At 42.8% G+C, this 144,179-nt stretch overlaps 6 protein-coding genes, 1 long non-coding RNA gene and 1 pseudogene across 8 annotated transcripts; 1 reads left to right on the top strand and 7 right to left on the bottom strand.

Moving 5' to 3' along the window:
* Nucleotides 1-38,366: 38,366 nt before the first annotated feature.
* LOC127316384 (uncharacterized) lies at nucleotides 38,367-39,310 on the bottom strand (annotated as a pseudogene).
* A 938-nt stretch (nucleotides 39,311-40,248) lies between these two features.
* Nucleotides 40,249-41,013, bottom strand: LOC127316381 (uncharacterized). Its single transcript, XM_051346779.2, has one exon. The coding sequence runs from the start codon at nucleotides 41,011-41,013 to the stop codon at nucleotides 40,321-40,323; it is 693 nt and encodes a 230-aa protein (XP_051202739.1). The 3' UTR covers nucleotides 40,249-40,320.
* Nucleotides 41,014-44,666: 3,653 nt separating this feature from the next.
* On the top strand, nucleotides 44,667-137,527 carry LOC127316386 (uncharacterized). 2 transcript variants are annotated; one of them, XR_011748094.1, is made up of 4 exons: nucleotides 44,667-44,855; nucleotides 45,382-45,444; nucleotides 136,732-136,817; nucleotides 136,906-137,527. It is a non-coding gene; the product is annotated as an uncharacterized lncRNA (long non-coding RNA). The 2 variants fall into 2 exon arrangements; XR_007860304.2 differs by lacking the exons at nucleotides 44,667-44,855; nucleotides 45,382-45,444 and adding an exon at nucleotides 129,016-129,200.
* Nucleotides 45,811-46,687, bottom strand: LOC127316382 (uncharacterized). The gene has a single exon (XM_051346780.1). It carries the CDS (start codon nucleotides 46,685-46,687, stop codon nucleotides 45,995-45,997), a length of 693 nt encoding a protein of 230 aa, XP_051202740.1. The 3' UTR covers nucleotides 45,811-45,994.
* Nucleotides 51,240-51,699, bottom strand: LOC127316385 (uncharacterized). Its single transcript, XM_051346782.2, has 2 exons — nucleotides 51,559-51,699; nucleotides 51,240-51,481 (listed from the first exon to the last, which is right to left on the bottom strand). Exons 1-2 carry the CDS (start codon nucleotides 51,694-51,696, stop codon nucleotides 51,290-51,292), a joined length of 330 nt encoding a protein of 109 aa, XP_051202742.1. The 5' UTR covers nucleotides 51,697-51,699; the 3' UTR covers nucleotides 51,240-51,289.
* Nucleotides 130,015-130,707, bottom strand: LOC127316380 (uncharacterized). Its single transcript, XM_051346778.2, has one exon. It carries the CDS (start codon nucleotides 130,705-130,707, stop codon nucleotides 130,015-130,017), a length of 693 nt encoding a protein of 230 aa, XP_051202738.1.
* Nucleotides 131,751-132,443, bottom strand: LOC127316379 (uncharacterized). The gene has a single exon (XM_051346777.2). The coding sequence runs from the start codon at nucleotides 132,441-132,443 to the stop codon at nucleotides 131,751-131,753; it is 693 nt and encodes a 230-aa protein (XP_051202737.1).
* LOC127316383 (uncharacterized) lies at nucleotides 133,491-134,183 on the bottom strand. The gene has a single exon (XM_051346781.2). The coding sequence runs from the start codon at nucleotides 134,181-134,183 to the stop codon at nucleotides 133,491-133,493; it is 693 nt and encodes a 230-aa protein (XP_051202741.1).
* Nucleotides 137,528-144,179: the final 6,652 nt, after the last annotated feature.

The following is a 144,179-nucleotide window of genomic DNA, read 5'->3' as shown; positions in this document are numbered from 1 at the left end:
GAGTGACAGGTCACGGTTCTTTACACTCTGCAGAGGTGTGTTGCTTTACCCATAAGAGATCTTAACCTTGGTGCCAACCGGGTGCGCAACCCGTCCACACTTCCTATGGTGTGAGGCCCGATATAAGGTCTAGCCAATCATGTTCCTCCGCTACCTCGAACACCCACCCTTTGTTGCATGCCCCGACCCTGGGTCCACGCCGGTCCCATTATTCCCGTAATTTCAGGGTGGACCCCGACCACGACGATAGTGCTGGGCTCTACCATACACTCCTACGCCGGTAGCTGCAACCCATCATAGACCGCATTACCGTGGGGAATTAGAATGGGATCCCCACCCTCCGGTTGTTCCGCAAGACACAACTGCTACGGCAAGCAATGCTTTACCGTGGGGAATTAGAATGGGATCCCCACCCTCCGGTTGTTCCGCCAGATACAACTGCTACGGTAAGCGCATCCGTTGATGAACGAGAGGTGGAAACACTTTTGACTACTCCGTCCCACTCCGGATCTTATGGTTAACACGGGTATTACGGCACAAGAATCACTGGCGACATTTGTTGTTTAATCCTAGATGGATATAAACCCTTGCAATGGAACCTCCACCATATCAACACAATCCATGGTTCCATTGCCAACCACATAGTCATATTCATAGTTATGAAAATAGTGGTTTTGCTTTTTATGCAATAGTGATAACCATAGTATTTTTCAAGTAATTTGATAGAAATACTCAAATGACATGAGCAAGTGATGAACTTGCCTTTCTTGACTGCAAGATTATGCAGACAAGGTCTTCGATACGCAATAACTCCAAATTCTGAAATAGCATCATCGTCCGGTAAGGACGATGTTTAAAAGATTGGCCAGGATGCAATAATGCATAAGTATGAGATGCAATCGCCCTAAGCGTGACCTAACCCCGATGATTTAGGATCAGTGAGTTGTAATGATTGGTTTAGGGTGTGTTGCACTTTTTAGAGTGATTCACAAACAAGGTTCTTATTCAGGTGGGAGTACTTGGTATTATGGACAGGTGGATAATAAAGCATAGTAATCAATTAAGCACATAAAGAATGATATTTGGCATGATGTTAACATGTAAAGAACAATTGTCAGTTTTAGTATTATATGGCATGGTTAATGATTAATTATCATATACTTCAAAAGAATAACTTTTGAAGAACATGTTCTTTAATGAAGAACAAGTATGGTAATTAGGTTTGTGGGTTGCTATAATTTATTCTGGTTCCAAGTAGTTTCTGGAGTAAGTATAAGATGGATCACAACATAGTTAGATTCATCAGCAACTAGGCTTGATTGGTTTTACTTAAGTGTGAGCAACTTAAGCAATTAGTTATACATGGTTGTTATCATGGTGGGTTCATCTTGCTGGTGATAGCTAGGTAGGGTTTATAGGTTCTTATAAGCAGGGTTGTTGATGGTTCTCGGTTTACTTCAAAAGAATAACTTTTGAAGAACATACTTCTTAAATAATAAGAAGTATATCAATTAGGTTGGGGTTGTTTAGGTTTGCTATTTAATTCCCTAAGTAAATAATGGTTGGTTCCTACATAGGATGGTTCATAAGTATCTCACACTAGTAGGGTTTAGTGGAACAGGGTTATGTAAAGTAAAATAGTAGGTATGGTTGCTGTTAGGGTTCATCACAATGGTGTGATGCTAAATAAGAATGAATAATGTTGATGGCTTTGGTAATAGGATCTAGGGTTTACACTTGGTTAACCCTACTTAATTATCTAGGTCTGATGAAGATGAACACATGGGATGCTAATTAGTGGTGATAGGGTTCCCATATTTTATGTGGATTTGAACTAGTATTTAGTTGCTAGATATGAATCTATGATTACTAATGAAGTAACATGATCACATGTTACTTAGGGTTTAGGTTTGGAAACAATTTAGAGTTCATTTGAAGCAGTGGAACTAGGGTTTCTAATTGAATTAGGGTTTTGGTTTTACATATGAAATGATGAATTCTTGTTTTCCTACCATATGGAACTAGGGTTTTCTAATTACCCTAAAATTCTTGGATTAATAACTTCATTGTCAAGTTGAAGTTATTAATGAGTTTGAAATAAAAATAATATTGGATTTGACATTTTATTATTTTTAATGAATTTAATAATTAAGGTAATTATTAATTAGGGTTTAAATTCCAATAATAAAGATTTAATAAGTTCCAGATAAAGGAAATTAGTTTTAAAGTTTTCTTTATTTACCTTACTGGTTTTTAATTAATTTGTAAAGTCTTCTTAATTTCTGAATTTTAATTGTATTTTGAATTAAAAGAAAAGGCTTAAATAACAAGTATTAAACAATTGAATTTTTATTAAAAATAAAAATTTCATTTTATATTTTTATTGGATAGAATTTTCTTTTCTAAGAATTTTAATATCTCATTTATATTTTTCTGACTTAAATTGGATTTTCTAAATTTATTTGAAGTTGCAGTAATTTACTGGATTTAAATTTAAACAGAAAATAACTAGAGTTACACGGACAAGGCACCCACACAGTCCCTGACTGGTGGGCCGTGTCCACGCTGGCGGCCACGGTGGCGTCTAGGTGGCCACCCTGTGTGTCACCGGCGACCAGTGACGGCGATCGCCGGCGTTCCCGTGGTCCCGCGAGGGTGTGCTGGTGCTTACTGGAAAGTGGACGCCGAGGCGAGGCTAGTGGTGGCAGCGCCGCCATCTAATGGTCGCCGGAGCTCGCACGCCGGCGAGGCCGAGCGGCAGATATCACGGAGCAACGATGCTACGCATGTTACGGGGCGTAATCGAGCGAACCAAGTACACCACGGAATTCAATAGCTCACCAAGAGTACGTAGCGCTTGACGGCGTGGTCGATGGAGGTCTGGCTCGCCGTATTTCATGGCGCCGGCCGCCGGAGAGCTGAGCTTGGCAACGGCGCTACGGGCTGCCCCTGCTCGATTCCTTTTGCAGGAGGAGCAGGTCGAGCATGGCGGTTCTAACGGTGGTCATGGCGAGGCCTGGGGCTTCCCCAATCGACGGCGACGGTCGACGTCCGGCTCAGGTAGGGTTTCGGATTGGGGAAAATTTTGCAGAGGAGGAAGAAAACCGAGGCTAGACTCGTCCCGGGGCTTTTATACGGCGTCGGAGGGTGCCTCGTCACGTCGTCGAGGAAGGAGAGGGCGCCAGCGAGCGACGAAGAGGAGCACGCCTTCGTGCTGGCGTCCATGCGCGTCGAGAGGATGAGGATGACTTCCTCTCGTTGATTTTTCAACGAAGAGGTAAGTTGGGCTGGTAAGTGGGCTGCTGGTGGGCTATGTTGCTGGGCCGCGGCTGGGCTGCACCATGGGCTGCACGACCAGGTGAGCCAGGTAATGTTTTTCCCTTCTTTTCTTTTTCTGTTTTATTTTCTGTTTTGATTTTCTATTTTGAATTCAGTTTTGAATTCAATTCTGTTTGCAGAAATTTGTAATTACTTTTAACTTGGCAATTACCTTTCAAGCAAAATTCTACTTGAGTCATACTATTTTGATGTTTAATATAATGATAGGTTTAACGTGCACAATATTTCAATTATGTATGTTAATAATTATAATCTTCCATTATCTTTCTTTTAAAATTCTAAATATTTTTATAGTACTATAGCACTTGATAATAATAGGTGATAAATTGCCTTTGCTTTATCTAGCAAGGATTTGTTAATGGATTATGATCTTAAGGCTTAGCTTCTTATTTTTGAAATAGGATTTCAAAGGTGTGATTTCATGTGCCCTATATTTTATAAGTTAAGGAGATGATCTAGTGGCATGATTTCCTATACCTGGATATTCCTAAGGACTTGATCTCCAATTTGAGAATGTTGTCACTTGCCTGTTATCTTATGTGCATAACTATGTGCTAATGAGTGGAAACTTCTACTAGAACTCCTTCCAAGTGTAGTACTTTTATTATAGTTTAGTAACACCTTGAAATACCTAGAGTAGGTACTACTCTCATCATGGTTTGGTCTTGGTTATAAAGATAAGTGATTGATCACCATCATGGGTTTAATCAAATGGTTTAGCACTAGATTTTACTTAAGTTCCATAATTAAGCATAAACTTTAATTAGTGAACAATTCTAGGGTTCTCATCATATTCACCTAATGGCAATTGGTTTGGATCTCAATTAGGGTCTAGGTTTATATTATGATCACCATAGTGATACACATTCTAGGTGTGAGACATGATTACAAGTTGTAGAATTGAGATGACACCATAATGCATGTGCTAGGGTTTAATCTTCCCTAACCATGATAAGGTGGTTGTTTACTTAACATTTTATGTTCTCCTCTAGTTACTATGATATTGAGAATTAGTTTTATCTTCTACCAATTGGCTTCTATTGTTAACCTCAATTTATCATTTAAGTAACTGCATTGGTTATAGTTCTTTTTATAGTTAACTTTGGTCATATGGATATATGGTTTCTCACCATAAAAAGTATAGAGTTTTACTCTAAGGTTTTCTTATGTTTCTTAAATGAAGAATATGTGGAATGTAGATATGGTAGAATTCTACTTATGATCACCAATTGAATCACAAGTTGGGGTTGGAATATAAGCCTAGGGTTGCCTACTAGTTACCTCCCTATGATTTCATGTGGTGAATGAGATCTACTTATCCTATTAGGGTTTATTCTCCATACCTCAAGTTCTTAGGGTTTATGATCATCACTTAATTAATAATGATCAAGGTTTGGCTTCCTAAGGTATCTCTCATTAATTAGGTTTCTCAGTTCCATGATCAAGCATTGTCTTGATCAACTAGGGTATAGTACTTCTAATTTACCTTCTTGAATGGGACTACTAGGATTGCCTCTAAAGTTTATATCCCAGGAGAATGCCTGAGATATTATGTTAGGGTTCTACTCATCAATGATGATATGATCATCTGGTTATAAGAATAGTTCTCTCCCTCAAATCCAGGTGCTGCCTCAACTATCTTGAGTGTAACACCAGATCTTGAGCTCTCTTATATAGGAATGGATTATTCTAGGGTTTATGGTGTACTCACAAGATCTCAATAGGTATTTAGTCTAAAACTCCACTTGGCTATCTTGGTTATCTCACCACTCCAAGATGAAATGGTTTACCTAATACTTTAGTTCAAAGTTTATCCTTGATTCTTAAATAGGTAAAGCTAGAATTAGTATGATTTGTCTCTCTCCTTTGGGAAGGACTTTAGTACTAACCTAGGGTTAGGCTCCATAGAGGTTGATGTAATCATCAATGTCTATGTTTAACACAAATGGCTTCTCTCTCTAAGGAATGTCTTGAATAATAATCTAAGGTTCCTCTTAAAGATGATGATTTGAATACTTGGATGTATATCCAAAGTTTAGCTCAAGGTTTGGTATTGATTCTCTAATAATTATTATAGAACTCTCACCTCTCTAGGTTTGATGTATAATAATATGAAATGGAGAAGAATATATACTTCTTGAGTGGATCTCCTTGTTATAATTCCAATGTTGCAGTGGAATGAATACCATGAGGTTTCATGGTAGGATCATGGATTAATTTTAAGACATGGAGAAGATAGTCAAGAATGTTTTCTCCATTTTATTGTTACTTGATTTGCAATTGAATTGGTGTTCATATGTTATGACAAGGATTACCATATTATAATCTTTTATAAGATCAAGTAATTGATCATTGAGTAAAGTGTTGTTGTGTTGATTAATAGTTTCATTTGATCTAACCCCTTAGATAAAATCATCTCTACCCAAAACAAAGTTTTTGCAAAGTCACATTGAGGTTTATAGCGCTTGACTTGATGAGCTACTTCAATTCCACCAAGGCCAAGTGAAACTTCAGTTACTGTGACTGTTTTACTTTAAAGCACGAAAATTCCCCAGATTTTCTATGCATGAATGCAATGCACACATCTGTTTCCTCTATTTTTGTAACCCCAATACCTGGGATATTACAGTCCCCCATGTCATACTCTATGTGATTAACTTTCACAAAAATGAGATTTTCTGTTTTGGTAAGGCAAAGGATGAGGTAGATTAGTACAAGCAAATCTTTGGATGTGACGCTGGCCCCATTCCCTTTAGGTACTTGGGTATTTCTATCCACTACAGAAAACTCGGGAATTCTGATTGGTATCCAGTGGAGACCCGGTTTGAAAGAAAAATTGGGATGTTGGAAAGGCAAACTACTATCCTATGGGGATAGACTTGTCCTTATCAACTCAGTTTTAACAAGTTTACCAATGTTTATGTTGTCCTTTCTAGAGATACCTGTTGGGGTAAGGAAACGATTGAACTTTTATAGATCGAGATTTTTTTGGTAGTCTAATGAAAATAAAAGAAAATATAGGCTTGCAAAATGGAATATCGTATCCCGACCCAAAGATCAAGGGGGATTAGGTATTGAGGTTCTTGAACTCAAAAATAAATGTTTATCGAGTAAATGGCTCGTTAAACTTCTTAATGAGGACGGGGTGTGGCAAGAACTGTTACATAATAAATACTTAAGACAGAAGACCTTATCTGAGGTGCAAACTAAGCCTGCCGATTCTCCCTTTTGAAAGGGTTTGATGGGGGTTAAGGACGAGTTCTTCACTAGTTTTTTTTAAGTTGGTAATGGAGTAAATACTCGATTCTGGGAAGATATTTAGTTAGGAAAAACATCGTTAGCTCTGCAATATCCATATTTGTACAACATTGTGCATCACAAAAATGTAACTGTAGCTCATGTGTTAGCTCAAACATCTCTGAATATTAGTTTCAGACGGGTGTTGGTGGGAAACAAATGGACTTTTTGGTTACAGTTATGTCGAAAATTAATGAGGGTACATCTAAATGAAGAGACTGATCGTTTTGTTTGGAGTCTAACAACCAATGGTTTATTTATGGTGAAATCTATGTACGAGGATCTTATGAATAACCATACCCCTTTTTGAGAAAATACATATGGAAAGTTAAAATTCCACTTAAAATAAAAATATTCATGTGGTTTTAGGTTTTGCTAACTAAAGATTATTTAGCTAAACGTTACTAAAATGGGTGTACGAAATATGTTTTCTATGGAGATCAGGAGACTATTGAACACCTTTTCATTGAGTGTCCTTTATCTAAACTTCTTTGGCGCACGGTTAATTTCACTTATAATCATCCACCTCCAACCAATATTACGAATATGTTTGGTAATTGGTTGAATGGAGTAGATAAGCAGTCTATATGGAGGGTGAGAAATGATATTATCTTTAACAAAAAAACATTTTTTTCACTTTTTACAGGTTACCCATATAGTATCACATTGGGTTAAGTTATGGGCCCTACTGCCGTCGGATGGGCAGCGGGATGCCATGGCTTCTGGATGCACACGGCTCCAGATGGTCGCTCAGAATATCTTGTGTCAGGCTGACTATGTTGTGCCTTTTTCGCTGGTTGATTCTTGTATCAATTCTGGGCGATGCTTGATTTGTAATAATTGCTGAATTCTAGATTTCTTAATAAAAGGCCGTGTGCATCAACATGATGCAGAAGCCGGGATTTAACTCCCCATTTCGAAAAAATGTCTCTACTATGGGTGACAAAGTCATCTGCACAAGGGTATAGTCTACTGCCAGATCCAGATCAAGATCATGAAATTGCTGAGATGGTGCTGATTGGTGGAGGAACAGTTGACCTCCAGGCTCCGACGCAACACAGTGTGTTCATGTGGTGAGCATCGTAGCATCGCTGGCATGTTTCTACTAGTTCTATTAACTACCACATGTGATCCTTTGCGATCTCAGGGTGCGTTAGGTGCTCATGGTTAGGCCTGTCACACTGTCATGCCCTAGTTATTCGTTGCAAGAAAAGGCACAACAGTTTTCTCTATTGTTGGGTCTTTTTTTTGAAACGAGGCAAAAGATTTGCCATTTTCATTAATAGAGAAGAAGTTTAGAGTTCCATAACAAATGCCTAGGACAAGCCCTAGGACTTTAACAAAAGCCTACTCTCCCGGTATTATATTTCACAAATCCTTAGCGCCGGCCAAGCACCAAGCCCGAGCCTCATCTTTGATCTTGGCAATGATGACATGTGTGGCGGAAAGGTGGTGTCGGAAGACTCTAGCGTTGCGTTCCTTCCAAACTTTCCAAGAGATTAGCATGAGCAAGGATGCTAAGGCTTTCCTATGTTGACCTCTTCCTAAGGCAATATTTGTCCACCACGCATCGACATTTGGCTCATTGATCCAAGACTCAGGGGATCTATCATGAATACCGTACCAAGCTAGAATCTCCTTCCACACTCGCAAGGTGAAGCGACATTTATACATGAGGTGGTCCGCCGTCTCTTGGACTTGGTTGCATAGAGGACAATTTCCACAATTTTCCCACCCTCTACGTTGAAGCCTATCCGCCGTCTAAACTCTATTTTGCATGACGAACCAAGCGAAGAACTTGCACTTTGGAGGCGCCCAAACTTTCCAAACCGTAGAATTTAGGGAGGTTGAGACAAGGCCTTCGAATTGCATCTTATAGGCCGAGGAGGCGGAATATTTCCCATCATTAGTGAACTTCCAAGTAATGGTGTCCGAAACATCATGAGGTAGGTGCACATCTTGAAGGAGACCCCAAAGGTTGACAAATTCCTCAATGTGAGGCACCCCAAACTCGTGAGAGATCTTGATTTGATTGACCCAAAAGTTGTTATGGAGAGCCTTCCGGACATTACAATTCTTCTTCTTGGACATTGTAAAGATCAAGGGCGCCAAATCACATGGGCAAAGTCCTCCAAGCCAAGGAGAGGTCCAAAACTTCGCTTTTTCACCGTTTCCTATATTGACAAAAGTGGCGGCCGCAAAAAGTGTCCGATCCTCCTTATTGCATGGATTACCAAGACCGATCCAAGATTTCGACTCATCGGTCCACTCAAGCCATAACCATCTTAGCCTTAGAGCGGCTCTCAAGGTGCAAGATACCAAGGCCACCAAGCTTGGTAGGACGACAAACTTTGTCCCAATTAACTTTGCACTTGCCCCCCGTCACTTTGTCTTTGCCCGCCCAAAGAAAAGCCCGGAGAAGAGCCATGATGCTATGGGTGACCCCCTTTGGAAGGTCGATAGAGGTGATATGATGGATTGTTTGGGAAGTAAGGACGGAGCGTACCAACACTCTTCTACCGGCCATGTTCAGATTCTTCCAATTTCCGGCGGCAAACTTTCCGGCGATTTTATCTTGTAAGTATTGAAGGTCTCCACGTTTGAGCCTATAAACCGACAAAGGTAAGCCCAAGTATCTCATAGGGAAGGACGTTCTCGTAGCCGGGAAAGGTCGAAGGATGTCCTCAAGGTCGAGACCGTCGCATTGGATCGGGGCTACGAGGCTTTTTTGGGGGTTGGCCTCTAAACCGGTCACTTCACCAAAGGTAGCAAGAATTGAAGCGAGGCAAGCGGTATCCTCTTTTATCGGGGCCACAAAAATCGCCGCATCGTCGGCATACAAGGAGGTGCGCGCAACCGTAGCTCTTCCAAGAAGGGGGTGCAACCTTCCTTGGTTGGTAGCTTTTGCAAGGATATGGTTGATCGGATCAATTGCCAACACAAAGAGGAGAGGGGACAACAGATCGCCTTGCCGAAGGCCGCATCCGTGCTTAATGGGGTCACAAGGCACGCCATTGAGGAGGATTCTCGAAGTAGAGGTGGAGAGGAGTGCCCAAATCCAATCCCGGAATTTTCTCGGGAAGCCACAATGTTGGAGAAGATCCATGAGGTAGTCCCATCTCACCGAGTCGAAAGCCTTTTTGATGTCAAGCTTGAAGAGGAGGCAAGGTGTTTTGGAGCGATGAAATTTGCGAGCAAGGTTCCTCACATACATGTAGTTATCGTGGATGCTCCATTTTTTTATGAATGCGCTTTGGGCATTGGACACAAGCGAGTCCATATGAGGCGCAAGCCTAGCGGCCATCATCTTTGCAATATACTTGGCAATGGCATGGATAAGGCTTATAGGTCGATAGTCCGATATGTCTTCGGCACCATCTTTCTTTGGGATTAGAGCAATATTCGCGGAGTTGATCCAATGGAGATGCGCGGCCCGAAGGGTGTGGAAGCTATGCAAGACATGCATGATCTCCAGCTTGACAATGCCCCAACAAGCCTTGTAGAAAGCACCGGTGAAGCCATCGGGCCCCGGTGCTTTGTCACTAGCGGAACCAAAAATAGCACCTTTAACCTCCTCCTCCGTGAAGTCATCGGCGATATCGTCAAGATCGCAATCCGGCACCGGTATGTTGCTCCAATTTATGTTACTATTGCGGCGAGCTCCTCTTCCCATGATGGAGGCGAAGTGGTTTTGGATTATTGCTTTCTTGTGGTGATGATTGACAATCCAACCATTGTTATGCTTGAGTCTATGGATAAAATTGTTTAATGGGGCATGCTCAAACAGTTGTTTAATGGGGCATGCTAGAGTAGGTTTGCATACACATGTCCATTCTTGTTGTATGCAAATATTAATTTCTTAAGTAGTGCATATTCATCTTGAAACTTCTGCCTTCTGTTGAGGTCTTGATGAGCATCTCTTGCAACTGGCACGGCCATCTCATTATCTGGCAACAAACAGTTGCAAATTTGAAGTTGAACTATGAATACCAATTACTTTCAGAACAGTCGGTATGGATTTTTTTTCGAGTGAATCTTTGTTTCCCGAAAGAAAAACTTAAAATGCATTCTAATCGAGTTGTTTAGACATCTGGTCTTTGTTTCATAGTGACATTTTATTCAGTTCTCTTGGATCTACTGTTGTGCTGATATGTTGACATTTAGTTGCCCTTTTCTGTGTTCTCTTACATACATCTGACCATGTTATCCATGATCAGCAGATCCTCTAAAAGGTGGACACAAATCACAGGGGGGTCAGATCCTGCTACAGCTAAGAGTGTGCAAAAGAGAAGCTGAACTCTACTCTCACGATCAACAATGTCTAACTATAACACCTGTAAATGATAGCCGTTGACCAAGGTTTTTTTTTGCTGGTTCTCTAAAAATTCCGGTAGGCACCAGTTACCGGAAATACCGGTCCAAATACCGGCCAAGAGTTTTTAAACAAAATTTGAACTTTATCTAGAATTTATTAAAATTTGTCAAATTTGAGTAAATTGCACAAATTTCGGTAAATATCGGACACTATTTATGCCAGTAGGTACTGCGAAAGCTGGTTACTGGCGAGATTTCGAAAATATCAGCCAAGAAAAAAAACCCGTCGTTGACAGTGGCATGTCTCTCAGCTCAGCTACTGACTGCTGTTAGCAGAGACATCTGCCGCTGTGCATGCACGAGCACTTATGTGTACTTCAATGCCAGCAGATCAAGATCATGAGATCTGCAAGCATGCAAACTAAATGATAAGGGTGGTTCGTGCTGGTTGGTGCTTTCTGGTGGAAGCAACAGTTTGCTTTCTTCATCTACATGTGATGCATCGTCGAATGAGGTGCTAGTGGTATCTGCTTCTTTGCTTCCACCAGTTTAGGGAGGGGTGACCTGTCTGACAACACAACTCTACGCTCTTAGGGAACAAAAATAATGCAACAGAAACTAATACCCACATCATGTTAGCAAAGAGGACGCCATGAAGTTCATGTTTGCGTACTTTCTGGGGTTTTAGAAGGCAACGTCCACACTATATTCTCTCCAGGTTTAGGTTTTATGTTTGAGATGTGATATCTTATAGTATCATTCATTTCAGGTTCCAGCTTTCTCCTGCAACATGTATCTAACATGGCTGGCAATTTGATTGAGTCCTTGGACGATTCACGACAAAATTACTAAGAAGTCGTTTGGAAGCCAGGCTTTCATTTCGTTTGTAGCATTTTAAAATGAATACATGTATTCATTTCATTTACATTGTAATTTCAGAAATAGACACTTGTTTGGTTGCCACAGGAATTGCAAATGACAGCAGAATTCAATATTGAATTTGTAGAGGCTTTCATAGAGAATCGCAAATGACAGATCTCAGTTTGGAATTGTGTTTACCCATAGGGTCATTTTGCTGGAATTCCTAAATGAAATGACCATCCAATTCTGTGGCAACTAAACAGCCCACCTATGGAATTCCAAAATGAATTCCAGAATTCCAGGTCCAAATGATGGATACCAAACGACCTCTAAGTATAAATTGTTATTCCATCCTACTAAGTATAAATTAGTATAAATTGTTATTCCAGGGCATCTTCTTCAGAGGAGAGCGCAGCGAGGAGAGTGCCGCGGGCGTGCGCGTGCGCCGTCGCCCGCCATGGCTGACCCTTCCCCCACCCCATCCCCAACCCCATCGCCGGCGGCGAGTCCTCGCGGCCGTGAGGATCGATTGCGCGGCGGCCGCGGGTCCGATTCGGAGGATACTCCGCGCTCCTTCCGCGACGTGCTAGCCGGAGAAAGCGGGACGAGGCTCTCCGACGCGCCGGAATCTTCCCGTGTGCGCCGCGAGGTGAGGTCCGTGGTCCGCCGGGAGGAGGTGAGCACTGCGATCGACGAACTCGACGACTCTGAGGATCAAATCGACGACGAGGAAGAAGCTCCGTGGGAGGAACCTGCGCATGTCACGCGCAAGCGCGCTCGTGGGCGTCGCGGCGGCAAGAAGGTGGCGGCGCGTGCGGCGCGCCCGGTGCGCGACGCCGGCACCTACGCCGACTACGAAGGGCTCTGCCTGCTCTGCACCCAACCAGGGCACCGCGCCGTCGACTGCACTACGGGGCCGGTGTGCCTCCGCTGCGGCGAGGTTGGCCATATGGCGAGGGAGTGCTCGCTCCCGCGCCCGCCGCGGCTAGCTTCGCCGCCCGAGGGTGACGAACCTGCGCGGAAGCGCATCAACGGCGACGGGGGAGGTCGTCGGATGGGTGAGGGCGCCATCGCTGTCCATGCGCGTGCGCCGGAGAGTGGACAGGCCGCCGGCGGGCGACACCGTGAGATGGTGGCGCCTGTGCCGCGTGATGATGGAGGCGAGAGGAGGATGGTGCGCCGCGTGGAGGCCACGGGCCGGTCCGACGCTGGGCCTCGCGGTGATGCGGCGCCTCGCCAGGACGGCGCGCCACCACGGAGGAACCTTGAGGCTGCCTACGGGCGCCGAGACGGGCTGGGCGCTGGTGCCGTCCGCACGGTGGCGCCGGTTTTGGTGCACGATGCCCGCGCTGTGCCTAGGGCAGCAGACCGGGCCATTGTCTCTGTGTTGCATGCGGCTCGCCGCGCCGCTATCGATGGTCGGCCGCGAAGGAGCGCGGAGGAGCAAGTGGTCCCGCTCGGGTTGCGAGCTCCGGCGGTGGGCGGTGAGCTCGCGCGGCGCCCAGCGCGCGCGGTCTGCATCCTGCCCCGCACACCGGAGATGGATGAGGCGGAGGAGGCTCTGTCAAAGGCGCTGCTTGCCGTCATCATGGGCGTGCGCCGGACGGTGTCGACGGAGGAGGTCGCCATGGCCTTGGAGGACGTGCACGGTCTGCCTCCGGGTAGCTTCTCCGTCCACTGCCACCGGCCAGAGGACTTCCTCGTCTACTTCGCCACGCGGGAGGTTCGCGACAGGGTGCTCGCAGATGGCGTCCTCGCCTCGCCGCTCTTCCGGCTCCTGCTCCGTCCGTGGTCGCGCCGTACCCACGCCGCATCCGGCGGGCTCTGCGTCCACACCGAGCTCGAGGTCGAAGGCGCCCCTGCCAACGCTTGGAGCTTGGCCACGGCGGAGGCCATCCTCGCGCCGGCGGCGTGGGTTGAACGGCTCCACCCTCTGACGCGGAGCCGCGCCGACATGGGCATCATGCGCATCTTGGCGTGGTGCTTGGACCCTGCGGCCATCCCCAGGGAGGTCGACCTCCACGTCGTGGAACCCGACGATCCTCCCTCGCTGGCCGACATGGCGGCGCCGTCGCAGGCCATCGTCCCGCCCCACGTCAACACACTGGTTTACCCCGTGCTCATCCATGTCACGTCCACGGTAGACTTCCGGCGGGCTACTCCGGGCGGCGCCGCGGCTGGTGGAGGCGACGGCGGCAGGACTGATGCTTGGCCAACACGCCGGCAATACCAGTACACTCGCGGCATGCCGGACGTGCTGCCTGGCTTGGGTGGCGGCGGCGGCGCCGCTCCGTCGTCTGGCCAGGCTGGAGGCAGTGGCGGCGGGTCCACGCGCACGCTGACGTCCAGCGCCGTCGTTACTGACCTTGACCACACAACGCGACGCGGAACAAAAAGGAGGCGCCGTGGGGGCCGCAAGATACGGGCGATGCGCGCCAAAGCCCTGGCAGCTGCCCAAAGCGCCGGCACAGCTGTCCCTGGCGACGCTGCTGACGCGGCCGCCCCTTCGAGCACGACTGGCACTGCGCCGTTGGTGGACCATGGGGCGGTCAAAAGCTGCGGCGCCCTGGTGGTTGCTGGGCGCGACGACGCGGTCAAAAGCGGCGGCGCCCTGGTGGTTGCTGGGCGCGGCGACGCGGTCAAAAGCGGCGGCGCCCTGGTGGTAGCTGTGCGCGGCGACGAGCCGTTGCAAGTGCAGTGTGATGCGCAGCACATGGGAGCAGGGCTTCTCGTGGGATCTGTGATGGTCCTGCCAGCGATGGTGTCGGCTGCCGTTGGAGCGCGCCAGTTTAACCCGCAGCCTTGCCCTGCTCCTGCGGAAGAAGACGACGGCGTGGGGCTGGTCGAGCCTGTGCCAGTGGAGAAGTCCACGTCCACGTCCTGCGCCTTGGGCCCGCAGAGCCCCATGCTGGGCTGCGTCGGTGGGCCTGGCCCAGTTTCCTCCTGCTCCATGGGGCTCCTATCTGGCCGGGCCGGGAGCTCTTCGGGCCGGCCCAGGAACGAGGTTGGGGCCCAGATCTGTGAGGGTGGCCTGGAGGCAGCTCCTGCCCTTTCAAATGAGGCTTTCCCGCCGCCACTCTTGGCGTGTGCCACGTCGGATGCTGCCCCCCTTGGGGCGCAGATTGTGGTTGCAGAGGTTGGGTCCGAGGTCGTCGACCCACCCCCGGTGATCCAGTTGGCCTCGCCCAATGCTGCCCCTACGGAGGCGCATGACGCTATTTGGGACGAGACCCAGGGCGAACAAGTGGATGAGGAGATTGAGATGGAGACACCCCCAGTTCGTGCTACCCTGGCTGCAGGGCGGGCTTCGTCACCTGCTCCGACCCCGACGGCGTGTCGCTTTGCTTCACCCCCTGTGGTGTTTAGTAGAGCACGACAGCCGCCGATCCCTCGTCAGCAGGCTAGCTTAGCGAGGCCTAGGACTCTTGGGGAGTTTCTCACAGCCGCGAAGTCGCGCTCGGATGCTCTGCTGCAGACCCCAGCTGTCTGACGTAGGCTGGTGGAGCTCAACTTCCAACCTCGTCGTAGCTCGAGGATCGCAGGGCAGCCTGGTGGGCTGAATGCGGAGATGAAGGCGGTTCGGAACCTGATGCGCAAGCTCGGTCTTCTCCAAGGGGATGAGGCGCCATCGGAGGCTGCCCTTGAGGCGTACCACAAGATGTATGAGCTACCCTTGACGGACGACATGATCGAGGCTATAGCGGAGTTCTACGGGTGGTCGCTCGCGACGATCAGAGGCTGCTCCCCACCGATGCTGGGGATGTCGGGTGGTCGCCTCATCGAGGCTTGACCCCTTCGGGTGCTCCACGGGTGTTCATTGTGTCAAAATGTTGTACGAACCTAAGGTGTTGGTGGCCAATGTGCGAGGCCTGAATGATCGCGCAAGGCGTGCCGCTGTTAGGAGTGTAGTGTGTTCTGCGGGTGCGTCCATCGTGTGTCTCCAGGAGACTAAGCTATCCGTTGTAACTCATGCTATTGTAATGGAAGCGCTGGGCGCGGATTTTGACGATTACTTCTGCTTTCCGGCGTCGGACACCAGGGGGATTCTTGTGGCATGGGATAGCCGGGTGGCGCAGCTCGATAGCGCCCATTATGGCAGTAACAGTGTCACGGCCAGGGTCTCCCCGGTGGGTGGTGGTACTGGGTGGTGGCTTACCTGTGTATACGGTCCACAAGCTGAGGCTGACAAGGTCGCCTTTCTGGCTGAGTTGCGAGATGTCCGCGGGGGGCATCCCGGTCCTTGGGCCCTCCGCGGAGACTTCAACTTGATCTATCGGGATGAGGATAAGAATAACGGGAACCTCAACCGCAGGATGATGGGCCGATTCCGGCGCTTCCTGAATGACTGTGAGCTCAAAGAGATCTACCTGCATGGGCGACGTTACACTTGGTCCAACGAGAGGGAAACGCCTACTCTCGTCCGGCTTGATCGGGTGTTCGTCTCGGTTGACTGGGAGGAGCTCCATTCTAGCTGCCTGTTGCACTGTCTGGCAACGGTGGTGGCTGACCACTGCCCACTCCTCCTAGACTGCACCACCAAGTGCACAGGGCGTAAGCGCTTCCAGTTTGAGCGCTTTTGGTTGAAGCTCGATGGGTTCGACGATGCTGTGCGGAATGCCTGGGAGGTTATTGAAGGTGATCCAGATCCCTTTCGGCGCCTCACCGCCAAGCTCAAGCGCACGGCTCGCAGCCTGCTGAGCTGGAGCGACAGGAAGGTAGGGTGTGTCAAACTGCATCTCATGATAGCGCGGGAGGTGGTGTTAAGGCTGGATGTTGCCATGGAATCACGACGCTTGTCTCCGGATGAACGTCGACTCAGGGCCCACCTCAAACACACTTACCTGGGTCTGGCCTCCCTCGAGCGCACTATGGCCCGGCAACGGGCCAAGATTGCCTGGCTCAAGGAGGGGGACGCCAACACGGCCTTCTTCCACCAGCACGCGGCATACAGGCGTCAGAAGAATGTGATCCATAGCCTACAGGTTGAAGGCGCGGTCATCTCTGACCATGCGGCCATGGCTGGAGCGGCTTTCTCGCACTTTGAGAGCCTACTGGGCACATCGATCGATAGGCTGCACTCGCTGGACTTGGATTTCCTGGGCACTCACCCGGAGGATCTATCCGAGCTAGAGAGAGCATTCACTGAGGACGAGGTCTGGGAGGTGGTGCGGCGACTGCCAGCTGGCAAGGCGCCAGGACCGGACGGCTTCACGGCTGAGTTCCTGCAGAAATGCTGGAGCGTAGTCAAGGGGGATTTCATGGCTGCCTTCGATAAGTTGTACACGATGTGTGGGCGCGGGTTCCAAGGTCTTAACCAGGCCCTCCTAACCCTGCTGCCTAAGCGCCCTGATGCGGCAGCTTTGGGTGATTACCGGCCGATCAGCCTTATCCACATCTTCGCCAAGTTGGTGGCGAAAACGTTGGCTACCCGCCTTGCCCCCCGGATGGAATCTCTTGTGGATCGCAACCAGTGCGCGTTCATTCGCAGACGTTGCATTCATGACAACTTTATGTTGGTGCAGCAGACCGCTAGATTCCTCCATCGGGAAAAGCGGCCGAGAGTGATGCTCAAGCTGGATATAGCTCGCGCCTTCGACTCTGTCTCGTGGGGTTTCCTTTTGGAGATCCTGCGCAAACTCGGGTTCGGCCCTAGGTTTCGCGAAATCGTGTCCATCCTGCTCTCCACGACGAGTACTAGGGTGTTGCTCAATGGCGAGCCAGGTCCCCCTATCTGGCATCGGAGGGGCCTGAGACAGGGAGATCCCCTGTCGCCATCGCTGTTTGTTCTGGTGATGAACTCGCTCAACAGGCTTTTGGCGAAGGCTATTGAGCTGGGGGTCCTGAGGCGTCTGGCAAGACGAGACTTGATGACTTCGGTCTCCTTCTACGCGGACGATGTGGTGATCTTCTGCCACCCAGATGAGACGGAGCTACGAGCTGTTCGTGGTATCCTAGAGCTCTTTGGGACGGCCTCTGGGTTGCATACCAACTTCGCCAAATGTTCGGTATCCCCGATCGGGTGCTCGGATGAGGAGGCTGCTGGCGCTGCTGAGCGCATGGGTTGCCAACTAGCGCCGTTTCCGGTGAAGTACCTCGGCATACCACTGTCTATCAGGAGGTTGACGGCTGCCTCTTTCCAACCTCTGGTAGACCGGCTTGCTGACAAAATCCCCACTTGGAGGGCGGCTATGATGCCGAGGGCGGGGCGCCTGACGCTTGTTCGTTCGGTCCTCGCTGCGATCCCGCTGCACCAGCTCATGGTGCTGGGGGTCAACAAAACCGCCCTGAAGCAGGTCAACAAAACCTTGAGGGGCTTTGTAATATCCTAGGTTTAGAGGCAATCAAATGAGAGAACACCAAAGTGTGCATTGCATTCATGCATAGAAAATTCGGGGAATTTTCGCGCTTTCAAATAAAACTTACCACAGTAACTGAAGTTTCACTTGACTTGCTGGAATTGAAGTAGATCATCAAGTCAAGCGCTATAAACTTCACTGTGATCTTTGTTAAAACCTTGTTTTGGGTAGAGATGATTTGATCTATGGATTAGATCAAATGGAATTATATTTACAACAACACATTCTTTAAGAATCAAACCCTAACTTATTAACACTTAAAAGTTAGCAACTACCTTTGTGTGTAAATTAATTCACTTCTAAACTTATTACCAAATAAGGTAAACCACAGGGTCTAAAGTGCATAAAAGCCACACATTCTTATTTAAATCATAACTTATTAAGTATATGAAATATCATAAAACTAAATCCATTTACATTACGATTTATAGTTCAAACTATTTGAATCAAACTGACTATGAGTATTTTGAAACACTTATGATCATGCCTTGGTGAAATCAAACACCAACTATCCAAATTTGAGGAATAACCTTCAACCTTGATCTTTTGATCAATATTATAATATAAATCCAATCCAATATGATATAGTGACTCATCCACAATAATAAAACCATCCACAAGATATTTAGTAACAAATGCCACTTGGCTAACCAAAAATAAATCATATGAGAGGATAATGATCTTGCCACATAGGATGAAAATATCTACATGACTTGCATCCCAAGCTTTGCCACCTCATGCTCAAAGGATTGCTATGGATGAGGGCATGACACCCAAGCACCTTACTCATCAAACCAACACAAGAGTCACCACCTATGTGTCATGATACTAGAGCTTGCCCAAGCCTATAAATAGAGCCACACCTTCATCCATTTGCTCATCAAGTACCATGATACATGGGAACAAACACATAGAGCCACTCCATGTGATTAGCTAGGATCAAGATGAAGAAGCTAGGAGGTGGAGGCATACCACAAGATGCAGGTTTATCAGATTTCCTAAAGAACAAGCTACAGAAGTTACCAAGGTAGAATTCCTAGGCAAACCATATATTTTGAGGATCATATCATCATCTCTTGAGTAGGACCTTAGGAAACCAATTCCATAATCATCACAATTTTGTATTAATTAGAAACCCTAAGAATCTAAGTGAGTGTGATGAGAGGAATGATAAAGAGTGATTAGTGAGGAATAAGTGGATATTGTCTAATGCATGATTATACCTTGTAGATATAGATGATCAGTTAAACCCATGTTATTAATAGATCTCATCTATCACATAAAATAATAAGTATATCACTAGTAGTTAATCCCAAACCAATCCTCATGCCTTGTGTAGGGGAGTAATCCTAGTCAATTAAACATAACCTAACTCTTGCTCACATCCTAAACCTAGTGGTGTATCACATTGGTGATCACTAGTAAAACCCTAGACCAAGTCTGCAATCCAACCCATGGATTACTTTGGATTATAAGTAGAACCCTGCCATACCTCATGCCTATTCAATACTTCAATTAGTGAAGTATTCCCAAAACCCCAAACCCTTTCATATAGGATCCACCCCACATGAAATATTAAGCCCTAACTTGTGTATCATGGATCACAAGTAATAACCCAAGCCATATATACTGAAAGACTAATGCCATTTGGGAGTAGAATGAAATCAATATTCCATTTTACTTTGCTATCCAAGTACCTTGTTTAGTGAACCAAATAAAATAGTATTCATATAAGTAGTTAAATTAACCATGATGAGCTTAGGATCTATTTCAAGTAAGCCAAGCCAGAATTGCTAAGCAAGATTATTAAAGATAGAGTTCATCAAACCATCTTCTTAAACCCTAAGAACTATCATACACATAAAATCATGAACCAATCCCATTTCCTTTACCATTTGTTAAACCCTAGCCATAATTAATCTATATGTGAATAATCAATATTGTTAAGCACTTGAAAAATATAATATGTTCACCATTCACATGTTTTCAATTTCAGATCTTTTAAAACAGAATTGATTCCTAAATTTAAAGTAATTGAATTGAACCCTAAAATTCATATCTATTTGCACTTTTAACTTGTGCCTCATAAGAACTAAAATTAATCAATTAATAAATGTTGTTTAAAAACAAAACAATGCAGCAAGCATCATTATCAAAATATATTAATGTTCAAATATTTTAGAACCTGTAAAACAAAACAGAATTCAATTTGAATTCAAACCAGTAAATAAAAACAGAAAAAGGAAATAAAAATTTGAAATAAAAAGTGGAAGGAAACTTACCTGGTGGACCTCAGCACCGCAGCAGCCCATCACCACCATGTCAACCAAGCCCAGCATCAGCCCAGCCCAAAGCCACTTACCGTTTGGGTTGCTTTAAAAATCGTGCAAGAGGAAAAATGATCCCGTCGTCTTCTCCAGGGTCGACAGCGCGATGGAGCTTCCTGGCCACCTCACCGTCGGCGATAAGCCTGACCCCGGACGTCGCAGACCATCTCTGAATCTCGTACAAGTTTCTCGCGTCCGAGCTTATCCCAATCGTGCCAAGATTCGCGCCCGGATCGAGTTCATCCCCATCGCAATATCCGCACCGTCTCCAGCGACGCGCCGACGATGCTGATCTAGCCGCGGCCTATAAATAGAGGGGGAGGACCTCTGTGCACTCCTTGTTCACCTCCGCTACTCCATTTCCCCTCTAGTCCTCTCTATCTCTGGCAATCAACAAAAACCACCGAAGGCTGTCCTCCGGCTAGCCGGCGGTTGAGAGCACCCCGAAGTCCACCGTTAGGTCGAGGAGGTGCGCCTCGACGTCTTCGTTCTATAGACCAAGCCGAGCATCCAGGGGAGGTGTGTGTGCGGCCAATTTCAAGATCTTCTCCCACAGTACATCGCCGGGAATGGCGAATTCGTCGCCGTCTCCGTCGACAATCGCCAGAGCCGATCACACCATCAGCACCAGGGTGAGCTTGCGCTTCCTCCGAGCTATCTATTGCATCTTAGGATCCACCGTAGCGTTTTTCCCGAGTTCGTCGGAGTTGAGCCGCCGCAGCACATGCTCACCGTCGCTGCTCCGGTGACCATATCGTGGTGGCGTCACCACTATCGTGCCCAGCAAGACGAGGCGGTTCGTTTGGCTATCTCTGCGCACTCGCGGGATGGCCAGAACGCCGACGCCGTCGTTCACCGGCGCGTCTCCGGCGTGTTTGACGTGGCAGGTGGGACCTCAGGGTGTATTTGACTGGTCTTCACCCTCGTGGCATTTGACCTGGTCAAAGGACCCACCTGTCGGTCACTAGGGTTAGATCCAGATCGGTACAGTTAGTATTTTCTGTTTAATTTAAAAACCAGTAAATTGCTAAAACTTTGCCAAATCATATAAAATTCATTTTAGCTCAGAAAAATATAAATAATATATCAAAATGCTCACAAAAATAAACTCTATTCAAATAAAATACAAAACAAAAATGTGTGTCAAAATAAAAATTCACTTATTTTTAACCTTAATAATTATGCCATTTCATTAATTTAAAATACAATTTGAATTCAATAATTAGTGAAGTTATAAAAATTAAATTTTAACTATTTAGTAACTAAGTAAGATGTTAAGATTAATTTTATTTATCATATTTGCATTAACTTAAATATTAGTGATAATTCATAAACCCTAATTTGCAAATTACTATTTTCTATTTTCTTTAAATAGTAATAACTCAAGAAAATATTAAAAGCCAATGTTATTTTGATAATTCAAAACTTAATTAATTAAACATCTTTAGTTAACAAGTTAATTATTTTAAACCTAATAACAATTATTAAACCCTGATTCTTAATTAAACCAAAATAGGAGTTACTCTAATTATTAAATCTTGTAAAAATTAATAAAATGTTAAACCATTACTAATTTTGATTCAAAGTAATTAGTAACCACAACTCTATTTATCCATTATCATTTTAGGAGTTGTACCATAATTTAGAAACCTTAATTTCAATTTGAGTAAGACCTGGATCCCATTATTTTATGTGATCATGTCAAAATGTTAAACCCTAAAACCCTAGTTGCTTACCACATGTGATCATATGAATGACACCTTACATAGAGAACTATATTATATGAATAACAAATACAAGTTATGATCCACTAGCATGAAAACCAAGTCACATAAGATTATCATTCCATGTCCCTATTCTTAATTAAAACCTATATGATTCACTAGTGCCACCTAAGTATAAACCCTAACTTGTTAATTGAATTAGTACCATTGATCACCACTCCTATATACCATACCATTAAGATCAACCTCAACCATCAAACCCTAGTAGCTAATTTATAGATCCATCTAGATAACCATCCTTTGATATGATGCTTAAGAAGAAACCATAGTAATAACCCTGCCAATACTTGTTGTATATAGAACCAATTCAACTTAAGAACCCAACTAGTTCCTATTAGTGAAACTAAATGAATCCAATAGTAAACCCTAGAAGCCATAGCAACTATATATAGTAGTTCATATTCTTATTTTAACCTGTTCTTCAAAAGTTATTCTTTTGAAGTACAAATGTCAATCAAACCTTAGAAGCCTAATCCTTCTTTGAAATACTCATTATTTCTTAAACAACATGTTCTTCAAAAGTTATTCTTTTGAAGTATAGTATAAGTAATCATCAACCATGATCTGTGGAACTTAAAATTTACAATTGTTCTTTACATATTATTCCATCACTATTCTGTATGTGTATGATTGTTATGATGTCTAATATCACTTGGTTATGATGCTAATATAACCAAACCCTAATAAGAACCTTGTTTGAGAACCATTCTAAAAGTGCAACCAACCCTAAAGAAATCTTTACAACTCATACATCTTAAACCATCGAGGTTAGGATACGCTCGGGACGATTGCATCTCATACTATGCATTATAGCATCTTTGCTCGTTCTTTAAGCATTGTCCTTACCGGACGATGATGGTATTTCAGCATTTGGAGTTATCACGTATCGAAGCTTTTGCCTGCATAATCTTGCAGTCAAGAAAGGCAAGTTCATCGCTTGCTCATGTCATTTGATTATTTGTATCAAACTATATGCAAAGTACTATACTTATCACTCATGCATTGAAAAGCAAAGTATTATTTTACAATTATGAATATGACTATGTGGTGGGCAATGGAACCATGGTATGTGTTGATATGGTGGAGGTTCCATTGCATGGGTACTACTCATCTAGGACTAAGTACCAATGCCGTCCAGTGATTCTAGCGCCGTACAAATCGCGTTGACCATAAGATCTATAATGGCTCTGGGGAAGTCAGCCGTATCTTTTCCCTTCTGCACGCCAACGGATCTGTAGAGCCGGTGGGGTGTTGGAGGCACTGCCGCAATAGGTTGGGATATCCTTTTAAATCCCCATCCATTAGTGATGTTAAGCTCTACGATCTATGAAGGATTGTCCGGAGTACACCGTGAGTAAAGCCGTATTATCGGGAGAAGTCTACTGGGGGTGTACGGTTGGACAAAAGGGTGGGTTTGCAGTCGCGGAGAAGGCGGTGTGGACTTGGATCTTACACCTGGCCTCACACCAAAGGAAGTGTGGACGGGAAAGATATCGCCTGGTTGGCAACAAGGATAAGGTCTCTTATGGGAAAAGTAACGCACCTCTGCAGAGGGTATCAAGAATTGTGACCGTCACTCCCTGTTCCGGGAAGGGAACTGCGAACGCGGCAGGAAAGGAACTCCACGAAGTTCTGTTCAACCTGTGAAAACTGACGGGCATAGTTTTCAGAATAAAATAAACCTTTTGAAGAAATGATTACAAAAACTTGCATTGGCCTATGACTTTCTGGTCTATGGCTGTAGCTAGTGCATGATACACATATTTCCTAATATGAACTTGCTGAGTACGCTCGTACTCATTCTATCTCGTTTGAACCCCCTTCTTAGATCAAGGTACCGAGGGAGAAACTACCGTGGAACTCGAAGACAAAGAAGTCAACTGCAACAGGATGAAGAATCCAATCAAAGAAGTCAATGGAGTCAACTTCTGCATCAGCTATGATGGAAACCTAGACTAGTAATAGAAGGGAACCTTCCCCTAATCCTAGCACCTAAGTAGCTAGAATTCTATAGCAAGCCAAGTAGCTCGTAAACTTGAGTTAGCAATAAGATAGTCTACGAGTCGTTCTTTTGGAGCTTTATTTGAAGTTTTACCTCACTGTAAAGTAGGAGGTTGTGTTGATCTTATGTAAACAGCTCGTGTGTACTTCTATAGACATACCTTGGACTCGCATATGTTTCTGTTGTACCACTCTGAGAGATGTAATATGAGTGGAATGGTGTTTCACTTGTCTTATGTCAACGACTTGTGTACTACACCATGCAGTGGTACGCTGGGTCATCACAGCTGGTATCAGAGCAAATGCTTTGACCCTAGGATTAAAACCCTTTAAAGGAGACCTATAGGTTTGGTAGTGTCTATAGGAAGTTGTCTTAGCCAAACCAACTATTCTTTTGACTCGAGATGGGTATTCACTTGAGAATAATCCTGACACACTTGAGTCAATCTTTCTTATCTATCTTTCTTAAGTAAAGTTAGTTAGTTATATGGCTTCATTCCAAATAATTAGAACCCCATTGAAGCTTAAGATAAATGGTGGTAGTAGACCACGATTGGTATACAATACATGGTAGTCCAAAGAGAGGATACAACCATAAGGTAGATATCCTATTGGAAGAAGTATACCAATGCAAGTTATAGTTAAGTAAGAATCATTTAAAATGTCAAATGACTGATATTAAGTAATGTAGATAAGTAATATGAGGTAATATATACCTATGATAAGTCAATCATAGGAGGTAAGGAAGAGAGATAGGAGTATACAAGTCTACTTTTCATGGTAAAGTTGGTAATAATATATGATTCACTTGAGAATCATGATGTGAGGGAGTAGAACATCATAAGTGAGTTAACAGAAGTATGATGAGGAGTAGGATTTAGGGAATAATTCGAAAGCTTAGGCCTTAAAATCCTGGAAATGGTGTCAAGAATGTTAGAACCATAGTCCTTAATTTAAAGAAGACTTCTTTAGAGCATATCACATAGAGAAATCTTAGAGTTATAGGTGGTATATTCTAAACAATCATGTGTTTAGAGTAGGCATGTTAGAACTAATTGTATTATAGGAAGTAGTCCTCAATAGCACATATATATGGAATACTATTTCGATAGTACTTCCAAAGGAAACTAGGTTAACTTCAACTATCCCAAGCCATTTTGTTTCAAGTTTGTCTCATTGCAAATGTGCAATTAAGATAAATGTTGAGACAAATAGTAGAAATTCACGTATTGTGCTAAGTATCACAACCTAAACCTATCTTATGTGGTGTTATATACTACACATCTGAGTCTGATGTTTAGGGATGTCTTACCCAACCATTATATTCAGGCATATAAGGATGTGTATTATGAACACAAAGCTGAATATTCTTGGATTTTATTGGATTTTCATTGTTTGACTAGATCCATACATGAAGTTTGACTTTGATATGCAAATGCATGTTGCAATATCAAACTCTTACTTGATGTTATAGGTCTAGAGGGTAAAGGTATTCGTATGAGGAAGTGACGAATTCTGAAAATTTTGGAAGATAAGATGAAGGTTCACTAGAAGAAGTAAGTCAAGTTGTGGGAAGCTACCACAACAATCTAAAGGAAGGACCAATTAAAACTCACTTTTATCCTTAGTCAAGGAGTACTTCAACATGGAAGTATCATGAAAGTGAGAAAAATAGTGAATATGGAGCAGAAGAAGTAGAGCTGTATTCATTATAGAAGAAGGGAATGCAAGTGAAGTCACTTACAATACTATTTTCATAGTATCCACAAGTGGTTATCTTGCAAGACAAACCCTAGAAGAAGGAAAATAGACAAGTGAAGTCGCAGGTGGTATCATAAGACCGTAGCTAATATAGGATAACCATGAAGAGAAAGAATGTAAAGGGAGGTATATCTTAACTAAAACTATGTAAGTAGCCACAGCTGGTAAGTAGATATTGACTAGAACCATAACATAGCCACAGCTGGTATCCAATAAGCCACATCTGGTACTAGGTGGTCTGCAGCTGGTACCAGATAGCCCACAGCCTGAACATTTCTTTACCCTAAAAGAAAGGGGGATTCCGCAGCTAGTATTTCACAGCTGGTATCTCGTGGTTGGTAAATATTTAGTCGGAGGATTCATAATGGATACCCACAACTGTGTGGATACACTGCAAAGAATTCTTCGTGAGACTTTAGAAAGGTACAAAATATAAACTAGACTTAAACCAACTACCTAACCTTGGAGTTTAATGATTAGAAGAAAGGAAGTTTGAAGATCATTAGTAAACTCCAAGGGGGAGAGGAAGGCTGAAGGAGAAGTATTAAGATATTATTTGTAGAATGATAGACGGAGAAAAAGGTCTGTACTGAAAGGAAGTCCAATCTTATTTTTATAAGGTTGATGGGAAGTACCCATATAATAGTACTCTCAGGAGGATGTCAGACCAGAAGCCGAGGTTCATATCTCGAGGAAGTAAGGGTTAGACCTTAACTTGAGTGGGTAATTGTAATTACTCAAAACCAAGAGAACTTAAGTAAGCTTAAGATAATGAAGTTGGATGATGAAGATGTCGGAGGACAATCCAAGCTTAAGAAGATACTATACGAAGAAGTTTGACCATACTAAAAACTAATGATTATTAGAAAGATTCCTTTCATGGAACCTAAAGAAACCAAAAGGAAGATAACTAGTATAAACTAGAAGCCATGATTGGATGGACTAAATGAGTCTAATCCATTCGTAGGAATAAACCACCAGGACCATGCCTATTGTAAATACCTTACGAAGTACCATTACTTTCATTATGGTAGTAAGGGACAACAAAACCTTACTTTACACAAATCCTTTCGAATTAAGGTTTGAGTATCGCAGCTGGTACACCATAGTGCCATATTACACCGCAGCTGGATTAACGCAGTTGATAGAACCAAGATTTGAGTACTCAAATAGGAAGATGTCACCACAACCATTAGTAAAGGCCACTAACACAATAAGATGTCCTAATCCAAGAATCTTTGAAGAGTAAGCCTATAAGCTTAGAGTGTTGGAAGAAATCATAGAATTGAAGAAAGTATCAGTGTCAGACATCAAAAGACTCCAGGAAGGATCTAGACAAGGGATATATTCAATTATATCTAATATGATCACCATGGAGTTGAAGGATGGCGATCTGTTCAAGACATTTCAACATTCCGAAACATGAGAGCGTTCGAACTTCGGGACGAAGTTCAGTTTAAGGGGGAGAGGCTGTAATATCCTAGGTTTAGAGGCAATAAAATGAGAGAACACCAAAGTGTGCATTGCATTCATGCATAGAAAATCCGGGGAATTTTCGCGCTTTCAAATAAAACTTACCACAGTAACTGAAGTTTCACTTGACTTGCTGGAATTGAAGTAGATCATCAAGTCAAGCGCTATAAACTTCACTGTGATCTTTGTTAAAACCTTGTTTTGGGTAGAGATGATTTGATCTATGGATTAGATCAAATGGAATTATATTTACAACAACACATTCTTTAAGAATCAAACCCTAACTTATTAACACTTAAAAGTTAGCAACTACCTTTGTGTGTAAATTAATTCACTTCTAAACTTATTACCAAATAAGGTAAACCACAGGGTCTAAAGTGCATAAAAGCCACACATTCTTATTTAAATCATACCTTATTAAGTATATGAAATATCATAAAACTAAATCCATTTACATTACGATTTATAGTTCAAACTATTTGAATCAAACTGACTATGAGTATTTTGAAACACTTATGATCATGCCTTGGTGAAATCAAACACCAACTATCCAAATTTGAGGAATAACCTTCAACCTTGATCTTTTGATCAATATTATAATATAAATCCAATCCAATATGATATAGTGACTCATCCACAATAATAAAACCATCCACAAGATATTTAGTAACAAATGCCACTTGGCTAACCAAAAATAAATCATATGAGAGGATAATGATCTTGCCACATAGGATGAAAATATCTACATGACTTGCATCCCAAGCTTTGCCACCTCATGCTCAAAGGATTGCTATGGATGAGGGCATGACACCCAAGCACCTTACTCATCAAACCAACACAAGAGTCACCACCTATGTGTCATGATACTAGAGCTTGCCCAAGCCTATAAATAGAGCCACACCTTCATCCATTTGCTCATCAAGTACCATGATACATGGGAACAAACACATAGAGCCACTCCATGTGATTAGCTAGGATCAAGATGAAGAAGCTAGGAGGTGGAGGCATACCACAAGATGCAGGTTTATCAGATTTCCTGAAGAACAAGCTACAGAAGTTACCAAGGTAGAATTCCTAGGCAAACCATATATTTTGAGGATCATATCATCATCTCTTGAGTAGGACCTTAGGAAACCAATTCCATAATCATCACAATTTTGTATTAATTAGAAACCCTAAGAATCTAAGTGAGTGTGATGAGAGGAATGATAAAGAGTGATTAGTGAGGAATAAGTGGATATTGTCTAATGCATGATTATACCTTGTAGATATAGATGATCAGTTAAACCCATGTTATTAATAGATCTCATCTATCACATAAAATAATAAGTATATCACTAGTAGTTAATCCCAAACCAATCCTCATGCCTTGTGTAGGGGAGTAATCCTAGTCAATTAAACATAACCTAACTCTTGCTCACATCCTAAACCTAGTGGTGTATCACATTGGTGATCACTACTAAAACCCTAGACCAAGTCTGCAATCCAACCCATGGATTACTTTGGATTATAAGTAGAACCCTGCCATACCTCATGCCTATTCAATACTTCAATTAGTGAAGTATTCCCAAAACCCCAAACCCTTTCATATAGGATCCACCCCACATGAAATATTAAGCCCTAACTTGTGTATCATGGATCACAAGTAATAACCCAAGCCATATATACTGAAAGACTAATGCCATTTGGGAGTAGAATGAAATCAATATTCCATTTTACTTTGCTATCCAAGTACCTTGTTTAGTGAACCAAATAAAATAGTATTCATATAAGTAGTTAAATTAACCATGATGAGCTTAGGATCTATTTCAAGTAAGCCAAGCCAGAATTGCTAAGCAAGATTATTAAAGATAGAGTTCATCAAACCATCTTCTTAAACCCTAAGAACTATCATACACATAAAATCATGAACCAATCCCATTTCCTTTACCATTTGTTAAACCCTAGCCATAATTAATCTATATGTGAATAATCAATATTGTTAAGCACTTGAAAAATATAATATGTTCACCATTCACATGTTCTCAATTTCAGATCTTTTAAAATAGAATTGATTCCTAAATTTAAAGTAATTGAATTGAACCCTAAAATTCATATCTATTTGCACTTTTAACTTGTGCCTCATAAGAACTAAAATTAATCAATTAATAAATGTTGTTTAAAAACAAAACAATGCAGCAAGCATCATTATCAAAATATATTAATGTTCAAATATTTTAGAACCTGTAAAACAAAACAGAATTCAATTTGAATTCAAACCAGTAAATAAAAACAGAAAAAGGAAATAAAAATTTGAAATAAAAAGTGGAAGGAAACTTACCTGGTGGACCTCAGCACCGCAGCAGCCCATCACCACCACGTCAACCAAGCCCAGCATCAGCCCAGCCCAAAGCCACTTACCGTTTGGGTTGCTTTAAAAATCGTGCGAGAGGAAAAATGAACCCGTCATCTTCTCCAGGGTCGACAGCGCGATGGAGCTTCCTGGCCACCTCACCGTCGGCGATAAGCCTAACCCCGGACGTCGCAGACCATCTCTGAATCTCGTACAAGTTTCTCGCGTCCGAGCTTATCCCAATCGTGCCAAGATTCGCGCCCGGATCGAGTTCATCCCCATCGCAATATCCGCACCGTCTCCGGCGACGCGCCGACGATGCTGATCTAGCCGCGGCCTATAAATAGAGGGGGAGGACCTCTGTGCACTCCTTGTTCACCTCCGCTAATCCATTTCCCCTCTAGTCCTCTCTATCTCTGGCAATCAACAAAAACCACCGAAGGCTGTCCTCCGGCTAGCTGGCGATTGAGAGCACCCCGGAGTCCACCGTTAGGTCGAGGAGGTGCGCCTCGACGTCTTCGTTCTACAAACCAAGCCGAGCATCCAGGGGAGGTGTGTGTGCGGCCAATTTCAAGATCTTCTCCTGCAGTACATCGCCGGGAATGGCGAATTCGTCGCCGTCTCCGTTGACAATCACCGGAGCCGATCACACCATCAGCACCAGGGTGAGCTTGCGCTTCCTCCGAGCTATCTATTGCATCTTAGGATCCACCGTAGCGTTTTTCCCGAGTTCGTCGGAGTTGAGCCGCCGCAGCACATGCTCGCCGTCGCTGCTCCGGTGACCATATCGTGGTGGCGTCACCACTATCGTGCCCAGCAAGACGAGGCGGTTCGTTTGGCTATCTCCGCGCACTCGCGGGATGGCCAGAACGCCGACGCCGTCGTTCACCGGCGCGTCTCCGGCGTGTTTGACGTGGCAGGTGGGACCTCAGGGTGTATTTGACTGGTCTTCGCCCTCGTGGCATTTGACCTGGTCAAAGGACCCACCTGTCGGTCACTAGGGTTAGATCCAGATCGGTACAGTTAGTATTTTCTGTTTAATTTAAAAACCAGTAAATTGCTGAAACTTTGCCAAATCATATAAAATTCATTTTAGCTCAGAAAAATATAAATAATATATCAAAATGCTCACAAAAATAAACTCTATTCAAATAAAATACAAAACAAAAATGTGTGTCAAAATAAAAATTCACTTATTTTTAACCTTAATAATTATGCCATTTCATTAATTTAAAATACAATTTGAATTCAATAATTAGTGAAGTTATAAAAATTAAATTTTAACTATTTAGTAACTAAGTAAGATGTTAAGATTAATTTTATTTATCATATTTGCATTAACTTAAATATTAGTGATAATTCATAAACCCTAATTTGCAAATTACTATTTTCTATTTTCTTTAAATAGTAATAACTCAAGAAAATATTAAAAGCCAATGTTATTTTGATAATTCAAAACTTAATTAATTAAACATCTTTAGTTAACAAGTTAATTATTTTAAACCTAATAACAATTATTAAACCCTGATACTTAATTAAACCAAAATAGGAATTACTCTAATTATTAAATCTTGTAAAAATTAATAAAATGTTAAACCATTACTAATTTTGATTCAAAGTAATTAGTAACCACAACTCTATTTATCCATTATCATTTTAGGAGTTGTACCATAATTTAGAAACCTTAATTTCAATTTGAGTAAGACCTGGATCCCATTATTTTATGTGATCATGTCAAAATGTTAAACCCTAAAACCCTAGTTGCTTACCACATGTGATCATATGAATGACACCTTACATAGAGAACTATATTATATGAACAACAAATACAAGTTATGATCCACTAGCATGAAAACCAAGTCACATAAGATTATCATTCCATGTCCCTATTCTTAATTAAAACCTATATGATTCACTAGTGCCACCTAAGTATAAACCCTAACTTGTTTATTGAATTAGTACCATTGATCACCACTCCTATATACCATACCATTAAGATCAACCTCAACCATCAAACCCTAGTAGCTAATTTATAGATCCATCTAGATAACCATCCTTTGATATGATGCTTAAGAAGAAACCATAGTAATAACCACCAATACTTGTTGTATATAGAACCAATTCAACTTAAGAACCCAACTAGTTCCTATTAGTGAAACTAAATGAATCCAATAGTAAACCCTAGAAGCCATAGCAACTATATATAGTAGTTCATATTCTTATTTTAACCTGTTCTTCAAAAGTTATTCTTTTGAAGTACAAATGTCAATCAAACCTTAGAAGCCTAATCCTTCTTTGAAATACTCATTATTTCTTAAACAACATGTTCTTCAAAAGTTATTCTTTTGAAGTATAGTATAAGTAATCATCAACCATGATCTGTAGAACTTAAAATTTACAATTGTTCTTTACATATTATTCCATCACTATTCTGTATGTGTATGATTGTTATGATGTCTAATATCACTTGGTTATGATGCTAATATAACCAAACCCTAATAAGAACCTTGTTTGAGAACCATTCTAAAAGTGCAACTAACCCTAAAGAAATCTTTACAACTCATACATCTTAAACCATCGAGGTTAGGATACGCTCGGGACGATTGCATCTCATACTATGCATTATAGCATCTTTGCTCGTTCTTTAAGCATTGTTCTTACCGGACGATGATGGTATTTCAGCATTTGGAGTTATCACGTATCGAAGCTTTTGCCTGCATAATCTTGCAGTCAAGAAAGGCAAGTTCATCGCTTGCTCATGTCATTTGATTATTTGTATCAAACTATATGCAAAGTACTATACTTATCACTCATGCATTGAAAAGCAAAGTATTATTTTACAATTATGAATATGACTATGTGGTGGGCAATGGAACCATGGTATGTGTTGATATGGTGGAGGTTCCATTGCATGGGTACTACTCATCTAGGACTAAGTACCAATGCCGTCCAGTGATTCTAGCGCCGTACAAATCGCGTTGACCATAAGATCTATAATGGCTCTAGGGAAGTCAGCCGTATCATTTCCCTTCTGCACGCCAACGGATCTGTAGAGCCGGTGGGGTGTTGGAGGCACTGCCGCAATAGGTTGGGATATCCTTTTAAATCCCCATCCATTAGTGATGTTAAGCTCTACGATCTATGAAGGATTGTCCGGAGTACACCGTGAGTAAAGCCGTATTATCGGGAGAAGTCTACTGGGGGTGTACGGTTGGACAAAAGGGTGGGTTTGCAGTCGCGGAGAAGGCGGTGTGGACTTGGATCTTACACCTGGCCTCACACCAAAGGAAGTGTGGACGGGAAAGATATCGCCTGGTTGGCAACAAGGATAAGGTCTCTTATGGGAAAAGTAACGCACCTCTGCAGAGGGTATCAAGAATTGTGACCGTCACTCCCTGTTCCGGGAAGGGAACTGCGAACGCGGCAGGAAAGGAACTCCACGAAGTTTTGTTCAACCTGTGAAGACTGACGGGCATAGTTTTCAGAATAAAATAAACCTTTTGAAGAAATGATTACAAAAACTTGCATTGGCCTATGACTTTCTGGTCTATGGCTGTAGCTAGTGCATGATACACATATTTCCTAATATGAACTTGCTGAGTACGCTCGTACTCATTCTATCTCGTTTGAACCCCCTTCTTAGATCAAGGTACCGAGGGAGAAACTACCGTGGAACTCGAAGACAAAGAAGTCAACTGCAACAGGATGAAGAATTCAATCAAAGAAGTCAATGGAGTCAACTTCTGCATCAGCTATGATGGAAACCTAGACTAGTAATAGAAGGGAACCTTCCCCTAATCCTAGCACCTAAGTAGCTAGAATTCTATAGCAAGCCAAGTAGCTCGTAAACTTGAGTTAGCAATAAGATAGTCTACGAGTCATTCTTTTGGAGCTTTATTTGAAGTTTTACCTCACTGTAAAGTAGGAGGTTGTGTTGATCTTATGTAAACAGCTCGTGTGTACTTCTATAGACTTACCTTGGACTCGCATATGTTTCTGTTGTACCACTCTGAGAGATGTAATATGAGTGGAATGGTGTTTCACTTGTGTTATGTCAACGACTTGTGTACTACACCATGCAGTGGTACGCTGGGTCATCACAGGCTTCCTCTGGGCCGGCAGAGCTGATGCCAATGGCGGGCATTGCCATGTCAATTGGGCACGGGTCTGTCGACCTCTGAGGCTTGGGGGCCTCGGGATTCCGGACCTGGCTCGCACTGCTACCAGCCTTAGGGTTAGGTGGATCTGGAGGATGCATACTGATCCCCTGCGACCCTGGCGCGGGCTGGACATGAACTTCTCGAAGGCGGAGTTGGATGCCTTCGCGGTCTCCACCACCATGGTGACCGGGAACGGGGAATCCGCCCTCTTCTGGGAGGACAGATGGTTGGACGGCAAAGCCATGAAGGAGTTGGCGCCTGAGGTATATGCGCTGGTACCAAAGCGCCGGAGAAAGGCGCGTACGGTCCGCCAAGCCCTGATGGACCGCGCCTGGATCGCCGACATTGTGGGGACACCAAGCGCCCTGGCACTATGGCAGTATGTGCAGCTGTGGTGCCGACTCAGGGATACCCAGCTCTCGGCGGATCCGGATAGGATGGTTTGGCGATGGACGCCGGATAGCCAGTACTCCTCCAGTTCTTGCTATGACGCCCTCTTCCAAGGGGCGATAAACTGCAGGCTTCTGGAAGCTGAACTTGAAATCCTGGGTGCCGCCAAGGGTGAAATTCTTCTTGTGGTTGGCTTGCCTTGACAGATGTTGGACGGGGGAGAGGCTGGCTAGGCGGGGGTTACCGCATACCCCCAACTGCCCGCTCTGCGACCAGTCCACGGAGACCATGCGCCATCTTCTCACAGGCTGCACGTTCTCCAGGATGGTTTGGTTCGAGGTGTTGTCGTGGATCCGATCCACTTCAAGCCCTCCCTTGGCTGAGGGAGACTTCGCGGAGTGGAGGTCCCTGGCAGTGCGGACCGCCCCTCGCCAGCTTCGCAAAGGCACGTCGTCGGTTATCATGCTTACGGCATGGTGGATATGGAAGCATCGAAACGCGGTGGTCTTCGACAACGCGCGGCCTTCGGTGACGTCCCTATTCAACGACATCGTGGCGGAGGCGCGGCTATGGGCGGACGCGGGAGCCCGGGGTGTGCGCCTTCTGCTCCCCTAGACTAGGTTTATCTTTCCTTTTCTTGGGTCGAGTTGTACGGCGTGGTGTTCGTCCGGCTTCGGGCTTGTACATATGACTTTCTTTTCTATCAATGCATCGAAACGCAAGTCTTTTGCGTTTTCGCGAAAAAATTGTTATTCCATCCAATGAGGCAATGCACAAATCGAATACTGTCTTCTAGAGTGCCAAAGAGTGTTGCCGAAGCAGGGAGAGCAACTGATCATAGTCGATGGTCAGCACTCAGGGTTCGTAAGTCTTTCTATCTCATGTTGAAAATGAAAATATGCATTTACAACTTCATAAAGATATTTATGTAAGGGTTATGACACAGGCGCAATGTATTACTTGTGTTAGAATAAGATTTTTTGTTTTATTTTATTTACTTTTAATGAGTATGTCAAAAACTTTAAACCATACCGTCAATACGAAGGCATTACATGAACACGAATACTAGAAAAATACAAATTTTGTTTTCCACTTGAACGACATATCAATTTCAATTACCTAACCCGATATTCGATATCCGGTGTGTAAAGCTAGACTTATATATGAACCTAATATCTGATTGGATTTCAAGCCTTGATCTTACCCAACTCGTGAGAATCTGAGGTAGCATGAAATTATGAAATTCAAATAAAAAATCCATTAAAATTAAATTTGAGATTTCAAGCAAATTTGTAAATTATAAAAATCAAGGAAATCTCAAACCAAAAAGAAAAATATTTTCACATGACTTTATGGCCCAATCCAGAACAGCCCGGCAGTGACAAACAAGGCCTAGCCTGTCGGCCCAAACAGAAGCCCAGGGGCTACTGCCTTCTCCAATTCCCCACCGCACGTGAGGGCAAGGAAAGGCGGCGAGAGAGAAACCGCGCCGGCGCGTCGCCGCGTCGCCGCGTCGGCGGTGCCCACCTCCGGCGACCCCCATTACCCCGTATGGCCGTATGTCTGGACGCCGCATCCGCCGGAAGACGTCTAGAACTCCAGAACTCCCAGCGTGGTACGCATCTACCCAGATCTTATTCTCTCTGTGCCGCAATGCCATGTGGCCTACGGGTTGTACCGTTGATACCTGAGCTTGTACGAGCCAGTGAAAAATTATTGGGTCCTTCGCATCTTATTAGGTGATTGGACATCTTCTTGCTCAGCTTAAAATTCGTTCGGTTTTCATTCAACTTTTCTCGCTCACTCAGCATATCTGCATATGTGGTTGGTGTCAGTACTGAATGCCGTGCTGCACACCGCACTGTAACAGTAACACACTGTCATATATGTGCTCTAGTGATATGGCCGCGTTAGCCATCAACATTAGAACTACACCAGATTTACATAAATTTGTCAAATTGTCTTACAACCACCACAGCTATGCCAACGAACAAACTGAAGCTGTTACTCTTCCATGGATCAATGGGCTTACCGTCGCAGCCCTCGCGCCCGCCGTGGTTGTTCTTGTGAAGCCACGGGTTCGGCACAGCCGTTCCGTCCAGGATGGCATGGCGGGCCATGCTTGGGCCCTGGACATTTCTGGCCCCCTCTCGGTTGATGCCATTGTGCAGTATCTACGCCTCTGGGCTGCTGTCCATGAGACGACGATCGGCGAGGGTCAGGACTCCTTCCGTTGGAAGTGGACAGCCGACGGCGCCTTCACCGCTCGCTCAGCCTACCTTGCCATGACGGTAGGAACTGTGCCATTGGCGGGCGCGGGCAACGTGTGGAACTCCTTTGCTCCGATGAGCTACAAGTTCCATGCCTGGCTGGCTCTTCGCAGACGATGCTGGACGGCGGACCGGCTTCTGCGTCGTGGGCTCCCCTCGCACACGCTATGCCCGCTTTGCAGAGTTCATGATGAGACCCTCGACCATCTCTCCTTGGACTGCCCTTTCGCCAATGTGGTATGGGCATCTACCAACTCCGAGCTGCGTACCCCGCTCCCCTCCCCGGCTGCCCAGCTCTCCGACTGGTGGCCGGCGGTAGTCCAGCAGCAGCCCGTGGGCCAGCGTAAGATGGCGAACTCCTTCATCTCCCTCGTTATCCGGAGCCTATGGCTTGAGTGCAACGCTCGCGTCTTCGACAACATCGAAACCAGCCCTCTTGAGCTGGGTTGCCAGATTAGAGAGGAGTGGCACCTATGGCTTTCTTGTCGTGGTTTAGGTAGACCCTAGGGGGAGGAGTAGTTTATGTTGGGCGGGTGGTGTGGCCGGCTCCGTCTGTGGACGCCTGGCGCTGGTTTCTTTCTCTGTACTGGACTTTGTCCATTTCCCCTTCGAGCTTAATACAAAACACGCAGATCTCCTGCGCGTACTCGAAAAAAAAATTGTGTTTTTCTAATGGAGAGCTCATTTTTCATGACAAACAAAATAAAACAACAGTGGCTAGCCTGTATGATTGTGGAGGAGATCTTGCCAGTTAATATGAAGGTTCTATTAAGCGATAAGGCTGAGTGAGCGTTTTGCCTCTTCCCTTTTCTGAAGGATTAAAGCGATAAGTGCACACTTAAGTGCAATTAAGCGCTAGGAATTTTGCCTCCGCTCAGCGCCTAGGCGTGCTTAAGCGGTCGCCTAGTAGCGCTTAATTTAACAGTGGCTAATGTGTTGTCCTAACTGAAAGCTTTCCCTTGTATCTTGGACCTGGCATGTAAATGCAACAAACCTTTTATGGCTCCAAAGGCTTACATTTCCTTCAAATCGATATTAAGCATATGAAGCTTCTATTGTGACAAGATCAGAGTTAAAAATACATGATTTTGAGATGTGGACCCTTGTTTTCCTGATTTTTTTTTACAATTTTCCGCACAATTTTCCTAGCTACATGCGATGTTTTTCGCATAACTCCAGTTGTAAAGGATTTTACTGGCGTTCTTAACTTCTTATACAGGGTAAGAGAGGGAAAAGGAAAAAAATGTATTACTGAAGTCTACGTAGCCATGTATTACTGAAAAAACATTTATTGCCATTATTATTGCAATCTCTGATGCTCAACTCCTATTAGATACCAAATATCATAATGCGGAAGATACCAGCATATTAAAACTCTCATTTGCCAGTATGGATTAGTATTCTTCTTATTAAGAAATTTGGGCATCTGGGTTCATAATATTATACACTGTGACATGCTTGAATGGTATGGCTGAAGATTGTAGAAACTCATTTTATTTCAGGTATTGCATATGCATTCTGAAACTAGAAATTTTAAACTGCAGTGCCAGACTGCACATCCATGTGGTGGAGGCGATGGTGGTGGTGGGGAATCTTGGTAATAAAATTGATTTATTCTGCTAACAATAGGCTTAGCCCTTGTGACTTTGATCTGTCATGTTTAGTGTACACCCAACAAGATCCATGAACCAAGGATATTGCAACTAAGTATATACTTAGATCAAATAACACATCTTGAAGCGTGAAATGAGCAAATGGATCAAAACTTTGGTTTCTCTCTATTTTAAATCCCTATACATTTGTATTGTATACATAATTACATCTTGGGAAAATTGTACCAAGATCAGCTAGTCCTCAAAAAGGCGGATGCCAATCACAGTGTGCCAAGAGTGGTGGAGTATCTACGAGCTAAGAATGTTCAGGAGAGAAACCCTGATCTGGACTAATTTCCTGAACAGATGTCCTACCCCATTCTCAAGATCTCCAATACTGCACTCTAACGCCTGCAATTGCTCCTCCTTGCAAACAACAGCCTTTTTCTTGTGAAATGCTTTGGAGACAAGTGACTGTTTAGGCATATCGATTTCCTTCGATAGGAGATGGACTGAGGAATCCAGCAGAGATACAGATATCTCTCTAGCCTTGGTCAGTAGCATGACCATCGCCCTCAGAAGTAGCCTTGTTTGTGGTCTTCTTGAAATGTTTCTTGGCCTTCTTCGTCAAACGAGAATATGACTGGATCTTGGCTTGAGAAGCTGCATCATCTCCTTTTCTTAGAGCCACTTGCAACTCCTGAATGATGGCCTTCATCTCCACGAAGATCTCTTGCATGGTGCTGCAGAGATCCAACAGCTCAACAGAGCATTCCATCTCTGCAAACATCTTCCCGACTTGGTTGCTTGGCAGGCCAACAATCTCTTCAATACCACTGTAGATGTATCCAAGCCTCCTCAGACCATCACACATCGTGCTGATGGTGGTGGAGGAAGAGATGCTTGCCCCTAGGCTCAGCAGCTCTTGCTCGACTTCAGCCTCGTTGGCCTGAGGCCTTGAAGGCAAACTTATCGATCTTAGGTGGAAAGCCATTTCTAATATGGAAGCTTTTATTCTGTATTGTGGTTGGAGAGAGGAGGAGGAGTACAAAGAAGCACTTCTGGTTCAATGTGTCCACCTCTCCTTTGAGGCCTATTTATACAGAAGAAGCATACAAGCGGGCCTATTTGATTGGTAGACATGAAGAATCGTGTCATTTAATTTTCCAGATGTTGTCTTCTATGGTAGATGATCTGGCATAAGGCTAGCGGTTACAACAGCAAAGTTGTCTCCTGTTTAGTACATATTTGAGTGTGGCCTCTGCCTCGGGAGGAGCTAGCACATTATCATGTCCCTGCAATTGGAAGCAAGAACTAACAGTGTGGTAGTCTCCTAGTGGACCTTGGCATAATTGCATGCTCTCGACATTATATAATTGATTGCCAATCCAGCATTTAGCTGTGACCATGTCATGTCTGCTCTCCTTTCACCAATCAATTGGGTTTCATTAGTGTATGAAGAATGATATGAAAACGAAAAAAAATTGTTTGGCAATTTTTTGTGACCTCATCATGATAAGTAAGAAAGGTCGATTTTTTTGGCCGGTACTACGATACATGGTTGTGGCTTTTTTTGGCATCTCGGGTCTCGATTCATAATATTGTACATTGTGACATGCTTGGACGATATGGATGAATATTTAGAAACCCATTTTATATATGCAAATTGCATATGCATTCTGAAATTTGAAATATTTAATTGCAGTGCCAGACTGCACATCCATGTGGTGGAGGCGGTGGTGATGGTGGGGAATCTTCTTAATTAAATTATTTATTCTGCTAACAGCAGGCTTAGCCCTTATGACTTCGACCTGTCATGTTTAGTGTACGCCCCATAAGATCCACGAATCAAGGATATTGCAGCTAAGTATATACTTAGATCAAATAACACATCTTGACGCATTAAATGGGCAAATGGATCAAAACTTTGGTTTCTTTCTCTGTAACTTCCTGTACATTTGTATTATATACATAATTACATCTTGGGAAAATTGTACCAAGATCAGCTAGTCCTCAAAAAGGTGGATGCCAATCACAGTGTGCCTAGAGTGGTGTGGAGATATCTATGAGCTAAGAATGTTTAGGATAGAAACCCTGATCTGGACTAATTTCCTGAACAGATGTCCTGCCCCATTCTCAAGATCTCCAATACTGCACTCTAATGCCTGCAATTGCTCCTCCTGGCAAACAACTGCCTTCTTCTTATAAAATGCTTTAGAGACTAGTGACTGTTTAGGCATCTCGATTTCCTTCGACAAGAGATGGACTGAGGACTCCAGCAGAGATACAGATATCTCTCTAGCCTTGGTCAATAGCATAACCGTCTTGCAACCCACAGAAGTAGCCTTCTTCGTGGTCTTCTTGAAATGTTTCTTGGCCTTCCTCGCCAAACGAGAATAAGACTGGATCTTGGCTTGAGCAGCTGCATCATCTCCTTTTCTTAGAGCCACTTGCAACTCTTGAATAATGGCTTTCATCTCCACGAAGATCTCTTGCATGGTGCTGCAGAGATCCAACAGCTCAAGAGAGCATTCCATCTCTCCATCCAACATCTTCCTGACTTGGTTGCTTGGCAGGCCAACAATTTCTTCAACAGCATTGTAGATGTCTCCAAGCCTCCTCAGACCATCACACATCGTGCTGATGGTCGTGGAGGAAGAGATGCTTGCCCCTAGGCTTAGCAGCTCTTGCTCGACTTCGGCGTCGTTGGCCTGAGGCCTTGAAGGCAAACTTATCGATCTTAGGTGGAATGCCATTTCTGATCTTGAAGCTTTTTCTCTGTATTGTGGTTGAAGAGAGGAGGAGGACAAAGCACTTCTGGTTTGATGTGTCTACCTCTCCTCTGAGGCCTATTTATACGGAAGAAGCATACAAGCAGGACCATTTGATTGGTAGGCACGAAGAATCGTACCATTTAATTTTCCAGATGCTGTCTGCCAAGATCTGGCATAAGGCTAGCAATTACAACAGCAAAGTCGTCTCCTGTTTAGTACATATTTAGTGTGTCCGCTGTCCTTTGGACGAGCCAGCACATTATCAGGTTCCTGCAATTGGAAGCAAGAACCAGCAGTGTGGTAGTCTGCTAGTGGACCATGTCATAGTTGCATGCTCTAGACAGTATTTAATTGATTGCTAATCCAGCATTTTGCTGTGACCATGTAATGCTGGTTGCTCTGCTGTCACCAGTCCGCCGGGTTTCATTAGTGTATTGAGAATGATATGGAAACTAGAAATTTTGCGGCTGCCGAATTTTGTGCGACCCCAGATTGATTAGTAAGAAAGGGAAAAGAAAATTGTGGTACTAGGATACATGGTTGTGGCCTTTTTTGGGCCTCGTACACTGTGATAGCTACATGTGTGGTCAACCTAAGTGCTGGAGTTGGCCTTCTTTAGCAATAGATAGCTTGACCACCTTACAATGATCCTTTTCTTGTTAGTGACTTGGTGTGATAGCTACCATCTGAATAATATGACCATCTTTGTGAAGCATTTCAAAATTCATCTTAAACAGTGGGCTAACTGCTTGAATGGCGGTCAGCGATGATAATGATTTCTGAGTATTGTTTCCCGTTGAGATATGGTCTGAGTTGAAGCTCCAAACATAGATAGTTGCAAGCATAAACAGTATATTGACAACAAGAAATGGACCCATTTTTTGTGTTTCTCAGCCAAGTATACTATGCATTGATTATTAGCATGATCAGCAGACCGTCTAAAATGCTGATGCTAATCGCAGCGAATCAGAGGTGGCATATCATCCATACAAGCTTGGAGCATTCAAAAGAGAACTCTTCTCTCGAGCAATCTCCTGAACAAAATCTCGATACAGATCTGAAGATCAACAATGTCGAACTTGGGTTTCAGTTGTTGGTCCTCATCGCATAGAACTCTTTTCTTTTGGAATGTCTTGGGCGACAAGAGACTACTTGGTATAACTCGGCATCGCAATTTGCTTCAGTAGGAGCTGCATGGATGATTCAAGCATCGATGCAACGGCCTCTCTTGCCAACAGTTTGACCACCCTGCAGCCACTTTTCTTCAGACTGTTGTTATGCCTTCTTTGCCATTGGATGAAGGATTGTCTCTTGGACTTAACAGTTATTTCATATCCTTTCTTGGGAGCCAATATTTCTTGAGCTCAGAAGAACTCTTGGATGGCGCTGCAGATGTCAAAAGTGGAAGAGAGTGCTGGAGCTCCAGCTCCATAACTTTCCTTCGCTGTTGTTGGCAAAGGACAATTTGGCTGCTTGGCAAGCATATCTCCATGTTGTTGCACACACCTACACAACTTCTGAACCCATCGAGCATCTGCAGAAAGTGAAGAGCACCTTCTGCATTTGAAGACACTTTTTGCTGTTAGTTTTGCTAGAGCTGGAAGGCACACTCGCAGATCTGAATATCTGAGATGACTAGCCATGGCTGGAACGGGAGATGAAGTGCTTTCTATGTATCTGGAAATGGAAGAGGAGAGATTCAGAGAAAAGAAACTGTGCTGCAATGGTGCTCGACCGGTATGGTTTACCTCCCTATTATATAAGCAGAAGCCTTGCAGTGGGTGACTGTGCAGTCTGCATACAGCAAGAATCTCATCCTTGATGGGTTGTAGTGCTTCTGGAATAAAAGCCATCCATCTGGACGACAAGCTGATGCTTTTTTATGTTTCATGATCAGTGCAACTAGCATCCCTAACAGTCTGTGTTTGAGCTTTTGATCACCCTGTCATGTCTCTACTATGGGTGGCAGAGTCATCTGCACGAGCGTGTAGTCTATTGTCAGATACAGATCGAGATCATGAGATTGGTGAGTGGGGAGGGAGATGTTGAGAGAAAGAGCTGGCACTGATTGGTGGGGGAGGAACAGTTGACTTCTGGGCTCCGACGCAACAGGGTGTGTTCATGTGATGAGCATTGCTTGCATGTTTCTACTAGTACTATTAACTACTACATGTGATCCTTTGCAATCTCAGGGTGCATTAGGTGCTGCTAGCTAGGCCTCTCACATTGTCATGTCCTACTTATTGGCGGCAAGAAGAGGCAAGGAGGTTTTCTCTATTGCTGGGTCTAGTCATACCTGTTCTGGATCAAACTCCTGAAGAAAAGCTGGACTCTACTCTGAAGATCCACAATGTCCAGCTGACCAGCTCCAACACCTGTGAATGAGTGCCGACGAGGCTGGCATGTCTCAGCTCAGGTGCTGCTAGCAGTGACATCTGCAGTTGTGACAACCTGTAATTTAATGTCAGGAGATCAAGATCATCAGATCTGCAAGCATGCAAATGAAACGATCAAGGAGCTGTGGTTCATGGTGGTTGGTAATTAGTGGTGGAAGCAACAGGTGGCTCTCTTGACATATAGGGCTTCATCGTCGGATGCCTTGTTAGTGGCGTGTGCTTCTTTTCTTAGGGCGAGTGACCTGTCTGCAGCTACAGAGAAGCAGATAGAGTAACTGATCACCACCGATGCTCAGGAATCAGGATTTTCTTCTGTAATTTGTGTTTGTAAATTGTTTCTGTTATGTTCTCTGTATATCTATTTTAAGGTTTTTGTAACAAATCTGGGCCTTTTCACAACAAGAACAAATGTCTGATGAACCGCTGCTGATGCTACGACTTTGCATGTTGATTGCATTCGAGCGGCCGTTGGCTCTTATTACCAGCCGTAATCTGCATACGATCTGTGACTCCATGTGCCGCTATTATTAATTCGATTTTCTGGTGCATATATAATTAAGATTGATTATCATCATGCTGTCAGGCTGCACAATTATATTAGCTCCACACGGCCATCAATTATGTGCACGTACCTAATAGTGACCCATCTTATTTTTAATTTATTTCCTATGTGCGTTCATTTATTTATTTTACTTTTTTATTTTTCCTTATATAGGTAAACATATGATATACTAAAAATTACAAGAGGAAATATTTTTCAGGTACGAGAACAATTTATTTTGATGTGTATTACTCCCTCCATCCATAAAAGGAAATGATGTTTAAGATTTGTCTAAATTTGGATGTATCATATAGAGGTAGTCTTATACATGAAAAATCATTTTGAATTATTTCATTTTTATGTCATCAAAGGACATTTTTAAAAAAATACATGAACATTTATTATTACGATACGAGAACATTTTTTTATACATGCATGTGAACGTTTCTATCATATAACTCATATTCCCTTCGTCCGCAAAATGATGTCTCAACTTTATTAAAACATGCATGACATGCATATTTTGACAATATTGTTTCTTTAATAGTGAAGTGTATTTTAAAAAATAAATATATATTTCAAGATTCAAAAGAAAATTGTAGTACCTGTTTAATTTTTTTTTTTGAGGGAATGTAGTACCTGTTTAATGGGCGGCGCGAGATGCCTGTGTATTGAAAGCCTTCAGGGTTCAGGAGTAAGAGCCAAACTGGAATGTATACCAGCCCAAATGAAGCCCAGGGGCTACTACCATCTCCGCTTCCTCCACCGCCCGTGAAGGCAAAGGCGGCGACAGAGTGGAGAAACCGCGCCGGCGCGTCAGCGCCATCCACCTCCGGCGACATCCGCGGCCTCCGGCAGAGCTCGAGGCATCCAGAAGTCCCACCATGGTACGCTACTAGCTAGATCTTAGTTCTCTGTGTGCTGCAACGACTTGTGACCTACCTTGGTTCTACCTCTGAGCTGATGAGTGATTGCAAAATTGTTGGGTCATTGCGTCTAATTATTTGATTGATTGAAAATCCTACTGTTCATATTAAAATTAATCCGGTCTTCATGAGATTTCCCACCCATTGAACACATCTGGTTGGTCTCAGTACTCAGTTTCGTGGACACCACACTGTAATACAGTATCACATACGTATGTGCTCAAATAATATGGATGCTTTATACATTAACATTAGAGCTACACGAGGTTTCAAAAAAAAAAAATCAAATTGTTTTACAACCACCACAGCTGGGCCAACGAAAAACTGAATTTGTTATCTGTTTCATTGTCTTTTCTTAATGGAGAGCTCATTTTTCATAGCATCGATGTATACAAACAATACAAAGCAAAACAAAGTCTAGGCTGTGTGATTGTGGAGGAAATCTGGCCAGCTAATATGTTGTCTTAATTGCAAGCTTGCCTTGCAGCTTGGACCCGGTATGTAACTGCAAGATGCTTCAAACAAAATTATGAGGTTGAGCAGGCGTGAGGTACAAACTAAATTGGCAAAATCATCATTTGTCAGTATGGATTAGTATTCTTCTTATTAAGAAAATTTGGGCCTCTCGATTCATAATATTGTACATTGTGACATGCTTGAATGAAATGGATGAAGATTGTAGAAACTACTTTTATTTTAAAATTTTGCGTTCTGCAACGAGAAATATTTAACTCCAGTGCCAGAATGCAAATCCACGTGGTGGTGGTGGTGGGGAATCTTGGTGATTAAATTTGTTTTTTCTGCTAATAACAGGCTTAGCCCTTGTGACTTCGACCTGTCATGTTTAGTGCGCGCCCAATAAGATCCACGAACCAAGGATATTGCAACAAATTATATACTTAGATCAAATAACACATCTTGAAGCATGAAATGGGCAAATGGATCAAAACTTTTGTTTCTCTCTCTATTTTAATTTCTGTATATTTGTACTATATACATACTATATACACAATTACATCTTGGGAAAATTGTACCAAGATCAGCTAGTCCTCAAAAAGGCGGATGCCAATCACAGTATACCAAGAGTGGTCTGGAGTGATCTATGAGCTAAGAATGTTTAGGAGAGAAACCCTGATCTGGACTAATTTCCGGAACAGATGTCCTGCCCCATTCTCAAGATCTCCAATACTGCACTCTATCGCCTGCAATTGCTCCTCCTCACAAACAACCGCCTTCTTCTTGTGAAATGCTTTGGAGACAAGAGACTGTTTAGGCATATTGATTTCCTTCGACAAAAGATGGACTGAAGACTCCAGCAGAGATACAGATATCTCTCTAGCCTTGGTCAATAGCATGACCATCCTGCAACTCACAGAAGTAGCCTTCTTCGCGGTCTTCTTGAAATATTTCTGGGCCTTCTTCGCCAATCGAGAATAAGACTGGATCTTGGCTTGAGCAGCTACATCATCTCCTTTTCTTAGAGCCACTTGCAACTCTTGAATGATGGCCTTCATCTCCATGAAGATCTCTTGCATGGTGCTGCACAGATCCAACAGCTCAAGGGAGCATTCCATCTCTCCATCCAACATCTTCCCGACTTGGTTGCTTGGCAGGCCAACAATCTCTTCAACACCATTGTAGATGTCTCCAAGCCTCCTAAGACCATCACATACCGTGCTGATGGTGTTGGGGGAAGATATGCTTGCCCCTAGGCTCAACAGCTCTTGCTCGACTTCGGCCTCGTTGGCCTGAGGCCTTGAAGGCAAACTTATCGATCGTAGGTGGAAAGCCATTTTGGATATTGAAGCTTTTTTCTCTGTATTGTGGTTGAAGTGAGAAGGAAGACAAATCACTTATGTTTGATGTGTCTTACCTTTCCTATGAGGCCTATTTATACCGAAGAAGCATACGAGCAAGACTATCTGATAGGTAGACACGAAGAATCGTGCCATTTATTTTTCCAGATGTTGTCTGCCATGGATGCAGATCTGGCATAAGGGTAGCGGTTACAGCATCAAAGTCGTCTCCTGTTTAGTACATATTTTAGCGTGTCCTCTGTCCTCAAGACGCGCTAGCACATTATCATGTTCTTGCAACTGGAAGCAAGAACCAGCAGTGTGGTAGTCTGCTAGTGGACCTTTGCATAATTGCATGCTCTAGGCATTATTTAATTGATTGCTAATCTAGCATTTAGCTGTGAGCATGCCTTGCTGGCTGCTCTCCTTTCATCAATCAATCGGGTTTCGTTAGTGTATTGAGAATGATATGAAAATGAGAAATTTTGTTTGTGACAAATTTTGTGCAAACCCAGCTTGGCAATTAAAATAAAGGAAAAAAAACTTGTGGTATTAGGATACATGGTTGTGCCATTTTTGGGCCTCTGGATTCAAGATATTGTAGACTGTTATAGCTACGTGTGTGGTCAACCTCAAGTGTTGGAATTGGCCTTCTTTAGCGATCAATAGCCCGACCACCGCACAAGGATCCTTGTTCGTTTGTGTGATAGCTACCATCTGAATAATATGACCATCTTTTAGTAAATAATTTTAATATTCATTATAAACAGCGTTAGCTGCTTGAATGACGGTCAACGATGATCATAATTTATTAGTATTTTTTCCTGTTAAGATAGGGTGTGAGTTAAGGCTCTGCAAGCACAAAGAGTAAATTGACAACAAGAAATGGACCCATTTTTTTTTTGTTTCTCAGCCAAGTATACTTCAGTACAACTCCCATTTATGCATTGAAAATTGTCATCATTATCAGCAGACTGTCTAAAAGGTGGATGCCAATCACAGCGAATCAGAGGTGTGGTATCATCCATACAAGCTTCGAGCATTCAAAAGAGAAACTCTTCTCTGGAGCAATCTCCTGAACAAAATCTCAATACTGCTCTGAAGATCAACAATATCGAATTCTGTTTTCAGTTGTTGCTCCTCGTCGCATACAACTCTTTTCTTCTGAAATGTCTTGGGTGACAATAGACCACTTGGTATAACTCAGCATCGCAATTTGCTTCAATAGGAGCTACGTGGATGATTCAAGCATCGAGCAACGGGCCTCGCTTGCCAACACTTTGACCACCCTGCAGCCAATTTTCTTTGACTGTTTTTAGGCCTTATTTGCCTGTAGATGAAGGCTTGTCTTTTGGCCTTAACAGCTACATCATCTCCTTTCTTGAGAACCAATAATTCCTGAGCTCTGAAAAGCTCTTGGATGGCGCTGCAGATGTTAAAAGTGGAAGAGAGTTTTCGATCTCCAGCTCCATAACTTTCCTTCACTACTCTTGGCAAAGGATAATTTGGCCGCTTGCAAACATAGCTCCTCAATGTTGTTGTGCATACCTACATACCTTCTGAACCCATCGAGCATCTGCAGAAGGTGACTTCACTGGAGCAGGAGCTGTTGGTTTCGCTGGAGCAGGAGCTAGAAGGCGCACACACAGATCTGAGATGACTAGCCATGGCTGGAACGGGAAATGGAGTCCTTTCTATGTATCTGGAAATGGAAGAGAGAGATTCGGAGAAAAGAAACTGTGTTGCAATGGTGCTCGACCGGTATGGTTTACCTCCCTATATAAGCAGAAGCCATGCAGTGGGTGACCGTGCAGTCTGCAGACAGCATGAATCTCATCCTTGATGGGTTGTAGTGCTTCTGGAATAAAAGCCACCCATCTGGACGACAAGCTGATGCTTTTTTATGTTTCATGATCAGTGCAACTAGCATCCCTAACAGTCTGTGTTTGAGCTTTTTGATCACCCTGTCATGTCTCTACTATGGGCGGCAGAGTCATCTGCACGAGCGTGTAGTCTATTGTGAGATCCAGATCGAGATCATGAGATTGGTGAGTGGGGAGGGAGATGTTGAGGGAAAGAGCTAGTGCTTATTGGTGGTGGAGGAACAGTTGACTTCTGGGCTCCCCCACGCAACACGGTGTGTTCATGTGGTGAGCATCGCTTGCATATTTCTACTAGTGCTATTAACTACTACATGTGATCCTTTGCAATCTCAGGGTGCATTAGGTGCTGCTAGCTAGGCCTCTCACATTGTCATGTCCTACTTATTGTCGGCAAGAAGAAGCAAGGGGGTTTTCTCTATTGCTGGGTCTCGTCATACCTTCTCTGGATCGATTGCCCTCAGCGCAGGTGCTGCTAGCAGCGACATCTGCAGCTGTGCACGAGCATATACCTGTAATTTAATGTCATGAGATCAAGATCATGAGATCTGCAAGCATGCAAATGAAATGATCAGGAAGCTGTGGTTCCTGGTGGTTGATACTTAGTGGTGGAAGCAATAGGTGGCTCTCTTGACCTGTAGGGCTCCATCGTGGAATGCGGTGTTAGTGGTGTGTGCTTTTTTTCTTAGGGACGAGTGACCTGTCTGACAACACAGCTCGATGCATAACTCGAATATTCTCTTGTGCAGCTCCAGAGAGTGTTGCTGAAGCAGATAGAGTAACTGATCACCACCGATGGCCAGGAATCAGGATTTTTTTCAGTATTTTTTTTTGTAAATTGTTTCTGTTATGTTCTCTACTTCTCTGTATATCCATTTTACAGCTTTTGTAACAAATCTGGGCCTTTCGCAACAAGAATAAATGTCTGATGAACCGCTGCTAATACTACGACTTTGCATGTTGACTGCATTCGTGCGGCCGTTGGCTCTTACCAGCTGCAATCTGCAGACGATCTGTGACTCCGTGTAATTTGATTTTCGGGTGCATATATAATTAAGATTGATTAGCATCATGGTTTAAAAAAAAGATTGATTAGCATCATGCTGTCAGGTTACACAATTATATTAGCTGCACACGGCCATCAGTTATGTGCATGTACACCCTAATGGTGGCCCATTTTATTTTTTAGTTTTTTAGTGCGTTCATTTATTTATTTTACTTTTTCCTTATAGGTAAACATATGTCCTAAAAATTACAAGAGGAAATATTTTTCAGAAACGAGAACAAGTTATTTTGATGTGTATTACTCTATCCGTCCATAGAAGGTTTCTAAGCCGCGCGTTGCTGCGGAAATTTTATATCATATAAATTAGCAACATTTTTAAAAAAAATATGATGTATCGCCATAAAAATTCCCTTCAAGTCTGTAGTTATAATAGCATTACTTCCATAAACCAAATGAACAACAATACAATTTAATCATGCTACCTTGAGCAATTTAGCAAGCAACAGGAAGTCTGTAGTTAGAATAGCATTACTTGCATAAACCAAATAAGCAACAATGCAATTTAATTATGCTACCTTGAGCAATTTAGCAATCATCAGAAAGGAGATAAGATAATTGACTTAATTAGATTTCTTCCCCCGTAAGTGGAAGAGGAACACAAAGCTTATTGTTGACAGAGAAACATAATAAGTAGTTATAACTGAATATTGTGCCACACTGTAGTGTTACATAGATGTCCAAACATGTGGAAAATGTCTAACTATGTCCGAGTATCAAGGACTAACTGTACCCGAGTATTGTGCTTCAAGAGAAACGTGATGATAGATAGCAGTAGCCTGTACCCTGTAGAGAAAGGAAATTGCCCCAGCTTGGATAAAAGGATGATGAACAGACTCACATGCCTCTAAGCTGACTGGTCCTTTAGCTAAACTTATTTATAACCTGAAGCTCATGATGTACTCCACGCCTTGTGCCGGTGTGTTCCTTAGAGCATCCTCACTCGTTGGCGCTCCCCACGCCTAAATCCGGACGAAACAACCGCCGGATTGGACGAAATTAAGTCGTGGGGAGTACCGTATTTCCAGTCGTCCACCCGGAGTTCGGCGGACATAGTTTAAATTCAAACAAAGCGCTGTCCCGCGCTACAAGTACGGCCAGTTGATCGGCAAAAGGAGCAAAAGGATCAGCCACAGATCGGCGATCGGAGGGAAATTACACGGAAACAGGCTCGTCGGCAGTCCCGGCCGGCACGGCGGTGTCCGACGGACCAGTTTCCTCACACGCCGTGGCCGAAGCGGCTACGGCAGCCGACGAGGAAGCAGCGGCAGTGGACGTCGAAGCAGCCGCAGTCGACGAGGTAGATGGTGAGGAAGTCGAGGTAGGAGCCGGCGGAGACGAAGAAGGACTGGCCGGAGTGGCTCGGAGGATGTCGCTGCGGTGGCCCTGGTACCAATTCCTCGTCTCCTCGTCCATCAGTTCCATGTCGCCGCCGCCCATCAGGAACGCCAAGTCTGTGTTCCTCTTCTTCGCCGCCGCCGTCGTCTTCAGCAGGGCGATCCGGACGCCTTGGTTGGCGAGCATCTCCCGCCACCTGCCGTCGAACTTGTCGTTCCCCCCGTCGGCGTGTGATCTCAAGTCGGCCCAGCACTTGTCGATCGACGCCTGCATCCTGTCGGCGGGATTGTCCGTCCGTTTGAGCTCTTTGAGCTTCTTCTAGCCGAGTTCAGGGCGCCCTTCCGCCGCGCAAGCCGCCGGAGCGTCGGGGTTGTACTGCTCGGTCTTGCTCTTCGAGAGGGTCGTGCGAGTTTCCTTCCACTTCTCGCAGTTCTCGAGGCGGGCGTAGACGTTGAGGAACTTGAACTGCAGGCCGGTGTCGTCCGTGTACATGTCCAAAGCTCGGCGCAGCTGGGGAAAAAAGAGCACGGCGATACGGGTCAGCTAACGACGATGTACCTCGGTGATGCAGGGTCGACGGAGCATACCTTTTGCTCCAAGTCGTGGCCGCTGATCGGCCGTTTGTCGACCTCCTCCTGTATGCCGTGCCATTTGTTGCACGCCGTCTGCATGATCCCCCAATGGGTGGCCATTGCCTTGTCTCCCCGGTACACGTTCATGTTCATCTTGTTGAAGTAGGGATCGACGAGTTTGCGTTCCTCGTACGCCTGCCTCACTCGAAGCCAATATGTGTCGAACGACTGATTGGCCCCGATTATGCCGTTCGTGGACACGGTCATCCAAGCTTCGGCGAGGCAGTCCTCTTCCTTCGGCGTCCACTTGATACGCGGTTCGGCAGGCGGCGAGTCCTTCTTCCTCTTCTTTTCCCCTTCGACTGGTTGGCGGCGGCTTGAGTTGGCTCTTCTTCTTCCTCGTCTTCTTCTTCGACGGCTTGGCTTCCGTCGGCAACATCCTCCCGATGCTCGTTGCGCGCCGCCACAGCTGCCATCGCCCTCGCCTCCTCTTGCGTGAAGAACCCCGGGCACGCAGCGGCGGCGGCCATGAAGAACCCCGGGCTCGCAGCGGCGGCGGCGGAGCCGGAGGTGATCATCTCGTGGATCTCCTCTTCGTTCGGCGCCGCCATCGCACCGAACGGGAGCGGCCCTCGTCGCAGGGCCGGCGAGGTGCCCTCGAACTGGCCGCCGCCGCCGACGTCAAGCTCGGGCGGCGACGGTGTGGACCTGGACGGTTGGACGTAGGCGCCCTCTTGGAACACGGCAGGCGGCGACGGCGAGTACAGCGAAGGGGAGAAGGACGACGGGGAATTGGTTGTACCTTGCGTCGGCCATTGGCCGGGGAACATGCCACCGCCGCCGCCGCAGCTCATGGCCATGCTGATCATCCTCGCTTGTTCGTCCTGGGCCGCCGCCGCCCTCTTGGCGGCGGCTCTTTTCACCCTCTCCGCCCTGCCGCTTGTTTCCACCTCGCGCCGTTTCTCGTCCGCCGCCCACTCGGCGTTCGTCATGCCCAGCGGCCGCTCCTTCTTCGCCCGCGGCTTCCTCGCCGGCGCCTTCGGCGGCATTGTGGTGGATGAGAAGAAGAGGAGGAGAGTGGTGGTGGACGAGAAGACGCCGCCGGGAACTGGAACTGGAAGACGAGGAGAATGGCCGAATTCGGCGGGAGAGAATGGGGATATGCAAGCAAATTGGAGGGAATGGGGATATGCAAGCAAATTGGAGGGAAAATCGACAGGATTTGGTTTTCCTGTCGCCGACTATGCGGGTCCACACGACGTTTCGCGCCAAAATCTTTCGTCCGGAGTCCCCGAGCGCGCCCCGGGGGACCGGGGATGGCGTGGGCTCGCCGGATGGATGAAGGGCCAAATCCGGACGAAAACGAGGAACCGGGGGGCGACTGGGCCGATTTACGCCGTCCGAATGTAAAAAAGGCTCGCCGGGGGCCTGTTCGGGGGACGAGTGGAGATGTTCTTACCAAGTGGAGCACGGTTGATAGACCCTTGTTGGCTCAGCTAAGACCAGAAGACGCTCGCAACCTTCAGAAGGGATATTTGAGGCTGCATCATTTCATCCTTATCAATGTCAAAAACATGTTAGTATTAAACATGTTTCGTTTTTGTGGTCAGTACACCTTAACACCGGTGTAACAAAGTGACATTTAGTCATGCCATACACACTGAAAAATAATGCAGTTCATGTAGTTTTATAATAGGCAAATAAAACCAGCATTACTACTGGATTCAGTAAATTCAGCCAAAAGTGTGGTTCAAGATACAGTGCGTAGCTAAAAAAGGTAAGCTGGAGAGAAATTGCTTGCCAAAGTTTGACTGATATTGTGCCATGAAACATAAATTAAAATTTAAGAGGAGTACCAATGGAGGAATGCACTGTGCTCAGTGTCTATTAATCCGGTAGAAATCCCAATAAATCCGAAAGAAATCCCAATGAATCCGCAAGAAATCCCAATGTCCAGACGAAATCCATGGTCGGGGATCAACCTGCCAGATTGGGATCCCAAGAAATCCGAAGGTCTTGAGGTAGGAGCAGACGAAATCCGGAGCCGGGGATCACCTGCCAGATTGGGAAGGGATACTTGAGGGATTTAGGAATTGCACAAAAGGAAGGAGGAAGTAGGGTGGGGAGTCAGCAGGTACCAGCGTGGAGGCCGCTAGGCGCGGTGGAGGCGCGGGGAAGCTGCCATGTTTGATGTGGAGACGGATGGTACCATGTCGTGCTTTTTAAGCTGGAGAAAACGGCAGCGACGGATGAACTCCATTGAGCAGTTTTCAATCTTTAAAGGCTTGGATTTATTAGGTTCAATGGTCGAATTTATCGCAGCACATTCGTGGGGAGGAGGAGGGTCTCTCGCGATGGCGGAGGAAGACGAACATAGGCGCCGGTTCTGTTTTTTGAAGGGTTGCGTTGGTTCGACGACGAGCAGGCCAACGACCAACGTAGACCAGCCCATGCTAGTCTGAAGCGGGCCAACGTAACCTAGCCCATATCAGTCGGAATCATCCGTTACCGACAGAAGCGAAGCATATGTGGGATGCCAGAAATTGAGGCACCAGAATCCAAAAAATCAGGTAGTGGGGAGTTACATAAAAAGATTTAGACAAGTACAAGACATTCTTTTACGGACAAATATAATATTATACATGAAAAATCTTTTTTATTTATTTGATTTTTTATGTCATACAAGAACATTTTTTGAAAATACATGAACATTTATTTTCTAGATACAAGAACAATTTTTGATACATGTGAACATTTCTATCATATAACTCATACTCCCTCTATTTTTTAGATAAAAGGCCTAAAGGCTCTTAAATTAATAACGCCAACGGTGAAAAAAGGTACATGATACTAAACCCAGCTTACAAGAACGATCCACACACCCACATGAACTACAAAGAAGCTACAACAACAATAGTGTTGGGCCGGAGCTCACACAGAGAGCGAGTCATCAAACACGCACGCCCTCAACAGACCTCATCGCCATTAGAGGCCGACCACCACACACGAAGCAAGCCTTGCCGAAGAGCCACCATCCGAAGATAACGCGCCTCCGCCACACAACCCACGGAGAGCCGCCCGTAGAATGTTCCAAGAGAGTCTTGAAGAAGAGCACGACACCAGAGCGCTATCATCATTCGATCAGAGGATCTTGGGCTTTCACCCGGAGCACGTAGAAGGACAAGGAGAAGCTTCAGCGATGCCTTCAAGAAGGTAACGGTGTCCACGGACGTCGACGTCGTGGCCCGAGCGGGCAACGGTTTCCCCTCGGCGATAACTACCCAGCTTCTACAAAGGGTACCGACCGAAGAGACGGCCGAACCACTGCCACTACATGCTGCTCGCCAGCCACCACATCTCCCCCGCGATCGTGGTTTCTAGCCAGCACCTGAGCTAGTGGCACACCCGCCAACCAAAATGGCTCCCACCGACCAAGGCCGCTGTCCCGGCGTCCAAACTCTGCTCGCTGCTGAAACTGGGGAAGAGTGGGAATCTACCGTGAAGAACTCGGGCATGCGGACACACGACGGCTAGCACCTGCACCACCACGAGAGAGGGCGTAGCGGGATGGACATCCTACTGCCCCGACGCCTGCAACTAGCCATTTGTGCTGCCCCTGCCCATCCCACTACCTGGTGTCCTCCTCAAAAGTGGCGCCATCGCCGACCCAACTTGGCACCAAGGCTGTCGCCGTTAACGTTGAAGCCTCCCATCCGCAGCCAGGAGCGGGCCGAGCTTGCGTTGCCCGCTGTTGCGGATGCCTGGAGGGAGCCGCCACCACCCTTGGCACGTGTAACATCCCAAATTTTCAAACAAAGAGAAAATGAATTTCCCTATTTCCAAATTTTGGAACCAACAAAAACTTTTATTAAATTAAGTTTGATACATAGTGATCATGCTTATATGTTGTGATATTGCCATGATTGTTTGTTGAAGTATTTTGAAAGGATCTTAAACCCTAAACCCTATCCTTTTCACCACCCAAGTTAAAACAAAATAAAAAGAAATTAAATAAGAAAAGGGCATATGTGCCTATGACTATTTTTGTGAAACTTTTACTTAGACCTTTCTACCTTGTGTAGATGTTTTGAAAACATTAATCAACCCTACCTAGTGCTCAATAAATCAAATCCAAGGTGAAAACAAAATAAATTAAAAGAAAATAAAAATGCCATAGAGGCATATGAGAGTAAATAGCCAAATTGGGAAATTGAGAATCTTGACCCTAAGACTTGTTGTGAATGGTTGGATCACTCATCTATACCATTTCAACAATCAACAACCATTTGGGTCAAGAGAAATCAAATCAAATCAAAGAAAAATCAAAAACCATGTGGCATGTGATAATGGTCACTTGTGCCATTTTTAACAACATACCCACTTTGAGCCCTTTTTTAAGAGATTCTTAAACCAAACCCTAACAACTCTTTGCACCTCATCCAAGACCTCATCAAGATGAACATTTTTCGTGGTGACCACTTTGACCAAAGCTATGACCATTGCTCCATTTAGTCAAGACAAGATGCCACCTTGAAACAAATTCTAGATTCCCTCCACTATTTGAATTTTCACAAAACCTCTCCAAATTTCAAACCAATGCCACACATAGTTGCCCAACATCATTTAGAACACATCCATGCAGAAATTTGATCAAAGGTAAATACTAGAGAGATCATTGCATTAAAGAGAAGAAGTACACATAGAGTAAGAAGGAAGTACAACCACTATTTAACCACTTTTCCAACCCCTTTTTACTTTTTCCCTCTCTGTCTTGTACTCCTTGATAGTACACCATGTACCCTAAAAGCACCTCAAGGAAGTGACCTAACATTGCACGATCATCATCAAACACAATCATGCCAAGGACAATGCATGTGTCACATACACTTTTCACTTTAATCAAATGTCACACCACTAGCCCTCTCCTATCATGCCCACTTGGTCAACTAGATGCACCTCACCACACTCAATCTTGCAGCACGCAAAGACCAAGAAAATAGTGCACACAAGGACCATGCCATGCCATGCCACTCAAAATGACATCACCATGCCAACCCCTGTCCTCCTCCTTCCCTGGTCACCCTCACCATGTCAAAGGAGCTCACCTCACATCACTGATCATCACCATGCCAGAGTTGACCTATGGAGAAGCTTTGAACCCCCAATGCCACACCATGCCATCCAATTGAGCACCACCATGTCTCACATGCCCCTAGTCCTCTCCTCTTTCTCTGACCTTGTCATCTAGACTCACCAGACAATGCCGAGCATGCTAGACACGATCCCACGTCAAGAGGAACTCGACAACGCCCTGGCCCCATCGTGATCACCACGCACAGACGCGCCAGAGCGTGCACTGGCACGTCTCTGGACGCGATGGTGCACGCCCTGCACTCGTCGCTGTCGTCCTCCTCCCCCTCTCTCCTGGCACACGCGCCCTCCACACCGCACCAGTACACGCCCAGACAAGCACCATTGGATGCCCTTGCCCTGTAGACGTCGCCATGATCATCGCCCTCCGCCACGGTACTGCGAGTACGCCTACGTCGCCAGCACGCCTCAGACCACCTTTCGCCGTGACGTCAAGCTCACCAGGATCGCCATGATGCCTGCAACGCCACGCGCACCTCGCCTTGCCCCTTCGCCGTCCCAATCGCCATAGCCATGCTCGACCTCGCCGTGCACCCGTAGCACCTCGCGCCCCTATAAATAGAGGCACCCCCTTGAGGAATTCTCCACACCAGCTCGCTCCTCTCCCTTCACTTGCTCTGCTCGACCCCTTCCTCCTTCACATTGTGCCGTAGATAGTCCCAATTTTGCTGGAGTCTGCCGCGACGGTAGCTCGACGACGCCGTCGATTGCGACCACCTCAGCCCCTCCTGCGACCCTCCATCGACTCACCTTAATCGACAACGTCGATTGCCCGCCTCGCCGACCTCGCTAGACGCCGGTAAGCCGCTTATCGCGACCCTCTGTCCGCCGGTAGGGTTCGCTCTCCGGCGAGCTCATGTCGAGGAAGGTGACGACGCTCAGCCGTCCGATCCTCTTTTAATCCAACGCACCGCAGCGTTGCGTACCGCTTCGGCATTTAAAACGCACTGACGCGTAGGCCCCACCTTTCAGGCGGCCCACTGAGCGCTGAAGCGTTACTGGGCTGGCCCGTTAAGTTTTCCCACGCAGGCCCACATTTTCAAATTCTGTTTAATTAATTTGATTCAAATTCACTTGCAGATGCTTTATTCAAAATCAAATAGAATCAAATCTACTTGGCCAAATTTAGTGAATTTGATGTTGTTGGAAAGCCTATGAAATGCTCCATCCAACCACACTGGATTCAAACCAAGTTCAGTTGTAGAATTTGAATAGTAAAAATAACAAGTCAGAGAGTTTTCAGAATTCAAATAAATTTAGGAAATCAACCATAGTGAATTTTGGGGTAATTCCACCTCTCATAATTCACATTTCAACAACTCTAATTTTTTATGCAAAAATATGATATGGGTACTGCATATGATCATGGGCTAGAATCAAAATTGGCTATGTAGTTAATACTAGTCCATTTAAACTATTTCAAAATTTAGGATTTCAAATCTATGAGGTGTAGCACCTCCTTTAAATCATCTTCCCAAGTGTTATGAAGTAATGTGATGTCCTTAGTTATATGGTCTCACACTTGCTCACTTGAGGATATTAAATCATAATACTTATTTAAATTTCATGAGATGATGAATTTCATTTAAACTATTTTTCTCAAATGATAAATGTGAAGTATGGACCTTGGTCATCATGATATCACATTTATGAATTGAGGATATTAAATCTTAAGAAGATCCAATGAGAGGAAATTATTTCTCCAAAGAACTAAATAGAAACCCTAATCCCTATTCCACTAAGAGGAATTAGTTTTCCAAACCCTAAAGAAGAAACCCTAGTCTAAATGTTGGGTAATGTAGATGATGATGCTAGATCATTTGTGTGAGCCATTAGGGCTAATTAAGACTACTTAAGTATTGTTTGGTGATTGTATCCTCGTATTCATTTATAGACGCTAGTACCGGAGACTATCAAGAAGAGGAGGTATTATACCAAGAGGAAGAAGAAGAGAACTTTGATCACTACCCCAACCAAGGCAAGCTAGACTAATGCAAACTATTTTGTTGCAAGCTAATATTCTTGCAAAGTGCAAAGCTCTACAAGAGCAAGGCACCATTACATTTTACTTTATGCCTAATGGTCCTATCCCAAGTTTTTTTACTTTACAAGCTTTATTGAATTTTATTTATAAAAGTTACTTTTTGATTCATGATTCACTTGGTTTAGTGATGGAGTAGTACAAGAGCATCACACTTAGCCTAGAAAGCTATAAGCTATTTAGAACCCCTCATAACTAGTTGCTAGTGCTAAACATTAAAAGTGACTACTCTAGTGGGGAACTTGTGAAATGAAATGACTTTGAAAACCTTGGAATGATGAGTCATTCTATTGAAAGATTTTGAAGGTGAATATGACTTGTGAAGGACTTGGTGAATTTTACAAAACTGATGGTTGGATTCGGATGCGATACCATTCCAATTCTTAAGTACCCCCACAATACCTAAATCTGGGTAAGGCTTAGCTGGAAACTTATGTATTTTAGTATGGGTTCCCTCTTAACAAGCGTCATAGGGGTTATGCCGAGGCTGCCTCCCTTGAAAGTGAAATGAGGTGAATGTCCTACCCAAGCCCTGTGCAGTTCCCGGGTTGGCGGTTTTCTCTCACCGGGAGGCCAAGCTCATGGGGAGAGGTGCCTATACTAGAGTACGTAAATGAAAGGTTAGGATTGGTAGTTCGCGCACTGAGTGCGATAAATCAGGGCCAGTTACCCCTGAAGAACTATTGCAATTGTTGTGGCACAAGTGTACAACCTCTGCAAAGTTTAACCTATTCGAATAGCCGCGTCCGCGGTCATGGACAGTTGGAAAGGCCATACTGTTCCGTCATCAGATTTTTTTTCCAAAAATATGAATGGTGACTTGTGACTTGAATTGAAAGGTGACCTTGACTTTGAATAACAACAGAGTTGTGGGAATGACACTAATGTTCCCACTTGAGTTAGTTAGGCAATTGAAGAGTCTTTGATTACTAAAATACTTATGAAATAAAACTGGCTTTATGAAAATGAAACTAGAGCTTAGAACCCCTTACCATAGTTGATAGTACTTACATTAGTATTAGTTTGTGAGTACTTTAAAGTACTCATGGCTTTGTCCCTGGCTATTCAAATGGCCAAACTATGAAGATGAGCCCCAGTACCAGGATGAAGGACATCAGGACGTCTACGACAACTAGGATCACTCCTGACGTCAACAGTTGCCCGTGGAACAGATGGACCCCAACCGCTACTTCGCTTCCGCTATGTGTTTTGTAATTGATCAATAGATCAACTATTATTGTAATGAGACTGGATCATGTGATCCCTTTTTATTTGTAAGACTCTTATGTGTTGTAATGAATGATGTTCTGTAATATCAATCTATTATGTCTCGCAAAAATAATATTCCTGGGATTGCGATGAATGGCATAATAGGCATCTGGACTTAAAAGTCCGGGTGTTGACAAGTTGGTATCAGAGCCATTGTTTGACCTTAGGAGACCCTAGTTAGAATGGACGTCTGAAAAACTTAGTTTCAAAAAAATAAAGTGAATATTTATGAAAACTTATTCTCATTCTTATCCTTGAGATCTTCTTCAAAATAAGAAATTCATGCTCTACTTTTCCTTGAACATTCTACATAAAAATTTGCACACTTGATCACATCTCTAACTTACTCATCCAAATTGCTCACAGATGGAGTACACCTGTAAGTCCTATCAGCTTGGCCACAGAGGAAACCTCATGTTCGAGAAGAATTTGAAACAACTGGTTGAATATCTAGGACGCCCGTATCCCGAGTTCTTTGGAGTACCACTCAACAATCCATTGGGAAAACAACCCCGGTGGGAAGTTACTGCAGATCTGAGAGGAAAGCTTGGAGCCCCAACTTGGGAAACTATCTGGTTTTCTGTAACGGGAAACACTTGGAAGGAGGGAATAGCTAGAGCCATGCAAGAAGCAATTGCCCGTCTGTGTGGGAAGAATGTGAACAAGCTCAAGAACACTCGCTTTTTCTACTACCCAAGACATGACCTCATGGGAAGGCCAATAACCATGCCACCGCACCCGGAGATGAACCACTATGTGGCATACCTGGATTTCATGCTGTACAAGACCCGCAAGGAGTTGGACAACGCCCTCGCCTTTCGCCAAGCACATTACCCGTGAAGACGAAGAATGCCCCCCGGAAGAGTAGTATCACTAAAGCACTTGAGTAGGTGTAAGTTTGTATCAGGATCCCCTTGTATCGTAGAACGAATGAATGGTTCTCAAACCAACGGTGTGTTAGCTTTGTAATGTGTGATGCTTGGTATGAATGAAAAAGTGTTGTTGGTTTTTACCCCTGCAACACTACTCAAGTTTTCAAGTTGTGAACTTTTTAAACTTTAAATCAAACAAACCATAGAAATTTCCCTCTTATCTTATCATCTACATCAATGTTCAGATGGCCCCACCAACCCGCAGCACCAACCAGGACGCAATGATGCAAATATTGCAGATGATGATGGCAGACCGAGAAGCCGAGAGGGCCGAAAGACAAGCCAACATTGCTGCACTGCAACAGATAGCTCAGAACAATCAAGACCATGGGAACCACGATCACCCTGAATCAAAATTGAAGAACTTTCAGAACACCAACCCACTGATACGTCTCCAACGTATCGATAATTTCTTATGTTCCATGCCACTTTATTGATGATATCTACATGTTTTATGCATACTTTATGTCATATTTATGCATTTTCCGGCACTAACCTATTAACAAGATGCCGAAGAGTCAGTTAATGTTTTCTGCTGTTTTTGGTTTCAGAAATCCTAGTAAGGAAATATTCTCGGAATTGGACGAAATCAACGCCCAGGATCTTATTTTTCCACGAAGCTTCCAGAAGACCGGGGAGGAAACGAAGTGGGGCGACGAGGCGCCCACACGCTAGGGCGGCGCGGCCCAAGCCCTGGCCGCGCCGGCCTGTTGTGTGGGGCCCTCATGGCGCCCCCTGACCTATCTCCTCCGCCTACTTAAGCCTTCGTCGATAATAACTCCAGTACCGAGAGCCACGATACGGAAAACCTTCCAGAGACGCCGCCGCCGCCAATCCCATCTCGGGGGATTCAGGAGATCGCCTCCGGCACCCTGCCGGAGAGGGGAATCATCTCCCGGAGAACTCTTCACCGCCATAGTCGCCTCCGGAGTGATGAGTGAGTAGTTCACCCCTGGACTATGGGTCCATAGCAGTAGCTAGATGGTCGTCGTCTCCTAATTGTGCTTCATTGTTGGATCTTGTGAGCTGCCTAACATGATCAAGATCATCTATCTGTAATGCTACATGTTGTGTTTGTTGGGATCCCATGAATAGATAATACTATGCTATGTTGATTATCAATCTATTATCTATGTGTTGTTTATGATCTTGCATGCTCTCCGTTATTAGTAGAGGCTCTGGCCAAGTTTTTGCTTGTAACTCCAAGAGGGAGTATTTATGCTCGATAGTGGGTTCATGCCTCCATTAAATCTGGGACAGTGACAGAAAGTTCTAAGGTTGTGGATGTGTTGTTGCCACTAGGGATAAAACATCGATGCTATGTCTAAGGATGTAGTTGTTGATTACATTACACACCATACTTAATGCAATTGTCTGCTGTTTGCAACTTAATACTGGAAGGGGTTCGGATGATAACCTGAAGGTGGACTTTTTAGTCATAGATGCATGCTGGATAGCGGTCTATGTACTTTGTCGTAATGCCCAATTAAATCTCACTATACTCATCATAACATGTATGTGCATGGTCATGCCCTATTTATTTGTCACTTGCCCAACTGTAATTTGTTCACCCAACATGCTTATTCTTATGGGAGAGACACCTCTAGTGAACTGTGGACCTCGGTCCATTCTTTTAATCGAATACAATCTACTGCAATACTTGTTCTACTATTTTCTGCAAACAATCATCATCCACACTATACATCTAATCCTTTGTTACAGCAAGCCGGTGAGATTGACAACCTCACTGTCACGTTGGGGCAAAGTAATTTGGTTGTGTTGTGCAGGTTCCACGTTGGCGCCGGAATCCCTGGTGTTGCGCCGCACTACACTCCGCCGCCATCAACCTTCAACGTGCTTCTTGGCTCCTACTGGTTCGATAAACCTTGGTTTCTTACTGAGGGAAAACTTGCTGTCGTACGCATCACACCTTCCTCTTGGGGTTCCCAATGGACGAGTGTTGTACGCGTATCAAGCTCTTTTTCTGGCGCCGTTGCCGGGGAGATCAAGACACGCTGCAAGGGGAGTCTCCACTTCTAATCTCTTTACTTTGTTTTTGTCTTGCTTTGTTTTATTTACTTTTTTTGTTTGCTGCATTATATCAAAAACACAAAAAAAATTAGTTGCTAGCTTTACTTTATTTACTGTCTTGTTTGCATTCTCCATATTAAAAACACAAAAAAATTAGTTACTTGCATTTGCTTTACTTATTTCATCATGTTTCCTCCTAATTTTACTTTAAAAGATATACATGTGGGACAAGGGTCTATAATTGGAAGAGATAATATAGAAGAATTTTTCACTCATGTTAGTATGCATGAAGATCTTAAAGATATACCCCTGGCGAAAGTTGTCCCTACCTATGAAGATGCCTCTGTTTGTTTGGTACGCATGATGGAAGCTAGATTTATTAGTCTCAACCCCATGATACAACACATGTTTCTTACACTTTCTGATATGGAGAGGGGAGAAAAGAGAGATTTTGTTTTAAAAGTCCTAGTGCGAGAATTTGAGGATATAGCCAAAGAAGCTATAAAAGTTTTTATTAAGCATAAGAGGCTTGGTATGTTCACCGATTTTAAAAGAACACTTGAAAAGATGGATATGGATAGAATTAAGTACACTAATAATGTTAATGATGGTGGGGAGATTAAAGCACCAATACCTTGTAAGCTCCTAGGAATGCATGAAGCTCTAGATGATAATTATGCTTGGCTTTTACCTGAAAATTTGTTTGATGAGAGTAGCAAGCCCAAGACTAATGAAAAGAGAGCCTCTGAAACTTACGTATCCAAAATACAATGCATGGTTGAGAAAACTCCAAACCCCGCTGTAGATGCATCATCTCTTGATAATACTTGATATACACTTTCTGCGTCTAGCTGAAAGGCGTTAAAGAAAAGCGCTTATGGGAGACAACCCATGATTTTACTACTTCACTTTTATTTTATATTTGAGTCTTGGAAGTTGTTACTACTGTAGCAACCTCTCCTTATCTTAGTTTTGTTGCATTGTTGTGCCAAGTAAAGTCGTTGATAGTAAGGTTCATACTAGATTTGGATTACTGCGCAGAAACAGATTTCTTTGCTGTCACGAATTTGTGCCTAATTCTCTGTAGGTAACTCAGAAAATTATGCCAATTTATGTGAGTGATTCTCAGATATGTACGCAACTTTCATTCAATTTGAGTATTTTCATTTGAGCAAGTCTGGTGCCTCTTAGAAATTCATCTTTACGAGCTGTTCTGTTTTGACAGATTCTGCCTTTTATTTCACATTGCCTATTTTGCTATGCTTGATGGATTTTTCTATTCCATTAACTTTGAGTAGATTTGTGCAATGTCCAGAAGTGTTAAGAATGATTATGTCACCTCTGAACATGTGAATTTTGATTATGCACTAACCCTCTAATGAGTTGTTTTGAGTTTGGTGTGGAGGAAGTTTTCAAGGATCAAGAGAGGAGGATGATACAATATGATCAAGGAGAGTGAAAGCTCTAAGCTTGGGGATTCCCCGGTGGTTCACCCCGGCATATTTCAAGAAGACTCAAGCGTCTAAGCTTGGGGATGCCCAAGGTATCCCCTTCTTCATCGACAACATTATCAGGTTCCTCTAGTGAAACTATATTTTTATTCCATCACATCTTATGCACTTTGCTTGGAGCGTCGGTTTGTTTTTGTTTTTGTTTTGTTTAAATAAAATGGATCCTAGCATTCATTGTGCGGGAGAGAGACACGCTCCGCTGTTGCATATGGACAAATATGTCCTTAGGATTTACTCATAATATTCATGGCGAAGGTTGAATCTTCTTCGTTAAATTATTATATGGTTGGAAACGGGAAATGCTACATGTAGCAATTGGTAAAATGTCTTGGATAATTTGATACTTGGCAATTGTTGTGCTCATGTTTAAGCTCTTGCATCATATGCTTTGCACCTATTAATGAAGAAATACATAGAGCTTGCTAAAATTTGGTTTGCATAATTGGTCTCTCTAAGGTCTAGATATTTTCTAGTAAGAGACGAACAACAAGGAAGACGGTGTAGAGTCTTATAATGTTTACAATATGTCTTTTATGTGAGTTTTGCTGTACCGCTTCATACTTGTGTTTGTTTCAAAAAACCTTGCTAGCCTAAACCTTGTATCGAGAGGGAATACTTCTCATGCATCCAAAATCCTTGAGCCAACCACTATGCCATTTGTGTCCACCATACCTACCTACTACATGGTATTTCTCCGCCATTCCAAAGTAAATTGCTTGAGTGCTACCTTTAAATTTCTATCCTCTACCTTTGCAATATATAGCTCATGGGACAAATAGCCTAAAAACTATTGTGGTATTGAATATGTACTTATGCATTTTATTTCTTATTAAGTTGCTTGTTGTGCGATAACCATGTTCCTAGGGACGCCATCAACTACTCTTTGTTGAATATCATGTGAGTTGCTATGCATGTCCGTCTTGTCTGAAGTAAGGGCGATTTACCACTAGTTGAATGGTTAGAGCATGCATACTGTTAGAGAAGAACATTGGGCCGCTAACTAAAGCCATGATCCATGGTGGAAGTTTCAGTTTTGGACAAATATCCTCAATCTCATATGAGAAAATCAATTGTTGTTGAATGCTTAAGCATTAAAGAGGAGTCCATTATCTGTTGTCTATGTTGTCCCGGTATGGATGTCTAAGTTGAGAATAATCAAAAGCGAGAAATCCAATGCGAGCTTTCTCCTTAGACCTTTGTACAGGCGGCATAGAGGTACCCCTTTGTGACACTTGGTTAAGACATATGTATTGCGATGATAATCCAGGTAATCCGAGCTAATTAGGACAAGGTGCGGGCACTATTAGTATACTTTGCATGAGGCTTGCAACTTGTAGGATATAATTTACATGATGCATATGCTTTATTACTACCGTTATTGTTTCTTGTTTTCTTGTTTTCAAAACCAAAGCTCTAGCACAAATATAGCAATCAATGCTTCCCTCTGCGAAGGGCCTTTCTTTTACTTTTATGTTGAGTCAGTTCACCTATCTCTCTCCACCTCAAGAAGCAAACACTTGTGTGAACTGTGCATTGATTCCTACATACTTGCATATTGCACTTCTTATATTACTTTACATTGACAATATCCATGAGATATACATGTTACAAGTTGAAAGCAACCGCTGAAACTCAATCTTCCTTTGTGTTGCTTCAATGCCTTTACTTTGAATTTATTGCTTTATGAGTTAACTCTTATGCAAGACTTATTGATGCTTGTCTTGAAAGTACTATTCATGAAAAGTCTTTGCTATATGATTCAATTGTTTACTCATGTCATTTATCATTGCTTTGATCGCTGCATTCATTACATGTGCTTACGATAGTATGATCAAGATTATGATGGCATGTCACTTCAGAAATTATCTTTGTTATCGTTTACCTACTCGGGACGAGCAGGAACTAAGCTTGGGGATGCTGATACGTCTCCAACGTATCGATAATTTCTTATGTTCCATGCCACTTTATTGATGATATCTACATGTTTTATGCATACTTTATGTCATATTTATGCATTTTCCGGCACTAACTAATACGTCTCCGACGTATCGATAATTTCTTATGTTCCATGCCACATTATTGATGATATCTACATGTTTTATGCACACTTTATGTCATATTTGTGCATTTTCTGGAACTAACCTATTAACAAGATGCCGAAGAGCCAGTTGCTGTTTTTTGCTGTTTTTGGTTTCAGAAATCCTAGTAAGGAAATATTCTCGGAATTGGACGAAATCAACGCCCAGGGGCCTATTTTGCCACGAAGCTTCCAGAAGACCGGAGAGTCAACGGAGTGGGGCCACAAGGTGGCCAGGAGGTAGGGCGGCGCGGCCCCACCCTTGGCCGCACCGACCTGTCTCCTGGGCCCCTCGTGACGCCCCCTGACCTACCCTTCCGCCTACAAATAGCCTTCGTCGCGAAACCCCCAGTACCGAGAGCCACGATATGGAAAACCTTCCAGAGACGCCGCCGCCACCAATCCCATCTCGGGGGATTCAGGAGATCGCCTCCGGCACCCTGTCGGAGAGGGGAATCATCTCCCGGAGGACTCTACACCGCCATGGTCGCCTCCGGAGTGATGTGTGAGTAGTCTACCCCTGGACTATGGGTCCATAGCAGTAGCTACATGGTTGTCTTCTCCTCATTGTGCTTAATTGTCGGGTCTTGTGAGCTGCCGAACATGATCAAGATCATCTATCTGTAATTCTATATGTTGTGTTTGTTGGGATCCGATGAATAGAGAATACTATGTTATGTTGATTATCAATTTATATCTATGTGTTGTTTATGATCTTGCATGCTCTCCGAATTAGTAGAGGCTCTGGCCAAGTTTTTGCTAGTAACTCCAAGAGGGGGTATTTATGCTCGATAGTGGGTTCATGTCTCCGTGAATCTGGGGGAGTGACAGAAACCTCTAAGGTTATGGATGTGCTGTTGCCACTAGGGATAAAACATTGATGCTATGTCCGAGGATGTAGTTATTGATTACATTACGCACCATACTTAATGCAATTGTCTGTTGTTAGCAACTTAATACTGGAAGGGGTTCGGATGATAACCTGAAGGTGGACTTTTTAGGCATAGATGCATGCTGGATAGCGGTCTATGTACTTTGTCGTAATGCCCAATTAAATCTCACTATACTCATCATAATATGTATGTGCATGGTCATGCCCTCTTTATTTGTCAATTGCCCAACTGTAATTTGTTCACCCAACATGCTATTTATCTTATGGGAGAGACACCTCTAGTGAACTGTGGACCCCGGTCCAATTCTCTATACTGAAATACAATCTACTGCAATTGTTCTACTGTTTTCTGCAAACAATCATCTTCCACACTATACATCTAATCCTTTGTTACAGCAAGCCGGTGAGATTGACAACCTCGCTGTTTTGTTGGGGCAAAGTACTTTGGTTGTATTGTGCAGGTTCCACGTTGGCGCCGGAATCCCTGGTGTTGCGCCGCACTACATCTCGCCGCCATCAACCTTCAACGTGCTTCTTGGCTCCTACTGGTTCGATAAACCTTGGTTTCATACTGAGGGAAAACTTGCCGCTGTATGCATCACACCTTCCTCTTGGGGTTCCCAACGGACGCGTGCTGTACGCGTATCAAGCTCTTTTTCTGGCGCCGTTGCCGGGGAGATCAAGACACGCTGCAAGGGGAGTCTCCACATCCCAATCTCTTTACTTTGTTTTTGTCTTACTTTATTTTATTTACTACTTTGTTTGCTGCACTAAATCAAAATACAAAAAAAATAGTTGCTAGTTTTACTTTACTTAATTATCTTGTTTGCACTCTATATCAAAAATATAAAAAAATTAGTTACTTGCATTTACTTTATCTAGTTTACTTTATTTACTATTGCTAAAATGAGTAATCCTGAAGTTGAAGTTCGTTCGTTTAACCAACAAGGGGGAGAATGTTTAAAAGATGCTTGGTATAGAATTAGTGATGCCCATAATAGGTGCACTAAGAAACACTCCACCACTATCCTACTCAGGAATTTTTATGTTGGTATCTCTAGCTGGAATAGGTATGTTCTTGATTGTCTCGCAGGAGGTAACTTCCTAGGCGCTCCTGCTTTAGAAGCTAGTTGCATTATTGAGAGTTTATTTGGAACACCACCTGTTAATGAAGTTAAAATTGAAACCTCTTTTGAAGATGTTATGAAAAAATTGGAAACCATAGAGAAAAAATTTCCAAGTGTTGAAACTAAATTGGAAATGTTACTTGATAAAACTGATGAACTTGATAAATCCTTAGGAGGAATTGATGAAAGAATTAGTGTCCTAGGAACTTGTGTTGTCCATGATAATCAAACCAATAGGATTGGCGAACTTGAAAAAGCTATGGGAACCTTGAATTCAACCTTTTCTTCTCTTAAATATAAGGAGAAAGCTTATGTGGGTAAGGAGCAAAAGTTTATGTATGTCTCTAAAGTGCCTAAACCAAAAAAATATTATTATAGGCCTAAAATTGACAAAGCCCTTAGTACCACTACAGATGGGGGAGTTTATGATAACGATGCTCCATCTCTTGATAACACTTGATATACACTTTCTGCGCCTAGCTGAAAGGCGTTAAAGAAAAGCGCTTATGGGAGACAACCAATGTTTTTACTACAGTATTTTGTTTTATATTTGTGTCTTGGAAGTTGTTTACTACTGTAGCAACCTCTCCTTATCTTAGTTTTGTGTTTTGTTGTGCCAAGTAAAGTCGTTGATAGTAAGGTTCATACTAGATTTGGATTACTGCGCAGAAACAGATTTCTTTGCTGTCACGAATCTGGGCAAAGTTCTCTGTAGGTAACTCAGAAAATTATACCAATTTACGTGAGTGATCCTCAGATATGTACGCAACTTTCATTCAATTTGAGCATTTTCATTTGAGCAAGTCTGGTGCCTCAATAAAATTCGTCTTTACGAACTGTTCTGTTTTGACAGATTCTGCCTTTTATTTCGCATTGCCTATTTTGCTATGTTCGATGGATATTTCGATTCCATTGACTTTCAGTAGCTTTGTGCAATGTCCAGAAGTATTAAGAATGATTATGTCACCTCTTAACATGTATATTTTGATTGTGCACTAACCCTCTAATGAGTTGTTTTGAGTTTGGTGTGGAGGAAGTTTTCAAGGATCAAGAGAGGGAGATGATACAACATGATCAAGGAGAGTGAAAGCTCTAAGCTTGGGGATGCCCCGGTGGTTCACCCCTGCATATATCAAGAAGACTCAAGCGTCTAAGCTTGGGGATGCCCAAGGCATCCCCTTCTTCATCGAAAACATTATCAGGTTCCTCCCCTGAAACTATATTTTTATTCCGTCACATCTTATGTGCTTTGCTTGGAGCATCGGTTTGTTTTTGTTTTTGTTTTTGTTTGAATAAAATGGATCCTAGCATTCTTTGTGTGGGAGAGAGACACGCCCCGCTGTTGCATATGGACAAGTATGTCCTTAGGCTTTACTCATAATATTCATGGCGAAGTTTCTTCTTCGTTAAATTGTTATATGGTTGGAATTGGAAAATGCTACATGTAGTAATTGCTAAAATGTCTTGGATAATGTGATACTTGGCAATTGTTGTGCTCATGTTTAAGCTCTTGCATCATATACTTTGCACCTATTAATGAAGAAATACATAGAGCATGCTAAAATTTGGTTTGCATATTTGGTCTCTCTAAAGTCTAGATAATTTCTAGTATTGAGTTTGAACAACAAGGAAGACGGTGTAGAGTCTTATAATGTTTACAATTTGTTTTTTATGTGAGTTTTGCTGCACCAGTTCATCCTTGTGTTTGTTTCAAATAGCCTTGCTAGCCTAAACCTTGTATCGAGAGGGAATACTTCTCATACATCCAAAATACTTGAGCCAACCACTATGCCATTTGTGTCCACCATACCTACCTACTACATGGTATTTCTCCGCCATTCCAAAGTAAATTGCTTGAGTGCTACCTTTAAATTTCTATCCTCTACCTTTACAATATATATCTCATGGGACAAATAGCCTAAAAACTATTGTAGTATTGAATATGTACTTATGCACTTTATCTCTTATTAAGTTGCTCGTTGTGCGATAACCATGTTCCTGGGGACGCCATCAACTACTCTTTGTTGAATATCATGTGAGTTGCTATGCATGTTCATATTTTCTGAAGTAAGGGAGATTTACCACCTTTAATGGTTAGAGCGTGCATATTGTTAGAGAAGAACATTGGGCCGCTAACTAAAGCCATGATCCATGGTGGAAGTTTCAGTTTTGGACATATATCCTCAATCTCATATGAGAAAATTAATTGTTGCTACATGCTTATGCATAAAAGAGGAGTCCATTATCTGTTGTCTATGTTGTCCCGGTACGGATGTCTAAGTTGAGAATAATCAAAAGCGAGAAATCCAATGCGAGCTTTCTCCTTAGACCTTTGTACAGGCGGCATAGAGGTACCCCTTTGTGACACTTGGTTGAAACATGTGCATTGCGATAATCTCGGTAATCCAAGCTAATTAGGACAAGGTGCGGGCACTATTAGTACACTATGCATGAGGCTTGCAACTTGTAAGATATAATTTACATAACACATATGCTTTATTACTACCGTTGACAAAATTGTTTCTTGTTTTCAAAATCAAAGCTCTAGCACAAATATAGCAATCGATGCTTTCCTCTTTGAAGGACCATTCTTTTACTTTTATGTTGAGTCAGTTCACTGTAGGATAACGTTGCATAGAAAACAAAAAATTTCCTACCGCGAACACGCAATCCAAGCCAAGATGCAATCTAGAAGACGGTAGCAACGAGGGGGTATCGAGTCTCACCCTTGAAGAGATTCCAAAGCCTACAAGAGGAGGCTCTTGTTGCTGCGGTAGACGATCACTTGCCGCTTGCAAAAGCGCGTAGAAGATCTTGATCACGATCGGTTCCGGCGCCACGAACGGGCAGCACCTCCGTACTCGGTCACACGTTCGGTTGTTGATGAAGACGACGTCCACCTCCCCGTTCCAGCGGGCAGCGGAAGTAGTAGCTCCTCTTGAATCCGACAGCACGACGGCGTGGTGTCGGTGGCGGTGAAGAAGTCCGGCGGAGCTTCGCTAAGCTACGCGGGAGATATGGAGGAGAAGGGGGCGGCTAGGGTTTGGGAGGGGGTGGCCGGCCACTCAAGGGGGGCGGCCAGCTTGTGGTCTTGGGGTGGCCGGCCCCCTCCCTTGGCCCCTCATTATATAGGTGGATCCCCAAGGGTTGGTATCCAAGTCTTTGAATAAGACCCGAACCAAAAACCTTCCATAAGAGGGGGAAACCTAGCCCATCTAGGACTCCCACCAAAAGTGGGGTTTCCACCTCCCATATGGGGGGGTGGCCGGCCCCCTAAGGGGGAGTCCACTTGGGACTCCTCCCCCACTAGGGTTGGCCGGCCATGGAGGTGGAGTCCCATGTGGACTCCACCTTCCTTGGTGGTTTCTTCCGGACTTTTCTAGAACCTTCTAGAACCTTCCATAGAACCTTCCGCGACATTTTAATTCACATAAAATGACATCCTATATATGAATCTTATTCTCCGGACCATTCCGGAACTCCTCGTGATGTCCGGGATCTCATCCGGGACTCCGAACAAATATTCGAACTCCATTCCATATTCAAGTACTACCATTTCAACATCCAACTTTAAGTGTGTCACCCTACGGTTCGTGAACTATGCGGACATGGTTGAGTACTCACTCCGACCAATAACCAATAGCGGGATCTGGAGATCCATAATGGCTCCCACATATTCAACGATGACATTAGTGATCGAATGAACCATTCACATACATTACCAATTCCCTTTGTCTCGCGATATTTTACTTGTCCGAGGTTTGATCATCGGTATCACTCTATACCTTGTTCAACCTCGTCTCCTGACAAGTACTCTTTACTCGTACCGTGGTATGTGGTCTCTTATGAACTTATTCATATGCTTGCAAGACATTAGACGACATTCCACCGAGAGGGCCCAGAGTATATCTATCCGTCATCGGGATGGACAAATCCCACTGTTGATCCATATGCCTGAACTCATACTTTCCGGATACTTAATCCCACCTTTATAACCACCCATTTACGCAGTGGCGTTTGATGTAATCAAAGTACCTTTCCGGTATAAGTGATTTACATGATCTCATGGTCATAAGGACTAGGTAACTATGTATCGAAAGCTTATAGCAAATAACTTAATGACGAGATCTTATGCTACGCTTAATTGGGTGTGTCCATTACATCATTCATATAATGATATAACCTTGTTATTAATAACATCCAATGTTCATGATTATGAAACTAATCATCCATTAATCAACAAGCTAGTTTAAGAGGCATACTAGGGACTTCTTGTTGTCTACATATCACACATGTACTAATGTTTCGGTTAATACAATTATAGCATGATATATAAACATTTATCATAAACATAAAGATATAAATAATAACCACTTTATTATTGCCTCTAGGGCATATCTCCTTCAGTCTCCCACTTGCACTAGAGTCAATAATCTAGTTTACATTTGTAAAGATATAACACCTTGGCCTTCCGGTGTTTTATCATGTATTACTCACGGGAGAGGTTTTTAGTCAACAGATCTGACACGCTCAGAAACGTATGTATTTTGTAATTCATTTGCGTCTCAACGCATTACTCATTTCCAAATGAGTCGGCATTAAATATGTTTGATCTTCTGGTGGAACCTTAATTCCGCTGTCTGAAATATGTCACTAATATTGTCACACAGAATATAGCTTCAAAATTCGACTGTCGGAACTACACCAAGTTCTCAAAGAACCTCTTGACTTTAACATCCTTTGTCATTTGTCAAAACAATGACATATTCTGCCTTCTTTTGTAGAATCCGTCACAATATTTAGAACTCTTCTAAATCTAGCATAGACAACTTCTAGCTCATTGTGCTACCTTTTAAACAACACTTAGTCTAATTTGAGATTTGAAATTATATTTTATATGTGACAAAACCAATATCGGTGTAACACCTTACAGCGATTTGTTTGTCATTTCTTCATACAAAAATATATATATATCCTTAGTTCTTCTAAAGTACTCAAGGAAATTCTTACTGTCGTCCAATGATCATCATATGAATCATTCTGGTATATGCTCATAACACTTTATAGCACATGATATCTGATTGTGTACATATTATTCGTGATCTATAATCACTCATGTGTTTTTACTCATTGAGTGTCAGATACACTCAAGTCTTGTTAAAACTTTAACATGACAAGAATATTTTCTTAATATTTCTATATTGAACCATTTCAATATCTATTCTATGTACTTTGACTTAAACTTATTTATGTGTTTCAATCTATCTTCATAGATCTTGACACTAAATTTGTTTCAGTCCATATCCTTTCATTGAAGTTTAATTTTCAATGAAACCTTTTAATCAAGTATATAATTACATCATTTATAACCAACTATATGTCATCTACATAAGTATTATAAATATGTCTCAGCGCTCCCACTTAATTTCTTGCAAACGCCATAAAGCCTCTTTCATCGTCTCTGATGAAATCAAAAAACTCTTTGACTATTTCATCTGGTGAAGATTCCAACTCCGTAATACTCACTTCATCCAATTGAAGTTCATATACCTATCTAGTATTTCACGGACCAGCAAAACTCTTGGTTTGTATTTAGTATACACCTTTAATATACACTTCTGTTAAGTAGTGTATTTTGCCATCCTACTAACATATCTCATAAAAGAAATATGTAGTGATTACTAGAATAATCCACATAGACTATAAGCATTGCTACGGAAGATCTAATCTTATCGTAGTCAACTCTTTGAACTTTGTCGTAAACAACTTTTCAATAAGTTGAGCTTCTTCAAGGATATTTCATCCAAGTCCATCAATTTCATAGATCCATTTACTTTCAAAAAGTATTCATCTATCTTGGATTTTATGGCGTATAGCCATTTTAACGAAGTCAGGGCCCATCATAACTTCTTTGTTTGTAGTTGGTTTATCATTGTTCAAAATCAATCCTTTGTCCACAAATCATTTATTTGATCACAAAGTAAACCATACCTACAAGGTTCAATATGTACTTCGATCTCCATGGCTAAAACACTTTGTAGTCATGAGAGCCATGATCGTCGTGGCCGCTTCCGAAACCAATTCCGATGCTGCGCTACTCTGATCATTATGCTTAGGTTCATAAACCTTATCAAATTATATTGTCCTCCCACTCAAATACTTCACTCGAAACAATTTCTCGGAAATAAGAAACATTGACAAACACTTTTGTCTTTGTCTCGTGGGAAGAATTCCCAATTAAATCTCTGGGATAACCAACAAAGACATTCATCCGATTTTGGTTGACTATTAGGGTTTATATCCATGCCATAACTTGTATGGTGTCATTTCAACGGATCATGATGATGCTCTATTCAGTGTAAAAGCGGTAGTCACTAAAGCATAATCCACAAAAATATAATGGCATCAATATTTTATCTCATCATTGATCCAACAAAATTTGGATATATCTCTTGGATACTTCATCATCACTATGATACTCCAAGAAACGTAAGTTGTAGAACAATTTCATAACTCTCTTAGATGCTTGCTAAAACTCGTAATTCAAATATTTCCACCATGATCCAATCATAGATATTTGATTTGTATTACGATGATTTCCACTTCATACTGAAATTTATTTGAATCCATTCAAATGTTTCAAACTTCTTCCTTATCGAATATATCCACATATATATACTCAATTCATTGTTTGAAGTTTTCATGAAGTAGAAGAATCTCCCGCACACAACTATGCCTAGTGAACCACATACATCATCATGTATTTTTCACTAAGTTTGTTGCCTGTTCAACTCTTGGCCTATGAACGGTATTTTAATCATTCTCTTTAGAAAAGATTTGCAAGCGCCAAATGATTCAAAAATCAAATGACTCCAAAAATCCATTTGCATGGAGTTCCTTCATGCGTTCCTTTCAAACATGACCTAAATGGCGGTTCCACAAATAAGTGGAATTCAAATCATTTGCCTTATGGCATTTTAGTGTCAGTGTTATGTATGTGTGTTTCACCATTAAGATTTATAATAACTTATCCATCGTACATGGAGTAATGTCATAATTTGAACAACTCATTGTTTTAAATTGACCAGAGCAAAATAACAATTATTAAGTTCTTTATTATAAATTCTATGGGCTAGATAGAATGCTAACGACGAACATAATAACACTTTATTTTGTTCCGTGAACATTCTTATCATATTCCTTGTCAGTCACTTAGGCCATTGTATTCTTGTATTGCGTTGTTTTGTATGACACTTCATACCAACCAATATAGTACTAATACCCAAGAATTTCATAGTGTGACTTAACTAGAAATACAACCATAACATGTATATCATTTATATACACCTGAGCTAGACTTTCTAGTCTTTTCTTTTTCTTTTTGCCAAAATATCTTTTGCAGTTTCTCTTTTAGCTTTCCTCATTATTCAGAGAAACATATCAACTTCAATAACTTCTCGGTTTGTTGGTCAAATACCAATAACCTTGAGGTTCTTACTTTGAAGTTGATCATCATATGACAAGTGTTCCAGATTTCACTATTAGTAACTTTGTAATATGATGAACAATTTCACTCATAATTTTATCCATCATATCATGATGACTTTCCGAGACCATGTCTGTACATGCTAGGCTCGTAAAGTTTTAACCTTGGTATTTGCATGTGCAAATCTAGCTTGCACCCGTTGTATGCACTCGTAGAATCTATCACACCCGATCATCACGTGATGCTTCGAAACGACGAGTCTTAATAACGGTGCATATTAAGGATGGTCACTTCATGGATATGCGAATATTGTTAGTGCCCCAATAGTTGGAGGATTGTGACGCCTGGCGTCTTCAACCTTCATACATTCCCATAAAACTTATGAGTTTATGTAGTCTCACCAAATTATATTCTATTATCTTGTAATAAGGTCTTAGATATCACATATATCTCATACCTTGATTATTTCTGAAAACTAAATTTTCAGCTCCTTACTTTTCAAACAAATTTGAACTTCAAGTTTGACGGAGACAAGATAACTTTTGGTACTAATTGAAAACATAGCTCTTTGAATCAACAATGTGAGGTTTACTAAAAGTTTGCAATAGGACTTAATCAATTCTTGATTCTTTAACAATACGGTACCAATCCGTAAAGTTTCTTGTCAGATTTTAACAGTATTTCTATCTCAATAACAAGACTAGCGCATGGTAGAAAACGGATGCCAATACTACAAAATTAATTCAAAATACTACTCGAGACTATGTTTATGATAATTAGTTCATGTTTTAATCTAATTACTAATGAACTCCCACTTAATACAACATCCCTCATAGTTGTTAAGTGGTACACGATCCAAATCCACTACACCAAAACCGATCATCACGTGAGATGATGTAGCTTCAATGGTGAACATCAACATGTTGATCATATCATCCATATGACTCGTGTTCAACCTTTCGGTTTCCGTTGTCCCGAGGCCATGTCTGTACATGCTAGGCTCGTCAAGCAAACCCAAGTATTCCGCGTGTGCAACATGGCTTACACCCGTTGTATGTGAATCGTTGAATCTATCACATCCGATCATCACGAGATGCTTTGAAACGACGAACTGTTACAACGGTGCATACGAGGGGAGAACACTTTATTATCTTGATATTAATGTGAGGGATCATCTTATAATGCTACCGTCGCGATCTAAGCAAAATAAGATGCATAAAGGATTAACATCACATACAGTTCATATGTGATATGATATGGCCCTTTTGTCTTTGCGCCTTTGATCTTCATCTCCAAAGCACGGACATGATCTCCATCATCAACGGGCATGATCTCCATCATTGTCGGCGTAGCGTCAAGGTTCATGGCGCCGTCTTCATGGTTGTTCACCTCATGTAGCAACTATTACAACTACTTTGAAATACTACTCAACATGAAAATTAAAGACAACCATAAGGCTCCTGCCGGTTGCCACAATACAATAATGATCATCTCATACATATTCATCATCATATCATGGCCATATCACATCACCAAACCCTGCAAAAACAAGTTAGACGTCTCTAATTTGGTTTGCATATTTTACGTGGTTTAGGGTTTTCGTGTAAGATCTAATCTACCTACGAACATGAACCACAACGGTGATACTAGTGTTGTCAATAGAAGAGTAAGTTGAATCTTCACTATAGTAGGAGAGACAGACACCCGCAAAGCCTCTTATGCAATACAAGTTGCATGTCGAACGAGGAACAAGTCTCATGAACGCGGTCATGTAAAGTTAGTCCGAGCCGCTTCATCCCACTATGCCACAAAGATGCAAAGTACTCAAACTAAAGACAACAAGAGCATCAACGCCCACAAAACCATTGTGTTCTACTCGTGCAACCATCTATGCATAGACACGGCTCTGATACCACTGTAGGATAACGTTGCATAGAAAACAAAAAAATTTCCTACCGCGAACACGCAATCCAAGCCAAGATGCAATCTAGAAGACGGTAGCAACGAGGGGGTATCGAGTCTCACCCTTGAAGAGATTCCAAAGCCTACAAGAGGAGGCTCTTGTTGCTGCGGTAGACGATCACTTGCCGCTTGCAAAAGCGCGTAGAAGATCTTGATCACGATCGGTTCCGGCGCCACGAACGGGCAGCACCTCCGTACTCGGTCACACGTTCGGTTGTTGATGAAGACGACGTCCACCTCCCCGTTCCAGCGGGCAGCGGAAGTAGTAGCTCCTCTTGAATCCGACAGCACGACGGCGTGGTGTCGGTGGCGGTGAAGAAGTCCGGCGGAGCTTCGCTAAGCTACGCGGGAGATATGGAGGAGAAGGGGGCGGCTAGGGTTTGGGAGGGGGTGGCCGGCCACTCAAGGGGGGCGGCCAGCTTGTGGTCTTGGGGTGGCCGGCCCCCTCCCTTGGCCCCTCATTATATAGGTGGATCCCCAAGGGTTGGTGTCCAAGTCTTCGAATAAGACCCGAACCAAAAACCTTCCATAAGAGGTGAAACCTAGCCCATCTAGGACTCCCACCAAAAGTGGGGTTTCCACCTCCCATATGGGGGGTTGGCCGGCCCCCTAAGGGGGAGTCCACTTGGGACTCCTCCCCCACTAGGGTTGGCCGGCCATGGAGGTGGAGTCCCATGTGGACTCCACCTTCCTTGGTGGTTTCTTCCGGACTTTTCTAGAACCTTCTAGAACCTTCCATAGAACCTTCCGCGACATTTTAATTCACATAAAATGACATCCTATATATGAATCTTATTCTCCTACCATTCCTAACTCCTCGTGATGTCCGGGATCTCATCCGGGACTCCGAACAAATATTCGAACTCCATTCCATATTCAAGTACTACCATTTCAACATCCAACTTTAAGTGTGTCACCCTACGGTTCGTGAACTATGCGGACATGGTTGAGTACTCACTCCGACCAATAACCAATAGCGGGATCTGGAGATCCATAATGGCTCCCACATATTCAACGATGACATTAGTGATCGAATGAACCATTCACATACATTACCAATTCCCTTTGTCTCGCGATATTTTACTTGTCCGAGGTTTGATCATCGGTATCACTCTATACCTTGTTCAACCTCGTCTCCTGACAAGTACTCTTTACTCGTACCGTGGTATGTGGTCTCTTATGAACTTATTCATATGCTTGCAAGACATTAGACGACATTCCACCGAGAGGGCCCAGAGTATATCTATCCGTCATCGGGATGGACAAATCCCACTGTTGATCCATATGCCTGAACTCATACTTTCCGGATACTTAATCCCACCTTTATAACCACCCATTTACGCAGTGGCGTTTGATGTAATCAAAGTACCTTTCCGGTATAAGTGATTTACATGATCTCATGGTCATAAGGACTAGGTAACTATGTATTGAAAGCTTATAGCAAATAACTTAATGACGAGATCTTATGCTACGCTTAATTGGGTGTGTCCATTACATCATTCATATAATGATATAACCTTGTTATTAATAACATCCAATGTTCATGATTATGAAACTAATCATCCATTAATCAACAAGCTAGTTTAAGAGGCATACTAGGGACTTCTTGTTGTCTACATATCACACATGTACTAATGTTTCGGTTAATACAATTATAGCATGATATATAAACATTTATCATAAACATAAAGATATAAATAATAACCACTTTATTATTGCCTCTAGGGCATATCTCCTTCATTCACCTCTCTCTCTCCATCCCAAGAAGCAAACACTTGTGTGAACTTTGCATTGATTCCTACATACTTGCATATTGCACTTGTTATATTACTTTACATTGACAATTATCCATGAGATATACATGTTATAAGTTGAAAGCAACCGCTGAAACTTCATCTTCCTTTGTGTTGCTTCAATGCCTTTACTTTGAATTATTGCTTTATGAGTTAACTCTTATGCAAGACTTATTGATGCCTGTCTTGAAGTACTATTCATGAAAAGTCTTTGCTATATGATTCACTTGTTTACTCATGTCATTTAGGTTGTTTGGATCGCTGCATTCATTACATATGCTTACAATAGTATGATCAAGATTATGATGGCATGTCACTCCAGAAATTATCTTTGTTTATCGTTTACCTGCTCGGGACGAGCAGAAACTAAGCTTGGGGATGCTGATACGTCTCCGACGTATCGATAATTTCTTATGTTCCATGCCACATTATTGATGATATATACATGTTTTATGCACACTTTATGTCATATTTGTGCATTTTCTGGAACTAACCTATTACAAGATGCCGAAGAGCCAGTTGCTGTTTTTTGCTGTTTTTGGTTTCAGAAATCCTAGTAAGGAAATATTCTCGGAATTGGACGAAATCAACGCCCAGGGGCCTATTTTGCCGCGAAGCTTCCAGAAGATCGGAGAGTCAACGAAGTGGGGCCACGAGGTGGCCAGGAGGTAGGGCGGCGCGGCCCCACCCTTGGCCGCGCCGACCTGTCTCCTGGGCCCCTCGTGACGCCCCCTGACCTACCCTTCCGCCTACAAATAGCCTTCGTCGCGAAACCCCCAGTACCGAGAGCCACGATACGGAAAACCTTCCAGAGACGCCGCCGCCGCCAATCCCATCTCGGGGGATTCAGGAGATCGCCTTCGGCACCCTGCCGGAGAGGGGAATCATCTCCCGGAGGACTCTACACCGCCATGGTCGCCTCCGGAGTGATGTGTGAGTAGTCTACCCCTGGACTATGGGTCCATAGCAGTAGCTAGATGGTTGTCTTCTCCTCATTGTGCTTAATTGTCGGGTCTTGTGAGCTGCCGAACATGATCAAGATCATCTATCTGTAATTCTATATGTTGTGTTTGTTGGGATCCGATGAATAGAGAATACTATGTTATGTTGATTATCAATTTATATCTATGTGTTGTTTATGATCTTGCATGCTCTCCGAATTAGTAGAGGCTCTGGCCAAGTTTTTGCTAGTAACTCCAAGAGGGGGTATTTATGCTCGATAGTGGGTTCATGTCTCCGTGAATCTGGGGGAGTGACAGAAACCTCTAAGGTTATGGATGTGCTGTTGCCACTAGGGATAAAACATTGATGCTATGTCCGAGGATGTAGTTATTGATTACATTACGCACCGTACTTAATGCAATTGTCTGTTGTTAGCAACTTAATACTGGAAGGGGTTCGGATGATAACCTGAAGGTGGACTTTTTAGGCATAGATGCATGCTGGATAGCGGTCTATGTACTTTGTCGTAATGCCCAATTAAATCTCACTATACTCATCATAATATGTATGTGCATGGTCATGCCCTCTTTATTTGTCAATTGCCCAACTATAATTTGTTCACCCAACATGCTATTTATCTTATGGGAGAGACACCTCTAGTGAACTGTGGACCCCGGTCCAATTCTGTAATATCCCAGGTAATGGGGTTACAAAAATAGAGGAAACAGATGTGTGCATTGCATTCATGCATAGAAAATCTGGGGAATTTTCGCGCTTTAAAGTAAAACAGTCACAGTAACTAAAGTTTCACTTGACCTTGGTGGAATTGAAGTAGCTGATCAAGTCAAGCGCTACAAACTTCAATGTGACTTTGTGAAAACCTTGTTTTGGGAAGAGATGATTTGATCTAAGGGGTTAGATCAAATGGAACTAATAATCAACACACCAACACTTTACTCAGTGATCAACTACTTGATCTTATTAAAGATCACAACATGGTACTCCCTTGCCATAACATATGAACATCCATTGAATTGGAAACCAAGTAACAATAATTGGAGAAACTATTCTTCACTTATCTTCTCCATGTCTTAAACTAATCCATATCCTTATCATAAACCCTATGATATCCATTCTACTTGAATCTTGGAAGCAAGACAAGGAGATCCAACAAAGGAATAAAATTCTTCTCTATTCCAAATTATTATACATCAAACCTAGAGAGGTGAGAGTTCTATTATAATTATTAGATAAGCATTAACAAACGTTGAACTGAACCTTAGATATACACCCAAGTATTCAAATCATCATCATTAAGAGGAATCCTAGGATCTTATTCAAGATATTTCCTAGAGAGAGAATCCATTTATGTTAACCATAGATATTGGTGACCACATCATTCTCTATGGAGCCTAACCTTAGGTTAGTATTAAAGTCCTTTCCCAAATGAGAGAGAGACCAAGCATACCAACATTAGCTTTACCTATTTAAGAATCAAGGACACCATTGCACTAAAGTATTAAGAGATAAACCATTTCATCTGGGAGTGGTGAGATAGCCAATACCAAATGGAGTAAGATCATATCCATGAATTGATGAAGTAAAGTAGTAACTAATCCAACTAAGCATCTAGGCGGAGACTTAAATCTTTACTATCTAATGAGATCTTGTGAGTACACCATAAACCCTAGAATAATCCACTCCTATATAAGAGGGCTCAAGATCTAGTGTTACACTCAAGTTAGTTGAGCCAACACTTGAATGTGAGGGAGAGAACTATCCATATACCCAGATGATAATATCAACATTGTTAAGTAGAACCCTAACAGAATATCTCAGGCATTCTCCTGGGATATAATCTATTGAGACAACTATAGCCATGTCCACCCAAGAAACAATAAGAGAGATATTATACCCTAGTTAATCAAGACAATGCTTGATCATGGAAGTGAGAAACCTATTTAATGAGAGATACCTTAGGAAGCCAAACCTTGATCATTATAAATTGAGTGATGATCATAAACCCTAAGAACTTGAGATAGAGATATTAAGAACCAGTTGATCATGCCTAATCCATGATCATGTTCTTGAGGTATGTGAGGACAAGTTAAACCCTAATAGGATAAGAAGGTATCATTCCCCACATGAAATTATGGGGAGATCACTAGTAATCAAATACAGGTTTATATCTCAATCTTAACTTGTGAACCACTTGGTGATCATAAGTAGAATCCTACCACATTTACAGTTCACCTATTCTCCACTTAAGAACCACAAGAAAACCTTTAGAAGCAAACTCCAAACTCTATATGGTGAGAAACCATTCATCATTACAACCAAAGTTAACTATAAAAAGGAACTATAACCACTGGAGTTAATTTAATGATTAATTGAGGATAATAATAGAAGTAAATTGGTAGAAGATAAAACCAACTCCCAAATCCTTAGTAATAAGAGAAGCACATAAAATATTAAGCAAGCAACCTTCTTATCATGGTTAGGGGAGATTAACCCTAGCACATGCAATATGATGTCATCCCAATTCTATAAACTAGAAATTTATCTCAACCCTAGTTTATGCATCACTATGGTGATCATAATATGAACCTAGGCCATAAATTGAGATTCAAACCAATTGCCATTAGGTAAATATCATTATAACCCTAAGAATTGCTCATTAGCTGAATTCTATGCTTCACAAATTAACCCCAAGAAACATCTAGTGCTTAAACTTTAGTTAAACCATGTGTGGTGATCAACCACTTACCTTTGTAACTAAGACCAAACCATTATGGGGACAATATCTGCTTTATACATTTTCAAAGATAATAAGAATGCAAGCCTTGAGAGATTATCCTTAGGTCCCAAAGTGAAGGAAACTTGATTTGTCACTATTAATATGTTATTTGAAAACTTATCCATATTCAAAACATAAATGAACAACCATATGGTCAAGAACATTGCCAGGACCTAATGGTATTCCTACTATGAATAATCCATTAAGTTCAATTGATTCAAATAGAATTATATTCCAAATAAAAAAAGGAGTTTAAAAGAACACCTATCTCCATGCCTATTTGATATTTATGCAATAGAATCAAATATAAAATATTTGTTTCAAATAGAAAAGTGATGTAGAGATCATTGCACTACATCTTAATGGAATTAATATAATAAGAAACCTGCAAGTAAAACAGAATTCAAATTAATCTCCAAACAGAAAATAGAAAATAATACAAAACAGAAAATAAAAAAATAGAAAGGAGAAAAGGAGAGGAAGCTTACCAGACCTTACCTGCCGTCGCAGCCCATCAGTAGCCCAAACTTCTCAGCCCAGCACAGCCTAGACCAGCCCACCGTACCCCTTCGTAAAAATTTAACGAGGAGGAGTTCATCCTCATCCTCTCCGTGAGCTGGAGAGCAGCACGACGACGTGATCGTCTTCGCCCTCGCGCTGGCAGGCTCCCCTTGCTCGCTGAAGTGACGAGGCACCCGCACAACCGCCGTATAAGTACCCCTGGACGAAATCTAGTCGCTCTTCTTCTTCCTCTGTTCGATTCCCTCTCCACACCAAACCCTGGCCGCACCGGTGATCTCAATTGCCGGCGATGGAAGCCTCCCCGAGCCAAGCCGAGTCCACCAGCTTCATCACCGTCCTCGACAAGGTCAGCTCACACAAGGAATTAAGCCGCCGTGCCCTAAATCGACGCCGTCGATCTCATTCCCTCCGACGGCCGGCGCCATTAATTCCGGCGAACCGGACCTCCATTCGCCTCACCGTCAAGCCCGCTGTGTTCCTGGTGAGTCCCTGAATCTCGTAGCATGCCTATCCTGCTCGATTGCGTCCTCTAGCTTCGCCGCATCACGCATACCGCGAGCTCTGCCGCTCCGTCTCGCCGCCGGCCAAGTTCCGACGACCATTTGGAGGCGGCGCCACCACTGCTAGGTTCACCTCGTCGTCCTCTTTCCAATGCAACCACTCACAGCCCCGCGGGAACCCTACAACTCCGGCGACCCTCACCATCTGACCGTCGGCCACCATGAGCAGTGCCACGTAGTCGCCATTGTGGTAGCTGACGTGGTCTAGCCCCACCAGTCATTGACTGTGTGGGTGCACTGACCGGGTAGGTTTAGTCATTTCTATTTAAATTCAATTCCAGAAAAAGTGCTGCAACTTTGATAAATTGTAGAAAATCCAGTATAGCTCAGAAAAATAAATATAAGATATCAAAATTCTTATAAATATAAACCCTATCCAATAAATATATAAAATGAAATTTTTATTTTTAATAAAAATTTAATTATTTAATACTTGTTATTTAAGCTTTTAATTTTAATTCTAAATTCACTTAAATTCAATAATTAGTAAAAAAATTCTAAAAGTAAATAAAAACCAGTAAATAAATAAAGAAAACATTAAGACTAATTTTCTTTATTTGTTATTTTGTTAAATCATTATTAGAAAGATTTAAACCCTAATTAATAATTACCTTAATTATTAATTGTTTAAAAATAATAAAATGCCAAATTCAATATTATTTTTATTCCCTAGTTATTAATAACTTCAACTTTAAATTGAAGTTATTAATCATAGAACTACATGGTAAATAGCAAACCCTAATTCCATATTGAATGATAGTACAACCCTATCATTTCATGTGTAATTCTAAAACCCTAATCCAAATTGGAACCCTAGCTCCACTAATTCGTTTGAACCCTAACTTACTTCTAAAACCTAAACCCTTGATCCTCTCATGTAATCATGGTGTTCTAATTTTCATACATAGAACCATAATAGCAATTACATACTTGCCATGCCACATAAAATTGTAGGAGCCCTATTATCAATAATTTGGTAGTCCATGTAGGCATACCTATCCAACCTAGATGATCAAATAGGACCAACCCTAGTTCCTATACTTAGAGGCAACAACTTTAAATATCCATATTTATCATCACACCAATGTGATGAACCTTAGGAGCAATCATACCAAATCTTGAGCATTCCATAACCATACTCCACTAAACCTTATTAGTGTTGGATACTTATCCACCATCCTATTCATGAGCCAATTATTCCTTACTTAATAAAACCAACAGAACAACCTAAACCACCTCAACCCTAATTGATATACTTCTTATTAATTTAAGAAGTATGTTCTTCAAAAGTTATTCTTTTGAAGTAAATAAAGAATCATCATCAACCCTGCTTATAAGGACCTATAAACCCTAGCTGGCTATCACCAATAAGATGAACCAGTCCTGATAGCAACCTTGTATGGATAATTGCTTAGGATGCCTAGGCTTAACTCAACCTTACAAGCCCTAGGTGTTGATGAATCCAACTAGGTTGTGATCCATCTACTACTTACTCCAGAAATCAATTAGAACCATAGAAAACCATAAAACCCCACAAACCTAATTATCATACTTGTTCTTCATCAAAGAACATGTTCTTCAAAGTTATTCTTTTGAATTATATAATAAGTAATCATCAACCATGTATTATAGGACTTAAAATTGACAACTGCTCTTTACTTATTATACAGCTACTATTCCTGGTTGTGTATGATTGTCACTATTCATTTTGCCACCTGCTCATAATTCTAAAACAACACAACCCTGAATAAGAACCTTGTATGAGAATCATTCTAAAAGTGCAACACACCCTGAACTGATCATTACCACTCACTAATCCTAAATCATCGGGGTTAGGTCACGCTTAGAGCGATTGCATCTCATTCTTATGCATTATTGCATCTTTGCCAATCTTTTAAACATCGTCCTTACCGGACGATGATGCTATTTCAGAATTTGGAGTTAATACGCATTGAAGACCTTGTCTGCATAATCTTGCAGTCAAGAAAGGCAAGTTCATCGCTTGCTCATGTCATTTGAGTATCTTTATCAAATTACTTGCAAAGTACTATGATTATCACTATTGCATAAAAACCAAAACCACTACTTTCATAACTATGAAGATGACTATGTGGTGGGCAATGGAACCATGGAATGTGTTGATATGGTGGAGGTTCCATTGCAAGGGTTTATATCCATCTAGGATTAAACAACAAATGTCGCCAGTGATTCTTGTGCCGTAATACCCGTGTTAACCATAAGATCCGGAGTGGGACAGAGTAGTCAAAAGTGTTTCCACCTCTCGTTCATCAACGGATGCGCTTTACCGTAGACACTTGTATCTGTTGGTGGCAAGCGGTAGGCTGGGGAAGCCTTAAGTCCCCACGGCACTGTCCGTAGACACTTGTCGCTCGAAGAACAAGCGGTAGGCTGGGGAAGCCTTAAGTCCCCACGGTATTGCGGTATATGATGGGTTGCAGCTACCGGCGTAGGAGTGTATGGTAGAGCCCAGCACAGTCGTCGTGGTCGGGGTCCACCTTGAAATCTACAGGAATAATGGGACCGGCGTGGACCCAGGGTCGGGGCATGCAACAATGGGTGGGTGTTCGAGGTAGCGGAGGAACATGATTGGCTAGACCTTATACCGGGCCTCACACCATAGGAAGTGTGGACGGGGAAATTGCCCGGTTGGCACCAAGGTTAAGATCTCTTATGGGTAAAGCAACACACCTCTGCAGAGTGTAAAGAACCGTGACCTGTCACTCCCTGTTCCGGGATATGGAACTGCGAACGCTGCCGGAAAGGAGCTCCATGAAGTTCTAGTAAACCGGTGAAGGCTGACGGACATAGTTCTTCTGAATAAAAGCAACCTTTTGAAGAAATGGTTATGAAAACCTGCATTGCTATTAGACTTTCTGGTCTAATGCCGTAGCTAGTGCATTAAACACCTCTTTCCTATAATGAACTTGTTGAGTATGCTCGTACTCATCCCACTCTTAAATCCCCTGCTTAGATATGGAGGCATCGAAGGAGGATCTACAGTGCAACTCGAAGGCCGAGGAGACAACAACTACTTCACGAGACAGGACCCTGTCGGAGGAGTTAGATACCACATCCAACAAGGAGAAAACCTAGTTTAGCCATAGAAGGGCGCTAGCTTCCTAAACCTAGCTCCTATTTAGCTAGAGTCTATTCTTAGCCTCTGTAGTTAGTCAAATACTCTACAAATAGAGTTCGTGATAAGACTAGACTACGAGTCGTTCTTCTGGAGTTTATTTGCAGTTTTACCTCATTGTAAAGTAGGAGGCTGTGATGATCTTATGTAACAGAGTCGATGTTGTAATTCTATAGACATGCCTTGGACCCGCATATGTTTCTGTTGTACCACTCTGAGCGATATAATACCCGTGGAACTATGTTTCATTGGTGTTATATCAGACTTGCATACTACACCATGCAGTGGTATGCCGGGTCACCACAAATTCTCTATACTGAAATACAATCTACTGCAATTGTTCTACTGTTTTCTACAAACAATCATCTTCCACACTATACATCTAATCCTTTGTTACAGCAAGCCGGTGAGATTGACAACCTCGTTGTTTCGTTGGGGCAAAGTACTTTGGTTGTATTGTGCAGGTTCCACGTTGGCGCCGGAATCCCTGGTGTTGCGCCGCACTACATCTCGCCGCCATCAACCTTCAACGTGCTTCTTGGCTCCTACTGGTTTGATAAACCTTGGTTTCATACTGAGGGAAAACTTGCCGCTGTACGCATCACACCTTCCTCTTGGGGTTCCCAACGGACGCGTGCTGTACGCATATCACTAACCTATTAACAAGATGCCGAAGAGCCAGTTGCTGTTTTCTGCTGGTTTTGGTTTCAGAAATCCTAGTAAGGAAATATTCTCGGAATTGGACGAAATCAACGCCCAGGATCTTATTTTTCCACGAAGCTTCCAGAAGACCGGGGAGGAAACGAAGTGGGGCGACGAGGCGCCCACACGCTAGGGCGGCGTGGCCCAAGCCCTGGCCGCGCCGGCCTGTTGTGTGGGGCCCTCGTGGTGCCCCCTGACCTATCTCATCTGCCTACTTAAGCCTTCGTCGATAATAACTCCAGTACCGAGAGCCACGATACGGAAAACCTTCCAGAGACGCCGCCGCCGCCAATCCCATCTCGTGGGATTCAGGAGATCGCCTCCGGCACCCTGCCGGAGAGGGGAATCATCTCCCGGAGAACTCTTCACTGCCATGGTCGCCTCCGGAGTGATGAGTGAGTAGTTCACCCCTGAACTATGGGTCCATAGCAGTAGCTAGATGGTCGTCTTCTCCTAATTGTGCTTCATTGTTGGATCTTGTGAGCTGCCTAACATGATCAAGATCATCTATCTGTAATGCTACATGTTGTGTTTGTTGGGATCCGATGAATAGAGAATACTATGCTATGTTGATTATCAATCTATTATCTATGTGTTGTTTATGATCTTGCATGCTCTCCGTTATTAGTAGAGGCTCTGGCCAAGTTTTTGCTTGTAACTCCAAGAGGGAGTATTTATGCTCGATAGTGGGTTCATGCCTCCATTAAATGCAGGACGATGTGAGAAAGTTCTAAGGTTGTGGATGTGCTGTTGCCACTAGGGATAAAACATCGATGCTATGTCTAAGGATGTAGTTGTTGATTACATTACGCACCATACTTAATGCAATTGTCTGTTGTTTGCAACTTAATACTGGAAGGGGTTCGCATGATAACCTGAAGGTGGACTTTTTAGGCATAGATGCATGCTGGATAGCGGTCTATGTACTTTGTCGTAATGCCCAATTAAATCTCACTATACTCATCATAACATGTATGTGCATGGTCATGCCCTCTTTATTTGTCAATTGCCCAACTGTATTTTGTTCACCCAACATGCTTATTGTTATGGGAGAGACACCTCTAGTGAACTGTGGACCCCGGTCCATTCTTTTAATCGAATACAATCTACTACAATACTTGTTCTACTGTTTTCTGCAAACAATCATCATCCACACTATACATCTAATCCTTTGTTACAGCAAGCCGGTGAGATTGACAACCTCACTGTCACGTTGGGGCAAAGTAATTTGGTTGTGTTGTGCAGGTTCCACGTCGGCGCCGGAATCCCTGGTGTTGCGCCGCACTACACTCCGCCGCCATCAACCTTCAACGTGCTTCTTGGCTCCTACTGGTTCGATAAACCTTGGTTTCTTACTGAGGGAAAACTTGCTGCCATACGCATCACACCTTCCTCTTGGGGTTCCCAACGGACGCGTGCTGTACGCGTATCACCCACCCATGTTCAGCAAGACAGAAGAACCCCTAGATGCTGATGACTGGCTCCAAACCATGGAGAACAACCTCGAAGTTGCGGGAGTAGAAGCTGCATAAAAAGTACGGTTTGCCACCCACTACCTGTCTGGACCTGCAAGAGCCTAGTGGACAAGTGCCCGCGCAATGAATGCCGGACAAATGATGACCTGGGAAGACTTTAAGCTCAAATTCAGCAAATATCATGTGCCCCAAGGACTGATCAAGAAGATGAGAGACGAGTTCCGCGAACTCAAACAAGGAAGAATGTCCGTGGTGGAATACCGCGACAAATTCCTCACTCTGTCAAGGTACGCCCCGGATGAGACCGACACCAACGAGAAGAGGAAGGAGAGATTTCTGGACGGACTGCATGACAAAATGCAAACTGTGTTAGTGAACATTCCGTTCGCTGACTTGGAAGCCCTTGTGGACTCAGCCATACAGATGGAAGGGAAGCTGCACCAAGCCAACGAGAACCGCAAGCGCAGGATGATGAACCAGAATGGACCCCACCATACCCAGAAGTACCGCAACAACTCCTGTGGAGGATTTACCCCAAGACACAACAAACCCCCTGCTCAGACTTATCGCCCAAACTACACCAACAATAACGGAGGACCCCCGAAGCCCGGAGGCAGCAACAACAACAACAGCAAAAACAACAACAACCATCACAACAGCAACAACCAGAATGGGAACAAAAACAACACCAACACTGCCCCAAGGACTGGGAGCAATCATCTGCTATGAATGTGGAACTGTGGGTCATTACTCCAATGAATGCCCCAAGAAACTTGACAAGACTGCCCCAATACTGCTGCACCTGGCCAGCAACAGCGCCGCTTTGCAGCCAGAAGGAACCAGAACAACCACAACGGCCGCCTCTACCACATGAATGCAACAGAAGCACAAGAAGCACCTCAGGCCATGCCAATTATGTTTTCCTGTTAATCCAATTGCTCAATCTCTCTTAGGAACCTAACTTTTCTTAAAATCTCGGGACGAGATTTGTTTAAGGGTTTGTAACATCCCAAATTTTCAAACAAAGAGAAAATGAATTTCCCTATTTCCAAATTTTGGAACCAACAAAAACTTTTATTAAATTAAGTTTGATACATAATGATCATGCTTATATGTTGTGATATTGCCATGATTGTTTGTTGAAGTATTTTGAAAGGATCTTAAACCCTAAACCCTATCCTTTTCACCACCCAAGTTAAAACAAAATAAAAAGAAATTAAATAAGAAAAGGGCCTATGTGCCTATGACTATTTTTGTGAAACTTTTACTTAGACCTTTCTACCTTGTGTAGATGTTTTGAAAACATTAATCAACCCTACCTAGTGCTCAATAAATCAAATCCAAGGTGAAAACAAAATAAATTAAAAGAAAATAAAAATGCCATATAGGCATATGAGAGTAAATAGCCAAATTGGGAAATTGAGAATCTTGACCCTAAGACTTGTTGTGAATGGTTGGATCACTCCTCTATACCATTTCAACAATCAACAACCATTTGGGTCAAGATAAATCGAATCAAATCAAAGAAAAATCAAACACCATGTGGCATGTGATAATGGTCACTTGTGCCATTTTTAACAACATACCCACTTTGAGCCCTTTTTTAAGAGATTCTTAAACCAAACCCTAACAACTCTTTGCACCTCATCCAAGACCTCATCAAGATGAACATTTTTCGTGGTGACCACTTTGACCAAAGCTATGACCATTGCTCCATTTAGTCAAGCCAAGATGCCACCTTGAAACAAATTCTAGATTCCCTCCACTATTTGAATTTTCACAAAACCTCTCAAAATTTCAAACCAATGCCACACATAGTTGCCCAACATCATTTAGAACACATCCATGCAGAAATTCGATCAAAGGTAAATACAAGAGAGATCATTGCATTAAAGAGAAGAAGTACACATAGAGTAAGAAGGAAGTACAACCACTATTCAACCACTTTTCCAACCCCTTTTTACTTTTTCCCTCTCTCTCTTGTACTCCTTGATAGTACACCATGTACCCTAAAAGCACCTCAAGGAAGTGACCTAACATTGCACGATCATCATCAAACACAATCATGCCAAGGACAATGCATGTGTCACATACACTTTTCACTTTAATCAAATGGCACACCACTAGCCCTCTCCAATCATGCCCACCTGGTCAACTAGATGTGTAGGGATTCGTTGCATAGAAAACAAAAAATTTCCTACCGCGAGAACGCAATCCAAGCCAAGATGCAATCTAGAAGACGGGAGCAACGAGGGGATGGTCGAGACTCACCCTTGAAGATTTCCAAAGCCTACAAGAGTAGGCTCTTGTTGCTGCGGTAGACGATCACTTGCCGCTTGCAAAAGCGCGTAGAAGATCTTGATCACGGTGCCACAATCGGGCAGCACCTCTGTACTCGGTCACACGTTCGGTGTTGACGAAGACGACGTCCTTCTCCCCGTTCCAGCGGGCAGCGGAAGTAGTAGCTCCTCCTTGAATCCGGCAGCACGACGAAGTGGTGGCGGTGACGATGGAGATCTCCGGCGGAGCTTCGCTAAGCGTTGCGGGAGAGGTGGAGGAGAGGGGGGCGGCTAGGGTTTGGGAGAGGGGGTGGCCAGCCTCAAGGGGTGCGGCCAGCTTGGTGGCTTTGTGGTGGCCGGCCCCCTCCCCTATGCCCCTCATTATATAGGTGGAACCCCCAATTGTTGGACTACAAGTCTTCGAATAAGACCCCAACCCAAAACCTTCCATGTGTAGGGAAACCTACCCAAGGTGGGACTCCCACCTCAAGTGGGACTCCCACCCTTCCATGAGGGGGGTGGCCGACCCCCTTGGTGGAGACCACCTTGGACTCCACCCCTCTAGGGTTGGCCGACCATGGGAGGTGGAGTCCCTCCGGGACTCCTCCTTCCTTAGTGATTTCTTCCGGACTTTTCTAGAACCTTCTAGAACCTTCCATAAAATCACCGGATCATTTTCAAACTTATAAAATGACTTCATATATATGAATCTTATTCTCCGGACCATTCCGGAACTCCTCGTGATGTCCGAGATCCCATCCGAGACTTCGAACAATACTGCGAACTCCATTCCATATTCAAGTTCTACTATTACAACATCAAACCTTAAGTGTGTCACCCTACGGTTCGCGAACTATGTGGACATGGGTGAGAACTCTTTCCGACTAATAACCAATAGCGGGATCTGGAGATCCATAATGGCTCCCACATATTCAATGATGACTTAGTGATCGAATGAACCAATCACATACGATACCAATTCCCTTTGTCACGCGATATTTTACTTGTCCGAGGTTTGATCATCGGTATCACTCTATACCTTGTTCAACCTCGTCTCCTGACAAGTACTCTTTACTCGTACCGTGGTATGTGGTCTCTTATGAACTTATTCATATGCTTGCAATACATTAGACGACCTTCCACCGAGAGGGCCCAGAGTATATCTATCCGTCATCGGGATGGACAAATCCCACTGTTGATCCATATGCCTCAACTCATACTTTCCGGATACTTAATCCCACCTTTATAACCACCCATTTACGCAGTGGCGTTTGATGTAATCAAAGTACCTTTCCGGTATAAGTGATTTATATGATCTCATGGTCGAAAGGACTAGGTAACTATGTATCGAAAGCTTATAGCAAATAACTTTATGACGTGATCTTATGCTACGCTTAATTGGGTGTGTCCATTATATCATTCATATAATGATATAACCTTGTTATTAATAACATCCAATGTTCATGATTATGAAACTTAATCATCTATTAATCAACAAGCTAGTTAAGAGGCATACTAGGGACTCATTGTTGTTTACATAACACACATGTATCAATGTTTCGGTTAATACAATTATAGCATGGTATATAAAATTTATCATAAACACAAAGATATAATAACCACTTTTATTATTGCCTCTTGGGCATATCTCGAACAAGATGCACCTCACCACACTCAATCTTGCAGCATGCAAAGACCAAGAAAATAGTGCACACAAGGACCATGCCATGCCATGCCACTCCAAATGACCTCACCATGCCAACCCCTGTCCTCCTCCTTCCCTGGTCACCCTCATTATGTCAAAGGAGCTCACCTCACATCACTGATCATCACCATGCCAGAGTTGACCTATGGAGAAGCTCTGAACCCCCAATGCCACACCATGCCATCCAATTGAGCACCACCATGTCTCACTGATACGTCCAAAACGTATCTACTTTCCCGAACACTTTTGCTATTGTTTTACCTCTAATTTGTGTGTTTTGGATACAACTAACGCGGACTAACGCTGTTTTCAGCAGAACTGTTCTGGTGTCTCGTTTTTGTGCAGAAATCGAACTTTCAGGAAAATCCTCGGAATTTATGCGAAAGGTCTTATTTTTCAAGAAGATTCACGGAGCCAGAAGGGCAAGCCTGGGGGAGGCCCAGGGCCTCCAGACACTAGGCCGGCGCGGCCCAGGAGGGGGGCGCGCCGCCCTATCGTCTGGCCCCCTCGGCTGGCCTCCGACCCCCTCCTCTGGACTATTTAAGGGGTTTCGATCTAAAAATCGCGACCAGGAAGTCGAAGTCGCCAGAAACCCTCCAGAACGCCGCCACATCGCGAAACTCCGTCTCGGGAGCCAGAAGTCTCCGTTCTGGCACTCCGCCGGGACGGGGAATTGGAGGAGATCATCGCCATCATCACCACCGACGCCTCTCCATCAACCAGCAATGTTTCCCCCATCCATGTGTGAGTAATTCCCCCGCTGTAGGCCGAAGGGGATGGTAGGGATTGGATGAGATTGGTCATGTAATAGTGTAAGATTGTTAGGGCATAGTGCCTAGTGTCCGTAATTGGTACTTTGATGATATTGTTGCAACTTGTTATGCTTAATGCTTGTCACTAGGGCCCGAGTGCCATGATCTCGGATCTGAACATGTTATTGTTTCATCATGATATTCATTGTTTATGGTCTTACCTGCAAGTTGTATACACATGTCGCTGTCCGGAACCAATGGCCCCGAAGTGACAGAAATCGGGACAACCGGAGGGGATGGTAGTGATGTGAGGATCACATGTGTTCGCGAAGTGTTAATGCTTTGCTCCGGTACTCTATTAAAAGGAGTACCTTAATATCCAGTAGATTCCCTTGAGGCCCGGCTGCCACCGGCTGGTAGGACAAAAGATGTTGTGCAAGTTTCTCATTGCGAGCACGTACGACTATAATTGGAACACATGCCTATTGATTGCTTTGTACTTGGACACCGTTTTATTATTATCTGCAAATGCCCTGCTTGATTGTTACATGAGTTTCTCTCATCCATGCAACGCCCATTTTCCGTCCCCGTGCCTACAGTATTTTAATCCTGCTGTTTACTAAAATCACTACTGCTGTCTTTGTTACTCTGCCGCTGTTATTTCACTACTGCTACTGCTATAAAACTGTTACTACTGATAAACTCTTGCGAGCAAGTCTATTTCCAGGTGCAGCTGAATTGACAACTCCGCTGTTAAGGCTTTCAAGTATTCTTTGTCTCCCCTTGTGTCGAATCAATAAATTGGGTTATACTACCCGCGAAGACTGCTGCGATCCCCTATACTTGTGGGTCATCAAGACTGTTTTCTGGCGCCGTTGCCGGGGAGCATAGCTTTATTTGGAAGTTCACTTGGATTGATATTGTTCGCTGCAAATTCTCCATCATGGGTAAAACTCGCGATCCTAAAGTCGCCATATTACCATCCACTACAAGAAAAGGTACAACTCTGAGTACCTCTGCTACTCTTGATTCACCATCTGTGATAAGTCAACTTGTTTCACCGCCACAAGCTTCACTTGCTGGTACTTCTGCTGAATCTGAAAACTCTCATAATATTGATAATGTTTCTGCTGTGCTTGATGATAGTGGTTCATTGGGATCTTTTCTAGATGCTACAATTGCTAAGTCTAGACAAATTGAAAATACTGAAACTCCTAATGCCACTACACCTGTTAATTCACCTGAACTTGATTATTCTAGTGATGATCCTGATGAAGATTATGTGGAGCTTAATGATGATTTTATTAATAGATGCAATGCTACTGCTGATGCAAGAAAAATTAAAAAGTTCCACACACAATATAATGTTAGGCATAAGCTATCTCCTGATCCTAAATTTGCCACATCTCCTATATGCATTAAGGATAAAGATTATGATTTTTCTCTTGATCTATCTCATATAGCTATTGTAGAGAAAGCACCCTTTTGTGGTACTGAAAAAGAAAGTGCTGTAGAGCACATGATTGAACTTTCTTCTATGAGTAGCTTGTTTTCTGATGATGTCAAGATGCGTACTTACTTTGTCGCTAAAATTTTTCCTTTCTCATTAAAGGATGATGCTAAAACTTGGTATAATAATTTGCCTCCTGGTTCTATTAAAATTCCAACTGATTTGCATGATGTTTTCTTTCGAAAATACTTTCCTGCTAGTGCTCAACATGCTGCTTTACAGAGAATTTATAGATTTGACCAGGGAGATGAAGAGAAATTGCCTGAGGCTTGGGCAAGATTTTGTTCTCTTATCAGAGCTCGACCTGGACATGATTTGGAAAAGAATGATCTACTTGATATATTTTATAGTGGACTAACCATTGAGTCTAGGGCATATTTGGATAGTTGTGCTGGTTGTGTTTTCAGGAAAAGAACTCCAGATGAAGCTGAAGAATTATTGGCTAAAATAGGCCGGAATCATGATGATTGGACTACACCTGAACCAACTCCAACGCCAATATTGAAGAAGAGGGGTTTAATTAGATTGAATGATGAAGATATGAGGGAAGCCAAGAAGTCTCTCAAGGAGAAAGGTATTAAATCCGAAGATGTGAAGAATCTACCTCCCATAGAAGATATATGTGAGATAATTCCCCCTTCATCCATGATTGAGGTAAACTCCCTTCAACGCTTTACTAGGGAAGATATTCCGTATTCAAAACCTCCTGCGCAATGCTTAGATGAGTTTGACAATTATATTGTTAAGCAAGAAAACTTTAATATGAGAGTAGAGAATCATCTAATGGAAAATTCTCAAGCTATTAGCAATTTGCATGATATTGTGGAGAGAACCTCCAATGATGTTAAGATGCTTGTTAAACATTTTCAAATGATTCAAACTCAAATTGATCAACTCACTAAAGTGCAAAATGACTTGTTAAAAAATAATCCTAAAGAGAAACATGCTTATGAAGTAACAACTAGAGGTGGTGTCTCTACCCAGGATCCTCTATATCCTGAAGGGCATCTGATACGTCTCCGACGTATCGATAATTTCTTATGTTCCATGCCACATTATTGATGTTATCTACATGTTTTATGCACACTTTATGTCATATTCGTGCATTTTCTGGAACTAACCTATTAACAAGATGCCGAAGTGCCGATTGTCAAGTTTTCTGCTATTTTTGGTTTCAGAAATCCTAGTAACGAAATATTCTCGGAATTGGACGAAATCAACGCCCAGGGTCCTATTTTGCCACGAAGCTTCCAGAAGTCCGAAGAAGAGACGAAGAGGGGCCACGAGGGGGCCACACCCTAGGGCGGCGCGGCCCCCCCCTTGGCCGCGCGGCCCTGTGGTGTGGGGCCCTCGTGCCGCCTCTTGACCTGCCCTTCCGCCTACTTAAAGCCTCCGTTGCGAAAACCCCAGTACCGAGAGCCACGATACGGAAAACCTTCCAGAGACGCCGCCGCCGCCGAGCCCATCTCGGGGATCCAGAGATCGCTCCCGGCACCCTGCCGGAGAGGGGAATCATCTCCCGGAGGACTCTACGCCGCCATGGTCGCCTCCGGTGTGATGTGTGAGTAGTCTACCCCTGGACTATGGGTCCATAGCAGTAGCTAGATGGTTGTCTTCTCCCCATTGTGCTATCATTGTCGGATCTTGTGAGCTGCCTAACATGATCAAGATCATCTATCTGTAATTCTATATGTTGCGTTTGTTGGGATCTGATGAATAGAGAATACTTGTTATGTTGATTATCAAAGCTATGTCTATGTGTTGTTTATGATCTTGCATGCTCTCTATTATTAGTAGATGCTCTGGCCAAGTTGATGCTAGTAACTCCAAGAGGGAGTATTTATGCTCGATAGTGGGTTCATGTCTCCGTGAATCTGGAGGAGTGACAAGAACCACTAAGGTTACAGATGTGCTGTTGCCACTAGGGATAAAACATTGGTGCTATGTTCAAGGATGTAGTCACTAGTTACATTACGCGCAATACTTAATGCAATTGTCTGTTGTTAGCAACTTAATACTGGAGGGGGTTCGGATGATAACCTGAAGGTGGACTTTTTAGGCATAGATGCATGCTGGATAGCGGTCTATGTACTTTGTCGTAATGCCCAATTAAATCTCACTATACTCATCATGATATGTATGTGCATGGTCATGCCCTCTTTATTTGTCAATTGCCCAACTGTAATTTGTTCACCCAACATGCTGTTTATCTTATGGGAGAGACACCTCTAGTGAACTGTGGACCCCGGTCCAATTCTCTATACTGAAATACAATCTACTGCAATACTTGTTCTACTGTTTTCTGCAAACAATCATCTTCCACACAATACGGTTAATCCTTTGTTACAGCAAGCCGGTGAGATTGACAACCTCACTGTTTCGTTGGGGCAAAGTACTTTGGTTGTGTTGTGCAGGTTCCACGTTGGCGCCGGAATCCCTGGTGTTGCGCCGCACTACATCCCGCCGCCATCAACCTTCAACGTGCTTCTTGACTCCTACTGGTTCGATTAAACCTTGGTTTTTTACTGAGGGAAACTTGCCGCTGTGCGCATCACACCTTCCTCTTGGGGTTCCCAACGGACGTGTCAACCACACGCATCAAGCAAATTTCTGGCGCCGTTGCCGGGGAGATAAAGACACGCTGCAAGGGGAGTCTCCACTTCTCAATCTCTTTACTTTGTTTTTGTCTTGCTTAGTTTTATTTACTACTTTGTTTGCTGCACTAAATCAAAATACAAAAAAATTAGTTGCTAGTTTTACTTTATTTGCTATCTTGTTTGCTATATCGAAAACACAAAAAAAATTTGTTACTTGCATTTACTTTATCTAGTTTGCTTTATTTACTGTCTTGCACTCTATATTAAAAATACAAAAAAATTAGCTACTTTTGTTACCATGTCTAGCTCTGAACCTGTCACTTCTTCGCCTGGAGAATTAGTCTTCACTTTTAAACAAGGGGATGAGGAGAGTTTTAAGGATGCTTGGTCTAGAATTTTTACTTCTTATCGTAAAACTGAACCTCAAATGACTCTAAGTTTGCTCCTTAGTATTTTTTATTTCGGTATTATGATTCGCTATAGATATGCTTTGGATACTTTAGTGGGAGGAGATTTCCTTCATTGCAATGGGGATCAAGCTTTTAATGCCATAAAGAAGTTGGTTGCATCACATGATTCAGCTAATAACTTTGATTCAGCCCTCACTAGCATTTATAGTAGATTAAACAATCTCGAGATAAGTACATCTCGCTTGGATGATAACTATTGCCACGTTCGTAATCGTCTTGAACAAGTTTTAGTGAACTCTAAACTTTCATTGTGGGATCCTACTGTTAAAATTGTTATTGGTGATCGAACTCTTCATGCCTACTGTGATATTATGTATGAATTTTGCCTTATGCCTGAAAGCATTTATAAATCTTTGAAACTTTGGGGAGTCGATGAAGGAGGAGAAGGAATAACTCTCATTGATAACTCTATTATAATTCCTAAGGGAATAGCCGCAGGTGTGCATACAACCATTCTTGGAAGAACAATATCCATTGATTATCTTGTTGTTGAATGTGTAGGGACAGGAAAAATCACACTTGGAAGATCCCTGCTGAAACTATTGGGAGCAGTCATTGATGTGGGAGAAGGCACTCTGAAATTCACCTCTATACCGGGGGGAAATCATATATTTCCTAAACCAAAGGGAAAGAAAAACAATAAGAAAGGTAAGGGTAAAGCCCAAGGTAAGGTTGACACACCACCCTTTGATAATACTTGATACACACTTTCTGCGCCTAGCTGAAAGGCGTTAAAGAAAAGCGCTTATGGGAGACAACCCATGTTTTTACCTACAGTACTTTGTTTTTATTTTGTGTCTTGGAAGTTGTTTACTACTGTAGCAACCTCTCCTTATCTTAGTTTTGTGTTTTGTTGTGCCAAGTAAAGCCGTTGATAGAAAAGTTCATACTAGATTTGGATTACTGCGCAGAAACAGATTTCTTTGCTGTCACGAATCTGGGCTGTTTTCCCCTGTAGGTAACTCAGAAAATTATGCCAATTTACGTGAGTGATCCTTAGATATGTACGCAACTTTCATTCAATTTGAGCATTTTCATTTGAGCAAGTCTGGTGCCTCGATAAAATTCGTCAATACGAACTGTTCTGTTTTGACAGATTCTGCCTTTTATTTCGCATTGCCTCTTTTGCTATGTTGGATGAATTTCTTTGATCCATTAATGTCCAGTAGCATTATGCAATGTCCAGAAGTGTTAAGAATGATTGTGTCACCTCTGAATATGTTAATTTTTATTGTCGCTAACCCTCTAATGAGTTGTTCTAAGTTTGGTGTGGAGGAAGTTTTCAAGGATCAAGAGAGGAGTATGATGCAACATGATCAAGGAGAGTGAAAGCTCTAAGCTTGGGGATGCCCCGGTGGTTCACCCCTACATATATCAAGAAGACTCAAGCGTCTAAGCTTGGGGATGCCCAAGGCATCCCCTTCTTCATCGACAACATTATCAGGTTCCTCCCCTGAAACTATATTTTTATTCCATCACATCTTATGTGCTTTGCTTGGAGCGTCGGTTTGTTTTTGTTTTTTGTTTTGTTTGAATAAAATGGATCCTAGCATTCACTTTATGGGAGAGAGACACGCTCCGCTGTAGCATATGGACAAGTATGTCCTTGGTTTCTACTCATAGTATTCATGGCGAAGTTTCTTCTTCGTTAAATTGTTATATGGTTGGAATTGGAAAATGATACATGTAGTAATTGCTATAAATGTCTTGGGTAATGTGATACTTGGCAATTGTTGTGCTCATGTTTAAGCTCTTGCATCATATGCTTTGCACCCATTAATGAAGAAATACATAGAGCATGCTAAAATTTGGTTTGCATATTTGGTTTCTCTAAGGTCTAGATAATTTCTAGTATTGAGTTTGAACAACAAGGAAGATGGTGTAGAGTCTTATAATGTTTTCAATATGTCTTTTATGTGAGTTTTGCTGCACCAGTTCATCCTTGTGTTTGTTTCAAATAAGCCTTGCTAGCCTAAACCTTGTATCGAGAGGGAATACTTCTCATGCATCCAAAATACTTGAGCCAACCACTATGCCATTTGTGTCCACCATACCTACCTACTACATGGTATTTTCCACCATTCCAAAGTAAATTGCTTGAGTGCTACCTTTAAAATTCCATCATCACCTTTGCAATATATAGCTCATGGGACAAATAGCTTAAAAACTATTGTGGTATTGAATATGTAATTATGCACTTTATCTCTTATTAAGTTGCTTGTTGTGCGATAACCATGTTCACTGGGGACGCCATCAACTACTCTTTGTTGAATTTCATGTGAGTTGCTATGCATGTCCGTCTTGTCTGAAGTAAGAGCGATCTACCACCCTATGGTTAAGCATGCATATTGTTAGAGAAGAACATTGGGCCGCTAACTAAAGCCATGATCCATGGTGGAAGTTTCAGTTTTGGACATATATCCTCAATCTCAAATGAGAAAATTATTAATTGTTATTACATGCTTATGCATAAAAGAGGAGTCCATTATCTATTGTCTATGTTGTCCCGGTATGGATGTCTAAGTTGAAGAATAATCAATAGCGAGAAATCCAATGCGAGCTTTCTCCTTAGACCTTTGTACAAAGTGCATAGAGGTACCCCTTTGTGACACTTGGTTAAAACATGTGCATTGTGATGATCCGGTAGTCCAAGCTAATTAGGACAAGGTGCGGGCACTATTAGTACACTATGCATGAGGCTTGCAACTTGTAAGATATAATTTACATGATACATATGCTTTATTACTACCGTTGACAAAATTGTTTCATGCTTTCAAAATCAAAGCTCTAGCACAAATATAGCAATCGATGCTTTTCCTCTATGGAGGACAATTCTTTTACTTTCAATGTTGAGTCAGTTCACCTATTTCTCTCCACCTCAAGAAGCAAACACTTGTGTGAACTGTGCATTGATTCCTACATACTTGCATATTGCACTTATTATATTACTCTATGTTGACAATATCCATGAGATATACATGTTACAAGTTGAAAGCAACCACTGAAACTTAATCTTCCTTTGTGTTGCTTCAATGCCTTTACTTTGAATTATTGCTTTATGAGTTAACTCTTATGCAAGACTTATTGATGCTTGTCTTGAAGTGCTATTCATGAAAAGTCTTTGCTTTATGATTCACTTGTTTACTCATGTCATATACATTGTTTTGATCGCTGCATTCACTACATATGCTCATCACTCCGGAGGCGACCATGGCGGTGTAGAGTCCTCCGGGAGATGAATCCCCTCTCAACGCATTGAACCTAGTGCTCCTTCTAAGAAAAAGAAGAAGAAACATAAAAATATTGTAGAATCCTCTGAACCTGTTAATGATCCTAATAGTATTTTTATTTCTGATGCTGAAACTGAAGGTGGTAATGAACATGATAACAATAATGATAATGATAAGAATGATGCTTCTGATAAAGAAGAAGTTGAAGATGAACCTGAAAAGCATGATAAAAATAAAAAGTATACTAAAGAAGATTTTATTGCTAAGAAACATGGTAATGAAAGAGAACCTTGGGTGCAAAAGCAAATGCCTTTTCCTGCTAAGAAACTAAAATCGAAGGAAGAAGAACACTATAATAAATTTTGTGATTGGATGAAACCTTTATTCTTGCAAATCCCTTTGACTGATGCTATTAAATTGCCTCCTTATTCAAAGTATATGAAAGATATTGTTACTAACAAAAGGAAAATCCCCAATAAGGAAATTTCCACTATGCTTGCCAATTACTCTTTCAATGCCAAAGTTCCAAAGAAGTTGGGCGACCCAGGTATACCTACTATTCCTTGTTCTATTAAGAATAATTATGTTAAAACTGCTCTATGTGACTTGGGAGCCGGTGTTAGTGTTATGCCTTTTTCTCTTTATAAGAGACTTTATTTAGATAAGTTGATACCTACTGATATATCTTTGCAAATGGCTGATAAATCTACTGCTATTCCTGTTGGTATATGTGAGGATGTTCCTGTTCAAGTTACTAACAACTGCTTGATATTAACTGATTTTGTTGTGTTGGAAATGCCTGAAGATGATAATATGTCTATTATTCTTGGGAGACCTTTTCTTAACACCGCAGGGTCTGTTATTGATTGCAATAAAGGAAAGGTTACTTTTAATGTTGATGATAAGGAGCATACCGTTTATTTCCCCAAGAGGATTGATAAAGTATGTGGAGTTAATACTATTTCTAATGTGAGAACTATCAAAGTTGGAACTATCGATTGTCCTATATATGAGCCTAAAGAAGGATATCAAAATCTTATGATTGGATCCATATCAATACAATTCAAGGTAACATGATTGATTTGAGGTTTATTTCTTCTTATGCTATGTAAAATTTATTTGGTGGCAAGACTTGATCAACCTTGTTAACGAATACTTTTTATATGCATAGAGGAGGTAAACAACATCTCTTTCTTCCTCCACTTGTTTTACTTGCTGTAGCACTTTTGATTTGCAAAGTTCCTTAGTTAATTAGAGATTTCAAAAAATTCCCGTCCAAAGAATAATAAACTTAATGCCCAGAAATGTGCATTTTTCAAAGTTTTCAAAAATTCACAAAAATTATACCGTTGGTCCTATTTTTCAAAAATGCACCCTGGGAGCACTGGGATGACCAGTGGGGCACCCTGTGGTGGCACCCCACAGCCGGGCGCGACCCACAAGGGGCGCGCCACCCTGGTGTGTGGGCCCCCCTTTACCCCACTTCAGCATCTCTTCCTCCCACACTCTTCTCTCTCCCGAAAAAATCGACACCAGCTTTCTCTCACTCGCGTTTTTGCTCAAGAGCTCAGGATTTTTCGATCTCTTTGCTCAGCCCAGATTTCTGTCTGAAATTTGGCACATTTGCTCTCCGGTATGTGACTCCTCCGATCATCCAAGTAGAATTTTGTTTGGTTGAGTATATCTTGAATATTTTGCTGCTGTAGGTAACATGTTTAGTGAGCTTGCATGCTTGTTCTAAGATGAATAAACTAGTTTTGATGCATGATTAGTGTTCTAGCAAGTTCCTATAGCAGTTTCCCTCAGTTATATGTCATCAAATCAAATTTTATAATGTTTGTTGAAAATTTCAGAAAATGGAGTGGAATAGATATCAACTAAACCAACAAGAATTGGAGGTGCAACAAGTCATGAGAGTGAACCGCGAAGAGAGAGTATACCCCTCTTACTACCCGTGCACAGATTTCATGAGAAGTGCAGGAATATTGGAAGATGTTCAGAATCTAATTTCTCGTGCAGGGTTGAATGATTTTGTTGACGAAGAACCATGCCAATATGCAAAATTGACTATGTCTGTTGTGCAGGATTTTAAGTTCAATTGGGCACAATCTAACCCCATGGTTCAGTACAAGATTTATAATAAAACTGTCAACTTGCCATTCAATGATTTTTGTACAGCAATTAGAGTACCGCAATGGGGATCATGCGAGAAGATAAGGGGATCGCCGCGAGAGCTCTTAAGCCTCTTCGAGATGATTTGCCATGGAAGGAGTTTCTCAGAGGATGGTGGTAAAATCAGTAGCATTCAACTCCCAGCTATCCGCTACTTTGCTTATTTCATTACTAAATGCGTTCTTGCTAGGAAGAATGGTAATAAATTATCTGTTCAGGATTTAGCTTTTCTAGCTGTTGCACTGCAAGGCAATAGAGCTTATAATCTGGGTGCATTGATAGCCTACAGACTTGCTACTAACCGTTAGAAAGGCAGAATTTGTGGAGGTCTCATCGCCTCTTGTTTACTAGCCTTGCATGGTGTAGAACCTCATCATCTTGATATTCAACTTTCCATAGAAAAACTTGACATAGTCTCTATGATTAAACATGAATTTGTTTCTGATTCATCTAATTTGGGTAACCTGTCTTACAACATAACATTTTACAAGAAGACTTGGAGAACAACTAAGAAAACTGAAAAACTAGTAAGATTACCTGCGCCTGTTCTATTTAACCTTGATTCCGGGGAGGATTGGTCGGTCACGGAAGGTGCGCTGAATGCGTACATAGAGGGAGGAGGCCATCATGCAAGAGACAACACGGAGACCGAGGAACACCTCGACTCGTCATCTGATGCAGCAAGTTCTTCACATCAACATTTTGGACATGTGGAGCCTCCACGCTTTTCTTCTGCACAGGGACCTAATTATGACTACGCCATGCGTGATCCACCGGCGTGGAACAGCGACCCTCGATGGGGTTGAACTCCACTTAGGCCAAAAGCCTAAGCTTGGGGGGAGGTATACCGGCATCACTTATTCTTTGCATATTATGGTTGCTGGATACTTGTACATACTTGTTTAGTTGCTTTGAGTGGTTTTCTAATGAGAGGAAGATGATATTTGGGGAAGTGCTGCCTGAAAACAGATTCTGGACTGTTACCGAAAAAAATCTCAAAAATAGCCAGAACGATATTTTGCGAAGCCAATTTTTGTGCATGTTCCCCAGGTTGTTATCTAACTTTCATTAGTTGAACACTTTTCGATTTGAGCAGTGGAAGAATTTCTTAAAAATCGAGTACTGTACTGCTGTCAAGTTTGACGAATTTTTGCTGCTTTGTGTTTATGTGACTTTTCTAGTTTGCCATTTCTTGTTTTTTGCTTTATTTCCTTCCCAAAACACAAAAAGACCAAAAATATTTCTGTTGTTTCTCTTCATTATTTGTTTGCTTTGGTTTCTTGCATTTGTTTCGCTTTATTTGCTATTGCTAGTTTGCTATAAGAAAACCCAAAAAGATTTTGCTTTGTTTGCTTGTTTCTTTTTGTTCTTGTTTCCAATTTGAAAACACCAAAAATATTTGCTGTTCTTCTTTGGTTTGTAAAGTTCATCATGAGTTCAATGGTCTTCGGTGGCTGGAGCGTGGTTTTCATTTCATATTATCCAAGCTACACAAGTGAAAGGCAATAATGACGATCTACGACAATTGGATTGTGGTGAGAGGCTGGTATGAACTCTATTTGTTTTCATTTTTGTACATATACTCATCCATGTGAGCATGCTTAATTGGTTCATGTGAGGTATATGTCATTTAAGAAAGTCTAAGTAGTTCATGATCTCTCATGTCTAGCTCCAATTTATTAATATGAGTAGCATGTCATGGATGTTTGCTTGCATTGTTTTATTCATAAGTTGGTATGATATTGTGGTATCCTCCTCTGAATAATTCGTTTGAATTAACTTGGCACATGCTCACGCATGCATATGACTGAACAAAAATCAATTAAGCCTCTATGATTTACATTGCTTCAGAGTTCTTGTATCACTTTTATGCCTCCGTTAATTTATTTTGCCGCAAGCATGATTATGACAGTTATTGCTCTCTTGATTTGTCGCTCCCTAGTCTTTTGCTAACCTTCACTTGTACTGAGCGGGAACGCTGCTCGTGCTTCCAAACACCTGAAAACCAAGTTGTTCCAAAGTGTCAACCATAAATACCTATGCATGGCATTTCAAACCATTCCAAGTAAATTCTCATGCGCTACCTTTAAAACCTTCAAAATGCTTCTCAATTTGTGTTAATGTTTCATAGCTCATGAGGAAGTATGTGGTGTTTAACTTTCAACCTTGTCATTTACTCTTGACGGACTTTCATATGGACTAGTGGCACATCCGCTTATCCAATAATTTTGCAAAAAGAGCTGGCAATGGGGTTCCCAGCCCCGATTAATCAAACTTCATTAATAATTCTCTTCACATGTTTTGCTCTGATTCATCAGTAAGCAACTTAATTTTGCAAATAGACACTCCTCCATGGTATGTGATTGATGGAAGGCACCCGAAGATTCGGTTAGCCATGGCTTGTGTAAGCAAAGGTTGGGGGGGAGTGTCACCCATAATAAAACTAAAATACGTGTGTAAACAAAAGAGAAGAGGGATGATCTACCTTGCTGGTAGAGATAACGTCCTTCATGGGAGCCGCTCTTGAAAGTCTGGTTGGCGAGGTAGTTGGTGTACCCATTACCATTCGTTGACAACAACAAACACCTCTCAAAATAATTTTACTCCTGTTTAAAAAAATGAAAAGCTCTAGCGCATGTTAATCCATGCTTCCCTCTGCGAAGGGTCAATCTTTTACTTTTATGTTGTGTCTCCATCCTTTCTTTGAGCACTTTCTTGAGAGCACAACTGTCATTCTTAGTATAATATGCTTGTCTCAAAATATGATTGATTGTGGTATAACTTTGATGCTTTTATCTTTGACAATCACTATTTCTAGTCTTTCTATGAACTTCATGTAGGATAACGTTGCATAGAAAACAAAAAATTTCCTACCGCGAACACGCAATCCAAGCCAAGATGCAATCTAGAAGACGGTAGCAACGAGAGGATTATCGAGTCTCACCCTTGAAGAGATTCCAAAGCCTACAAGATGAGGCTCTTGTTGCTGCGGTAGACGTTCACTTGCCGCTTGCAAAAGCGCGTAGAAGATCTTGATCACGGCGCCACGAACGGGCAGCACCTCCATACTCGGTCACACGTTCGGTTGTTGATGAAGACGACGTCCACCTCCCGTTCCAGCGGGCAGCGGAAGTAGTAGCTCCTCTTGAATCCGACAGCACGACGGCGTGGTGTCGGTGGTGGTGGAGAAATCCGGCGGAGCTTCGCTAAGCGTGCGGGATGTGGTGGAGGAGAGAGGCCGCTAGGGTTTGGGAGAGGGGGGCGCCGGCCACTAAGGGGTGCGGCCACATTGGTGGTTCTTGGGTGGCCGGCCCCCTCCCCTTGGCCCCTCATTATATAGGTGGAATCCCCAAGTGTTGGACTACAAGTCTCCGAATAAGACCCGAACCCAAAACCTTCCATGTGATAGGGAAACCTACCCAAGGTGGGAATCCCACTTGGGGTGGGATTCCCCCCTTCCATGTGGGGGGTTGGCCGGCCCCCATAGGGGGAGTCCACTTGGGACTCCTCCCCCTCTAGGGTTGGCCGGCCATGGAGGTGGAGTCCCTCCGGGACTCCGCCTTCCTTGGTGGTTTCTTCCGGACTTTTCTAGAACCTTCTAGAACCTTCCATAGAACCTTCCGGATCATTTTAAATCACATAAAATGACTTCCTATATATGAATCTTATTCTCCGGACCATTCGGGGACTCCTCGTGATGTCCGGGATCTCATCCGGGACTCCGAACAAATATTCGAACTCCATTCCATATTCAAGTTCTACCATTTCAACATCCAACTTTAAGTGTGTCACCCTACGGTTCGTGAACTATGCGGACATGGTTGAGTACTCACTCCGACCAATAACCAATAGCGGGATCTGGAGATCCATAATGGCTCCCACATATTCAACGATGACTTTAGTGATCGAATGAACCATTCACATACGATACCAATTCCCTTTGTCACGCGATATTTTACTTGTCCGAGGTTTGATCATCGGTATCACTCTATACCTTGTTCAACCTCGTCTCCTGAAAAGTACTCTTTACTCGTACCGTGGTATGTGGTCTCTTATGAACTTATTCATATGCTTGCAAGACATTAGACGACATTCCACCGAGAGGGCCCAGAGTATATCTATCCGTCATCGGGATGGACAAATTCCACTGTTGATCCATATGCCTCAACTCATACTTTCCGGATACTTAATCCCACCGTTATAACCACCCATTTACGCAGTGGCGTTTGGTGTAATCAAAGTACCTTTCCGGTATAAGTGATTTACATGATCTCATGGTCATAAGGACTAGGTAACTATGTATCGAAAGCTTATAACAAATAACTTAATGACGAGATCTTATGCTACGCTTAATTGGGTGTGTCCATTACATCATTCATACAATGATATAACCTTGTTATTAATAACATCCAATGTTCATGATTATGAAACTAATCATCCATTAATCAACAAGCTAGTTAAGAGGCATACTAGGGACTCTTTGTTGTTTACATATCACGAATGTACTAATGTTTCGGTTAATACAATTATAGCATGACATATAAACATTTATCATAAACATAAAGATATATAATAACCACTTTTATTATTGCCTCTTGGGCATATCTCCTTCAGTCTCCCACTTGCACTAGAGTCAATAATCTAGATTACATTGTAATATACCTAACACCCATGGCATTCTGGTGTTGGTCATGCTTTGCCCTAGGGAGAGCTTTAGTCAACGGATTCGCTACATTCGGATCGGTGTGTACTTTGCAAATCTTTACTTCTCCATCTTCGATGTACTCGCGAATCGAGTGGTAACGCAGCTTGATATGCTTCAGCCTCTTGTGTGACCTTGGCTCTTGTGCATTGGCGATGGCACCCATGTTATCACAGTAGATGATTAATGGGTCCAATGAACTAGGAACCACACCGAGCTCTACAATGAACCTCTTCATCCATACCGCTTCTGATGAAGCCTCTGAAGCCGCTATGTACTCTGATTCTGTTGAAGACTTCGCCACCGTGCACTGCTTCGAGCTTGCCCAGCTTACTGCAGCACCATTCAATATAAACACGTACCCAGACTGTGACTTAGATTCATCAGGATCAGTGTTCCAACTTGAATCGGTGTAACCGTTTACAACGAGCTCTTGGCCACCTCCATAACAAAGAAACATATCCTTAGTTCTTTTCAAGTACTTCAGGATATTCTTGACCGCTGTCCAATGTTCCATTCCTGGATCACTTTGATATCTGCTAGTCAAACTAACATCATGTGCTATATCCGGTCTAGTACATAGCATGGCATACATGATAGATCCTACTGCCGAGGCATAGGGGATATTACTCATTGATACGTCCCCGACGTATCCATAATTTCTGTTGTTCCATGCTTGTTTTATGACAATACTTACATGTTTTGCTTGCACTTTATGATGATTTCATGCGTTTTCCGGAACTAACCTATTAACAAGATGCCACAGTGCCAGTTCCTGTTTTCTGCTGTTTTTGGTTCCAGAAAGGCTGTTCGGGCAATATTCTCGGAATTGGACGAAATCAACGCCAAACCTCCTATTTTTCCCGGAAGGCTCCAGAACACCGAAGAAGAGTCGGAGAGGGGCCAGAGGGCCACCAGACCATAGGGCGGCGCGGCCTGGCTCGGGGCCCGCGCCACCCTATGGTGTGGAGCCCTGTGTGCCCCCGCGCCGCCTCTTCGCCTATAAAATCCCTTTTCGACCTAAAAACACCGTACCAATTGACGAAACTCCGTAAAAGACTCCAGGGGCGCCGCCATCGCGAAACTCCACCCGGGGACAGAACTCTGTTCCGGCACCCTGCCGGAACGGGGAAGTGCCCCCGGAAGCCATCTCCATCAACGCCATCGCCTCCATCATGCTCCGTGAGTAGTTCCCCCATGGACTACGGGTTCTAGCAGTAGCTATGTCGGTATACTCTCCCCCATGTACTTCAATACAATGGTCTCATGAGCTGCCTTACATGATTGAGATTCATCTGATGTAATCGGTGTTGTGTTTGTTGGGATCCGATGGATGATACATTATGATTAGTCTATCTATAAAGTTTGTGAAGTTATTGTTGCTGCAATCTTGTTATTCATAATGCTTGTCACTAGGGCCCGAGTGGCATGATCTTAGATTTGAGCTCTATATTGTTGCTTAGATTGTATCTACAAGTTGTATGCACATGTCACTGTCCGGAACCAATGGCCCCGAAGTGACAGAAATCGGGACAACCGGAGGGGATGGTAGTGATGTGAGGATCACATGTTTTCACGGAGTGTTAATGCTTTGCTCCGGTACTCTATTAAAAGGAGTACCTTAATATCCAGTAGTTTCCCTTGAGGCCCGGCTGCCACCGGCTGGTAGGACAAAAGATGTTGTGCAAGTTTCTCATTGCGAGCACGTACGACTATATACGGAAAACATGCCTACATAATTAATAAGCCTGATGTTCTATCTTAATGCTTTGATTCCTATCAATTGCCCAACTGTAATTTGTTCACCCAACACTTGTCACTTATTGGAGAGTTACCACTAGTGTAGATCGCTGGGAACCCCGGTCCATATCTCATCATAATATACCTGTTCTACATGTCATTGGAAGTAGTATCAACTATCTTCTCGTGCCATCGCTCTCATATTGCTATTACTGGCTGCCGTGTTATCGTTACTACTGCTCTCATATTATCATACTTTCACATCACCCCCGTTGCTAGTGCTTTTCCAGGTGCAGCTGAATTGACAACTCAGTTGTTAAGGCTTATAAGTATTCTTTACCTCCCCTTGTGTCGAATCAATAAATTTGGGTTATACTACCCTCGAAGACTATCGCGATCCCCTATACTTGTGGGTTATCAAGACTGTTTTCTGGCGCCGTTGCCGGGGAGGCATAGCTCTACTCATAAGTTCACCTGGGGAGTACACTCTACCTCTCTCTCTGTTTTATTTTATTTTGTTTTGCTTAGTTTACTTTTGCCTAGTTTATTTGTGCTTAGTTTATTTCTGTCTAGCATTATTTTGCGTAGTTTACTTTTGCTTAGTTTATTTTTGTCTTGTTTTATTTGTCTCATATACCCAAAAATCCATAAAAATTTGAAAAACCAAAAAATTAAAAACTACTGTTATGGGAGAACCAACAACCTACTTGGAGCTCATAGAATGTTATAATAATTATAGGAAATCAAGAGCTGGTGAAATAATGAGTGCTATGATAGAAAAAGTGGATACAATTGCTAAAATCTTGCTTAAACGCCATGATATAAACTCGTTGCTCTCAACAGGATACTAAACATCTTAAATTTCTATGTGGCTTTAGTGAGGAATTTTTAATTAAGAACTATAATCGGAATTGCTATATTCATTATGGGTTCGAAGAGGTAGAACAATTTGTCGTGTTTATGGGAGCCTCTGAGATCGAATCCTTCATGGTTGAGAATTATGAAACTTGTGTTGTTTGTAAGGACCTTAAAGATTATGTCTCTTCTATCCTTAATTGTTGCATAGAATGCTTCGGTAATAATCCTTATATCATTGATTATAAAGAGAGACACATTAATGCGCAAGAATGCACTCACAATTTGCAGGAACCGGTGGAAGAAGAAATTGATGAACCTGAAAGCTCATTGGATGAAAAAGAGGAGGAAATTGATGAACCTGAAAGCTCATTGGATGAAAAAGAAGAGGAGAGCGACGAACAAAAGGAGGAAGAATGGATTAGCTACCCATGCCAACCTTCTAATGAGAGTAACTCTTTATCCCTTACACTATTTGATTGTCCTCCATGCTTACCGGAAGAGGTTGAATGTTATGTTCCTGTGGATTCTCTTGAAATAGTACCTATGAGTAATACTTGTGAGAATAATTATGCTACTGTTATTTATGATAATCCATGCTACTTTGATAAATCTTATGATAATGCTTTGTTTGTGCCTGATGTCGAAATGCATGGTACTAAAGAATTTTGCTTGGCAAATGTTTATGATAAATCTCTAGATGATGGTCCTATGTTACTTGATAATATTAATTGTGCTACTAATGAAAATGGGATTGGAGAGTTCTTGACTTATTCTATGAGTCCCATATCTCTTGAGAATGATCAACTACCTTGTTATATTATTAATAAAAGTAAGTTTGAAAGCATTAAATCCACTATTCTTGAACTTGATAAAAATTATATGTTTGTGGATCATGAAAAGTATGCTGCATGTGATAGCTATATTGTTGAGTTTGTTCATGAAGCTACTGAAAATTATTATGAGAGAGGAAAACATGGTTGTAGAAATTTGCATAGTACTAATACGCCTCTCTATATGCTTAAAATTTTGAAGTTATACTTATTCTATCTTCCTATGCTTGTTACTTTGCTTTTCATGAACTTGTTTATTTACAAGATTCCTTTGCATAGGAAGCATGTTAGGCTTAAATGTGTTTTGAATTTGCCTCTTGATGCTCTCTTTTTCTTCAAATAATATTTCTTGCGAGTGCATCATCAAAACTGCTGAGCCCATCTTAATGGTCAGCCAAAGAAAGCAACTTCTTGGGAGATAACCCATGTGTTATTTTGCTACAGTACTTTGTCTTATATTTGTGTCTTGGAAGTTGTTTACTACTGTAGCAACCTCTCCTTATCTTAGTTTTGTGTTTTGTTGTGCCAAGTGAAGCCTCTAATCGAAGGTTGATACTATATTTGGATTTCTGCGCAGAAACAGATTTCTATCTGTCACGAATCTTGGTCCAATTCTCTGTAGGAAACTCAGAAAATTATGCCAATTTACGTGCGTGTTCCTCAGATATGTACGCAACTTTCATTAGTTTTGAGTTTTCTGATTTGAGCAACGGAAGTATTTTATTAAAATTCGTCTTTACTGGCTGTTCTGTTTTGGCAGATTCTGTCTCTGTTTTTTGCATTGTCTCTTGTGGACTTTAAGCGAGCCTTTCTAGACGTAGAGAGCTGTAGCTAATGTTTTATTGAGTTCTTGCAATGTGCCACTACAGGACCAAGGTGGATTCAAATTTTTTGAGTACTAACCCCTCTAATGAAGTTTATGAGAAGTTTGTTGTGAAGGAAGTTTTCAAGGGTCAAGAGAGGAGGATGATATATGATCAAGAAGAGTGAAAAGTCTAAGCTTGGGGATGCCCCGTGGTTCATCCCTGCATATTTCAAGAAGACTCAAGCGTCTAAGCTTGGGGATGCCCAAGGCATCCCCTTCTTCATCAACTTATCAGGTTCCTCCCCTGAAACTATATTTTTATTCAGTCACATCATATGTGCTTTACTTGGAGCGTCTGTGTGTTTATTTTCGTTTTGTTTTGTTTTGAATAAGATCGGATCCTAGCTATCCTTGTTTGGGAGAGAGACACGCTCCGCTTTTTCATATGAACACTTGTTCTTCGTTTTACTTTTAATGTTCAATGATAAAAGTTGGAAGCTACAATACTTATTGTTTGGTTGGAAAAAGAAAATGCCTCATATGTCTTGGATAATTTGATACTTGGCAATTGTTTTGAGCTCTCAAGTAGATCATAAGTTTTTGCATGTAGTTTAAACCTATTAGTGGAGAACTACCGTAAAGCTTGTTAAAATTGGTTTGCATAATTGATATCTCTTAAGGTCTAGATATTTTCTGGTAAAAGTGTTTGAGCAACAAGGAAGACAGTGTAGAGTATTATAATGCTTGCGATATGTTCTTATGTAAGTTTTGCTGTACCGGTTCATACTTGTGTTTGCTTCAAACAACCTTGCTAGCCTAAGCCTTGTATCGAGAGGGAATACTTCTCATGCATCCAAAATCCTTGAGCCAACCACTATGCCAATTGTGTCCACCATACCTACCTACTATGTGGTATTTCCTGCCATTCCAAAGTAAATTGCTTGAGTGCTACCTTTAAACAATTCAAAATTTATCACCTCTGATTTGTGTCAATGTTTTATAGCTCATGAGGAAGTATGTGGTGTTTAGCTTTCAACCTTGTCATTTACTTTTGACGGACTCTCATATGGACTAGTGGCACATCCGCTTATCCAATAATTTTGCAAAAAGAGCTGGCAATGGGATTCCCAGTCCCAAATTAATCAAACTAAATAGACACTCCTCCATGGTATGTGATTGTTGGACGGCACCCGAAGGATTCGGTTAGCCATGGCTTGTGTAAGCAAAGGTTGGGAGGAGTGTCATCATAATAAAACTAAAATAAAAAGGCACTCCTTCATGGTATGAGATTGTTGGCAGGCACCCGAGGATTCGGTTAGCCATGGTTTGTGAAAGAAAGGTTGGAAGGAGTGCCACCCAAAAATATGCAATAATTCATGGGAGCCGCTCTTGAAAGTCTGGTTGGCGAGGTAGTTAGTGTACCCATTACCATTCGTTGACAACAACATACACCTCTCAAAATTTTACTTTTTATGCTCTCTATATGTTTTCAAAACCAAAGCTCTAGCACAAATATAGCAATCGATGCTTTCCTCTTTGAAGGACCATTCTTTTACTTTATGTTGAGTCAGTTTACCCATTTCCTCCCACCTTAGAAGCAAACACTTGTGTTAACTGTGCATTGATTCTTACATACTTGCATATTTGCATTCATCATATTACTTTGTGTTGACAATTATCCATGAGATATGCATGTTGAAAGTTGAAAGCAACCGCTGAAACTTATATCTTCCTTTGTGTTGCTTCGATGCCTTTACTTTGAATCTATTGCTTTATGAGTTAACTCTTGTGCAATCTTTTGATGCTTGTCTTGAAAGTACTCTCCATGAAAAGTTTTGCTATATGTTATCTACTTGTTAGCAACTATAGATCATTGCCTTGAGTCACTTCATTCATTTCATATGCTTTGTAATAGTATGATCAAGGTTATGTAAGTAGCATGTCACTACAGAAATTATTCTTTTTATCGTTTACCTGCTCGGGACGAGCAGGAACTAAGCTTGGGGATGCTGATACGTCCCCGACGTATCCATAATTTCTGTTGTTCCATGCTTGTTTTATGACAATACTTACATGTTTTGCTTGCACTTTATGATGATTTCATGCGTTTTCCGGAACTAACCTATTAACAAGATGCCACAGTGCCGCCTCGTTTTCTGCTGTTTTTGGTTCCGTAAAGGCTGTTCGGGCAATATTCTCGGAATTGGACGAAATCAACGCCAAACCTCCTATTTTTCCTAAGGCTCCAGAACACCGAAGAAGAGTCGGAGAGGGGCCGTAGGGCCACCAGACCATAGGGCGGCGCGCGGCCTGGCTCGGGCCCGCGCCACCCTATGGTGTGGAGCCCCAGTGTGCCCCCTCGCGCCGCCTCTTCGCCTATAAAATCCCTTTCGACCTAAAAACACCGTACCAATTGACGAAACTCCGAGAAAGACTCTGGGGCGCCGCCGCCATCGCGAAACTCCACCCGGGGACAGAACTGCTCCGGCACCTGCCGGAACGGGAAGTGCCCCTGAAGCCATCTCCATCAACGCCATCGCCTCCATCATGCTCCGTGAGTAGTTCCCCCATGGACTACGGGTTCTAGCAGTAGCTATGTCGGTATACTCTCCCCCATGTACTTCAATACAATGGTCTCATGAGCTGCCTTACATGATTGAGATTCATCTGATGTAATCGGTGTTGTGTTTGTTGGGATCCGATGGATGATACATTATGATTAATCTATCTATAAAGTTTGTGAAGTTATTGTTGCTGCAATCTTGTTATTCATAATGCTTGTCACTAGGGCCCGAGTGGCATGATCTTAGATTTGAGCTCTATATTGTTGCTTAGATTGTATCTACAAGTTGTATGCACATGTCACTGTCCAGAACCAATGGCCCCGAAGTGACAGAAATCGGGACAACCGGAGGGGATGGTAGTGATGTGAGGATCACATGTTTTCACGGAGTGTTAATGCTTTGCTCCGGTACTCTATTAAAAGGAGTACCTTAATATCCAGTAGTTTCCCTTGAGGCCCGGCTGCCACCGGCTGGTAGGACAAAAGATGTTGTGCAAGTTTCTCATTGCGAGCACGTACGACTATATACGGAAAACATGCCTACATAATTAATAAGCCTGATGTTCTATCTTAATGCTTTGATTCCTATCAATTGCCCAACTGTAATTTGTTCACCCAACACTTGTCACTTATTGGAGAGTTACCACTAGTGTAGATCGCTGGGAACCCCGGTCCATATCTCATCATAGTATACCTGTTCTACATGTCATTGGAAGTAGTATCAACTATCTTCTCGTGCCATCGCTCTCATATTGCTATTACTGCTGCTGTGTTATCATGTTACATCGCTCTCATATTATCGTTACTTTCACATCACCCCTGTTTCTAGTGCTTTTCCAGGTGCAGCTGAATTGACAACTCAGTTGTTAAGGCTTATAAGTATTCTTTACCTCCCCTTGTGTCGAATCAATAAATTTGGGTTATACTACCCTCGAAGACTATCGCGATCCCCTATACTTGTGGGTTATCACTCATCCTTTCTCTTTCTTATGCCGTAGCCGGTCCTTGAGTCTTACTCAAGACCTTGCCTGGTAACATAGGTAAAAACCCTTTCTTACTTTCGTCCATTCTAAACTTCTTTAGAATCTTGTCCAGGTATGTACTCTGTGACAGCCCTATTAGGCGTCTTGATCTATCTCTATAAATCTTGATGCCTAATATATACGATGCTTCACCAAGGTCTTTCATTGAAAAACTATTATTCAAATAACCTTTTACACTGCTTAATAGTTCTATATCATTCCCAATCAATAATATGTCATCTACATATAATATCAGGAATGCTACAGAGCTCCCACTCACTTTCTTGTAAATACAGGCCTCTCCATGACACTGTATAAACCCGAAGTCTTTGATCACCTTATCAAAGCGTCGGTTCCAACTTCTTGATGCTTGCTTCAGTCCATAGATTGAACGCTGAAGTTTGCATACTTTGTCAGCATTTTTAGGATCGACAAAACCTTTGGGTTGTACCATATACAACTCTTCCTCAATGTCTCCATTAAGGAACGCCATTTTGACATCCATCTGCCAAATCTCATAATCGAAAAATGCAGTTATTGCTAACAAAATCCTTACAGATTTTAGCTTCGCTACAGGTGAGAAAGTCTCATCGTAGTCAACTCCTTGAATTTGTCGGAAACCCTTTGCGACAAGTCGAGCTTTATAGACAGTAATATTACCATCAGCATCTGTTTTCTTCTTGAAGATCCATTTATTCTCGACAGCCTTGCGGCTATCAGGTAAGTCTACCAAAGTCCATACTTTGTTATCGTACATGGATCCCATTTCGGATTTCATGGCTTCTTGCCATTTGTTGGAATCTGGGCTCATCATCGCTTCTTCATACGTCGCAGGGTCCTCATCATTGTTATCCACAATCATGACATTTAGACAAGGATCATACCAATCAGGAGTGGCACGTTCCCTTGTCGATCTGCGAGGTTCAGTAGTTTCCTCGTTCGAAGTTTCATGATCATTATCATTAGCTTCCTCTGTTGCCGGTGTAGGCGGTACAGTGTACAACTTCCGCATCAGCGCTACTCTGATCAACGAGTATAGATTCATCAATCTCATCGAGTTCTACTTTTCTTCCAGTCACTTCTTTAGTGAGAATATTCTTTCTCAAGAAAGGTTCCGTTCTTAGCAACAAAGATTTTGCCTTCGGATTTGTGATAGAAAGTGTACCCTATAGTTTCCTTAGGGTATCCTATGAAGATGCATTTCTCCGCTTTGGGTTCTAGCTTGTCCGGTTGTAACTTCTTTACATAGGCTTCGCAACCCCAAACTTTCAGGAACGACAGCTTAGGTTTCTTATTAAACCATAATTCATACGGTGTCGTTTCAACGGATTTTGATGGTGCTCTATTTAAAGTGAATGCGGCTGTCTCTAATGCATAACTCCAAAATGATAATGGCAAATCAGTAAGAGACATCATAGAATGAACCATATCTAAGAGAGTTCGATTACGACGTTCAAACACACCGTTTCATTGTGGTGTTCCCGGCGGTGTCAATTGTGAAAGTATTCCGCATTTCTTTAAATGCATGCCAAACTCATAACTCAGATATTCACCTCCACGATCAGATCGTAGAAATTTAATCTTCTTGTTACGTTGATTTTCTACTTCACTTTGGAATTCCTTAAACTTCTCGAAAGTTTCGGATTTATGTTTCATGAAATAGATATACCCATATCTACTCAGATCATCTGTGAAGGTTAGAACATAACGATAACCACCGCGCGATGCTACGCTCATTGGTCCGCACACATCAGTATGTATGATTTCCAATAAGTCAGTAGCTCGCTCCATCATACCAGAAAATGGAGTCTTAGTCATTTTTCCCATTAGACATGCTTCGCATCTATCAAGTGACTCAAAGTCAAGTGATTCAAGTAATCCATCGGTATGGAGTTTCTTCATGCGTTTCACTCCAATATGACCAAGACGACAGTGCCACATATAAGTAGAATTATCATTCAATTTAATTCGCTTAGCATCAATGTTATGTATATGCGTATCACTACTATCGAGATCTAACAGAAATAAGCCATTCTTTTCTGGTGCTCGACCATAAAAGATATTATTCATAAAAATAGAACAACCATTATTCTCAGACTTGAATGAATAACCGTCTTGCATTAAACAAGATCCAGATATAATGTTCATGCTCAACGCGGGTACAAAATAACAATTATTTAGGCTTAAAACTAATCCCGAAGGTAGATGTAGAGGAAGTGTGCCGACAGCGATCACATCGACTTTGGATCCGTTTCCAACGCGCATCGTCACTTCATCTTTCAGTAGTCCTCGTTTATTCTTTAGTTCCTGTTTCGAGTTACAAATATGAGCAACCGAACCAGTATCAAATACCCAGGTACTAGAACGAGAACCAGTGAGATAAACATCTATAACATGTATATCAGATATACCTTCTTTCTTCTTCTTGACAAGGCCGCTCTTCGTATCAGCCGGATACTTGGAGCAATTACGCTTCCAGTTGTCCCTTCTCCTTGCACTAATAGCACTCAAGATCGGGCTTAGGGCCGTTCTTAGGTTTCACAGAGGCGTGGCAGCTTTCTTGCCACCCTTCTTGAATTTTCCCTTAGACTTGCCCCTGTTTCTTGAAACCGGTGGTCTTGTTGACCATCAACACTTGGTGCTCTTTCTTGATCTCAATCTCAGCAGCTTTTAGCATGCCAAAGAGTTCAGGTAACTCCTTGTTCATGTTCTGCATATTGTAGTTCATCACAAAGTTCTTGTAACTTGGTGGCAGTGATTGAAGGACACGATTAATCCCCAGTCTGTTAGGAATCACTATTCCCAAGTCACTGAGTTTCTTCGCATGCTCGGTCATGGCGAGCATGTGCTCACTAATGGAGCTGCCTTCTTCCATCATACAGCTGAAGAAATGTTTCGATGCTTCATAGCATTCCACGGCCGCATGAGTCTCAAAAATAGCTTTCAGCTCTTTCATCAACTCATGAGGATCGTGGTGCTCAAAACGTTTTTGAAGATCGGATTCCAGACTGCACAGGATGGCACACTGAACTTGAGAGTACCGAGTTTTCCGAGTCTCGTAAACAGCTTTTACTTCATCGGTTTCAGTTTCTGCAGGAGGGTCACCTAGCGGTGCATCAAGCACATATTGCAGATTTCCGCCAGAGAGGAAGATCCTCACATGACGGAACCAGTCGGTGAAGTTGCTACCGTTGCTCTTAAGTTTTTCTTTCTCTAGGAACTGGTTAAAATTGATTGGGACGACATCTCTACAACATATATTTGCAAAAGTTTAGACTAAGTTTATGACAAATTGAGTTCAAATTTTAATTCAACATAATTAAAAATCTAGGTGAACTCCCACTCAAAACAATATCCCTCGCATTGTCTTAGTGATCACACGAACCAAATCCACCGCACCTAAGTCCGACCATCACGAGAAAAGGTGTGATTTCAATGGCGAACACTCAAAGTGGTCATCATATCAACCATATGATTCATGCTCTACCTTTCGGTATCACGTGTTCCGAGACCATGTCTGTACATGCTAGGCTCGTCAAGGCCACCTTAGTATCCGCATGTGCAAATCATCTTGCACCCGTTGTATGCACTTGTTGATTCTATCACACCCGATCATCACGAGATGCTTCGAAACGACAAGTCTTGGCAACGGTGCTACTAAGGATGAACACTTTATTATCTTGAGATTTTAGTGAGGGATCATCTTATAATGCTACCGTCGCGATCTAAGCAAAATAAGATGCATAAAAGGATTAACATCACATGCAGTTCATATGTGATATGATATGGCCCTTTTATCTTTGCGCCTTTGATCTTCATCTCCAAAGCATGGACATGATCTCCATCATCTTCGGGCATGATCTCCATCATCGTCTTTCGTAGAAGGCCAAGGTCAATGGCGCCGTCTTCATGATTGTCCTCCATGTAGCAACTATTACAACTACTTTGAAATACTACTCAACATGAAATTTAAAGACAACCATAAGGCTCCTGCCGGTTGCCACAATACAATAATGATCATCTCATACATATTCATCATCACATTATGGCCATATCACATCACCAAACCCTGCAAAAACAAGTTAGACGTCTCTAATTTGGTTTGCATATTTTACGTGGTTTAGGGTTTTCGAGAGAGATCTAATCTACCTACGAACATGAACCACAACGTTGATACTAATGTTGTCAATAGAAGAGTAAATTGAATCTTCACTATAGTAGGAGAGACAGACACCAAGTAGAAGCTTCCTCTTATGCAATACAAGTTGCATGTCGAACGAGGAACAAGTCTCATGAACGCGGTCATGTAAAGTTAGTCCGAGCCGCTTCATCCCACTATGCCACAAAGATGCAAAGTACTCAAACTAAAGATAACAAGAGCATCAACGCCCACAAAACCATTGTGTTCTACTCGTGCAACCATCTATGCATAGACACGGCTCTGATATCACTGTAGGATAACGTTGCATAGAAAACAAAAAATTTCCTACCGCGAACACGCAATCCAAGCCAAGATGCAATCTAGAAGACGGTAGCAACGAGGGGATTATCGAGTCTCACCCTTGAAGAGATTCCAAAGCCTACAAGATGAGGCTCTTGTTGCTGCGGTAGACGTTCACTTGCCGCTTGCAAAAGCGCGTAAAAGATCTTGATCACGGCGCCACGAATGGGCAGCACCTCCGTACTCGGTCACACGTTCGGTTGTTGATAAAGACGACGTCCACCTCCCGTTCCAGCGGGCAGCGGAAGTAGTAGCTCCTCTTGAATCCGACAGCACGACGGCGTGGTGTCGGTGGTGGTGGAGAAATCTGGCGGAGCTTCGCTAAGCGTGCGGGATGTGGTGGAGGAGAGAGGCCGCTAGGGTTTGGGAGAGGGGGGCGCCGGCCACTAAGGGGTGCGACCACCTTGGTGGTTCTTGGGTGGCCGGCCCCCTCCCCTTGGCCCCTCATTATATAGGTGGAAGCCCCAAGTGTTGGACTACAAGTCTCCGAATAAGACCCGAACCCAAAACCTTCCATGTGATAGGGAAACCTACCCAAGGTGGGAATCCCACTTGGGGTGGGATTCCCCCCTTCCATGTGGGGGGTTGGCCGGCCCCCATAGGGGGAGTCCACTTAGGACTCCTCCCCCTCTAGGGTTGGCCGGCCATGGAGGTGGAGTCCCTCCGGGACTCCGCCCTCCTTGGTGGTTTCTTCCGGACTTTTCTAGAACCTTCTAGAACCTTCCATAGAACCTTCCGGATCATTTTAAATCACATAAAATGACTTCCTATATATGAATATTATTCTCCGGACCATTCGGGGACTCCTCGTGATGTCCGGGATCTCATTCGGGACTCCGAACAAATATTCGAACTCCATTCCATATTCAAGTTCTACCATTTCAACATCCAACTTTAAGTGTGTCACCCTACGGTTCGTGAACTATGCGGACATGGTTGAGTACTCACTCCGACCAATAACCAATAGCGGGATCTGGAGATCCATAATGGCTCCCACATATTCAACGATGACTTTAGTGATCGAATGAACCATTCACATACGATACCAATTCCCTTTGTCACGCGATATTTTACTTGTCCGAGGTTTGATCATCGGTATCACTCTATACCTTGTTCAACCTCGTCTCCTGACAAGTACTCTTTACTCGTACCGTGGTATGTGGTCTCTTATGAACTTATTCATATGCTTGCAAGACATTAGACAACATTCCACCGAGAGGGCCCAGAGTATATCTATCCGTCATCGGGATGGACAAATTCCACTGTTGATCCATATGCCTCAACTCATACTTTCCGGATACTTAATCCCACCGTTATAACCACCCATTTACGCAGTGGCGTTTGGTGTAATCAAAGTACCTTTCCGGTATAAGTGATTTACATGATCTCATGGTCATAAGGACTAGGTAACTATGTATCGAAAGCTTATAACAAATAACTTAATGACGAGATCTTATGCTACGCTTAATTGGTTGTGTCCATTACATCATTCATACAATGATATAACCTTGTTATTAATAACATCCAATGTTCATGATTATGAAACTAATCATCCATTAATCAACAAGCTAGTTAAGAGGCATACTAGGGACTCTTTGTTGTTTACATATCACACATGTACTAATGTTTCGGTTAATACAATTATAGCATGACATATAAACATTTATCATAAACATAAAGATATATAATAACCACTTTTATTATTGCCTCTTGGGCATATCTCCTTCACTTCAGAGGTGCCTGAGCATTTATGTTTTGCTGATCAAATATGGGCAAGCGAGATACCACTCTATCATACTCTTTTATGAATATTGCAATCCTGCTTATAGACATGATTCATGATGCTTATTATTAATTGTTGGTACCTTTCCATGATTGACATAGCTATTAGATGATCTTATTTGCATGTATCTTATTATGAACTGCCTAAGTATTAGCCATAGCATGAGAATATTTACATCATATGAACAAATGTGTTCGTGAAAGTTCTTTTATCGCTCAGTTGTTAACTGAATTGCTTGAGGACAACCAATAAGCTAAGCTTGGGGGGAGTTGATACGTCCAAAATGTTTCTACTTTCCCGAACACTTTTGCTATTGTTTTACCTCTAATTTGTGTGTTTTGGATACAACTAACGCGGACTAACGCTGTTTTCGGCGGAACTGTTCTGGTGTCTCATTTTTGTGCATAAATCCAACTTTCGGGAAAATCCTCGGAATTTATGCGAAAGGTCTTATTTTTCAAGAAGATTCACGGAGCCAGAAGGGCAAGCCTGGGGGAGGCCCAGGGCCCCCAGACACTAGGCCGGCGCGGCCCAGGAGGGGGGCGCGCCGCCCTATCGTCTAGCCGCCTCGGCTGGCCTCCGACCCCCTCCTCTAGACTATTTCAGGGGTTTCGATCTAAAAATCACGACCAAGAAGTCGAAGTCGCCAGAAACCCTCCAGAACGCCGCCACATCGCGAAACTCCGTCTCGGGAGCCAGAAGTCTCCGTTCTGGCACTCCGCCGGGACGGGGAATTGGAGGAGATCATCGCCATCATCACCACCGACGCCTCTCCATCAACCAGCAATGTTTCCCCCATCCATGTGTGAGTAATTCCCCCGCTGTAGGCCGAAGGGGATGGTAGGGATTGGATGAGATTGGTCATGTAATAGTGTAAGATTGTTAGGGCATAGTGCCTAGTGTCCGTAATTGGTACTTTGATGATATTATTGCAACTTGTTATGCTTAATGCTTGTCACTAGGGCCCGAGTGCCATGATCTCAGATCTGAACATGTTATTGTTTCATCATGATATTCATTGTTTATGGTCTTACCTGCAAGTTGTATACACATGTCGCTGTCCGGAACCAATGGCCCCAGTGATGTAAATCGGGACAACCGGAGGGGATGGTAGTGATGTGAGGATCACATGTGTTCACGGAGTGTTAATGCTTTGCTCCGGTACTCTATTAAAAGGAGTACCTTAATATCCAGTAGATTCCCTTGAGGCCCGGCTGCCACCGGCTGGTTGGACAAAAGATGTTGTGCAAGTTTCTCATTGCGAGCACGTACGACTATAATTGGAACACATGCCTATTGATTGCTTTGTACTTGGACACCGTTTTATTATTATCTGCAAATGCCCTGCTTGATTGTTACATGAGTTTCTCTCATCCATGCAACGCCCGTCATCCGTCCCCGTGCCTACAGTATTTTAATCCTGCTGTTTACTAAAATCACTACTGCTGTCTTTGTTACTCTGCCGCTGTTATTTCACTACTGCTACTGCTATAAAACTCACATTATCGATAAACTCTTGCGAGCAAGTCTGTTTCCAGGTGCAGCTGAATTGACAACTCCGCTGTTAAGGCTTTCAAGTATTCTTTGTCTCCCCTTGTGTCGAATCAATAAATTGGGTTATACTACCCGCGAAGACTGCTGCGATCCCCTATACTTGTGGGTCATCACTCACCTGCCCCTAGTCCTCTCCTCTTTCTCTGACCTGTCATCTAGACTCACCAGACAATGCCGAGCATGCTAGACACGATCCCACGTCAAGAGGAACTCGACAACGCCCTGGCCCCATCGTGATCACCACGCACAGACGCGCCAGAGCGTGCACTGGCACGTCTCTGGACGTGATGGTGCACGCCCTGCACTCGTCGCTGTCGTCCTCCTCCCCCTCTCTCTTGGCGCACGCGCCCTCCACACCGCACCAGTACATGCCAAGACAAGCTCCATTGGACGCCCGTGCCCTGTAGACGTCGCCATGATCATTGCCCTCCGCCACGGTACTGCGAGTACGCCTACGTCGCCAGCACACCTCAGACCACCTTTCGCCGTGCCATCAAGCTCACCAGGATCGCCATGATGCCTGCAATGCCACGCGCACCTCGCCTTGCCCCTTCGCCGTCCCAATCGCCATAGCCATGCTCGACCTCGCCGTGCACCCGCAGCACCTCGCGCCCCTATAAATAGAGGCACCCCCTTGAGGAATTCTCCACACCAGCTCGCTCCTCTCCCCTCACTTGCTCTGCTCGACCCCTTCCTCCTTCACATTGTGCCGTAGCTAGTCCCATTTTCGCCGGAGTCTGCCGCGACGGTAGCTCGACGACGCCGTCGATTGCGACCACCTCAGCCCCTCCTGCGACCCTCCATCGACTCACCTTCATCGACAACATCGATTGCCCGCCTCGCCGACCTCGCTAGACGCCGGTAAGCCGCTTATCGCGACCCTCTGGCCGCCGGTAGGGTTCGCTCTCCGGCGAGCTCATGTCGAGGAAGGAGACGACGCTCAGCCGTCCGATCCTCTTTTAATCCAACGCACCGCAGCGCTGCGTACCGCTTCGGCGTTTAAAACGCACTGACGCGTAGGCCCCACCTGTCAGGCGGCCCACTGAGCGCTGAAGCGTTACTGGGCTGGCCCGTTAAGTTTTCCCGCGCATGCCCACATTTTCAAATTCTGTTTAATTAATTTGATTCAAATTCACTTGCAGATGCTTTATTCAAAATAATATAGAATCAAATCTACTTGGCCAAATTTAGTGAATTTGATGTTGTTGGAAAGCCTATGAAATGCTCCATCCAACCACAGTGGATTCAAACCAAGATCAGTTGTAGAATTGAAATAGTAAAAACAACAAGTCAGAGAGTTTTCAGAATTCAAATAAATTTAGAAAATCAACCATAGTGAATTTTGGGGTAATTCCACCTCTCATAATTCACATTTCAGCAACTCTAATTGTTTATGCAAAAATATGATATGGGTAATGCATATGATCATGGGATAGAATCAAAATTGGTTATGTAGTCAATACTAGTCCATTTAAACTATTTCAAATTTTAGGATTTCAAAGCTATGAGGTGTAGCAACTCCTTTAAATCATCTTCCCAAGTGTTATGAAGTAATGTGATGTCCTTAGTTATATGGTATCACACTTGCTCACTTGAGGATATTAAATCATAATAGTTATTTAAATTGATGAGATGATAAATCTCATTTAAACTATTTTTCTCAAATGATAAATGTGAAGTATGGACCTTGGTCATCATGATATCACATTTATGAATTGAGGATATTAAATCTTAAGAAGATTCAATGAGAGGAAATTATTTCTCCAAAGAACTAAATAGAAACCCTAATCCCTATTACACTAAGAGGAATTAGTTTTCCAAACCCTAAAGAAGAAACCCTAGTCTAAATGTTGAGTAATGTAGACGATGATGCTAGATCATTTGTGTGAGCCATTAGGGCTAATTAAGACTACTTAAGTATTGTTTGGTGATTGTATCCTCGTATTCGTTTATAGACGCTAGTACCGGAGACTATCAAGAAGAGGAGGTATTATACCAAGAGGAAGAAGAAGAGAACTTTGATCACTACCCCAACCAAGGCAAGCTAGACTAATGCAAACTATTTTGTTGCAAGCTAATATTCTTGCAAAGTGCAAAGCTCTACAAGAGCAAGGCACCATTACATTTTACTTTATGCCTAATGGTCCTATCCCAAGTTTTTTACTTTACAAGATTTATTGAATTTTATTTATCAAAGTTACTTTTTGATTCATGATTCACTTGGTTTAGTGATGGAGTAGTACAAGAGCATCACACTTAGCCTAGAAAGCTATAAGCTATTTAGCACCCCTCATAACTAGTTGCTAGTGCTAAACATTAAAAGTGACTACTCTAGTGGGGAACTTGTGAAATGAAATGACTTTGAAAACCTTGGAATGATGAGTCATTCTATTGAAAGATTTTGAAGGTGAATATGACTTGTGAAGGACTTGGTGAATTTTACAAAACTGATGGTTGGATTCGGATGCGATACCATTCCAATTCTTAAGTACCCCCACAATACCTGAATCTGGGTAAGGCTTAGCTGGAAACTTATGTATTTTAGTATGGATTCCCTCTGAACAAGCGTCATAGGGGTTATGCCGAGGCTACCTCCCTTGAAAGTGAAATGAGGTGAAATGAGGTGAATGTCCTACCCAAGCCCTGTGCAGTTCCCGGGTTGGCGGTTCGCTCTCACCGGGAGGCCAAGTTCATGGGGAGAGGTGCCTATACTAGAGTATGTAAATGAAAGGTTAGGATTGGTAGTTCGCGCACTGGGTGCGATAAATCAGGGCCAGTTACCCCTGACGAACTATTGCAATTGTTGTGACACAAGTGTACAACCTCTGCAGAGTTTAACCTATTCGAATAGCCGCGTCCGCGGTCATGGACAGTTGGAAAGGCCATACTGTTCCGTCATCAGAATTTTTTTCCAAAAATATGAATGGTGACTTGTGACTTGAATTGAAAGGTGACATTGAGTTTGAATCACAACAGAGTTGTGGGAATGACACTAATGTTCCCACTTGAGTTAGTTAGGCAATTGAAGAGTCTTTGATTACTAAAATACTTATGAAATAAAACTGGCTTTATGCAAATGAAACTAGAGCTTAGAACCCCTTACCATAGTTGATAGTACTTACATTAGTATTAGTTTGCGAGTACTTTAAAGTACTCATGGCTTTGTCCCTAACTATTCAAATAGCCAGACTATGAAGATGAGCCCCAGTATCAGGATGAAGGACAACAGGACGTCTATGACAACTAGGATCACTCCTGACGTCAACAGTTGCCTGTGGAACAGATGGACCCCAACCGCTACTTCGCTTCCGCTATGTGTTTTGTAATTGATCAATAGATCAACTATTATTGTAATGAGACTGGATCATGTGATCCTTTTTTATTTGTAAGACTCTTATGTATTGTAATGAACGATGTTCTGTAATATCAATCTATTATGTCTCGCAAAAACAATATTCCTGGGATTGCGATGAATGCATAATAGGCATCTGGACTTAAAAATCCAGGTGTTGACAGCACGCCAAGGCCGCGGAGCCACCGCGCGGCCGTCGAGCAGCTGCACCACAACGCCCCCGCCCAACACCGCTCCCCTACCAGCCGCCACGGGCCCCGCCACCGCCACCGCGTGGGGGAGAGGAGACACCTCGCCGCTGCCGGCGCCGCCTGAGCTTCGCCCAGGTTGCGTCCCTTGGGGGCGACGAGGTGGAAGGGACGCGCGGGTAGGAGGCCTCGCGGCGCGGCGATTTATGAAAGGATATTTCAACTTTATTAAAACATTTGCATAAGGCACAAATGTTTTAACAAAGTTGAGACATCGCTGTGCGAACGAAGGAGTGTATTGTTTCTTCAATACTGAAGCGTATTTTAAAAACTAAATATATATTTGAAGATTCAAAAGAAAATTGTAGTACCTGTTTATTGGGCGGCGTGAGATGCAGCCCGTATTGATAGCCTTCAGGGTTCAGTAGTCAGAGCCAAACTGGAATGTATACCAGCCCAAATGAAGCCCAGGGGCTACTACCATCTCCGCTTCCTCCACCGCCCGTGAGGGCAAAGGCGGCGACAGAGTCGAGAAACCGCGCCGGCGCGTCAGCGCCATCCACCTCCGGCGACATCCGCGGCCTCCGGCAGAGCTCGAGGCATCCAGAAGTCCCACCATGGTACGCTACTAGCTAGATCTTAGTTCTCTGTGTGCTGCAACGACTTGTGACCTACCTTGGTTCTACCTCTGAGCTGATGAGTGATTGCAAAATTGTTGGGTCATTGCGTCTAATTATTTGATTGATTGAAAATCCTGTTGTCCATATCAAAATTAATCCGGTATTCATGAGATTTCCCACCCATTGAACACATCTGGTTGGTCTCAGTACTCAATCGTGGACACCACACTGTAATACACTATCATATACGTATGTGCTCAAATGATATGGATGCTTAGTACATTAACATTACAGCTACACGACGTTTCAAAAAAAAGTCAATTTTTTTTTACAACCACCACAGCTGGGCCAACGAAAAACTGAATATGTACACTGTGACATGCTTGAATGAAATGGATGAAGATTGTAGAAACTAATTTTATTTTAAAATTTTACATACTGCAACTAGAAATATTTAACTCCAGTGCCAGACTGCAAATCCATGTGGTGGTGGTGGTGGGGAATCTTGGTGAATAAATTGATTTTTTCTGCTAACAACAGGCTTAGCCCTTGTGACTTCGACCTGTCATGTTTACTGTACGCCCAACAAGATCCACGAACCAAGGATATTGCAACAAAGTATATACTTAAATCAAATAACACATCATGAAGAATGAGATGGGAAAATGGATCAAAACTTTGGTCTCTCTCTATTTTAACTTCTGTACATTTGTATTATATACATAATTACATCTTGGGAAAATTGTACCAAGATCAGCTATTCCTCAAAAAGACGGATGCCAATCACAGTGTGCCAAGAGTGGTGCGGAGTGATCTATGAGCTAAGAATGTTCAGGAGAGAAACCCTGATCTGGACTAATTTCCTGAACAGATGTCCTGTCCCATTCTCAAGATCTCCAATACTGCACTCTATCGCCTGCAATTGCTCCTCCTCGCAAACAACCGCCTTCTTCTTGTGAAATGCTTTGGAGACAAGAGACTGTTTAGGCATATTGATTTCCTTCGACAAGAGATGGACTGAAGACTCCAGCAGAGATACAGATATCTCTCTAGCCTTGGTCAATAGCATGACCATCCTGCAACCCACAGAAGTAGCCTTCTTCGTGGTCTTCTTGAAATGTTTCTGGGCCTTCTTCGCCAATCGAGAATAAGATTGGATCTTGGCTTGAGCAGCTACATCATCTCCTTTTCTTTGAGCCACTTGCAACTCTTGAATGATGGCCTTCATCTCCATGAAGATCTCTTGCATGGTGCTGCAGAGATCCAACAGCTCAAGAGAGCATTCCATCTCTCCATCCAACATCTTCCCGACTTGGTTGCTTGGCAGGCCAACAATCTCTTCAACACCACTGTAGATGTCTCCAAGCCTCCTAAGACCATCACATATCGTGCTGATGGTGTTGGAGGAAGATATGCTTGCCTCTAGGCTCAGCAGCTCCTGCTCGACTTCGGCCTCGTTGGCCTGAGGCCTTGAAGGCAAACTTATCGATCTTAGGTGGAAAGCCATTTCTGATATTGAAGCTTTTTTCTTTGTATTGTGGTTGAAGAGAGAAGGAGGACAAAGAACTTATGTTTGATGTGTCTACCTTTCCTGTGAGGCCTATTTATACCGAAGAAGCATACAAGCAAGTCTATTTGATAGGTAGACACGAAGAATCGTGCCATTTATTTTTCCAGATGCTGTCTGCCATGGATGGAGATCTGGCATAAGAGCAGCGGGTACAACATCAAAGTCGTCTCCTGTTTAGTACATATTTTAGTGTGTCCTCTCTCCTCGAGACGAGCCAGCACATTATCATGTTCCTGCAACTGGAAGCAAGAACCAGCAGTGTGGTAGTCTGCTAATGGACCTTGGCATAATTGCACGCTCTAGACACATTATTTAATTGATTGCTAATCCAGCAATTAGCTGTGACCATGTCATGCTGGCTGCTCTCCTGTCATCAATCAACCGGATTTCCTTTAGTGTATCGAGACTAATGTGAAAATGAGAAATTTTGTGTCTTGCCAATTTTGTGCGACCTCATCTTGATATGTAGTAAATGGCACTTTTTTTTGGTACTAGCATGCATGGTTTTGTGGCTTTTTGGGGCCTCTGCATTCATAATATTGTACACCGTGACATGCTTGAACATTGTGGAAACACATTTTATTTAAACGAATTGCATATGCATTGTGAAACTAGAAATATTCAACTGCAGTGCCAGACTGCAAATCCATGTGGTGGTGGTGGTGGGGAATCTTGGTGATTAAATTGATTTTTTCTGCTAACAACAGGCTTAGCCCTTGTGACTTCGACCTGTCATGTTTACTGTACGCCCAACAAGATCCACGAACCAAGGATATTGCAACAAAGTATATACTTAAATCAAATAACACATCATGAAGAATGAGATGGGAAAATGGATCAAAACTTTGGTCTCTCTCTATTTTAACTTCTGTACATTTGTATTATATACATAATTACATCTTGGGAAAATTGTACCAAGATCAGCTATTCCTCAAAAAGACGATGCCAATCACAGTGTGCCAAGAGTGGTGCGGAGTGATCTATGAGCTAAGAATGTTCAGGAGAGAAACCCTGATCTGGACTAATTTCCTGAACAGATGTCCTGTCCCATTCTCAAGATCTCCAATACTGCACTCTATCGCCTGCAATTGCTCCTCCTCGCAAACAACCGCCTTCTTCTTGTGAAATGCTTTGGAGACAAGAGACTGTTTAGGCATATTGATTTCCTTCGACAAGAGATGGACTGAAGACTCCAGCAGAGATACAGATATCTCTCTAGCCTTGGTCAATAGCATGACCATCCTGCAACCCACAGAAGTAGCCTTCTTCGTGGTCTTCTTGAAATGTTTCTGGGCCTTCTTCGCCAATCGAGAATAAGATTGGATCTTGGCTTGAGCAGCTACATCATCTCCTTTTCTTTGAGCCACTTGCAACTCTTGAATGATGGCCTTCATCTCCATGAAGATCTCTTGCATGGTGCTGCAGAGATCCAACAGCTCAAGAGAGCATTCCATCTCTCCATCCAACATCTTCCCGACTTGGTTGCTTGGCAGGCCAACAATCTCTTCAACACCACTGTAGATGTCTCCAAGCCTCCTAAGACCATCACATATCGTGCTGATGGTGTTGGAGGAAGATATGCTTGCCCCTAGGCTCAGCAGCTCCTGCTCGACTTCGGCCTCGTTGGCCTGAGGCCTTGAAGGCAAACTTATCGATCTTAGGTGGAAAGCCATTTCTGATATTGAAGCTTTTTTCTTTGTATTGTGGTTGAAGAGAGAAGGAGGACAAAGAACTTATGTTTGATCTGTCTACCTTTCCTGTGAGGCCTATTTATACCGAAGAAGCATACAAGCAAGTCTATTTGATAGGTAGACACGAAGAATCGTGCCATTTATTTTCCCAGATGCTGTCTGCCATGGATGGAGATCTGGCATAAGGGCAGCGGGTATAACATCAAAGTCGTCTCCTGTTTAGTACATATTTTAGTGTGTCCTCTCTCCTCGAGACGAGCCAGCACATTATCATGTTCCTGCAACTGGAAGCAAGAACCAGCAGTGCGGTAGTCTGCTAATGGACCTTGGCATAATTGCACGCTCTAGACACATTATTTAATTGATTGCTAATCCAGCAATTAGCTGTGACCATGTCATGCTGGCTGCTCTCCTGTCATCAATCAACCGGATTTCCTTTAGTGTATCGAGACTAATGTGAAAATGAGAAATTTTGTGTCTTGCCAATTTTGTGCGACCTCATCTTGATATGTAGTAAATGGCACTTTTTTTTGGTACTAGCATGCATGGTTTTGTGGCTTTTTGGGGCCTCTGCATTCATAATATTGTACACCGTGACATGCTTGAACATTGTAGAAACACATTTTATTTAAACGAATTGCATATGCATTGTGAAACTAGAAATATTCAACTGCAGTGCCAGACTGCAAATCCATGTGCTGGTGGTGGTGGTGGGGAATCTTGGTGATTAAATTGATTTTTTCTGCTAACAACAGGCTTAGCCCTTGTGACTTCGACCTGTCATGTTTACTGTACGCCCAACAAGATCCACGAACCAAGGATATTGCAACTGTGTATATAGTTAGATCAAATAACACATCATGAAGAATGAGATGGGAAAATGGATCAAAACTTTGGTCTCTCTCTATTTTAACTTCTGTACATTTGTATTATATACATAATTACATCTTGGGAAAATTGTACCATGATCAGCTAGTCCTCAAAAAGGCGGATGCCAATCACAGTGTGGCAAGAGTGGTGCGGAGTGATCTATGAGCTAAGAATGTTCAGGAGAGAAACCCTGATCTGGACTAATTTCCTGAACAGATGTCCTGTCCCATTCTCAAGATCTCCAATACTGCACTCTATCGCCTGCAATTGCTCCTCCTCGCAAACAACCGCCTTCTTCTTGTGAAATGCTTTGGAGACAAGAGACTGTTTAGGCATATTGATTTCCTTCGACAAGAGATGGACTGAAGACTCCAGCAGAGATACAGATATTTCTCTAGCCTTGGTCAATAGCATGACCATTCTGCAACCCACAGAATTAGCCTTCTTCACGGTCTTCTTGAAATGTTTCTGGGCCTTCTTCGCCAATCGAGAATAAGACTGTATCTTGGCTTGAGCAGCTACATCATCTCCTTTTCTTAGAGCCACTTGCAACTCTTGAATGATGGCCTTCATCTCCATGAAGATCTCTTGCATGGTGCTGCAGAGATCCAACAGCTCAAGAGAGCATTCCATCTCTCCATCCAACATCTTCCCGACTTGGTTGCTTGGCAGGCCAACAATCTCTTCAACACCATTGTAGATGTCTCCAAGCCTCCTAAGTCCGTCACATATCGTGCTGATGGTGTTGGAGGAAGATATGCTTGCCCCTAGGCTCAGCAGCTCCTGCTCGACTTCGGCCACGTTGGCCTGAGGCCTTGAAGGCAAACTTATCGATCGTAGGTGGAAAGCCATTTCGGATATTGAAGCTTTTTTCTCTGTATTGTGGTTGAAGCGAGAAGGAGGACAAAGCACTTATGTTTGATGTGTCTGTCTTTCCTCTGAGGCCTATTTATACCGAAGAAGCATACAAGCAAGACTATTTGATAGGTAGACACGAAGAATCGTGCCATTTTTTTTTCCAGATGCTGTCTGCCATGGATGGAGATCTGCCATAAGGGTAGCGGTTACAACATCAAAGTCGTCTCCTGTTTCGTACATATTTTAGTGTGTCCTCTGTCCTCGAGACGCGCTAGCACATTATCATGTTCTTGCAACTGGAAGCAAGAACCAGCAGTGTGGTAGTCTGCTAGTGGACCTTGGCATAAGTGCATGCTCTAGGCATTATTTAATTGATTGCTAATCTAGCATTTAGCTGTGACCATGTCCTGTTGGCTGCTCTCCTTTCATCAATTAATCCGGCTTCATTAGTGTATTGAGAATGATATGAAAATGAGAAATTTTGTTTGTGACATCTTTTGTGCAAACCCAGCTTGGCAATTAAAAGAAAAGAAAAAAAAACTTGAGGTATTAGGATACATGGTTGTGGCTTTTTTGGGCCTCTGGATTCAAAATATTGTTCACTGTGATAGTTACGTGTGTGCTCAACCTCAAGTGTTGGAGTTGGCCTTCTTTAGCGATCAACAGCCCGACCACCGCACAAGGATCCTTTTTTCGTTTGTGTGATAGCTACTATCTGAATAATATGACCATCTTTTAGGTAAATAATTTTAATATTCATTTTAAACAGTGTTAGCTGCTTGAATGACGGTCAGCGATGATCATAATTTATTAGTATTTTTTCCTGTTAAGATAGGGTCTGAGTTAAGGCTCTTCAAGCACAACCAGTAAATGGACAACAAGAAATGGACCCATTTTTTTGTTTTGTTTCTCAGCCAAGTAAATGGACAACAAGAAATAGTTCCCATTTATGCATTGAAAATTGTCATCATGATCAGCAGATTGTCTAAAAGGTGGATGCCAATCACAGCGAATCAGAGGTGTGGTATCAGCCATACAAGCTTCGAGCATTCAAAAGAGAAACTCTTCTCTAGAGCAATCTCCTGAACAAAATCTCAATACTGCTGATCAACAATATCGGATTCTGTTTTCAGTTGTTGCTCCTCGTCGCATACAACTCTTTTCTTCTGAAATGTCTTGGGTGACAAGAGACCACTTGGTATAACTCAGCATCGCAATTTGCTTCAATATGAGCTGTGTGGATGATTCAAGCGTCGAGGCAACGGGCCTTGCTTGGCAACACTTTGACCACCCTGCAGCCAATTTTCTTTGACTGTTTTTCGGCCTTCTTTGCCAGTAGATGAAGGCTTGTCTTTTGGCCTTAACAGTTATATCATCTCCTTTCTTGAGAGCCAATAATTCCCGAGCTCAGAAAAACTCTTGGATGGCGCTGCAGATGTTAAAAGTGGAAGAGAGTGTTCGATCTCCATCTCCATAACTTTCCTTCACTATTGTTGGCAAAGGATAATTTGGCCGCTTGCAAACATAGCTCCTCAATGTTGTTGCGCATACCTACATACCTTCTGAACCCATTGAGAATCTGCAGAAGGTGACTTCACCTTCTGCATCTCCAGAAATTTTGTTGTTGTTGGTTTCGCTGGAGCAGGAGCTAGAAGGCGCACACACAGATTTGAGATGACTAGCCATGGCTGGAACGGGAGATGGAGTCCTTTCTATGTATCTGGAAATGGGAGAGAGAGATTCGGAGAAAAGAAACTGCTGCAATGGTGCTCGACCGGTATGGTTTACCTCCCTATATAAGCAGAAGCCATGCAGTGGCTGACCCTGCAGTCTGCGGACAGCAAGAATCTCATCCTTGATGGGTTGTAGTGCTTCTGGAGTAAAAGCCACCCATCTGGACGACAAGCTGATGCTTTTTTATGTTTCATGATCAGTGCAACTAGCATCCCTAACAGTCTGTGTTTGAGCTTTTGATCACCCTGTCATGTCTCTACTATGGGTGGCAGAGTCATCTGCACGAGCGTGTAGTCTATTGTCAGATCCAGATTGAGATCATGAGATTGGCGAGTGGGGAGGGAGATGTTGAGAGAAAGAGCTGGCGATGATCGGTGGTGGAGGAACAGTTGACTTCTGGGCTCGGGCACAACACAGGTGTGTTCATGTGGTGAGCATCGCTTGCATGTTTGTACTAGTGCTATTAACTACCACATGTGATCCTTTGCAATCTCAGGGCACATTAGGTGCTGCTAGCTAGGCCTCTCACATTGCCATGTCCTACTTATTGGCGGCAAGAAAGTCAAGGCGGTTTTCTCTATTGCTGGGTCTCGTCATACGTGCATGCTCAAACATTTCTGTAATGTGGGAAATGCTAATCAAGTAGTTTTACATCCATTTATGTTCTTGTTGATCAGCAAATAATAATAAGTCTTCAGTAAGTCTCACTTTTGTGCAATTTCTGGTCTGGATGAGCATCTCATGCAATTGGCATGGCCATATATCATTATCCCACAAAAAAATTGAATTGAATATCTGCAAATTTTAGGTGATTGCCTATTTGGTTGCGGGTTCTATGAAGTATGGAGAAAACAGGAAATGGGCATGTGTAAAATACTTAGATTGACACAAGGGGTAATGTACCTAAATTTATAATTTAGAGCTGATTGATTTTCCATACATTTTCCTACATATATGTGAAAATTGTTTCCGTGATCAGCAGATCCTCTTAAAGGTGAACACGATTCACAGGGAGTCAGATTTGATGCATCGTTTCGCTGCATGGTAAGAGTGCTCAGAAGAGTGACCCTGCTCTGGATCAATCTCCTGAAGAGAAGCTGAACTCTACTCTCAAGATCAACAATGTACAACTCCAACACCTGTGAATTAGAGCCGGCAATGCGTCAATAATTGTGAATGGGAGCCGATGAGGCTGACATGTCTCTCACCTCAGTTGCTGCTAGCAGCGACATCTGGAGCTGTGCACGAGCACATACCTATACTTCAATGTGAGGAGACCAAGAGATCTTCAAGTATGCAAATGAAATGATCTGGTGGTCCATGTTGGTTGGTGATTGCTGGTGGAAGCAACAGTTTACTCTCTTCGCCTACAGGTGCTGCATCGTTGAATGCGGTGCTATAGTGGTATCTTTTTTTTTTTTTTTTTTTTTTTTTGCTTAGAAAGTAAAGATGCATGTAGAAACACGCACTTTTATTCCGTCCAAATGAAGGAATGCACAAACTCATTCTCTTGCAGCGCCACAGTGTTGCTGAAAGATGGGGAGAAACATATCTGTGAAAATTTTCTTGTAAATTATTTCTGTGATGATCATCTGGGCCTTTTCTCAAAATAGAATGATAGTACAGTATCTATTTCTGATGAATGGATGCTAATGCTGCGAACTTTGCATGACGATGGCTTGTAGTGGCACCCGCGCGGTCGCTGGCATTGCCGCTAGTATTGGAGCATCTCCATTTGCGTTCCTAAAATGCTTTTGAATTGAGCGCTGAATCAAGTGTTTGGAGGACACCACCGTGTGGTGGCGTTTTTGGGGCGCGTCTGTTTTCAGCAGAGTCCCCCAGTAATAAGAAATATAAAGTTTTTCATTCAAATTTATTATATTGTACAAGTTTGAATAAAAAACGGCTAGGTGATCGTCTCTGGCCTACTTGTTTCTCGGAGCACTTGATGGCCCCGTCCTGTTGTTACCCCTCCCTATTCCGCTTCTCTGCCGCCGCCGCTCCCTTGTTGCACGGTCCCAAAGCGCGGTGGGCCGCCGCGTCCTCCCTTCCTCGGAGCACTTGACGGCCCCGTCCTGTCGTTACCCCTCCCTCTTCCGCTTCTCTGCCGTCGCCGCCCGCCGCTCCCTCGTTGCACGGTCCCAAAGAGCGGTGGGCCGCCGTGTAACGGCCCGGGAAAAAACACCCTAATAAATATATTTTTTCTTTTATGCATCATCATGGCATCATGGATATATTTTCAACCTCAAAAATATTTTATTAAACCCTACTTTATTTCTAGTACAATCCCATCTTGTTGTTTCAAATTATATCTCTCTTTTCTATGTTTATTTCACTGCCAAAATCTATTTAGAAATGGGTTTTAAAACTAACAACAAACTAATAACAGAAAACATTTTAAAAATAAAGAGAAAGGGAGAAAGCCTCCAACCGGCCAGGCCTGCAAGCCCAACAGGCCGACCCACCGGCCTATCTAAGGCCCAGCCGGACCTCCCCACCCAAACCCTAATCCCAACAGATCCTCACTTGGCTTTTTTGCAGCCGCCCCCTCCGGCGATTTACACAGAAATAATCCTTTTGTGAAACTATAGCACAGACTGACCTCTCGGGCAAACTATTTCACCCATCTAACCCTTTTGTGTGGCGCCCCTCTCATGGGCGCCACACATGCCCGAGTGGCGCCCATGCTGCCGGCGCCACACACCCATCCGACGTGGCCCCGTCGACGTTGAGCTGTGCACCGATCCGACGTGGCAGGACGTGTGGCGCCGCTCTCGCTGGAGTGTGGCGCCCGTGGCAAGGGCGCCACACATCCACTTATGTTTGCACAAAACATACTGTAAGAAATTTCTCTAGGGACTTAGCCGTTTTGGCGACCCTGTTTGTGTGGCGCCGACGCCATTGGCGCCACACCTCACCATGTGGCGCCGACGACACGGACGCCACACAAAGAGACTCGCCAAAATGGGTAAGGACTAATCGTCCGGAGCCCCTGGATGTTTTCGACCTAGAAGTTGATATAAGTTGACATGTGTGGCGCCGACGCCATGGGCGCCACACAGTGCAGTGTGGCGCCAGTAGGAAGGGCGCCACACATTGACTTGTGTTAAAACCATGAAAAATCCTTCCATATTCCAACAGTTTTGAATACAACATTGCACTGAATATGTACCACACAACATAATGGTGTTGCGGTCAGAAACCCACCGGCGAGCAACGACGGGCAACACAGGAGAGCCGGGAGCAACTTAGGGCTGCGGCTGACCCTGGTCCCTCCGAGCGACGGCCCGCAAAGACTCCGGCACGCACGTCCGATGCTGGTGCAAGGGTGTGCCACCTGACCTATACCTGGTCAGGAAGGTGATGGAGATGCCTCGCTTAGTTTCCTGCATGGCATACACGTAAACATTAAATACGAGCCTCGATCGGCTCTCAGGTTGTCCTGTGAATCGGCTCAAGGAGCCGATCCACCCATGATTCGTACGAGGTGCACAAATATATGGTGGTCCTGCTTGATCAAGATAAAGCTAAAACGATCTACGACGATTTAGGGTTTTCACCGCATAATCGGAACATCCTACTCGTGATTGGGCCTCGCGGCCGCGCACGGTGATCGTAAGCCGATCCTAGACAAGGCCTAAAAACCAACACGAGGTTGATCCTCGGAACATCCTGTCTAGGGCTAGCAAACTACACCCTACACGTCGCTGGATCCTCCAACCCTTTGTAAGGCCTAACTATGCAGATATTAAACTAATCCTTGAAGAACAAGGAGCAATCATAACGGATCGGATCTACTAAATAATGATCAAGCGGGGTGCCGCCCCTACGCCTAAGATAGGCGTAAGGGCGGCTAGATGTCTAAGGGTTGCACTACGATAGCATATGATATGAAGAACAATGCTAACCCTAACACATCTAAGATAACTACGTTGCTCGCCATCAAAAAGGCTTCAGTACGAGCAACGCATGAACAACGAATAAACTGTATCGCCTAGATCGCAAGATGCGATCTAGGCAGCATGATGCTTACCCGGAAGAAACCCTCGAGACAAGGGAGTTGGCGATGCGCCTAGATTGATTTGTGGTGAACGTGATTGTTGTTTATTTCATAAACCCTAGATACATATTTATAGTCCGTAGACTCTCTAACGTGCGAATAATCCCCACCGTGCACGAGACAAACTCTAACTAATCGACACGTATCCTACTATATTACAGATACACGGGCAAACTAGCCCAAACTTTGCATAACAGGCCGATTCACGTATTTCTTCCATGTATATTCTTCAAGTCCATCTTGATCGCGGCCCACCTCTGACTCGGTTAAATTCTGGTGATAACACATGCCCCCCTGGTTTTGGAATTGATAATTCCAAAATCACTCTGTTTTTTCTTCGTCGGGTCATGTCGTGGCAGAACCGTCGCAGTATCCTTCATCATGATGCCTTGCCTTCTCAACTTCTCCGCGTGACCTGACAGTTTTTTTTTTTAGGCACCACTTCCTCGGAAACTGCTGTGGCATTGAATTTCCACTATATCCCCTTTTATTTAACCGCTCTAAACAGTTTGCTTCCGCATCCCCTTCGCATTAGCACTCCAAAAGCCCTCCCGCGCCACCATGTCTTCTTCCTCCTCTGCTTCATCGGATCTTTCCAACCAGTCCTCCTCTTCCCGCGAGCCGACGCCGGAGCCGAACTCGGCGGAGGTCCATGCGGCCAACACCCGCCGTGCCATCGAGGCCGGGGAGGAATCCAGCCATGATTTCTCCGTCTGGTCAGAGGACGACAAGTCCTTGACCGACGGGGAAAGTGACCTCCGCTTCCTCGCAGACGGGGAAACGGAGGAGGAGAGCGATGATGATCGCTTCTCCTGCGACGACTTCACCTCTCCCGAGGAGGAGGAGGAGGAGAAGGAGGAGGAAGAGGAGGAGGACGACACCTCCTCCGACGAGCCGCCGGCCAAACGGTTCTGCCCCTGGCCGGGGAACCTCAGCGACTTCGACAGCGATGACGACGACGCTGACGAGGAGGATGAGGACAATGAGGGCCCGGCCGGCGGCCGCTGGAGCAGCGACGACGAGCCCGCCGGGAGTAGTGCCGACAGCGGCGACGACGGCGACGACGAGGGCAGCGACGGCCCATAGATAGGACCATTAGCATAGGATCAGTAGTAGTAGACGGGGCAATGTATCCCCTAGTACTTCCTTTTGGGAGAAATCAGCTCTTTATGTAAGAAATCTTGCTTATCAATGAAGAATTTCCCCAATTTGATTTTGCCGATTTCCCTTGAGCCAATTTAGCCGATTTCCCCTCATACTGATTTTTATTGAACCTTCTAGAACCTTCTAGAACCTTCCGCGACATTTTATTTCACATAAAATGACATCCTATATATGAATCTTATTCTCCGGACCATTCCGGAACTCCTCGTGATGTCCGGGATCTCATCCGGGACTCCGAACAAATATTCGAACTCCATTCCATAATTCAAGTGCTACCATTTCAACATCCAACTTTAAGTGTGTCACCCTACGGTTCGAGAACTATGCGGACATGGTTGAGTACTCACTCCGACCAATAACCAATAGCGGGATCTGGAGATCCATAATGGCTCCCACATATTCAACGATGACTTTAGTGATCGAATGAACCATACACATATATTACCAATTCCCTTTGTCTCGCGATATTTTACTTGTCCGAGGTTTGATCTTCGGTATCACTCTATACCTTGTTCAACCTCGTCTCCTGACAAGTACTCTTTACTCGTACCGTGGTATGTGGTCTCTTATGAACTCATTCATATGCTTGCAAGACATTAGACGACATTCCACCGAGAGGGCCCAGAGTATATCTATCCGTCATCGGGATGGACAAATCCCACTGTTGATCCATATGCCTCAACTCATACTTTCTGGATACTTAATCCCACCTTTATAGCCACCCATTTACGCAGTGGTGTTTGGTGTAATCAAAGTACCTTTCCGGTATAAGTGATTTACATGATCTCAGGGTCATAAGGACTAGGTAACTATGTATCAAAAGCTTATAGCAAATAACTTAATGACGAGATCTTATGCTACGCTTAATTGGGTGTGTCCATTACATCATTCACACAATGACATAACCTTGTTATTAATAACATCCAATGTTCATGATTATGAAACTAATCATCCATTAATCAACAAGCTAGTTTAAGAGGCATACTAGGGACTTCTTGTTTGTCTACATATCACACATGTACTAATGTTTCGGTTAATACAATTCTAGCATGATATATAAACATTTATCATAAACATTAAGATATAAATAATAACCACTTTATTATTGCCTCTAGGGCATATCTCCTTCAGTCTCCCACTTGCACTAGAGTCAATAATCTAGTTTACATTTGTAAAGATATAACACCTTGGCCTTCCGGTGCTTTATCATGTTTTGCTCATGGGAGAGGTTTTAGTCAACGGATCTGACATGCTCAGAACCGTATGTATTTTGTAATTCATTTGCGTCTCAACGCGTCACTCATTTCCAAATGAGTCGGCATTTAATATGTTTGGTCTTCTGGTGGAACCTTAATTCCGCGGTCTGAAATATGTCACTAACATTGTCACACACAATATAGCTTCAAAGTTCTGACTCTGTCGGAACTACACCAAGTTCTCAAAAAAAAACTCTTGACTTAACATCCTTTGTCATTGTCAAAACAATGACATACTCTGCCTTCTTTTGTAGAATCCGTCACAATATTTAGAACTCTTCTAAATCTAGCATAGACTACTTCTAGCTCATTGTGCTACCTTTTAAACAATACTTCGTCTAATTTGAGATTATATTTTATATGTGATAAAACCAATATCGGTGTAACACCTTACAGCGATTTGTTTGTCATTTCTTCATATAAAAATATATATATATATCCTTAGTTCTTCTAAAGTACTCAAGGATATTCTTACTGTCGTCCAATGATCATCATATGAATCATTCTGGTATATGCTCATAACACTTTATAGCACATGATATCTGATTGTGTACATATTATTCGTGATCTATAATCACTCATGTGTTTTTACTCATTGAGTGTCAGATACACTCAAGTCTTGTTAAACCTTCACATGACAAGAACATTTTTCTTAATATTTCTATATTGAACTACTTCAATATCCATCATATGTACTTTGACTTAAACTTATTTATGTGTTTCAATCTATCTTCATAGATCTTGACACTAAATTTGTTTCAGTCCATATCCTTTCATTGAAGTTAATTCTCAATGAAACCTTTTAATCAAGTATATAATTACATCATTTATAACCAACTATATGTCACCTACATAAAGTATTATAAATGTGTCTTAGCGCTCCCACTTAATTTCTTGCAAAAGCAAGCCTCTTCATCATCTCTGATGAAATCAAAAACTCTTTGACTATTTCATAACCAGAAGATTCCAACTCCGTGATACTTACTTCATCCAATTGAAGCTTGTATAGCTATCTAGTATTCCACGGACCAGCAAAACTCTTGGTTGTATCTTGTATACATACTTCTGTTAAGTAGTGTATTTTGCCATCCTACTAGCATATCTCATAAAAGAAATATGTAGTGATTACTAGAATAATCCACATAGACTATAAGCATTGCTACGGAAGATCTAATCTTATCGTATTCAACTCTTTGAACTTTGTCGTAAACTATTTTTCGACAAGTCAAGCTTTCTTCAAGGATATTTCATCCAAGTCTATCAATTTCATAGATCCATTTACTTTCATAAAGTATTCATCTATCTTGGATTTCATGGCGTATAGCCATTTTAACGGAGTCAGGGCCCATCATAGCTTCTTTGTTTGTAGTTGGTTTATCATTGTTCATAATCAATCCTTTGTCCACAAATCATTTATTTGATCACAAAGTAAACCATACCTACAAGGTTCAATATGTACTTCGATTTCCATGGCTAAAACACTTTGTAGTTATGGGAGCCATGATCGTCGTGGCCGCTTCCGAAACAAATTCCGATGTTGGCGCTACTCGATCATTATGCTCAGGTTCATAAACCTTATCAAATTATATTGTCCTCCCACTCAAAAACTTCACTAGAAACAATTTCTTGGAAATAAGAAACATTGACAAACACTTTTGTCTTTGTCTACATAGTGGGAAGAATTCCCAATCAATTCTCTGGGATAACCAACAAAGACATTCATCCGATTTTGGTTGTAAACTTTATTTACTTATGCTATGCATACCAAAATTTTAA

Source organism: Lolium perenne, chromosome 7 (genome assembly GCF_019359855.2).
Source record: "Lolium perenne isolate Kyuss_39 chromosome 7, Kyuss_2.0, whole genome shotgun sequence".
NCBI lineage: Eukaryota > Viridiplantae > Streptophyta > Magnoliopsida > Poales > Poaceae > Lolium > Lolium perenne.
This window is presented reverse-complemented; position numbering and strand designations above follow the sequence as displayed.

Bases quoted from the DNA above. Each gene is read 5' to 3' on its own strand.
- LOC127316381 (XM_051346779.2), bottom strand. From the start codon at position 41,013: ATGGCATTCCACCTAAGATCGATAAGTTTGCCTTCAAGGCCTCAGGCC.
- LOC127316383 (XM_051346781.2), bottom strand. From the start codon at position 134,183: ATGGCTTTCCACCTACGATCGATAAGTTTGCCTTCAAGGCCTCAGGCC.
- LOC127316385 (XM_051346782.2), bottom strand. From the start codon at position 51,696: ATGAACATGAACGTGTACCGGGGAGACAAGGCAATGGCCACCCATTGG. The intron at 51,482-51,558 runs GTATGCTCCGTC...TTTTTTCCCCAG, and splicing joins GCCACGACTTGGAGCAAAAG to CTGCGCCGAGCTTTGGACAT.
- LOC127316379 (XM_051346777.2), bottom strand. From the start codon at position 132,443: ATGGCTTTCCACCTAAGATCGATAAGTTTGCCTTCAAGGCCTCAGGCC.
- LOC127316382 (XM_051346780.1), bottom strand. From the start codon at position 46,687: ATGGCTTTCCACCTACGATCGATAAGTTTGCCTTCAAGGCCTCAGGCC.
- LOC127316380 (XM_051346778.2), bottom strand. From the start codon at position 130,707: ATGGCTTTCCACCTAAGATCGATAAGTTTGCCTTCAAGGCCTCAGGCC.